Source organism: Dama dama, chromosome 31 (genome assembly GCF_033118175.1).
Source record: "Dama dama isolate Ldn47 chromosome 31, ASM3311817v1, whole genome shotgun sequence".
NCBI classification, from domain to species: domain Eukaryota; kingdom Metazoa; phylum Chordata; class Mammalia; order Artiodactyla; family Cervidae; genus Dama; species Dama dama.
Genome location: NC_083711.1, coordinates 28,033,181 through 28,176,043, shown reverse-complemented (window position 1 = coordinate 28,176,043; position 142,863 = coordinate 28,033,181). Strand labels below are relative to the sequence as shown.

At 37.6% G+C, this 142,863-nt stretch overlaps 2 protein-coding genes across 2 annotated transcripts; one reads left to right on the top strand and one right to left on the bottom strand.

The window, feature by feature from the left end:
• Nucleotides 1-21,443: 21,443 nt before the first annotated feature.
• LOC133049983 (multidrug resistance-associated protein 1-like) lies at nucleotides 21,444-113,245 on the top strand. Its single transcript, XM_061134052.1, has 28 exons — nucleotides 21,444-21,655; nucleotides 28,382-28,443; nucleotides 36,861-37,008; nucleotides 37,777-37,919; nucleotides 42,733-42,910; nucleotides 50,512-50,766; nucleotides 53,311-53,376; nucleotides 58,339-58,476; nucleotides 59,839-59,985; nucleotides 61,631-61,715; nucleotides 61,811-61,877; nucleotides 62,281-62,407; nucleotides 67,503-67,679; nucleotides 71,407-71,574; nucleotides 73,773-73,935; nucleotides 78,371-78,446; nucleotides 85,887-85,947; nucleotides 86,434-86,653; nucleotides 92,353-92,507; nucleotides 94,140-94,295; nucleotides 97,834-98,033; nucleotides 98,931-99,057; nucleotides 102,627-102,728; nucleotides 106,213-106,356; nucleotides 108,639-108,797; nucleotides 110,281-110,447; nucleotides 111,519-111,713; nucleotides 112,055-113,245. Exons 1-28 carry the CDS (start codon nucleotides 21,593-21,595, stop codon nucleotides 112,185-112,187), a joined length of 3,882 nt encoding a protein of 1,293 aa, XP_060990035.1. The 5' UTR covers nucleotides 21,444-21,592; the 3' UTR covers nucleotides 112,188-113,245.
• A 7,966-nt stretch (nucleotides 113,246-121,211) lies between these two features.
• HSPA13 (heat shock protein family A (Hsp70) member 13) lies at nucleotides 121,212-134,536 on the bottom strand. The gene is made up of 5 exons (XM_061134381.1): nucleotides 134,442-134,536; nucleotides 131,546-131,886; nucleotides 128,634-128,847; nucleotides 125,477-125,644; nucleotides 121,212-124,563 (listed from the first exon to the last, which is right to left on the bottom strand). The coding sequence occupies exons 1-5, from the start codon at nucleotides 134,464-134,466 to the stop codon at nucleotides 123,896-123,898; spliced, it is 1,416 nt and encodes a 471-aa protein (XP_060990364.1). The 5' UTR covers nucleotides 134,467-134,536; the 3' UTR covers nucleotides 121,212-123,895.
• Between the last annotated feature and the right edge of the window lie 8,327 nt (nucleotides 134,537-142,863).

The following is a 142,863-nucleotide window of genomic DNA, read 5'->3' as shown; positions in this document are numbered from 1 at the left end:
CCCCCAACCCTGCTATTTGAATCTGAGGGCCCTTTGACTGCTTTGAAAATACGATGTGATGAAAATGATGAGGTGCCAGATTCTGGGGCCAAGTCTTAAGAGACTAATATTTCCATTTCCTGTGTCTTAAGTACTCACCTTTGGAGTCTGGAGTCTCCGTGTAAGAAGTTCACCTAGGGGAAACGTGGGGAAGTCCTGAGACTATGTGGAGAGGGAAAAGAACACATTTGAACCTAACTTCACAGCAGTCTCTGCTGAGGCAAATGAATCCCTTCTGGATTTCTCAGTCAGCCCGTCAGCTGAATGTCCCCAAGTGACCCCAATCAATACCACATGGAACAGAAGAATTTACAGCTGAACCCTGCTTGGATATCTGACCCATAGAATCGTAAAATACAACAAAACATTTATTTTTAGCCACTTAATTTGGGGGCAATTTATTACACTACCATGGATAACAGGAAAGACATTTCATTGTGAGACATCTCATATACAACTGCTGGGACACAGAAAAATAAAATCCATATCATTTTAAAATGGAAACAAAGAAGTGCTGCTTTTTCTCTTCTTAGCTGTGAGTTGGCCTCAGGGTGTATTAATTCTCTGTTTCTCATATCGTAGGTTATATCAGCACAATCCTTAGTAAAATTTTTGAATGTTGGACTTCAATACCTGGAGACTGTTTGAATCTAGTATGCAACTACATATTTCCTCCACAAGCTTTATTAATAAAAATTGCTATGTTTTGACCTCCATCTGCCAGTCCTTTATCTTCACATGTCTTCGGAATTCAGGCAGAGATGTGGGGGGATATCTTCTCATTCCTCTCTAAGGAATTTCTGCCAAACCTAACTTTCAGAATTTTAATGCAATCAGATTGGTTTTATTTGCTTTTAAATACCAGTGAGATGAAAAAGAAAGAACTTCATTTTTTGTGATGTTCCATTAACCAATGCAAATAACTTTCCATATGCTCACTGAACAATTTAAATGCATTTCTGCAAGTCAATCTGCCTTTTAATCTTTTTGCAATATATCTCTTAACTGGAAAGTTTAGGTCTCCTGGAAAGTTTATATCCACTCTCCCTCCTTATGGTTAGAGATGAGTAAAATTATAGAGATTTAATCCTGAGAGTTAATCTATAAAATTTTTTACTGCTCATTTAAATTTAACCATAAAAAATCCCATTTAATCATACAGGATCCATAAACAGATATGTTTAAAACCTGATCTTAAAAAGTCTTGGGAAATAACTTGCGTTAAAACTATCCTAAGAATTTGCATATTCTGCTTATTTTTGGCTTTTAGTTTCCTTTCTGAGCTGGCCAACTGTGTAGCTATCTCTTGGACTTCCTTTGTCACATCTGAACTCCAGCTACCACAAAGCCACATAACCTAGAAAACTTCAAACCCACTTTAACTTCAGGTCAAGTAGATTACAAAAGCACTATTTATCTAACTAAATATCTTTCATTTCTTTACATTTCATTCAAGGAGACAAAATAGTCTCTTCTTATTTTCTTTCCATGATGCTGGGAGGGATTGTGGGCAGGAGGAGAAGGGGACGACAGAGGATGAGATGGCTGGATGGCATCACCGACTCGATGGGCATGAGTTTGAGTAAACTCCGGGAGTTGATGATGGACAGGGAGGCCTGGCGTGCTGCGATTCATGGGGTCGCAAAGAGTCGGACACGACTGAGCGACTGAACCGACTGATTTTCTTTCCAAATCCACCGTTTCATCACAGTGATTCTCATGCAGATCCAACCTTGTCATTCTCAGGCTTCCTAACTCTTAAACATCAAAGTGTTAATTTAGCCTTCCTCTGTGATATTTTCTAAAACATTGTAGTTCATTCACTAAGTTGTATCCAACTCTCTGCGACCTTATGGACTGCAGCACACCAGGCTTCCTTGTCCTTCACTACCTCCCGGAGTTTGCTCAGATTCATATCCATTGAGTTGATGATACCATCCAACCATCTCAACATTAATTGAGAGTGGCTATCTCTGCTCAGAAGAGTTATGGTGAATATTGAGAGATGCAAGGGACTTTTATTTTTTTCTTTACGCCTATATTGTTTGAGTTTTAAAATAAGAACCAACATTTAAGGTCAGTTATGATATTGAAATCTTAGTTTTAAAAATAGTAAATAATATTAACTGTTGTTGTTGTTGTTCAGTCACCAAGTCACATCTGACTCTTTGTGTCCCCAAGGACTGTAGCCCACTAGGCTCCCTTGTCCATGGGGTTTTTCAAGCAAGAATATTGGAGTGGATTGCCATTCCTTTCTTCAGAGGATCTTCTTGGACCAGGAATTGAACCCAGGTCTCCTACATTGGCAGGCAAATTCTTTCCCACTGAGCCACCAGGGAAGCCCAAATAATATTAACTAGTGATTCACAAAAGATGAAAAGCACATTGCCAATGAATACATGAAAAAAAATGTTTCAAAGATAAATGCTGAGACTACTATGAATAATATGTCATATCATCATGAGACTGTCTGGACTGGATGAAGCATAGGCTGGAATCAAGATTGCCAGAAGAAATATCAATAACCTCAGATATGCAGATGACACCACCCTATGGCAGAAAGCAAAGAAAAATGAGTCTCTTGTTGAAAGTCAAAGAGGAGAGTGAAAAAGTTGTTTTAAAGCTCAACATTCAAAAACTAAGATCATGGCATCTGGTTCCATCACTTCATTGCAAATAGATGGGGAAACAGTGGAAAAAGTGAGAGACTTTATTTTGGGGGGTTCCAAAATCACTGCAGATGGTGACTGCAGCCATGAAATTAAAAGGCGCTTGCTTCTTGGAAGAAAAGTTATGACCAACTTGGAAGGCATATTAAAAATCAGAGACATTACTAGCCAGAAAAGGTCCATCTGGTCAAAGCTATGGTTTTTCCAGTAGTCATATATGGATATGAGAGTGGGACTATTAAAAAAAAACTGACCACAGAAGAACTGATGCTTTTGCAGAAGACTCTTGAGAGTCCCTTGGACTGTAAGGAGATCCAACAAGTCCATCCTAAAGGCAATCAGTCCTGAATATTCATTGGAAGGACTGATGCTGAAGCTGAAACTCCAATACTTTGGCCACCTGATGTGAAGAGCTGACTCATCTGAAAGACCCTGATGCTGGGAAAGATTGAAGGTGGGACGAGAAGGAGACACAGGATGAGATGGTTGGATGGCATCACCGACTCAATGGACATGGGTTTGAGTAAACTCTGGGAGTTGGTGATGGACAGGGATGCCTGGCATGCTGCGGTTCATGGGGCTGCAAAGAGTTGGACACGACTGAGAAAATGAACTGAACTGAACTGAACTATGAATATTCTTTTATTCTTTGTAAGCAACTTCGTCATTCTGCCTTGATACTTCTAGGATTTTTCTCTTTACCATTCTGGTTTTTTTTTTTTTTTTTTTAATTTGAATGCATATTCAAGGTGTTAATTTCTTTTCATTCACAGGATATTTAAAGGTGTGAACTTATTATCATAGACTTTACCTGGAATGCTGTACTCTCCTTCCAGTTTGACTTTTTTCCTTTAAGGAATACATAAAGTCTTTATTTTTCTCACCCATTTCCTTTTTATCATGTCTATTCACCTTCATGCCAACCTGCTCTTTCTTTGTGGTCTTCTACAATTCGTAATTAATATGGAAACACCTTGTGTCCTAAGGAGAATGAACATACTCATCATTATATTTTTTTAAATAACTTTTGAAGTCTTCTCTTTCCCTGAAATTTCACAGACTTCTTTACTGTTGCCTTATTATGTATTTTAATCTATCATACATTTTAATTTCCCTCTTTAAAAATGTGTGTGTGTCTGTGCTCAGTCTTATCTGACTCTTTGCGACCCCATGGACTGTAGCCTGCCAAGTTCCTCTGTCCATGAGATTTCCCAAGTAAGAATACTGGAGTGGGTTGCCATTTCCTACTCCAGGGGATCAAACTCAGGTCTCCCACATTGCAGGCAGATTCTTTACCATTTGAACCACCAGGGAAGCTCATTTCTAAATAAGGAGAACTCTCCCCAGACACAGTGATTACTACAAGGACCAAGGAATAAGTTTGTGTTGATTGTGAGCCAACTTGGATGCAAGTCCTAATCTTTCATTTTTGGGATTTAATCCAGAACAATATTTCAGGAGCATTTGCTGAATTCATATGCTCTTTCACTACTTAAAAGGTTTTTATCTATTTGGGTCCTATAAGAATGAGATGAGCCCTTTCTATATTCACCACCTGGGTTTTTAATGTTTGGAACGAATGATGTACGTGGATTTGTAGAACACTGTCTGTGTACCATGACTGGAGGTCTTCCTGACCCCATCTTTCTTTCTAATGATTTATTTGTGCATATTACATCTTGCTTAAGGTAGTAAGCTGCCGCCACCTGTCTCAATTATATGTGGGCCCTGCTGCCATCCCACTAGTATTACCAAAGTGTTTGCTTCTAATTAGATGTAGAAAATTTGAGTCGGGTTATAGATGTTGACATCACAAAGTAGCATCTAAGAAGTAGAAGCATGGTTGTCAATTTTTCTATTTGATAAAACTGTTCAAGTTCTGAAACTAGAAGAAAATAGCAGAGGATGGAGACAGAATAGCTTACTTCTCATCACTGAACATATTGACTTCTCCCCTCTATCATCGTGGTGTTTTGTAGAAAATGTTTCCAGATTCACTTAAGTTTACCACCGTGGCTATTGAGAGTTTTTATTGTCTTCTGTTTCTAGAATTGTTTATGTGAGTCAAGTCAGAAGCTGAGTGAAGCAAATTCATTATAGCCATTTTTCTCAAAAGACAAGAGATCATTAACTAGATGTTTTCTTTTTTTTTAATTCATGAGATATAAAAAGGAAACCAAAGCAATCAGGTTGGAAAAATACTGTATAAAAGATTGATTTTGTTTCCAAATTATTCAGAAATAAAATTTCTGGATAGTTTCTGTTGTTTATCTTCTACTAAGAAAAGCTTTTAAATACATGCTAGGGGCATAATTAACTTAAATAGGAAGAGTAACCATCATTAAAAAATCACATTAGTCCTGATTGCTTCTCTTAAAGGCAGTCATACCATGAAACCAAGTTTATCTGTTCTTCCATCATAATTTCTGAGGGAGATAATTAGTACCTTTGAATCAAGTGGACTGTGCATTGATTCTTCTTAGCACTCATCTGAAGATATCATTGTTTACTAACCTTAATATTTAAGCCAAAGTGCAATGAAAAATAGTTTTATTGCTGGAAAATATGTACTTAAATGACATACTGTTATTTTAGAACATTTTCCTCAATTACCATATTCTAGTTGTCCTAAGTTCTCTAGAGAGAAGATCATTTTTTTCCAGAAATTGGATATTTGAAATGCATATCTAGTCTAAATCAAATATAGAAACATGCACCAACAAAACTTTGTACAATTTCTATTCTCAGTTTATTCATACATGAAGTGGGAAGTAATGATCTTTTCCACTTGTTAAGGATAAAGCAACCAAGAATGTCCTAGATACCTGATAAATGTTTAATATACATTATTTTTCCTCTGGACCACAAAAATTCTAAAATGCCACATTCAATTTAAGAATTCAGCTTGTAATCATGAGAAGGTGCATGGAAATGAACTAATGTTTTTCCAGTCCTTAAAAGCAAAAGCAAACTTCTGTTAAACAACAATGAGAAGACACTCAACAGCAGCACAGTTCAGTAACTTTCTTATTTTTAAGTTTGTTTTTTTTAATGGACCATTTTGAAAGTCTTTATTGAATTTGCTACAATATTGCTTCTATTTTATGTTTTGGGTTTCAGACATGAGTCACATGGGATCTTAGCTCCCCAACCAAAGATCGAATGCACACCCCCTGCATTGGAGGGGGAAGTCTTAACAACAAGGCCACTAGGGAAGTTCCTAGTAGTTTTCAACATTAGTACAAGGATATTCTATAACTGGGACTTTTAGAATTTTGAGTGGGTCGTGACTTCTCCTGGAGGAGGGCATGGCAAACCACTCCAGTATTCTTGTCTGGAGAATCCCATAGCTAGAGGAGCCTGGAGGGCTACAGTCCGTGAGGTTGCAAAGAGTTGGACAGGACTGTAGTGACTGAGCACTCATGCATACTATAACTGGGCTTTCCTGGTGGCTCAGAAGGTGAAGAATCTGCCTGCAACGCAGGAGACCTGGGTTCGATCCCTGGGTCAAGAAGATCCCCTGGAGAAAGGAGTGGCAACCCACCCCAGTATGCTTGCCTGAGAAATCCCATGGACAGTGAAGCCTGGCAGGCTACAGTCTGTGGGGTCACAAAGAGTTGGACATGACTGAGTGACTAACATTTAACTATAACTATGGTCAGTTTTCCATATTTCTTTGTCTATGCTTATCCACTGAGACAGGTAATTGATACAGTTCCCAAATTCAAGTTATCTGTGCGAGGATAACTTTTAATAGTTTTCATCATAAAAGACATGATCAGGAGAAATGTATCTCATTTCCTTGAATTGTTTACCCATTATCTAACTAGCATATTCAGATTATTGCAATGTGACACAGCAAGAATAGTAAAGTAAAATTCTTTTTAGCATAATCTAAAGCAACCATCTGGATATCCCAGAGTGCCATGATGATACAGGAACATGACTAGATCATTCAAGTGTTTAAGAGGCCACCCAACTTTATTCTCTAATTTTCTTTATGAAAGGAAAACATTAATGTTTTGATTCATCAATCTTTTTACTACCATGGATATAACAACATCATCTAAAATCACTCACAAAAATCATTTTTTGGAATGAGATATAGAAGAGAGAAAATCACAATTTACATGTGTCTAAGAGTTGTAATATAATCATACAGTTTCCTAAAAAGATAGATAACAGCCATAAATATAGAATCATTGTACAGAATCACAGATCTTCACAGCAGATGTCAAAGGAAGGTTAAGGAAATCATATCAGTTCTAAGAATAAGCACGAACAAAGAACTGCTTTCAGAGAATAGGATTCCTCATCTTGCGTTCTCACCATTGCCACATCCTTGGGGTTCTGTAAATAATCCTAAAGACAGAGTTTAACTATTAATCCCACTAATCCTGTGTGGAGGACTTTTTTTTTTTAAGTCTGAATTATCACATCCTGTAAAGCACAGTAAAGTAAGTAGTCAACTAAACTTTAGGCAAAATCAAAGTTCACTCCGAGAGCCTCAACCCAAGAAGTTTTAGACATTAAGCTTCTAGCAAGAGACCCAGAGTCCAGGGTACTCATGATACCTTGTGTGTGTGCTCAGTCGTCAGCCGTGTCTGACTCTTTCGACTTTATAGACTGTAGCCTGCCAGGTTCTTCTGTCCATGGGATTCTCCAGGCAAGAATATTGGAGTGGGTCGCCAATGCCCTCTTCCAGGAGATCTTCCCAACCCAGGAATCGAACCTGCATCTCTTACGTTTCCTGCATTGGCAGGCATGTTCTTTACCATTAGCACTACCAAGGAAGACCCAACAGTGACAATGTCAGTCACTCAGCTGTGTCCGACTCCTTGTGACCCCATGGACTGTAGACCATCAGGCTCCTCTGTCCATGGAATTCTCCAGGCAAAAATACTGGTGTGAGCAGCCATTCCCTATCTCAGTATCTTCCTGTCCCAAAGATCCAATCCAGGTCTCCTGCATTGCAGGCAGATTCTTTACTGCCTGAACCATCAGGGAAGTCCCAGTAAACCTTAGGACTGATGAGTAACTCTCCTTAACCATCTGCTCTTCTCTCACTATTCTCTTTGTCAAAAATATCTCATCCGTGCTCTCTGTGACTCAAACCTGAGTGCATACCCCATCTCTGAGCTCACGTCTGAAAACAGATCTCTTGTTCACAAGTGCCTACAATGTGCCTTAACTGCAGATACGTGACGTAAGTCATTGACAGCCAGAGAAAAGCTGAGGTTATAGCTCTGCTCCAAGAAATAGGGAGTCCTCTCCACCTTCTCTCTCAGACAGGGAGCCCTCCTGAGTTGTATTGTAGGGCAGTGAACAATGTGACAAGGGATGGCTTTCTTTGAAAAGATACTTTTAATCACACAAGTGTCTATACAGGTATTTGACTGAGATCTGATCATTGAGAATAAATTATATTATTTTGGCCTACAGAATTTTATGGATGGGGAGTAAAATCCAGTTGCCACTATCATTAAACAAAACAACAAAAACATCAATATAGTTCATTTAAACCTTCTAATTTTCATTATTTCTTCTGTTACACAAAATAACATGAAATACTATGAAATGCGGCCAAGTGAATCACCCTATTAGAATGTCTTCGGTTTGTTATTTTTCATGGACAGATCACTTATTTTCAGAGATGCTGTGTTTTTGCAATACATGTGGAAGCATACTTAATGTTTTCTTAATTATTACTCAATACCCTAAATGAATCACAAAATAAAATTATATAAAGATTGTGCTGAATACCGATTTAGTCTCGTGCAAGTGAAATGTTTTAAAATGAGTTGATCTGAACAGCTGACACGGGAGTTCTTTTTAGGTGGGTCAGTGTTTAGGAAAGTACCTTGAGAAGCCGCTAGAGGGCAGTGGGAAATTGGGAAAATGTGTCAGAACTGTGTTAATGTAAAACAAAATATACAATAAAAAATACAAAATAAAATGTGTCAGGATAGGATGGTGTGAGAATAAGCTGATTAAAATTCTGAGTCTGGACGCTTTTTCATGGAAAACACTATGAAATAGTTTTTAATGTTCAATTTCAAATTATTAATTTACAGCCTACGTTAACCTAGGTCACGTGTCCAGAACATCAGTCAAGTCAGTTATGCCAGAAAAGGCCTTCAGTAAAGTGTGTGCATATGTGTGTGTTGAAAATAAGGAAAACTCTTTCTGTTTTGTAAGTTCCTTTTTTTTTTTTTTTACAGATTTATTTATAGATCCCACTTATAAGGGATGTCATGCGATATTTCTCCTTTTCTGTCTGACTTACTTCACTCACTGACACTCACAAAACAGAAAGAGACTCACAGACTTAGAGAATGAACTTCTGGTTGCTGGGGGAAAGAATAAAGGGAAGGGGGCAGTTAGAGAGTTTGCGATGGACATGTACACTGCTATATTTAAAATGTATAACCAGCAAGGACCTACTGTATAGCAAAGAGAACTCTGCTCAGGGTCATGTGACAGCCTGGATGTGAGGGGAGTCTGGGGGAGAACGGATACAAGTATATGTATGGCTGAGTCCTTTGCCGTTCACCTGAAATTATCACAACATTATTTATTAATCAGCTATACCCCAACGCAAAATAAAAAACTCTTTTAAAAAAAGAAAGTAAGGAAAACTCTGAGTTCACTAAGTTAACAGGGTGTGGGACAGTGGCCATAAATCATTTGCTGTAATTTAGCGGAAGCAGGAGTTTGAGAGTAAAGATGACTGTGGCTAAAGACTAGGCTGGATATTCCCAGAAGTCTTGGGGAGTCCCTTGAATATTTCACTAAGTCATAGATATGGGATTTGAGGGCTTCCCTGGTGGCTCAGAGGTTGAAGCGCCTGCCCGAAATGTGGGAGACCTGGGTTCGATTCCTGGGTCAGGAAGATTCCCTGGAGAAGGAAATGGCAACCCACTCCAGTATTCTTGCCTGGAGAATCCCATGGACGGAGGAACCTGGTGGGCTACCGTCCATGGGGTCGCAAAGAGTCGGACTCGACTGAGCGACTTCACTTCACTATGGGATTTGAATCAATCTTACAATCTTAAGTAGCAGGATGAGTTTAGTTTTCACAGAAGATTTTAAATTAGCATTCATGTACAAAAAGACACGTACACACCACCATTATCAAGAAAAATATTGGCACAGGGTTTTTAAGGGTTATTGGTTCATGGTGGGAGATAAAACAGTCACAGCATCAAAGTAGACTCTCCTAGTTACTAGAAATGTATTTCTATCTCTATCACGTCTATTTCTGTTTCTAACTCTATCTGTATCTATCTGTCAAAAATAAGCAGGGATATATATTTATCTCATGTATATATCGCATTATGTGATAGTCAGGTCCAACCTCACACAACCGCTTATAGCCCACCAGGCTCCTCTGCACTTGGAATTCTCCAGGCAAGAATACTGGAGTGGGTAACCATTCCCTTCTCCAGAGGGTCTTCTCAACTTAGGGACTGAACCCAAGTCACCTGCTTGGCAGGCGAATTTTTTATCACTGAGCCACCTGGGCAGTCATATATACATCGGGGACTGGTAAACTATGAACCACGGGCCACACTCAGCTTTCTGTTTATGTAAGTTTTTATTGTATTAGTGGTAATTCAGCCACACCATTGTCTGTGGCTGCCCACACTACAGAGGCAATGTCAAGTTCAGTTCAGTTCACTTCAGTCGCTCAGTCGTGTCCGACTCTTTGCGATCCCATGAGCCGCAGCATGCCAGGCCTCCCTGTCCATCACCAACTCCCGGAGTCCACCCAAACCCATGTCCATCGAGTCGGTGATGCCACCCAACCATCTCATCCTCTGTCGTCCCCTTCTCCTCCTGCCCTCAATCTTTCCCAGCATCAGGGTCTTTTCAAATGAGTCAGCTCTTTGCATCAGGTGGCCAAAGTACTGGAGTTTCAGCTTCAACATCAGTCCTTCCAATCGAGTAGTTATGTCAGAAACTTTAGGGACCTCAGGATATGTGGTTCTGCTAGTTTAGTGACCTTTGTTCTCAAGGGAGGAATTCTTCCACCATAAGACCCCGTAATATAGTTCCATTAAATTAGAAGTTGAGCCTATCACCCGGCCACTTGGAGTTTCTCATGCCAGTAAATCAACAGGCAAAGATGGAGGTGAGTGTCCTTCCTGGGTAATTAATTCTGAGTAGGTAGAATAAATGGACTGCTACCACACCAGGGCATAAAATACACACACTGTACTGTACATCTGGAATGCAGGTGATTCTCGGGCACGTTGGTGTTCTCAAACTGGTTGTTATTCAAAGTGTCCAGCGGATGGTGCTCAAGCAACACTTTAATGCGTGGTTGACGTCGGGGCTCCCTTTGGCTGATGACTGGCTCCTGGCCAGCCATCCTTCGCCTGAGAAAGGTAAAGGACGGATTTGCAATTGCTAATGCTAGAGCTGGACAGCCCCCTGATTCTATATAGGAGCTGAATGTAATTGCTTATTTAGCTTTTCGTGTATAAAGAATAAAGGTCAAACCAATACCTTACAGCTTTTTTTAAAATTTTTTTATTTATTTATTTTTTTTATTTTTTTTTTACCTTACAGCTTTTATAGACCTTTACTGATACAGTTTTTTAGGGAATCATAAAATCATCTTGAAATTAAATCAGAAAGTGTTTTGGGCATAAGGGCAATACTTTATAATCATATGCTATACTTTTAATTGAAAAGTCATATTTAAAAGGTATGCTCTAATTTTAAATCATGCTTTGCACACTGTTTTGTTCTACGGTTAGCCTTCAATCCTGAACAAGAACACTCAATAAGGCTTGTTTGATTTTTTCTAAGACTCCCTTGTCAGGTGAAATAGTCAAAATATTGTAGAGAATGTCAGCTAAAATGTATAATTCTACAGATAATCAAAAGCAATTGCTAGGCAAATTTGAAAAAAGTTAGGCCATATAAAGGATTTAATTGTTCTGGTCAGAATGCTTGAAAACATGGGCTCTGGAGAGCAGCTTGGATTCAAATGCTCTGCATAATTTGGAAAAAGCTTCTTAGATTTTCTGTGCCTCATGTTCCTCACCAGTAAAATGAGGATCATTCTAATTTCTTTCTCACAAGTTTACTCTGAAATCATATGAGTACAAAGAAAGCTGTTTCAGAACATGTTTGGTATGTGGGAAGTACTAAATAAATTCAAATAATATTGTCATTATAATTTAATAAACAAATTAAAATTTTGTAAATATATGTCTGAATTATTAAAATTTTACTGTATAATTTGGACCATTCATTTAAGGTGTTTGTCCTTTTTTCTTATTTAAATGTTTCATGCAAATCATCTTTCTTTATAAAATACAATGTTATCATCTTCCATTTAAATAGCATGACATTTGGGGTATATGTAATTAACTTGAAATGGATTTCAATTTTAAATCAGGATTTTATTCATTAGTCAGAATTAATTTCCTTAGACTTTTTTATGAATGACACATTCTGTTTCAACATACCAATATTTATATGCTTGATAATTAAAATATAGTTGTGAGTTTTATGCTTAACTGGAATAAATAGTCTAGAAAGCACATCCTATGTATTTTTAAAAGGCTCTCTATTTAATATATTTCAGTTAATTCTATAGATACAACCACCCATGGGTTTTCTTCTAGTGCAAAAGTTTTCTAAAGCTGACTGACTTTAATAGGAACACTGGAGGCTCCCCTCTCCCCAGTGGTCTCATTTATGGAGATTGCTGCGCCTGTTTACATTAAGCAACTATACCTGAAGTCCTTACAGTGTGACTTCGATTATATTGAAAAGCTATCAGTACTCCTGAAGTTAGTGAATGCATTTAATAAAACCCTACCATATACACTTATTTTGCAACTCAAGAAAATAATTCTAAAATTTTCTGATAAAAAGAAATCTGCCAAACTGTTAAATAGTGTTTTGAAACAAATGTAACAACCATGAGCTCTCATAGCAAAGTATAGCCTAATAAAGAATAAAACATACTTGGATGCAATAATCACTAAAGTATTATCATGTTGGCATGAAAATGTATCAGTGAAAAAGAACAGAAAGTTCAGAAACATAAATTGTATATGATAACTTAAATATAAGGAAGTATATATCACTAAGTATTGGCAAAAGGGATAACATTTAATGAACAATGTTATGATAAATAACCATTTAGAAAAATAGATACACATAACATATTAAGAAATAAATTCCAATCAGGTTAAAGGGTTAAATAAAAAAAATCAAGTCTTAAGGAAAGCCAATCCTCTCAAAAACCCTGCAAGATTTTTAATATTATTTGCATAGTGTGACTGGAAAAGCTTATCTCAAAGATGTTAAGTAACCTACCCAAGATCACTGTGCTAATTAGTGAAAGAGTAAGTGGTCAAATGCAAGTCTATTTTTTAAATATAATCTTATTTAGTTATTTCAGTGGTTTCTCTTGTTGCTTCTTGCAGAGCAACAGGCTCTAGGGCTTCAACAGGTGTGACTGCCAGGCTCTAAAGCACAGGTTTAGTAATTGTAGTGTATGGAACTCAGCTGCTCCACAGCCTGTGGGGTCTTCCCAGACCACGGATTGAACATGTGTCCCTTGCATTGATTGGCAGGTGGATTCTTACCACTGAGCCAGGAGGGAAGCCCACGCAAGTTTATTTAAATACAAAATCTATAATATTCCATTACAATTCTATACTAAGTGCTTGGAATGGTGCCTGGCATGTTTTGAACTAAACAAATTTATCATTGTTAGTTGTGTTTACATCATTGCAATCATTATTATCCATAGAATTAGAGGAGAGTTGCAAAATTGATGAAATAAATAAATCAGTTTAGAAATAAATATGACCTGGAAAAAAGGCAAGTTAGTAGTATACCTTTACATGATGTTGTCCAAAGTTTACCAAGAGCCATTCAAATTTTTAAACCTCCTGCTTTAGTGATTCTTGGTAATTTATTTCAAGGAAGTAGCAAAAAGTGGATAAGAATATTTTCTGCACAAAGGAAAAGCTCCTCTGTGACAGTAAAAATTTGAAAATCATCTAAAACTTGAAGAATTGACATTACTTCATTAATTAAATTTGCTGCGTTAGCACAATAGAATGATAGGTTAATTATTTTAAGTGATAATTAAGTGATAATGCAGCAAAAGGAAGGACATAAATGTAATCTTGGTAAAAATGTAATTAATTGCAATAATTATGCTTACAGAGAAAATCACATACAGGGCTACCATCCCAAGGATAAAGAACTTCAGTGATTCTTTTCATTGCTTTCTTTTAAAAAAATATTTTTTATGTTTGTTCAATTCATAAAGCTGGGAGATAATATATTTAGGTAATTTGCTTAATATATTCATAAATATAATTATAATTTCCAAAGACACAGAGTATATTTGACATTTAAATTCAAATTAATGTGCTTTAATTATATTGTTTCAGCTCATTACAAAGGGATAAATTTAACATACTAAGTAATATATTTTCACTTTTTTCCAAATTAGAATAAAAATAATTTTTTGTTTAATCCTTGTATTTAATCTCTTTAATCCTTAAATTAATTCACAACTAATAATGAATCACTGGAGGAGGGTGAGAAACCATGTCTAAATTTTAGTAGGAATTTACTATGATTAAGGATAATCACTTCCATAGTCTTTGAAGAATCTAGAGCTTTTCTGATTTCTCTCGGTTCATTAATGTGCCATTTTTAAAACCTAATTAGTAAAACTCTTCCTTCTATATCTCATCCTTGTCCCATAAATTCATCTTGTTAATGTTAATGGGAAGATAATGACTGCATTCCTGTTTCATAACCACTACCTTTTCTTTAATAGATAAAGTTTAATGGTGATTCTAAGTAGGAGAATATTGGCCCAGGAGGGGAGAGGCAAAGAAGCAGAAATCGTACGCAACCTGTTGTGACTTCTTTTTCAAGCTTTCAAATACACATGATTTTATTGACTCTATTCCAGGTACTTGAACAATATTAGCATTATTTTGAAATGATGTGTTTTTTAATAAACAAACCAACAAACCAAAACCTACCAATGTAACACTTTCTCTTATCTATTAGGTGTGTTGTTTTATACTTCTTTAGAGAGTTCCTTTAGATTTAGACAGAGGTTTTATTGTATCACTGTGGTGCCTACATAAAAAAAGACAACTAGAGTCAAACCAAATCAATTAATATATTTCTTTTAAAATATTTAAATCTTTTTGCTTCTTTCTTTAGTTTTTAATTGGAGGGAAATTACCTTACAATGTGTTGGTTTCTGCCATACAGCAACTCAAATCAGTCGCAATATTACATATATCACCTCCCTCTTGAGCCTCCCTCCTTTCCCCCATGCCATCCCCGAGTTATCACAGAGCGCCAGACTGGTCTCCCTGTATTATATATCAGCTTCTCACTAGCTATCTATTTTACACATGATAGTCTGTGTATGTCAATACTAGTTTCTCCTCTCGTACCACTCTTTTCCTTACCCTAGTGTCCACAAGTCCTTTCTCTGTATCTGCATCTCCATTCCTTCCCTGCAAATAGATTCATCAATAACTTCTTTCTAGACTTGTGTGTTTGTGTGTGCGTGTTAATATACTATATTTGTTTTCTCTTTCTGACTAGCTTCACTCTGTATAAACAGGCTCTAAGTTCATCCGTTTATGTTGATGAACCAATTATATTTCTAAAATGTCTGTAGACTCAGATCCAACTTTAACAAGTCTTTCTTTGAATTAGAGTAGTTTGGTCCTCCTTGTCCACATAGCATCATCCATTGTGCCTCACCAAGAACTGTGGTGAGGTGGACACTCTGAAAAGTGCCCCTGTTATCCCAGCTTTCTTCCAAACTGTTCCTAGTTTTCATGTCAAGATTTCCTTGAATATTACCAAATACTACCACATTCCTTCCTCTTCTTATACCTTAGGTATTTGCTGAATGACCTTTTTTCATTAGTGTCTTTTGCTGATCACCATAAATAAATTGCAACAAAACCATCCAAATCACTTTTCTTCTTCCCCTCATTATTTTTTCCCATAGCATTTATTCCCCCCGACATCAAAACATTTCCTCAATTTATGTATTTATTTTCTGTTCCCCAAACATGCTAAACTGTAAGTTTATGAAGCAAGATTTTACTTCCCTTTCCACCTTCCCCCCCCCCACACCGCTTTTTTTTTTTACCCCAAACCTATCACGGTGCCTATCCCATAATAGATATGCAATGAATAACTGATGAATGACTCAGTGACTATCCACCTAAACTATGGAAAATTCATAAAAGTATTCCTAGTTCCCTGGAATCAGAAGGACAAGGTTTACACAGTGAGAAAGTGTACTTCTGCAGGAACACTCCTGCATGGTAACAACCCTGTCCCTTTTTGCTCACATCATCCTTCCTAGCTGTGTTAATATGAATGTGCACAAAAGCCACCACAGCTCTTGAGTTTAGGGTACACTCTTTCCCTCCTTTCTGAATACCTTGATTGTAAAACTGTTTCTGGCCAACTCTTGGCTTAGAGACTATATGTCTCTTTTCAAGTTATCTGTTTCCACAAAAATTCATGGGTTTGGTTGTGTGGGCTTAATTGGATACTGAATATGAACTGAACTGAACTGAACTGAATGTGAATATTTTACTATGCAACTGATGCATAATAAATGCACTATAAATATGAGCTATTATTAAGTTTTGAGGTACCCTGGGCTCTGTTCTAGCATCTTACATGGGTTTGACAAAAGTATTCAAATCTATCTGAAATGCATTATGTATGGAATGTCCAGAAAGAATCCCATGCAGGTATGTGGAATAAGATTCAGTAGGTGTGCATGTAGACGTGGTAAATGTGGACTTTATCCCACGTCTGCCTCCTTAGAAACCAAATAATGTTTCAGATGAGGGTGAGGAGAGGAAAGCAGAGAAATAAAGAATATAGTACTGCAGGTATAGCAAACTTAATCATGGGAAGCTTTGAAGTAATTTGCATCATAAAAGGGACTTCCCCAGTGGTCCAGTGGTAAAGAATCTGCCTGCAATGTAGGATCCACAGAGACATGGGTTTGACCCCTGGGTCCAGAAGACCCCCTGGAGGATGGCATAGCTACTCACTGCAGTATTCTTGCCTGGAGAATCCCATGACAGAGGAGTCTGGCAAGCTGTAGTCTAAAGGGTTGCAGAGTAAGACAGGACTGAGGCAACTTAGCACACATGCACACACATCATAAAAGTATGAAAAACAGAGATGAATTCAGTTTTCTGCACTTATTATTCTGTCCAGTGTGTTCATCGCATTAAACCTGTGAGGCTTCACTAGCTAATCTGGAAAGAGGTGCCTACCCTGGTTGATTATTCTCTAATATTGCATCCTGTTCACTTACTTCATTGCACTATACATTTTGCAGTTATTTATTTATTCTTGGTGTACTAGTTTCTTCTTGTTGTCTCCCACTAGTATATATTTTGACAAGGACAGGAGTGATTCATTATATTTCTGGCACCTACCAGAATGCCTAGTACAGGGAGGTACTAAATTAATGCTTGTTAAAAAAAATTAAATGAAGAGGAACATTCAGGAAAATATAGTGGAGATCTAAAGAAAAATTTTATAAACTATTTGGAAATTCCTTTTTTGCTAACTTGTATGGATACAACTTTGGGATGGCAACAAAAATGATCACAAGCCCAGGATCTTCTATCCATGGGATTCTCCAGGCAAGAATACTGGAGTGGGTTGCCATGCTCTCCTCCAGGGGATCTTCCTGATCCAGGGATCAAATCCACGTTTCCATCTCCCATGTCGCCAGGATTTGTAGATGGATTCTTTACCACTGAGCCAGGGGGAAGCCTCCCAAATGGGCAGACTTTTCAGCTTTTCTCTCAAGTTTGCAAATCAGTAGCAATGTAAGGCACAGTGGGAGGGTATTAGATTGGTATAGTGGGGACAAAAAAGCACAAAGAATCCTGGATTCAAGGAAATCTGATATTTTCCCCCAGTTTTCCTTATGACTGTAATGTTGGGAAAGTCATCAGACTTTCTCCAGACCTGGTCACCTCCTCTGTGACGTGGGGGGCTTGGGATATATCCTGAGAACACTGTGATCTTTGTTTCAATTTATAGCATTTAAAAACATCTAATGAGTTTATTATTTTTTTAAATTAATTACTTTTTACATTTACAGTTTTTATTTCTAATGTGACAAATATCAGTAGAGCTATCCCACACACAAAAATGTTACTTGGGTACTCAATAATTTTCAAAAATTTAAAGAAGTCCTGAATCCAAAAAAAAAAAGAAATTGAGAACACCTGATCTAAGAAAAATGCAATATCAGTCCTCAAAAAGAGAAAGTCCTCCAAACACTGACTATGAGGCAGAGTTAGAGTTAGCCTACGCATTGTTCACTAGGTGACTAGCTAAGTAATAACAATCACAATAATTTATGCCGTATTCATCACGTGTGCTTGCTGTTCTAATTTACTTGTAACATGATTGAATCACACAGTCCTTACAGCAAACCTATGAGAAAGGCCCTACTTTTCTAGTTTATAAATGAACCAGGAGGTGTTAATGATTTGCTGGTAAATAGTGGTGCCAGGCCTGCGTCTGTAGTCTTCCTTTAGAGTCTGTGTACTCAGTCACATTCTGAGTTCCTGGTAAATGTGGTGTGTGCATGGAGCAGAACATCACGCAGCAGTCAGGAACAATGGGTGGAATATTACATAGCCTCACATAGGTAGATGCTGTACAAATCACATTAAATTAAAAAATACAGGGAGATGGAATAATAAAAAGTTATTATTTTTTAATAACTTTATAGGAAAATACTATTTGTATAGGGACTAATAAAAAGTTATTATTGTCCAATAACTTTAAAAGGAAAACACCATTTGTATACATATATTTGAAATAGATAAAATAGCACCATAGTGCTTTTAAGTATAAAGAAGTGTCTCAATACATGTGTAGAAGTTGAATTGAAAAGACATTATTTGTAACTCCAAATCAGTGACTTATGATGGGGAAAACAGTATAAATCAAAGTAAAATAAAAATGGTACTTCACAAAATGATGATGATATGCCATAAACTGAATAGTGTCATGAATTCGATTTTTAATACCAAGGTTAATGAGAGCAAAAAAAAAAAAAAAAAAAAATATATATATATATATATATATATATATATAAAACACCTCTTCCACCCCCAACATCCACCGTGAAGACATAATCTGCAGTCAGGAAAGATGAGTGACTTCTCACCCAGGATGACAAACATATCCCCAGAGAGTTATAGGAAACAGGCAGATTCCTTTCAGTTTTACTTTTAATCAGCCTCAGAGATGCTTTTGCTTTTTTTAAAGATTTTGTTGTTGTAGACCATTTCTTTTTAAAAGTCTTCACTGAATTTGTTACAATATTGGCTCTGTTTTTCATGTTTTGTTTTACTGGCCCTGAGGCTTGTGGGGTCTTAGTTCCGTGACCAGAATCAAACTGGCATCCCCTGCATTGGAAGGTGAAGGTTTAACCACTGGACCACCAGGGAAATCCCAGCCTCGGAGGTTCTGACCCTGATCTATGATGCTTTCCACAATAAGAAAGGGTGAGGTACAGTGCCTGCAGAATGTAGGAAGTAGAGCAAAATCCCTGGAAGGATAAGAACTCTAGTGATGAATCTTTCTGGCAACCTAAAAAATTGAATATTGTGACATAAAATATGCCCCGCTCATTACTAAATCCCTAAGCCCTTATATTCTACTTCTCTCTGATCTTCTTTTTGCTGGAAAAGGAAATGTTTATTTCCCAATTCAGCTAGCATGAGAATGCAGTGAGTCAGAATGCTAATTTTGTGGGAAGGTTTTGTTTATGCCAGGGTCATTTTATTTAACATTTTCTGTTTCCTTAGACAAATCGGAATGTTTCACTGAGTTTTCCTTAACTAAGCATTGAAGCAATGAAAACTGTAATTTCTTTCATAAAACAAAAACAAACAAACCAAAACCCCCATGCCTTCCCTTTCATTCAGTTCAGTTCAGTTCAGTCACTCAGTCTTATCATGTATCTCCTGCTGCAGAAACATGGCTTCCCTTTCATTAGCAGTCTTATCTTGTATTTCCTCCTGCAGAAACTTGTCAAGTTTAATTTTGTAATTTTGTGGGGCACCCAGAGATGTTTCTCTCAATCCCTTTTGGTAGGGGCTCCAGCACTCCAGTTCCCCAGCACACCTTAAAGCCCTTTATAACTTTATTCCACTACCTCAGGGATTCCTCTTTCTCACCAATCCAGGAGCTGGGTCACTTTAAAGAGCTGAGTATTCATGGAAATCTGTTTCCTGTTGTTAGAACTACGATTTCCTGAGGGAATTAATTCCAACAGGAGGGAAGAAAATGTTGAGCCTGATTTAGTTCTAGGCCTTGCTTTTCTTGTCTTCCCCCTCTGTGGTACAGGTTCAAGTTCCTTCTTTCCTTGTAGCTAAAAACCAGGAGCTATCTCTTTAAGAAGAGAGTGACTTTTCTGATTAGACTTCAAAGAATAAATGGTTTAAAAAAGTGCAGATGGGGAAAGGGTCCCTCAGGCTGAGGCTGATGAGTAAAAGATGTCCACAAGTTGATAGGTGAATTTGTTGAAAAGTCCTGGAAGATGTGAAACAAGATTTCTAAATCCTGAACTTTGACTTCAGTTCTTCAGAGACACATTTACAGTGAAATCTACAACTTCCTCTTTCCATGGCGTCTGACAAATACAGTCTGAAGACAGGAAGAAAGCCACATAAATGGTGTTCTAAACATTCTCCAGCACTGTAACTCCATGAGGTATCATTTGGTCTATGCCTTATGTAGACACTGTTGTAGATCCACTCTGTGGGCAGGCTAAAACTCCCCCTACATAACATCTTTGAACCACTTTTTCCAGGATGCTGTTTTTTCTTTCTCTAAATACTCAATTCTTTCTTCTACTTCTAACATTAATTTCAAGAAGCAGACAGAATATTTCTTGGTTCTGAAACATAATACCCACTCTTGTAAAATCATCACATTTCCTTATCCTTATCTCCATTATACAGAATTCTTAAAGTTAGTCCCTCTTCTGTCATTTCAAGTTCTAAGCTAATCAAAACAAAATATTTCATTAGACCAATGACACATCTCATGGAAAGGGATTTGTTGCATAAACCAATATGTCTTTATACAAGGTTCATGATCCATGAGTATTTATTAAATGTCAAAATGCCATCCTTAATTTTCATATCTCCCTTTATATGTCATGTATTATATTTCACTTAGTTTTTTGCTAACCTTAGTTACTACGAAGTTATTCCATTTATTACATAGCCTTATGATTAATTTGAAAAGTAAAATTTAGATTCTCTATACTGTCATTGTTTCTTAATACTAAGAGAAGCATTTCATTAGTTTTTTTTTTTTTTTTTTTAAGTTTCTAATCTTAAAGCCCTTGCAGTTAAATTCTCTCTAAAATTTTACTGACACCTGTTCTCCTTAACAGTTTTCTGTAAGGGACAGATATTAACATTCTGTTTGCAAACACATAAATGTCACCCCAGGGAGGAAGGAGCTTTGAGTTTCTATTATAAAGGGACACATTTTCTAACAGTGCAACCCTGGAAACTGAGAATTAGAGTCCAGTACACGTTCCCCAGAAGGCAGAGATATTTGGATTCTACGGAAGGTCCCACTTCCCACCGGGCCCCTCCCTTCCTCCCTCTTTCCAGCCGCCGCCCAGGCGCGGGCGGGTAGGGCTGGGCGGCCGCCGACACGCCCGGGCAGGGCGCTCGCGTCCTTCCACCTTCCAGACGCCGGATTGACAGTCCCCGCAGAAAGGGAGCTGACAGCCCGGACCTCTCCCCGCTTCCCGTCGCCGGGAGTCGGCGTGGACCATGTTTTCCATCCTGGGGAGATGGGGCGCGAGCGGCTTCTACCAGCGGGTCACCGAGGCGCAGGTAAAGCTCTTTGGTGGAGGTGGGAGAGACGGGGCGGTTTTCGGGCCAATCTGGGGACGAAGGGATGGCTGAAGAGCTGAGGTCTGGGATGATGTGAAACTTCACCGAACACGATCTCAGTCCAGGTGGCTGCTGGAGGAGAGAAAGAGGCGTCTTTGAAGGGATAAGTGACCCCCACCCCCGCCCCCGTAAACAGAAACGAGCTTCTGAGAAAAGGATGAATGGACCTGACTTCCGCTGCAGGAGTGGATGGAATTCTACAACCAGTGGTAGATCCCAATAAAACCGCAGGAAGAGACCCGGGGTAAATAAACTGTCAACTGACATGATATTGAGAACCCGAGGCTTGGGCCAAACCCAGAAACTGCGGACATTTGACCGTGCCTCGCTGCCCCGGCACCCTATCCCTGCCCCCACGCTGTGATAACAGGTGCTTCTACAATGGAAGTCAGGTACCATGAACTCCGCTGTTGGATGCCGGCGTAGGTACTAAGCCGCATCAGTCGTGTCCTCTGACTGACTCTCTGCGACCCCGTAGACTGTTCCCTGCCAGGCTCCTCTGTCCATGGAATTCTCCAAGCAAGAATCCTGGAGTGGGTTGCCATTTCCTTCTCCATGGGAGCTTCGCGACCCAGGGATGGAACCCACCTCTCTTGCATCTCCTACATTGGCAGGCTGGTTCTTTACCACTAGCCCCACCTGGGAAGTTCAATTTCCTAAAAATATCTTACTTGTTTTACTTCTCATCACTACACAAGACAGGTCTTAGAAATAGGCCTAACACACTTAGATCTGTAGTACTTAAAAAGGAAGAAAAAAAATTTCAGATACAGAGGATCTTGTTCTCATCCTGGCTTTTGTTAGTAACTCCAACTGTCAAATAAATAAGACAGTCTATTAATTACATATGAAACTATAAATTTCTTTAAAAGTAGGGCAAATTATATGTACTCTTTTAAATCTATAAAATACAGGTATTGAATAAGTCACTTAAAAAGTGCAAGAGCTTCACTAGGACAATATACCTTTTGTGTTTTTTTTTGTTTGTTTTTTTAACCTTAGACATGTCAGGTTTAATCAGGCAAACTGGTTTAACACCATCAGTCTAACCTCAGAGGTGTCCAAAGGCAGTGAGTTACAAACAGGTGTAACTTATACAAACAGGTGAAATTATAAACTCAGACAATTTCTTCACCCCAAATTCGAGTGGACTCTTCCTTTAAGTTTCCAACCATGTTTATTTCCTTGACTATTACTCAACATCAATAGCTTTTTGGACCAAGAATCCATTTAGAAAAGATTGAAAATACTCATTTAAATAGCATTTTCTGTTTGTTACTTCTATGACACCAAGTGTTTTGGGTTTTTTAAGTTGATGGCTTTCAGGCATGTTGAAAACCTTGTATGATTATATTTCATTACTTAGAGTACATTTTTAGCCTAGTAGATGTCAGATAAAAATCCCAGCCTAACCTATAAGCCAAGAACATGACTTTCTGATTGAGTTTCTAGGGCTGGCATAAATAGATGTATAAATAAAAAACCTCTTAAAAATTTTATTGGTGGTGATTAGCATTAATTCATTTACATATTTATTCATGTAAAACATTTTATGAGCTGGACCCTGGAAATATTAAATATTAAAGAGCAGACACATTACTTTGCTAACAAAGGTCCATCTAGTCAAAGCTATGGTTTTTCCAGTAGTCATGTATGGATGTGAGAGTTGGACTATAAAGAAAGCTGAGCACCGAAGTATTGATGCTTTTGAACTGTGGTGTTGGAGAAGACTCTTAAGAGTCCCTTGAACTGCAAGGAGATCCAAGCAGTCCATCCTAAAGAAAATCAGTCCTGAATATTCATTGGAAGGACTGATGCTGAAGCTGAAACTCCAGTGCTTTGGCCACCTGATGCGAAGAGCTGACTCATTGGAAAAGACCCTGATTCTGGGAAAGATTGAAGGCGGGAAGAGAAGGGGATGACAGAGGATGAGATGGTTGGATGGCATCACCAACTCAATGGACACGAGTTTGAGTAAACTCTGGGAGTTGATGATGGACAGGGAGGCCTGGCGTGCTGCAGTCCATGGGGTCGAAAAGAGTCCGACACGACTGAGCAACTGAACTGAACTGAACTGAAACATAGTAGTTTCTACCCTCCAGAGAAGAGAAGTTTGGAAGGAAAAAGTACCTGTAGGCAAATTATTGGATAGTCAGGTAAGAGTGAATTCAGGGAGGACAGAGCTGAAGAGCCTTTACATCTCACGTAAGGAATTTGTTGAGTTTGCTCTGGTAACACAGAACACAAAATTGAGACTTGGAGGTAGGGATGGGAGGAGAGGAATCACTAACAGCGATACATCTCTCCAGACAATTCAAGCACAAGTAAGATTTAGCCAGCAGAAGTGAAGTACAAGGAAATGGACAAGAAGAAAGGGGTTTCTAAGTAGCAGCAGACAGTAACAGCACGTAACAGGTAGAGCTGAGGGTGTAGAATTATGACCTGAAAATAGAATGAACTTACTGGGTTCAATTCAATGTCTTATGCTTCTCAGTTGGAGGATCTTGGGCAAGTTTATTTTTTAAACTCTGGGCCTTTGTTTCCTCTTCTGTAAAATGGGGTTGACAAAAATATTCCCACCACAAAGACACATTATATTTAATAATACATATATTTACAACAGAATCTGGCACATAATAAGCAATTGAAAAGCCTAAGTTCTAAAAAGCGTTAAGTCCCTTTTGCTTTCTAGATGGTTTTCCTTCTCTGTAAGACTTCTGTATAGGCATTTTTCCATATCTTCCTTCAGTCTTCCCAGGATCATTCTCTAATACCCACAAAGGAAGTTCCTGAAGTTAGGGGTTATTAGATTTTGTTAACTATAGCAGTCACACAAACCACATCCTCAGGAGGCTGCATCTCAGGGTTGAACCCAAAGAAGATTGCCAGCAACATGTTTCACTAAATCCTGGACCCAGGTTATGCTGTGGGCTAGACTTCTTGCTCCTCCATCATAATACAAAAATAACAGGACCACCATTCAAATGAAAATTGCACATCAGATCTCCTGGAGGAGGGAATGGCAACCCACACCAGTACTCTTGCCTGGAGAATCCCACGGACAGAGGAGCCCGGTGGGCTACAGTCCGTGGGGTCGCACAGAGTCAGACATGACTTAAGCGACTTCACACAGCCAGCAGCACAGAATTAATATTAAGGCGTGTTTACTGGATGCCTAGTATATACCCAGTGCTAGATAAGCACAAAGATAATAAAATGACTTAGAAACAAAAGCCTGTAATAGGCTGGGGGAGATAAAAGAAATGGGAAATCATTTGATATCAGGTCTGCAGAGGAAGTGGTGTCAGCGAGAACAGGTGAGTTGAAAGGACTACAGAATGTCCAGTGGAGAGGATGGGAGTGAATTCACTCACTGAAGGAAACTCACAGAATTATCGTATCCTGGGTTTCAACATAGATGTTGCTTTGCAGCAATATGTTGATAATAAACTCAGTGAGACCCATGCTATGAATTCAGCAATTATTTACTGAGAAGCCATTTTTATATTCTTGGTACTTGATAAGATTTAATTACCTCTACTAGATATTTTGCCTGCCTGGTATTTCTTCTGGGAGGTAAATGTGCTTGGAATTCACTGTAATAACTTCAATATAAGATGCCTGGCCTTCATCTAATGAGGCTGTTTGTTTACCAGAGTACTCAAAGAACCTTGTATAAGATGCTTTAACATGCAAAGTGAACCTAGACCAGATGTCAAATACCCAGTCCTTGGCCTGCGAAAGTAACCTTGCCTACTAGCTCTGCAAGACTTTGGCCTTGGAAAGAAAACTTTTTTATTTAGCTGATGATTCCCTGGCCCAGCTGGATCATGGCCTCAACTGGGTTAGCTTGGCCAATCTTTGCTGAGCTCTTTCAGATATGTACTGTCAGCTGGAGAGTTGGCTGGTGGCTGGATAATGTAGAACCAATATCCTCATATGTTGGGCAGTCTTCAGACTGTTGGTCAGGATGATGGGCTGTCAGATGAGCACCTCGTTTCTAGCCCGTGTGGTCTATTACCCTCTAGGAGGCTAGCTTGGGCTCAGTCACATGGTGCACTCAGGGTTCCAAGCAGAGCAAGCCTTTTGAAGCTTAGAGTTGGAGTTCTCTTCTCATCACTCCTGTTGCATTCTCATAATCAAAACGAGAAACAATGCTAGCCCAAATTTAGAGTGGGAAATAGAATCAGTCTCTTGATGGGAAAAGCTGCAAAGTATTTGCAGCCATTTGCAGTTGGGCACAGAAATATATGTATTTTTGATGTGAATATGATCTTCACATCGGTGGCCAGTTATCAAATTGGCAACTCCCTATAAAATAAAATGTGACCACTGAGTTAATCAGAGAGTTTTCACACATTTTCCTCACTGATATATGTACTAATTTTCCAAATAATGTGTTTGATAGCAAGATTTATGACAACATTATAGTTCACTTGTTGGCATGGTTGTTTTGGGCTTTTTATTCATCACCTAGTAATGTGATAAATGTTTTACGTTTGTTGGAGCATTTATTTCTTGAAACAACAGTGGAAGCATATATAGCAACTTGTTAAAATATAGCTGACCCTTGAATAACACGGAGGTAAAAGGTGTCAAATCTCCTCAAAATAAAAAATCCACATGTAATTTATAGTCAGCCTTTCATGTATGTGGGATTCCCAGGTGTCTCAGTGGTAAAGAATTCATCTGCCAATGCAAGAGACACAGGAGATGCAGGTTTGGTCCCTGGGTCAGAAAGTTCCCCTGGATAAAGAAATGTCAACCGACTTCAATATTCTTGCCAGGGAAGTCCCATGGACAGAGGAACCTAGAGGACGACAGTCCATGGAGTTGCAAAGAACTGAACACACACACATGCTCATTCCGTATATGTGGTTCCTCCATATCTAAAGTTCCTCATCCATGGGTTCAACCAATCCATGATTGTGTGGTACTAAGAAAAAACCCAAATATAAGTGGACTCACGCAGTTCAAACCCATGTGTATATATATGTATTTATATAGTTGTTGTTTAGTCGATATGGTTGTTGTTTAATCGATAAGTTGTATCTGACTCTTTGCGATCCCATGGACTATAGCCTGCCAGGTTCCCCTGTCCATGGGATTTTCCAAGCAAGAATGCTGGAGTGGGTTGCCATTTTCTTCTTCATATATATATGTATACACACACACACACACACACACACACACACACACACATACATATGCAATGATTTATAGTGTATAATCTGCTATAACTCAGAGAACAGATTTGGAGTGAGTATTATGCTTTCTCATCTTTAATCAGAATATTTTGCTGTGAAAAATGAAAATCTCTCAGTTGTCTCCCACTCTTTATAACCCCATGAACTGTAGCCTGCCAGGTTCTTCTGTCCATGGAATTCTCCAGGCAAGAATACTGGAGTGGGTAGCCATCCCCTTCTCCAGGGGATCTTTCCAACCCAGGGATTGGATCCAGGTCTCCAACATTGCAGATGGATTCTTTACTGTCTGAGTCAGCAGGGAAGCCCAAGAATACTGGAGTGAGTAGCCTATCTCTTCTCCAGCGAATCTTCCCAACCCGGGAATCAAACTGGGGTCTCCTGCATTGCAGACGGATTCTTTAGTCGCTAAATCTTCTCTGACTTTTTGTGACTCCATGGACTGTAGCCCACCAGGCTCTTCTGTCCATGGGGTTTCCCAGGCAAGGATATTGGAGTAGGTTGCCATTTCCTACTCCAAGAATATTTTGCTGTTCAGAATGAAATATTGTTTTATTCCTCTAGAATAAGAAGTTTTTTTTAAATGTGATAAACAGTTCATGAATATGAAATCAGAACGGGATTAGAGAGGATTAATGCAAAATTGTTAAATATGGGACAATTTCTAACAGTGAAATTTAATTGTGTGATTAGTTTAACTTTGTAAAAATAGAGATTGATGCTGACCTTAAAAAAATGTAAGATTATTGCCTTTGAGACCTTCTCTTTTAAACCCCTCTTCTTTTGGTCAAACTTATCAGGTCAATGGAAAGAGTATTATGGAAATACTATAACCTTCCCAAATAATATATAATTGTGATAATATGTAATTATGTATGTATATATGCATTTATACAAATTATGTAATTAACCATTTACACAGAAGTGATAAAACCAAATGCCTATTATAGTCTACTATTTTTCTATTTATCAGAAGAAAGATAAAGATGTTTTTCACTTAGTAATTAAATATTTTAAATTTAGCTTATATTGTGCATATATGTAAGCTAAATTATGTATTTATATATATGCATGTATATACATACATATATATACAGTCATTTTAGTTTGAGAAGCTATATATATATATTTATACATATACATATATATACATGTGTGGTGATTCATATGTAGAGAGAGACAGAGAGAAAAAGAAGAAATAATAGGAAATTTAGGAATAGTTTTCCTTTTCTACATGGTTTCTTGCTATGTAAAAGCCATAATATTAGAAGAAATCTTAACTTTCCTCTAATACATTGTCCAAGGATATCTTAATTGTATTACTTGAAAATTATATTATCAACATAGCTGAAATATAAATGATTTCATGTTTGCTTTCCACTTGCTGACAAAGATATTTCAAATGTAAAAAAAGGCATTTTCTCCATACACTAGCTGTTATTTATTTATTTATTTATTTTAGAGATGCAGTCCAGAGAAAAGTGCTTCATTCTTCAGTAAGATGACCTATTCCTGGTTTAGCAGGTAAGAATTTTACTAATTCATCTGTGGTGTAACACATTGAGGAAAATTCTGAGTGAAATGACACTTACATGTTATTCCTTTAATCTAAGCATGTATATTTTTACAAAATAACTTTGCAAAGGTTTTCTTCTCATATGATTTATTCCAAAAACATCACAAATAGTAACATACAGAATAGGTCCACAGATAAGACTGTGAATACTCCTGCAATATGGCTGCCTATTTATAGTATTTCTATCCCTGTGAGCACTAGGAAGGGAAAATGAATATATACATATACACATACACATACATATACATATATATGAGGTTTCCCTGGTGGCTCTGTGGTAAAGAATCTGCCTGCAGTGCAAGAGACCTGGGTTCAATCCCTGAGTTTGGAAGATCTCCTGGAGGAGGGCATGGAAACCCACTCTAGTACTCTTGCCTGGAGAATTCCATGGACAGAGGAGCCTGGTGGGTTACAGTCCATAGGGTCACACCCAGTTGGACACGTCTGAAGCGACTAAGAAGCAGCCGCAGATGTATATATACACATATATGTTTAATCATCCTGTATCTGCTATTTAATTTTACCCATTTTGTATATTTTATTTCATGTAATTTCCCCCTAAGTCCTATGAGATAGGCATTTACAGAAGAGGACATTTGAGGCTCAAGGAGAGGGAAGCCAGTAGGCTTGATATCTAGGTAGGAGGTACCTAGGTAGGAGGAGCAGACTGACCTGATGTTAGAAGTCAGTTTGAGTTCAGGTTTCATGCTTTCTTTGTTCTGTTTTGTTATTCTACTTTTGACTGGAAATGCTCTCATTTATACTTATCTATGTAGTGTAGCAGTAGTCACTCAGTCGTGTCTGACTCTTGCGACCCCATAGACTATATCTCACCAGGCTCCTCTATCCATAGAATTCTCCAGGCAAGATTACTGGTGGTGGTGGTTTAGTTGCTAAGTCATGTCCGACTCTTGTGACCCCATGGACTGAGAACCCACCAGGCTCCTCTGTCCATGGGATTTTCCAGGCAAGAATACTGGAGTGGGTTGCCATTTCCTTCTCCAGGGGATCTTCCCGACCCAGAACTCAAACCTAGGTCTCTTGCATTACCACCAGATTCTTTACTGACTGAGCTACAAGGGAAACTCAAGAATACTGGAGTGGGTTGCTCAAATGGTAAAGAATCTGCCTGCAACGCAGGAGACCTGGATTTGATCCCTGAGTCAGGAAATCCTCTGGAGAAGGAAATGGCAAGAATATTGGAGTGGGTTGCCATTTCCTTCTCCAGAGGATTGGCTGACCCAGGGATCAAATCCAGGTTTCTGGCCTTGCAGGCAGATTCGTTAACATCTGAGCCACCTATTCTGCTTTTTGCTGAAAATTCTCTCATTTATACTTATTTATACTCTTATTGAGGAGAAGACAATGGCACCTCACTCCAGTACTCTTGCCTGGAGAATCCCATGGACGGAGGAGCCTGGTAGGCTACAGTCCATGGGGTCGCGAAGAGTCGGACATGACTGAGCGATTTCACTTTCACTTTTCACTTTCATGCACTGGAGAAGGAAATGGCAGTCCACTCCAGTGTTCTTGCCTGGAGAATCCCAGGGACGGGAGCCTGGTGGGCTGTCATCTACGGGGTCACACAGAGTTGGACACGACTGACTTGACTTAGCGCAGCAGCATACTCCTATTGAAACACACACACAATCATTTTGTAAGGCATATAATGTGGTTTATCTTATAGAATAATGTATAATATGTGATAGGGTCTTTAACACAAGAATTAAATCATATTGAATGAGAAGAGTTCATTTTTTCTAATTTTATACATTCAACAAGTTTCTGTATGTTTTCTTTTCTCCTATAGCAGAATGTTTATGATAATATGAAACTAAGTTTATCATTTTAACTTAATGCCCCTTGCTTTATAGTTGGTAGAAACAAAATTGCCCAATTTGATCTACAAATATCAGGTTAAGCAAAAAGTTCATTTGGATTTTTCTGTAAGATAGTATGGAAAAATCTGAATGAACTTTTTGGCCAACCCAATGTGTTTTTAAGAGTAGGTGAATGCTTTTATAAAAAAAAGTTTTTTGCATGCTAGATGTCCTACATTATGCTAACCTTTCAAAATGCAGCGATAAATGATCTAGATCTTGTCTTCCAGGAATTCATAATAGAATTAAAAAGATTAAAAAGTACACAATCAATTACCCAAAAAGGCAGTCTAAGCATGATAGAGAAACACAATTTTCAGAAATGTCAATTAACCAAGTTTGCACAACTGGGAATGTTTCACAAGTGATTAATGCCTTAACCCAACATTTAAAATGTATCGAGGTGAGCCAAAATGGCATTCCCAGTTGAGCAAACACCATTTACAAATCATGGAGGCAGGGGAGAACTGACCCTTCCATGTTGGTATGTCAAGAGATCAAGTTGAAAGGACAGATCAGTAAGAGTTCTCTAGGATATCCTGAAGATAGTGAGAAGCCACTAAAGGATTTTAAATAGAGAATGACATACGATTTGCACTTCAGAAAATCACCTGTGCAATTCTGTGGATATATGTAGGAGACGAAAATGGAGAGAGACTGTCAGGAGGCCCTTTGGATATCCTGGTAGATTTATGGTTACCACCTGAACCATAGTAATGATAAAGATGATGAGCAGGAAAGAATACATTCAAGAGCTTTTTAAGAGAAAGAGTTGATTGGAAGAGGAGATTGAAGAACTGGGGAAAGTGTTGAATAATGTTGGGTTTCTGGGTCAGATAACTGAAAGTTTCAGATATTGTGAAAATTTGTGAAAGCAGTTTTTAGCAAAGTTTCAATTTCTGGTGCCTGACTCACCCCCATTAAAAAAAACCTTACATGTGTTGGAGATGTAGACCTCAGGCTTACAGACGTGGATTTGAGACTCATTGACTGTAGATCTGTAATCATGAATGTCATTGAGATCAAGCAGGAGAGTCTATTTAACAAAGAATGTATTGGGAATCCTTAGTATTTAAACAGTAAGAGGAGGCAGAGTCTACAAAGGAAGCTAAGTATTCAGAATGTAAGAGACAAACCAAAGAAAGAGTGTGACTGGAAGCTAGGGAAACTGTCAAAAAAGGAGAAAAAGGTAAGTGACCAATAGGGCCATATACTGAAAATTAAAATAAGAAATGAACATTCTCCATTGAATTTGGCAATGTAAAAATTATTGGTGATATTCATGAAAGCTGTTGAAGTAGAAAACTGATATACTTGATAAGCAAATAATTGGGCAGAAGTTGAATTATGATAAAAAATTCTAAGTTATACAAATCTGTGAATCATTTAAAGAGGATTGCAGAAATTTTATGACAATATGCTATATTAAATTATGCACTAGAAAAAATAAAGTTTAAATGGAAATTATGTAAATGTGGACTATTTATAGTTAATGATTTTGGTTTTTCAAATTTGTGTATGTTTAGATATGTTTTTCAAACCTGAGTTCTGTCTCATCCATGAGTTGAGAATAAGAGTGATGTCTACACTGGTTTTAAAATTTTCAGACTGTCATTTTTAAGTCACAAGCTAACAGAATTTAAATGGTGCAAATAATTTTAAGTAAATGTACTTTAAAAACTTTTATTATCAAACTATATGCATTTTTGCAAATGAAAACAATGTGCATTTATGTTAAATATTACAAACATAATTTTAGGAGGCATGAAGTATGAAGCTGAAATTAAATTTAATATCAAATAAAACAGCAGAATTTAAAATATAGCAACTCAATATCTTGAAGTCTATATTTTAGATCAAACAACCAATAAGATATAATTTTTGAATAGCACATTTATTTTCTGTTTTTCTCTCACATGTCAGAACTAGATAGGAAATATTTTCATGGCATGCCATTATCTGAAGCTATCATTGGCGTTAAACTAATGTGGTTGCTTATCTGGTGATGAAACAATTGCAGCTGAATCATAGCTATTGTTAAGAGAATGTCTCTTTCAAGACACTGGTTAATTGTGTTCTCAGATCTGTTCTTTGAGTTACAGAATGAAATCAGAAATTATTTCCTAGGCTGAATTCAAGCTCCCCTAATTATATGAATAATTTGATTAAAATGTGCTCAGATGATGCAAATGATTAGGAAATTATATGCTTATGAGCCATAATTCCTAAGGCAGTAGCTGTCTAGATCATGTTGATGATTAATAATTATGAAAGTTTTATTAGCAAATATAATCTGTCATCAGTGTATAATAATCATGGTCATAGAATGATCCCCTTGACATACATGGAAAAATCTAGTTAACATTTTTATAGTTCACAATTGAATTATTTTAACTGGGGTTACACTATTCAATCTGTCCTACCTTTTCCTCATATATTAGTAAAATTTGTACATTACCTGACTTTGTCTCATCCTAAGATTTTTGTACCAACTGACACCTTGCCTTTTCCCATTACACAATCACCCCTTTCCAGAAATGTTTAAACAGATGATTAGCAATAATGAGGGCTTCCCTGGTGGCTCAGATGGTAAAGAATCTGCCTGCAATGTGGGAGACCCAGGTTCAATCCCTGGGTCAGAATGTTATCCCCTGGAGAAGGGAATGGCTACCCACTCCAGTATTCTTGCCTGCAGACTCTCCTGGACAGAGAAGCCTGGTGGGCTGCAGTCCGTAGGGTCACAAAAAAATCAGAAATGACTGAAGTGATTTAGCACACACAGCACAGCAATAATGAAATTGACAGTGCTGCCATATACTTTCCAAGTATTTCGATTATTACTCATCTACAAAATGTATATTTCATCTCACCCTGTTAGCCAACTGCCACTGGTTTACTACCATTAATATCAGTTGGATAGGATACTTATGCACACTTGTTAATGTTAAATACACTCAAGATTCTCTCTAATGTAACAAAAATGAATACACAGTGGAAATATTACATTTAATGACACTGTCTGCCTTTGGGTAAGTAAGTACTGGTGTATATCACGTTTAAAAACCTGTGACCAGTCCCTAGAGTTCCTGCTTGTTTAACAGTCGATAAAAATGATTGCTGTATTTGCTTTAGGGAGTTGTCCTTTGAAAAAAGTATAATAGTCTATAAAAAACCAAGATGCTTGTATGTACCTTTATTATTGCTTAAGGACTAAAGTCCACAAGTTTGTGGGATCTAGTGCATTTTATTGTTGGGAGAGTCAACTATTGGTCCAAGAAGCTTCCCAAAAGCTGCCTCAGCAGTTGATTTAAAGAAGCACCACTTCCTCTTCTCCTGGATTCTTATGTGTAAAAGTTAGACCCAGAAGAGAGCAAAAGAGGTGGAAGACGCACACACCTGGTAAAAGGGAAGTCACAGCTGAGCCCAAGTTCACCAGAGTCAATTCAGCTTAAGTGTCGCTTTTAGATGCTTCTTTATTTGGAGACTCAGCATGAAAGCCAGGGGTCACTTATCCCCATGAACCAAAACTGCTGAGTTTTGCACAGTTCTACCTCAAAATGCTGAGGCAGTAAATGTTATTAAAAATGCTTTTGTGAAAATCAATGCAATCTTATTTTGAAAACGAATATTTATTTTGTGGAATGGAATAGAAGAACTTAATATGACATTAAAGGAGTTTATTGCTTAATATGTTTTTAAAAGTGCACTGCAGAAAAATGTCCAGCATATTGAGCCAACAGAAACATGATTACAGAAGGTCCTTTCTTAGTGCATTTAAGCTTTTTTGTTAAATATGAATTGTAATATGATATTAGGTAGTGTGTAATAAAAGTGAAATTGAATCCAGTGAAGACTGGTTACCACGGGATTTAAATCCATTCTGGGGTCAATCGATTCAGATTGTTCAGGAACAATGGCAATGAAAGCAATTCCAGTTTGGGGCAGTGTAACACTTTGTTATGGTCTCTTGGACTAAAATACTTTATAATGAGAAGAACTGAAGCTACAGAGTCAGAAGGCCCGGGTTTAAATGGAAGTTTAATTTCTCACTGAACAAGTCATGTCATCAGGCTCAAAACTGAGTGTATCTGAACTATATCACTTAGGAGTGCTTCACATAACAGAATACTCAAATAATAATAGCTTAAACAGATAGATTAAAAAAAATTTTTTTTTTATGTTATCAGGTAGTATACCAGCCTATATCGTGCTTCTTCTATCCAGGATTCTTCTATCTTTCCACTCCATCCTTAGTATTTGGATATTCACCCGAATATCCAAGGCAAAGATGGCTTCTCCATTTCAGACCATCATGTCTTCAGAACAGGAAGGAGGAAAGCTCAGGAAAAGGGAGACAAACATTTTTCTCATTTTGAAGTTTTATGTCTCCTTTTCTTTTTACTTTTAAAATTTTTTGTGAGGCTGGTGGGATCTCAGATCCCCCTTCAGGGGTTGAACCCTGGTCACAGTAGTGAAAGCCTGGAATCCTAACCACTAGGACACCAGGGAACTCCCTGTTTTGTGTCATCTTTTGAAATAGAGAGTTCTCTTCAGTAGATTTTTTAAATAGATTTTTTAGCTTTGACGTGAAAGTATTAGTCGTTCAGTCATGTCCGGCTCTTTACGACCCCATGGATTATAGCCTCTGTCCATGGAATTCTCCAGGCAAGAATACTGGAGTGAGTAGCCAGTCCCTTCTCTAGGGGATCTTCCCAACCCAGGGATTGAACCCAGGTCTCCCACATTGCAGGCAGATTCTTCCATCTGAGCCACAGCCTTAATTAACTTATTAATGCCAAGCAAATAGTAATGAGATTACAGGGACATGTTACTTTGCCAACAAAGGTTTGCCTAGTCAAGGCTATGGTTTTTTCCAGTAGTCATGTATGGATGTGAGAGTTGGACTATAAAGAAAGCTGATCACCAAAGAATTGATACTTTTGAACTGTGGTGTTGGAGACGACTCTTGAGAGTCCCTTGGACTGCAAGGAGATCCAAGCAGTCCATCCTAAAGGAAATCAGTCCTGAATGTTCATTGAAATGACTGATGTTGAAGCTGAAACTCCAACACTTTGGCCACCTGATATGAAGAGCTGACTCATTTGAAAAGACCCTGATGCTGGGAAAGATTGAAGGCGGGAGGAAAAGGGGACGACAGAGGATGAGATGGTTGGATGGCATCACTGACTCAATAACCATGAGTTTGAGTAAACTCCGGGAGTTGGTGATGGACAGGGAGGCCTGGCATGCTGCAGTCCATGGGGTAAAAAAGAGTTGGACACGATTGAGCAACTGAACTGAACTACAGGGACTGATTTAGACCAATCATGGTTCATAACTCTGTGGTTGGAATATGGACTTACTGTGAGCTCAAGAGATTTTCAACTGAATAAATATCAAATTCTAGTCAGTAGGAAGATGATGAGGCAGAAGGAATGGATGTAAGATAAATATAAATCATTGTCTGCAATAATAACATTTGTGGTATAACTAGACCATGCACTTTAGTTTTCCTGGGACAAGCCCAGTTTAGACCTATTGTTCTTGCATAATTACTCACAATGTACTCTGGAGCAAGCTCTTTGAATGGAGAAATGTAGAATTACTAAGAGGCTGGCAGTATCTTAAGGCTTCAGCTCCAAAACGGCTCTGTCATATTGACTCATGTTCTGTTGGTCAAAGTAAGTCATATGTGGCCAAGACCCAAGTGTATGCAGCAGATACAGGTCCTCCACTTGGACACTCTGTAAAGTCAAGTGTCAAAGGGTCTATATAGTCCCAGCAGAGGACAGATTCATTTCTCTTTTCACACAAGCTTAAAAATCAAATGTGGGTTTTGGCGTGAATATCACTGTGAATATTAGCTATTTAAGTTCCAGTAAGGGAGGTAAGGGTGGGTTTTGCTGGTGGCTCAGTGGTAAGGAATCCGCCTGCCAATGCAGGCGATGCGGGTTCAGTCCCTGGGTCTGGAGGATTCCCTGGAGAAGGAAATGGCAACCCACTCCAGTATTCTGGCCTGGGAAATCCCATGGACAGAGGAGCCAGGTGAGCTACAGTCCATGGGGTTGCAAACAAGTTGAACATGACCGAAGTAACTAAACAATAGTAAAGGGAAATAGAGGAGGTGGGTGTCTCCAGGATGAGATGAGTAAATGCGATTAGTGTTTCACTGAATAATTGGATATCTAAACAGCCCTTTTAAAAGCTACATGTAAATCCATGGCTGATTCATGTGTATGGCAAAAACCACTACAATATTGTAAAGTAATTAGCCTCCAACTAATAAATGAAAAAAAGTTACAAAGGATTATTATATATTATTGAACTTCAGTATAGAGTTGTATGATTTTTCAAACACACACTCTAGTGAGTCCAACCTGATCAATAAGATAATTTATAAATCAAGAAGTGAAACGAATATATGCAGGTTACTTTTAACGATTGTTGGTTTTGATGAATTGTTTTCCTTACTCTTTCATTTTTAGAATAATTATTTTAGGCTATAAGAAACCTTTGGAAAGAGAGGATCTTTTTGAGCTTAATGAAAGCGATTCCTCCTATAGTGTGTGTCCCATCTTTGAGAAACAGTGGAGGAAGGAAGTTTTAAGGACTCAAGAGAGGCAAAAAGCAAAGGTAATTATTAAATCCTTAGTACTTAACTGCATAACTTGTTCCAAAATATGAGATATTATTATTAATATAGAAAATCCTTTAAATATGTTAAATAACATGTCATTTCCCTAACAATACTAGCTGTTATTAAAGCTAATTTCTGTCATCATATTATTCAGCAGCTCTTTAAAGCTCAGGAGCAAGTGTATTATATGTATATAATTTGGGGCTTCTCACTAGTATCCTTCCACATCCATTGTTGCAAAGATAGTTTCCATATCCCAGAGTATCATATCTATTGGTCAAAGTAAGTCATGTAGTGGCCAAGGCCAAGACTTATGGGGGGCAAGAGTAGGTTCTTCATATGTAGCATCATGCGCTCGCGTGCGCGTGCACACACACACACACACACACACATGCATATATATATATATATATATACATGTATACATATATATATAATGTATGTATATATAGTCTTTAGACTTCTTAAAAAGAAAATATAATTTGAAGATAAAAACTGTATTAGTGAAACAGTTTCAAAACTCACAAAAGTGATTTAAAAAATGGTTTCTTTTTCCGTTTATGCCATATGGTATGAATAACACCAAGTGGTTTGGCACCATTCTATACCAATAATAGGGACCATGTTTTTAAGTTTAATTGAACTTATTCCTTTCATATTGCTTTTTTAACTTTGGAGTACATTGCTAATTTTATGATTATATATATTTTATGGATTAGTTCTGTTCTCTTTTCTCATTGCTTTTGTTTTCCTTAATTATATAGTCATCTTTTCATAAAGAGCCACACACCAGGAAGCCATCTCTACTCCGGGCATTGTGGAACACTTTTAAGTTTGTCCTGATTCAGGTTGCTTTATTCAAAGTATTGGCTGATGTTTTGTCCTTCACTAGCCCACTCATAATGAAGTAAGTTGAAGTCTTTTTTTTTTTTTTCCTTTCCCATGAGTACCTGATAAGGAAGTTTACTGTTTCACTTTAAAAATGTACTAAAATAGAGTGGGGTGGGTTCATATTACAGATTTTATTTAGGATACAGGCATTCTATTAAGTTTGCTTGTGATATGAATGTGAATTATGATAATATAGTAATTATTGAAATAACCATGCATTAAGCACTATTCTAAAATCTTTATATTAATTATCTAATCTTTACAACAATCCTACAATGTAGGAAGTAATATTGTACTCACTAGCACAATGTAGAAACAAAGAAATCTCTGTAATTTGCCTAAGACCACACAACTAGAAAATACAAGAGTCACAACACAAATCTAGGAAGTCTGGCTTGAGTTTATATGTTTAGGAAATGAAATGACACATACCTTTACTATTTTTCTTTGCTGTGACCTTTTTGGAATTGAACTTTATCAGCCAAGGTAATAATATATAAATATATATCTGCATGTGTTTATGTGTGGGCTTCCTTGGTGGCTCAACCGGTAAAGAATCCACCTGCAATACAGGAGACCTAAGTTTGATCCCTGGTTTGGGAAGATCCCTTGGAGAAACCCACTCCAGTATTCTGGCCTAGAGAATTCCATAGACTTTATAGTCCATGAGGTTGCAAAGAGTCGGACACAACTGAGTGACTTTTTGGAATTGAACTTTATCAGCCAATAATAATGCATAATACTGCATGTATTTATGTGTAAATATAGAGAAAAATATTTAAGTAATTTCTATTTCTAATAGTGTCTATATGCAAGAATTCATGAGCAGACAGTAAAATTGAATCTTTGATTATATGTCTCCTTGATTATATGCCTCCAAGGGTACAAGGAAAGAATTTTTCATTAACCAATTATTAATTTTTTTTGTTTTGAATATGTTTTCAAGTTGGAGTTTTTAAAGAACAATTTAATTCATGAAAATAAAACTAATTCTGAGTTGCCAGATCCCAAATCACATCCGGGCACATATTTAGCCCATATTTATTAAGTGCCTGCTATATGCCAGACTGTTCTAACTAGACCATGAGAATTGAGCAAAAATCAAAAAGTCCTTACTCTGATGACACCTAGAAGGGAGAGATAAATAATAAATGAATCAGTATACATTTTATTAAGAGGTAATTACTGCTAAGGAAAACAGTACAGCAAAGTAGTGGGGCAGAGCATACTGGTCTGAGGGACTGGAAGTTGCTGTTTTCTGTGAGGTGGTTAGGGAAGACATTGGTTATAATGGTGAGACTTGAACACAGTTCTGAGAGAAGTTAGGGAGGAAGCCAAGATATACCTGTTGCAAATAGGAAGAACAAAGAGGGCTAAAGTCATGCGGCAGCAGCATGCTTGGTATTTTTGAAGACTCACAGGAGGCAAGTGAGTGGAGCAGGGAAGCTGAGAGGAAAAGTGATAGGATTGAGGTCAGATACATACACTACCATCTGTAACATAGACAGCGAGTGTGAAGCCACTGTATATAGCACATGGAGCGCGGCTCGGGGCTCTGTGATGAGCTAGAGGGATGGGATTGGGGGGTGGCAGTGAGGCTCAAGAGAGAGGTTAATAAATGTATACTTATAGCTGATTTGTGTTGCTGAAAAGCATAAACGAACTCAACATTGTAAAGCAAGAATATTCCAATTAAAAAAAAAAATAAAGACATTGTGGGAGCAGGGAGACAAAAACATTGAGGTTAGAAAGTTTGGGCAGCTAAAAAGAATTTGAAGGACCTTACAGAATGTGGGGGGAAGCTTTGTGCCTGAGGTGTTCTCTGGGTCCCAGGGTCCACAATGTTCATTATTTTCTGGGATCTGTGGAGTGAGGCTGCGCATCTGGATCTGTCATGGCCAAGGGGGTGGACCTTCACTCCCAGGCGCTGAGCAAGGGTACAGGGCAATCCCAGGCCCCTTGTTATGTATGGGGGGTTGAGGGGAGTATCGGACAGCGGACGTAGGTTTCACTGCCACCCTTCCCCCTCCTTCCCTGCATTCACACTTGTACACAGTGGCCAGAATCCTTTAGATGAGAGAGAAAAGCTACAGCTCTCACTGGTGAAACTTGGGCCCCAGGCTTCCAGAATTCCTCCTCCAAAACTCCTTCTTCCTGTTTGAGAGGCAGGAGTGCCCTAGTAAGGCCCTGAAGACAGGGATTCCACCCTTCATTTCCAACATGGGCACAGTGCAGGCAGATGACAGCGTACCCTCTTCAGAATTCCAGAGGGCAAAAGCCAACTTCAGGCGGCCACCTGGGTGATGAGGACCATTCCTTTCTTCCCCTTTCTCCCCCACCATGAGACCAGCAACATTGGGCCAAAGTTTCACACCTTAAAAAATACATAGGTTCCCTATTGTTACAATGCAGATTCCAAGGCCAGCCTCTGAGTTTCTGCTTCACAAAGTCTGGGGGAGGATCCAGAAATCTGAATTTTGAAAAAGTTCAAACTAGGCAGCTCCAAGAATCTTGAAGAAAATGATCCCCCATTATTCCCCCTCCACACCCAGAGTAGAGGAGGGCCACAACAAAACCACTGAGTGGCTCCCCCAATATTTAGTGGAGGGCTTCCCTGCTGGCTCAGACAGAAAAGAATCTGCCTGCAATGCAGGAGCCAGGGGTTCAGTCCCTGGGTCAGGAAGATTCCCTGGAGGAGGAAATGGCAAACCACTCCAGTATCCTTGCCTGGAGAATTCCATGGACAGAGGAGCCTAGCGGGCTACAGTCCATGGGGTCCGCAAAGAGTCAGACATGACTGAGCGACTAACACACTAACACATACAGAATGGGAGGGGGGCTTCCCCAGTGGTTCCGCAGTAAAGAATCTGTCTGCAATACAGGAGATGCAGGAGACTCGGGTTCGATTCCTGGGTCAAGAAGATTCCCTGGAATAGGAATTGGCAACCCACTCCAGTATTTTTGCCTGGAGAATTCCATGGACAGAGGAGCCTGGCAGGCTGCAGTCCATGGGGTTGCAAAGAGCTGGACACAACTGAGCAATTCAGCATACATGCGCAGAGAATGTGATGATATAGGCTTTCATTTTGTGTTAGAAGGGAAACCTTTGGAAGAATTTGAGCATAGAGTGATATGATTAGACTGCAGTTTCATAGGAATCACTCTAGTAGCTATGTAGAAAATGAAGTAAAGAGGAGCAAGAGTGGAAGAAGAAGCAGCTATTAGCCAACTATGGTAATCCAGGCAGAAGTCAATGGTGGCTTCAGGATTGTCGATGAAGGTGATAAGTGGTCAGATTCTGGCTTTATTTTAAAAGTTGAGTCAACATTATACATTGATAGTTCAATGTAGGTTGAGAGAAGAAAGGAGTCATGGTGCTTTCAGAGTTTTTGTTTGCCACAAGGTGAATGAGTTACCATTTACTGACATACAGAAGGTTCAGAAAAGAGTAAGGAGTGCAATTTGCTAAATTTGAAATATGCATTAGATTTTCTGCAGAATTAAAGTAACAGACCTGACTGCCGTCCTTTGGAAAGACTGTTTATATGGCTCAGGCTGGCAATTAGAACTTGAATTTCAGGAGGGTTCCCACTTACCCTACCTGATGAGAGTGGTTCAATATGGTCTGATATGGTCAGACTGTTTTATACAGTCAATATGATCCATGCTGAATTCCTGCTTTTTTTCTGCGTGTTTGAAATTCTGGCCTGTGTTACAAAGAGGGTACCTGGATGCTGAGTTTTTAAGGGGCTTCCTTGTTGCTGTTCAGTCACTAAGTCATGTCTGAATCTTTGCAACCCCGTGAACTGCAGCATGCAAGTCTTCCTTGTCTTTCACTATCTCCCGGAATTTGCTCAGACTTGGCGATGCCATTCAACCATCTCATCCTCTGTCACCCCCTTCTCAGCCTGCCCTCAACCCTTTCTAGCATCAGGGTCTTTTCCAATGAGGTGGCTTTAGGGGAGTGACACATCATCATGGTTATCTGGGTCATTAAGACTTTTTTTGTAGAGTTCTTCTGTGAATTCTTGCCACCTCTTTTTCATCTTTTCTGCTTCTGTTAGGTCCCTGCCATATCTGTCTTATACTGAGCTCATCTTTGCATGAAATGTTCCCTTGGTATCTCCAGTTTTCTTGAAGAGATCTTTAGCCTTTCTGATTCTATTATTTTCCGCTATTTCTTTGCACTGTTCACTTAAGAAGGCTTTCTTATCTCTCCACGCTATTCTCTGGGACTCTGTGTGGATATATCAGGTGGATATATCTTTCCTTTTCTCCTTTGCCTTTTGCTTCTCTTGTCTTCTCAGCTATTTGTAAGGCCTCTTCACACAACCACTTTGCTTTCTGGAATTTTTTTTTCTTTGGGACGGTTTTGGTCATCGCCTCCTGTGCAATGTTGATGAGATTACCATATGAAAACTAGAAAATACCTTTCTACCCAGAAGCCTGAGAAACTAGTTGTTGACTCTATGTGAGTGTGTGCTCAGTCGCTCAATCGTGTCCGGTTCTTTTGTGACCCCATGGATTGTAGCCTGCCAGGCTCCTCTGTGAAAAGGATTTGCCAAGCAAGAATACTGGAGTGGGTTGCCATTTCCTCTTAGAATGGAACTCAGGCCTCCTGCATCTGGCCTTATTTATATAAAGCTTGAGTGAAAATAAAGGGAGGAAGGATGCCAAATTGGGCAAGTGGATAAAAAGAGCCGGCAAGAATATGTGTGAGTATGTGTGTGTGTTTGTAACATTTTGACAGTACTTAGTTCACATATGTATTTTATTACTTTGGATGTTTAACACTTCTTCCCTTTTCTCGATTTGTATATGACCTTCAGGCAAATGATCCTTTTCTGTGAACAACGCCCAGATTTTGGCTGGAGTGGTTATGGTTATGCTTTGGCGCTTTTTGTCGTAGTCTTTTTGCAAACCCTGATCCTTCAGCAATACCAGCGTTTTAAAATGCTTACTTCAGCAAAAATTAAGACAGCTGTAATTGGACTGATCTACAAAAAGGTAAAAGATTTAAGAAATTCCAAGTTTCTAAATGGATTATGTCCAATATGTGCTTTAAAATAAGGGATCTGGAAAATTAGAAGTAGTATTTTAAAAATTTCTAGTATGCAATTTGAATATACATTTTGCTGAAAAATAACTTTGACTCATCAATGTTGATTACATCAGTTTCTTTACAGGGTCCTCTCTCTATATTTCCTGAAACTTCAAGTCAATCCTAATGCGTGAAACTCAGTGATGTTCTTTGTCCACTCTTAATGTCACTTAACTCCTCCTCAGAAAAAGAATGGAATTGAATATTTCATGATTGTCTCTATTTATGTATCAATAAATTAATTTCCATGGTCATTTTCCTTCTACATGATACCTTTTACTTCTTCCTCTGCTCACTCTACTTTTTACCGAACCAAAGCCATACTTCTCTATAGAGTCATTATCTATTTCTCTTTGAGTCTAAGCCCCCTCCTACCGACCCCAAAAGCTGGTTGGCCCTTATACCTAGCATGACTCTAAAGTTGTCCTTTCTTGAAAATGCAGTTTTAAACATCACCTCTTTACCATTCAGAGCCTATTTACATCATAATTATAAACAATTAAAAACCTTCCTCCCTTCTGTTGTTATTACTGAGTTATTCAGTCAAAAGTATATTTTGCCTTCTTATTCTGTAGTCGTATGTCAATCTGTGTTCTTGAGATTTGGAATAGGAACTTAACTTACCTATTGTACCTTTATCATCTAAGAGAGTGGCTTTTACATATTTTTATAAAAGTTGGAAGACTGAGTAAATGAATAAATGAGCCATTACCTTCAAAACTAAGGAACTATTAAGCATACATAATAAATGTGTGAAACTATCAATAAATGCAGATGTTCTAAGAAATCAGATGAGCAGGAAATCTACAATATTTGATTGGAAAGTTAAGGAACGTTTCACATAGAAAGGGGCCTTGAAATAATCTTTGGGAGAAGTGTAGGATTTGTTGACCTGGATATGAAGTGTCACAGACCATTTGGACATATTAGGCCAAAATGGAGGCAGCAAGTGATTTTAGAGATTCTAGAATGATCCAAGCCCAACTAAGCCAGAATATAACTGAACTTGCAGTAAACCTAGTTCTATGTGAAACTGAAAGTGTTAGTTGCTCAGTTGCGTTCAAGTCTTTGCGACCCCTTGGACTGTAGCCTGCCAGGCTCCTCCATCCATGGAATTTTCCAGGCAAAAATACTACAGTGTGTTGCCATTTCCTTCTCCAGTGGATCTTCCCGACCTAGGCATTGAACCTGGGTCTCCTGCATTGCAGGCAGATTCTTTGCCATCTGAGCCACCAGGGAAGCCCTGTATAACTAGCTCTGTGAAACACACCCCAGATACAGGGTCAGAAAGGCTGTTTGTAATTCTACAGGTTGTAACTTCTGAGAAATACAATATGGAGAAAAGATATGAAATACAAATATTAAAGAGTCTAGGAATCAGTTTAAATGCTAACATTTGTTTCCCATATATGGCCTATATGGAACAGGTCTTCATTCACTGCTTAAAGCATTGGAGCTTGGGTATAGGATTTGGGTGGATTTACAAGCACAAAAGAATAGATAGCAGTAGAAATTGAAGCAAACCATCAGAAATAAAAAAGAAAGTCAAGTCTTGTGGGTGAGTACATTAAGGGCAAAGAGACCCTGGAGATAATGGAAGGGGGAACAGAGTCTACAGGAGTGAGACTATATGGGTCCTTAGAGATTATTTAACAACAAAAAGCTCTCTAAGATCAGAGGGGTTCAGTGGGTCCTGCAGTATGGATTAAGATTGAATTCTTAGTCCATCAGACAAGCAGCAGAAGACATTAGTTAGTGACCTGTAGTGTTCAGATGCCCTGGGTGGCCCATGCAGGTGACATTAATATAAGGCAGTCTTTCTTCTGAATCTCTTATCCTATATCTGCTTTCCAAAGGGACTAATTGGGGTTATTAGATCTCTCATCTCCATTACAGGTTTTAGGATTCTGATATTTATCATGTTTTGATAACCTCAGGATCCTAAATGGCTCTCATAGATGACCAGATAACTCATATTCATCTGACATTGGCACTCCTTCATCAGATATTCATGACTAGACTTGGGTAAAGCTAGTCTCACATCCTTTTCCTGGTCAGGAGGGGAGGTGTTAGAAAGCTCTTTATCTCTACCCATCTGCATGACAGTTACTACTCTAGTAAAGTTCAAGAGACTTCATTTTTAAGGTTTGTGGGGAAAAACACGGACCTCTTTATACTTGACCACTTCATGAGTCTTTGGGTCTCAAAACTCAGTTTTGTTACCCTTTCACTCCCAGTTACAGGCTCCATGACAGTTTTTGAGGACTAAGAACATGAAATGTTTCAAAAGCAGCATCAGTTAGTCCTGTGCGTAATGCGGGCAGCCTGTGGGCATTTTGTCAAATGCCATCCAGTAGAAGTTTTTCTGATTTTTAAATTATTCTATATCCACATTGTGCAGTATGGTAGCTACTACTCACATATGACTGTTGAAACTGAAAACCTGGCTAGTAAGAGCAAGGAAGTAAATTTTTAATTTCAATTAAATTTAATATCCATATCTAGACTGTCTACATTTGTGGCTAAAGGATATTCTTTCCTTAATTGTGGGAAGAATATAGTATAAAGAAAATTGATAAAATTCTTTTTCCATTCTTTAAAATAGAGATACTTAAGAAGGAGAAGAAAGAAAGAGAATCCTGGCATACGTTTTTGCATCCAAAAGAGCTAAAGAAAATGAATTCTCATAGATTTATGAAGATTCACCTTTATATACACCATGACTCATTAGAAGTATGGTAACCACTGCGAATCACTGGGCCAGAAATGTTTAGGGCTCTTCCAGCTCTAAATTATATAATGTCTATGACTCAGAGCTAGGGTGGTCAGGAAAAATAGTTCAAGAAATAAATATATGAACCAAGGCTGTGGCAAAAAAATTCAGCAAAGAACAAATATATGAGGGAGAATGTGAAATTGCAAAGCAAATTTCGTAATCATATGACAAAATGAGCCATTACTGAATTGAGGTCAGTAATAAACAAGATATTTCCAGTCCGTAAAAAGGATTCTTGAGGCTGGGAGCCATATATGCTTTATCTGGGTCTTTTTATGGCTTCCCCGGTGGCTCAGATGGTAAAGAATCTGCCTGCAATGCAGGAGACACAAGAGACTCAGGTTCAGTCCCTGGGTCAGAAAGATCTCCTGGAGAAGGGAATGGTTACTCATTCAAGTATTCTTGCCCAGATAATTCCATGGACAGAGGAGCCTGGCGGGCTATGGTCCATGTATTCACAAAGAGTTGGACACGACTGAGCAACTAACACTTTTTTAAGAGCAAAATGCAATCAATGAAATGAAGTTTCAAAAAATGAGTCACAAGTAGTGTTAGCAGTCTTCCTGAGTGGGTCCTTCTGCCCAGCACCCTTCAAGCCATCTGAGTTCTGGTCAGGAGCAAAGGAAGGTTTTATTCTTTGATCAGATAATGAAGAGGTGTAGGCCTGTTCTCTTGAGCACCCACTCTCCCAATAGGCAGCAGGTAGGGCTGCTTTATAGGGATCCCTCAAAGTGAGGTTCTTGTGGAGTTGGAGCAGGGGCAGCTGGGCGGCTTAGGCTCCAGATGGCAGTTCCTGGAGCAGCGTCTCTGCACGTGGCCTGCAGCTACCATCTTGGATTTTGTGTCACGCACGGCTTCTGCACGTGGACGCCCAGCCAAGGTGTAGGCTCCACCGTTTCTTTTCACAGGAGGAACCCTGGTCTGAAGGGCCAGATACAAGACTCTGCAAATGAGAATTGACTAAGCACTAGGGAAAAGGAAAAAAAAAAAAAATAATAATGACAAGGTAAGACTTTATTTTATTACCCAGTTCTCTGAGAATTGTTAATGGCCTTTGCTAGTGACAGTTGTGCATTGTGTGTTTTCCTAAAGGAGGGCATTTATTTGATTCCTTGGGTAATTTGATTATTTTGAACTACCCAGTCTTTTAGTTTTCACATAAGTCGGTTTATATTTTCCTTCTAGAAAAATAGGATAATGTGTTTGTATTTGTTTGTAATAGTAAGTTGGAGGTGGATGCTATTAGAGATCAATGGATCTCACTTAAAAAATGCTGTAGTCTTAATGAAATGAGAATAACTGTTCTTGGATTCCCATCGTTTTTCTTGGCCACATTAAATGGTCAGTTCAGTTGAGTCACTCAGTTGTGTCTGACTCTTTGCGACCCCATGAAACGCAGCACGCCAGGCCTCCCTGTCCGTCACAAACTCCCAGAGTTTACTCAAACTCATGTCCATTGAGTCGGTGATGCCATCCAACCCTCTCATCCTCTGTCGTCCCCTTCTCCTCCTGCCCCCAATCCCTCCCAGCATCAGGGTCTTTTTCAATGAGTCAACTCTTTGCATCAGGTGGCCAAAGTACTGGAGTTTCAGCTTCAGCATTAGTCCTTCCAATGAACATCCAGGACTGATCTCCTTCAGGATGGACTGGTTGGATCTCCTTGCAGTCCAAGGGACTCGCAGGAGTCTTCTCCAACACCATGGTTCAACAGCATCAATTTTTCAGCGCTCAGCTTTCTTCACAGTCCAACTCTCATATCCATACATGACCACTGGAAAAACCATAGCCTTACCCACTCCAGTATTCTTGCCTGGAGAATCCCATGGATGGAGGAGCCTGCTAGGCTGCAGTCCACGGGGTCGCAAAGAGTTGGACACGACTGAGAAACTTCAATTTCACTTTCTGACTAGCCGGGCTTTTCTTGGCAAAATAATGTCTCTGCTTTTTAATATGCTATCTAGGTTGGTCATCACTTTCCTTCCAAGGAGTAAGCGTCTTTTAATTTCATGGCTGCAACCATCATCTGCAGTGATTTTGGAGCCCCCAAAAATAAAGTCTGACACTGTTTCCACAGTTTCCCCATCTATTTCCCATGAAGTGATGGGACCAGATGTCATGATCTTAGTTTTCTGAATGTTGAGCTTTAAGTCAACTTTTTCACTCTCCTCTTTCACTTTCATCAAGAGGCTCTTTAGTTCCTCTTCACTTTCTGCCATAAGGATGGTATCATCTGCATATCTGAGGTTATTGATATTTCTCCCGGCAATCTTGATTCCAGCTTGTGCTTCTTCCAGACCAGCATTTCTTATGGTGTACTCTACATATAAGTTAAATAAGCAGGGTGACAATATACAGCCTTGACGTTCTCCTTTTCCTATTTGGAACCAGTCTGTTGTTCCATGTCCAGTTCTAACTGTTGCTTCCTGACCTGTATACAGGTTTCTCAAGAGGTGGGTCAGGTGGTCTGGTATTCCCATCTCTGAAGAATTTTCCACAGTTTATTGTGATCCACACAGTCAAAGGCTTTGGCATAGTCAATAAAGCAGAAATGGAAGTTTTTCTGTAACTCTCTTGCTTTTTCGATGATCCAGTGGATGTTGGCAATTTGATCTCTGGTTCCTCTGCCTTTTCTAAAACCAGCTTGAACATCTGGAAGTTCACGGTTCACATTACTGCTGAAGCCTGGCTTGGAGAATTTTGAGCATTACTTTACTAGCGTGAGATGAGTGCAATCGTGCAGTAGTTTGAACATTCTTTGGCATTGCCTTTCTTTGGGACTGGAATGAAAACTGCCCTTTTCCAGTCCTGTGGCCACTGCTGAGTTTTCCAAATTTGTTGGCATATTGAGTGCAGCATTTTCACAGCATCATCTTTCAGGATTTGAAATAGCTCAAATGGAGTTCCATCACCCCCACTAGCTTTGTTTGTAGTGAAGCTTTCTAAGGCCCACTTGACTTTATTAGCAGAGATTAAAAAGCTGCCTTTGGAGGAGACATGGCTAGAAGTTTAACTATCGTAGTGTATTTTTTCCTTTTTTTTTTTCCTCTTATGGGAGCAGTATTTATTCTGTTGTATCATCAGCACCATACCTTGCAAGGCAGTAGCAGAAAGTTAAAGGACTCAGCATTGCAGCAGCCATCCAGCTTAGGAGGATCCTGACCCCGTATGAACCTCCAAGGGTTGTGCCTTTCCTCTGCTGGCCCCATAGACTGCCATATGCACTGAGCCTGTGGGTTTTAAGCTAGGGAGTGTTACAGGTGTTCCACTGAAGGCCTTGTCTACTCATTTTCCAGAGGGGTTTTTTCTCTGGGCTTTGTATTAGGCATTTTTTGAGTGAAGAGAACTTGAGTATCCCCTGTATCCTATTTACCATTGTTAGATCTAGCTCTTAATCCTGTCTCTCTTTAAATCAGTGTGGTAGGAGTTCCTTAAAACTTTTGGTATATGGTGGGACATTCACCTAATTTCTGGTATAAATATCAATTTCCTACTTATTTTACAGTTATTTATGCATTTTTCCTGGGCTTTCTGGGCTTTCCTTGTGGTTCAGCTGGTAAAGAATCTGCCTGCAGTATGGGAGACCTGGGTTCGATCCCCAGATTGGAAAGATCCCCTGGAGAAGGACATGGCAACCCACTCCAGTACTCTTGCCTGGGGGATTCCATGGCCAGAGGAGCAGGACAGGCTGCAGCCCATGGAATCACAAAGAGTTGGAGATGACTTTGCGACTTTTTCACTTTCATGCATTTTTCTGGGAATTTTAAATGACTGGGAAATTAAACATTCTAATATTAGCCTTAGTAAGAAATTAGCAATAATTAACCTTAAGTATATTGAGTTCAATATACAAATATTAAATGACATATACAGAGGGAAAGGGAGAATGGGCCTTGGAAGAACAGAGAAGATGTATTTACATCTTCTAATGAAGCCTTTTCAATACTCTTACCTCTGTCAATACCCATGGCCCTTCTTAGCTACTGTTACACTTGTGTGTGTGTGTGTGTGTTAGTCCCTCAGTTGTGTCCAACTCTTTGTGACCCCATGGGCTGTTGCTGGCCAGGAGCCTCTGTCCATGGAATTCTCAAGGCAAGAATACTGTAGTGGGTAGCGATTTCCTTTTCCAGGGGATCTTCCCAACCCAGAGACTGAACCCTGGTCTCCTGCATTGCAGGCAGATTCTTTACTATCTGAGTCCTCAGAAGCTCTTATAATCAGCCTGTGTGTAGGATGTGTGTGTAGGAGGGGAGTGGACTCCACTACTAGACTGTAATCTCTTTAAGATTGAAACTATATCATTAAAAAAATAACTTTCGTTAGATTTTCATTGATTCACCTCTGTACTCTGTATTGATAAACTTTAGATGATTTAGTAGGGGTGCCAACAAGTAGAAAGGAAGCTCGGTGCTAGAAATCTAAAATTGATTTCTTTTGCAGTTTTTCAGTTCCACAAATCATAAAGGGTTCTTGGTGGATTTATTTGGTTGGGAATTCAACTGTGACTCTCTCCCAGTATGCAGGAAATGTTAAAGCTGTGCAATTCGATCAATAATTGTTTTTTCTTCATCTGCAAACATATCTGTTGATATTATGTGATTTAAATACATACATAATGATGCATATTTGCCTAAATATATCACAAATCTTTATTTTTAGTTAAAAGTTATCGTTTGACTGTAAAGATCCTGCATGATCTACAGAATTCTAAGTATTCTGCTTTTCTTTTCCCAGTCCCTGCTTCTATCTAATGTTTCTAGAAAACAGTTTTCTACTGGGGAAATTATTAACTTGATGGCAATAGATGCCCAGCAGCTCATGGACTTGATGACCAACATCAATCTTCTTTGGTCAGCTCCTTTTCAAATCCTGATGGCCATATCACTCCTTTGGCAAGAGCTGGGTCCAGCAGTATTGGCAGGGGTGGCAGTCCTTGTGTTTGTTATACCGATGAATGCTTTAGTTGCAAATAGAATGAAAAAGCTGAAGGTAAGAAAATAATCGCCTCATGTTACATGTGTCAAACAGAAGCTGAGTTTCCAGACTTGATAATAAACACCCAGCTAATTCTCTGAATATGGAAAATAGAGGCTTAAAATGGATATAATACAAATTAATCATTCATTTATTGAACCAGTATTGATTGAACATCTATCCTGTCAGTCACTGTGCAAGGCACATAAAGTATAGCAGTGAAGAGAATTGAAAGTTCAGGCTCTCCTTGGGTTATTGGGGGAGAAAGGCAATGAACAAGTAAATAAATAGGTAGATAGCGTAATGCCTGGTGTTAATTTGTGTATGAAGAGAGATAATTAGGATAAGGTGATAGAGTAACAAATAATTTCATTTCACAAACAAGGTCTGGAACATCCTCAGGAAAGATATGATGTATCAGCTGAGTAAGGCAGCAATCCATGTGGATGTCTGAGAAAAAGATATCAAGCAAACAGAATGGTGTGTGGACAGCCTAGAGGTGGGGGTATGCTTGGCCTGCCTTAAGAATACATGTAAATCCATGGCTGATTCATATCAATGTATGACAAAACCCACTGGAAAAAAAAAAATAATAATAATAATAAAAATTAAAAAATAAAAAAAGGAAAAAAAAAAAAAAAAGAAGTGGCAAGAAGGCTAGTGAGCTAAAGTGAGCTAGGAGTGGCTGCGTGCAGCCAGTGGACAGTAAATGCTTAACTGAATTAATTTTAATATTCTTCCTCTACATTCAGTCAGTCATCTTACTATCAATATATTTTTGACATTTGCTATTTCCAAGACAGTGTGTACTATGCTGTACTGTAGGAATGGGGGAACAAGACCAAGACACAGTTCATTTCTCTGAAGGAGATCACACTGTAATGGGAGAGACAGATGGTTTCCCATGCTAAAGTAACAAAGATAGATGCAGATGTGTTGCTTATGACAATTATTGTATTATTTTAAATGAATAAAAGGTTAACAGCGTCTTATGTATGGACATGGAAATGAATCAATCATTATTAGAGGAAAAAGTAAATTAGAGAAACACATATGTATATGTTATATGTATATATTTATGTGTATATTTGGGCACTTCCCGGGTGTCTCAGTGGTAAAGAACCTGCCTGCCAATGCACGAGAAGCAGGAGATGCAGGTTCGATCCCTGGGTCGGGAAGATCCCCTGGAGAAGGAAATGGCAACCCACTCTAGTATTCTTGCCTGGGAAACCTCATGGACAGAGGAGTCTGGTGGGCTACAGTCAATTGGGGTTGAAAAACTGTTGGACATGACTTAGCAACTAAACAACAAAAATGTGTAATATGTATGTCATGCATTTATATGGTGTATGTGTGTATATATATATATGTGTGTGTATATATGATCCAGTTTTTAAAATGTGAATATACCTATGCACGTGGATATGATAGTAATAAAGATATATAAATATAGATTTAAATGTATTTGTATAAGCATAGAAATAACCTAGAGAAAAAACACTAGTCTTTCAATAGTAGTTGCCTGTAAAGTGAAATTAGAGGGAAGGAGGGAAGATTTTTTTTACTTATTCCTTTAATATGTTTAGAAGCTAAGAATTTATACCTTCTTTTACATTTTTCTGAATTTTTCAAATACTTACCAAAAGCCTCATTTTTAAAGATAAGAACTAAGAAATAACATATAACTATAAAATAATTATGAATTACTAAACACATTGGTATTTAGAATAACAGATTTTTAAATGAATAATTTCAAAATATGTTTCTTAATATTCTGGATTTTAAATAATTGTAAGTTAAATTTTTAGGAATGGAATTACATTATTAGGACTTTATCTAGAGCCCTAAAACATCCAAAGAGACTCCAATATTATGTACAATTATTCTAAATTAAAAAAATGCTTTAATCACACAAATGATATAAAGGATGTTTAGCTTGTAAATGTGTACTTTGTTAGATATACAAATACTTATTATTGCATATAACATAATTGTGGCAATATTATTGGAGAAAGTCCTTGACGAAATGGCCAAATAATAATAAGTATTATAAATAAAGTTTTATATATAAATAGTATATTATATAATAGTTATATAATATTTGCAAAAAATATATGTATATATATTTTTGTATATATATGTATGTATGTATATATATATATATTTGTGATAATAGAAGTACCACAGGAATAAAAATAAGATTTACATATATATAATTGATAGAGTTTGGGGAATTTTTCCCATTTTGATTGAATATAGATATTTTTATTCCATTTATAACAAATTTTTTCTGAATAAATATTATATTTTCTACACTTTTGGAAAGTGTACACCTTGTTTTTATTTTACTGCTGGCTACTTTTAAGTTGTAAAGTATCTATCTACTTATAACTTATCTAACATTAACAGAATAATGTTGTATGAATGTTATAATATAGTTTTCATAAACTGAATATTATATAAAATAGAGGAAGTAGATTGAATTTTTTAAATAGTTATGTAAATTTAAGTATTAGCAACCTTTGTCAAATATACTGTCATTTCCTTTCCATTATATAGAAAAATCAAAGGACGAACAAAGACAAACAGATAAAACTGCTCAATGAAATCTTACATGGAATTAAGGTAATAAAAAAAGGACATGCATTTAATTTATCTATTTAGAATATCACAATAAGTTAACCAATAAATGAACCTTTCACCATTCTCAATATCAAAATAATGAAATATGCATAATTTTGAGAGAGCAATTTAGATTTCAGATATATAAGATTTCTTACGTTGAAATAGTATTTAAATAAAGCCAAATAAAATGTAAGGGTTTTTTTGTTCTCAACCAACAACTAAACACAAATATCTCAAAAGACACAAAATATTACTCGTTCTAAGGACAGAAAATTTGGAATGAAGCAGGGAAGAGCAGCAGTAATGCCATCATCAGTGTGAGGGTAGATGCATGGGGAAAGTGATGAGAGGCTGTTCAGTTTCTTTATACAGAAGAGAAACCATCGTACAAATGCTATTCTATGAAAAAGAGTGAAAGTGTTCATCGCTCCATCATGTCCAACTCTTTGTGACCGCATGGACTAGAGCCCTCAAGATGTCTCTGTCCGTGGAGTTTTCCGGGCAAGAATACTGGAGTGGGTTACCATTCCCTTCACCAAGGGATCTTCCCGACCAAGGAATCGAACCCAGGTCTCCTGCAATGCAGGCAGATTCTTTACTGTCTGAGCCACTTACCTGGCTATTCTATGAAAAGTATGTTACCGATTATTTGTTTCCTAGAAAAACTACCTCCACTCCACACCACTAACATTTTCTCTGTGATAAAATGAGTGAAGCCTTATAAATTTTGATTAGAGATATCCCTCAATTTTGGAGAAGGAAATGGCAGTCCACCCAGTATTCATGCCTGGGAAGTCCCATGGACAGAGGAGCCTGACGGGCCACAGTCCATGAGGTTGCAAGAGGAGGACGCACCTTATGCCAAAACCACCACCACATTCCTCAATTTACAATGGCTTTATATCCAGATACACCCATCATAAGCTGAAAATATCATCGTCAAGAATGCATTTAATACACCTCTCATACTTATTACCATAGTTTAACATATGCTTACATCACTTACATTAGACTACAGTTGGGCATAATCATCTGACACAGCCTATTTTATAATAAAAGTGAAAGTGAAGTTGCTCAGTCGTGTCCTACTGTTTGCAACCCCATGGACTGTAGACTACCAGGGTCCTCTGTCCATGGGATTTTCCAGGCAAGAATACTGGAGTGGGTTGTCATTTCCTTCTCTAAGGGATCTTTCCAACCCAGGGATGGAACCTGGGTCTCCTGCATTGCGGGCAGATGCTTTACCATCTAAGCCACCAGGCAAAGTGTTGAAAAGTTCACTAATTTATTGAATACTGTAATGAAAGTGAAAAAAACACTGGTAGTATGGTTGTAGAATGGTTGGTAGTATATTGGTTATTTATCCTCTGGATTGTGTGGCTGCCCAGCACCATGGCAGACTATTATATCACATAGAACTAACCTGGGAAAAATATCAAAATTCAAAATTGGAGGTGAATATTCAATTCTATTGAATGAGTATTGCTTTCACACTGTCCTAAAGTTGAAAAATCCTAAATTGAATTGCTGTATATCAGAGATCTTCTGTGTATAATTTCAAGTCATATTGCACTTGGATTATGGCTCATCAGATTTTTCTGAAGCACCAAATTTGCAAAGTTCATATGGAATTTCCTTCTGACATTTAAAACTCCATTGGACATTTCCATCCACCTGCAGTGCGGGAGACCTGGGTTTGATCCCTGGGTTGGGAAGATCCTCTGGTGGAGGAGGGCATGGCAACTGACTCCAGTAGTCTTGCCTGGAGAATCCCCATGGACAGAGGAGCCTAGCAGGCTGTGGTCCATGGAGTCACAGAGAGATGGACACAACTGAGCGACTAAGCACAGTGCAGTTCAGTCGTGTCCGACTCTCTGTGACCCCATGGACTGCAGCACTCCAGGCTTCCCTGTCCATCACCAACTCCCGGAGCTTGCTCATATTCATGTTCATCGAGTTGGTGATGCCATCCAACCATCTTATCCTCCATCGTCCCCTTCTCTGCCCTCTGTCTTTCCCAGCATCAGGGTCTTTTCAAATGAGTCAGTTCTTTGCATCAGGTGGCCAAAGTACTGGAGTTTCAGCTTCAGCATCAGTCCTTCCAATGGATATTCAGGACTGATCTCTTTTAGGATGGACTGGTTGGATCTCCTTGCAGTCCAAGGCACTCTCAAGAGTCTTCTCCAACACCTTAGTTCAAAAGCATCAATTCTTCAGCACTCAGCTTTCTTTATACACAAATAAATTATTTATCCACAGAATAAACCCATTATATGTACATACTGATTCACCTTAGAATCAGTAAATGATATGCTGCATTGTGCTGTATAACATTTTTACAAAAATATAAATTACTGAAGTGAAAGACATTGTTAGATTGAAGATACTTTGAAAGGAGACTGATAATCCATGAATAGCAATATGTAACTGAGGTTTAACTCAGATTCTTCTATAAAGTCACACATCCTCAAAGTATGTGATCCAGGTGCATCTTGCACCTCTTTGTGGGTTAACTGAGACGCCCAGGATCCATTAGAAAATAGTGACGTATGTTTATATGCTGTAAGTATTGATATTCATAAAGTGAAATTTGTATTATCAGTAGAACTAAGACAATGTAGATAAAAGAAATTTTCTCAAGATCTAAGCAAAGTTCAAGATTTAAAATAGCAGTAAATACACTAGAATATTGGAAGAGATCCAAATGGAAATCAGTTAGGGTAGTTTAAAAGTGGGAGCAGTTTGCATCCTTGGTGTTTGAAAACAAGTGTCATAAAGCCTCTCTCTAACAATGACAGTGGCTTAGCATTTATTGAACATTTTCTGTATGTCACACACTGTACTTATCACTTTATATCTGTTTCCTCATATAATTCTTATAAACCTAAAGAAAAAATTTTCTCATCTTCATTTTACAAATAAGGAAACAAAGTATCTGAGCAGTTGAGGGTCATGTCTTAGTTCACAGAGATGGTGAGAGATTATTAGGGATTTCCAGAGAAGCAGGGCTAACAGGATTCATAGACATATAGATAGATGAATAAATAAACAAAGATTTATTTTAAGGAACTGGCTTATGAGTATAGGCAGTGGCTTGTCTGAAATCTGTTGAGCAGGCTGGAAATTCCTGCAGGACTTGATGCTACAGCCTTGAGTCTGGAGGCAAAACTCCTTCCATCTCAGAGAACCGTAGTTTTTTCTCTTGAGGCCTTCAGCTGATTAGATTTGGCTCACTCATCTAAGGAGCTTCCCATGGGGCTCTCGTGGTAAAGAACTTGTCTGTCAATGCCGATGCAAGACATGTAAGAGAAGCAGGTTTGATTCCGAGGTCAGGAAGATCCCCTGGAAAAGCAAATGGCAACCCACTGCAGTATTCTTGCCTGGAAAATCCCTTGGACAGAGGAGCCTGGCAGGCCACAGTCCATAGAGTCACAGAGTTGGCCACAACTGAAGCAACATAGCATGTTACACCCATTTAATGGAGGGCAATCTTCTTTATTTAAAGTTTAATGGTTTAAATGTTAATTAGATCTAAAAATTACCTTCACAGTAACATCTACTGGTATTTGATAAAATAACTGGGCAACACAACCTAGCCAAACCTACACATAAAACCAACCATCACAAAAAACTAAGATCATGGCATCCAATCCAATCAGTTTATGGTAAATAGATGGGAAAACAATGGAAACAGTGACAGATTTTATTTTCTTGGGCTCCAGAATCACTGTGGTCAGTGACTGCAGCCAGGAAATTAAAAGATGCTCCTTGGAAAGAAAACTATGATAAATCTAGACAGCATATTAAAAGGCAGAGACATCATTTTACTGGCAAAGGTCCATATAGTCAAAGGTATGGTTTTTACAGTAGTCATGTACGGATGTGAGAGTTGGACCATAAAGAAGGCTGAGTACAGAAGAATTAATGCTTTTGAACTGTGGTGTTGGAGAAGACTCTTGAGATTTCTTTGGAAAGCAAAGAGATCAAACCAGTCAATCCTAAAGGAAATCAACCCTGACTATTCACTGGAAGGACTGATGCTGAAGCTGAAGCTCCAATACTTTGGCCACCTGATGTGAAGAAATGAGTCATTTGAAAAGACCCTGATGCTGGGGAAGATTGAAGGCTGTTGGAGAAGGGGATGACAGAGGATGAGATGGTTGGATTGCTTCATCAAGTCATGGATAAAAGTTTGAGCAAACTCCAAGAGACAGTGAAGGACAATGAAGCCTGGTGTGCTACTGTCCATGGGGTCACAAAGAGTTGAACATCACTGAGTGAATGAACAACAAAAGAGACCTGGAATTTGAATGTAGGTCTGTCTAACTCTAAAAAGGATGTGGTAAGCCATTGCATGATTCTACTTCTCCATGTTTTCCATCTCAGAAAATAATTTACAATCACAAAACACTTGTAACCTTTCAGAAAATGGCTTGACATCCCAAGACATAAATTTTCAAGAAATTGGGAGGCCCGGGGAGAAGCTTAACTAGTAAGAGATGTGAAAAGAATAGAATGGAGAGTTGGACCAGTGGAAAATTTGTCAGGATTTAGCTAGACAGAGGGCTTCCCTGGTGGCTCAGACGTGTCCATAATGCATCCATGGACCAAGAGTCAAACATACCTGAGCGACTATCACTTTCACTGTTGAGCTAGACAGAAACTGCTGTGGAGCTCATGGCAGGAGCTGGGATGTTGTCAAAGTCTGGCTCAGAAATAAGCTAGTAGTGGGTAAGAGAGACATAAGAGTGGGGAAATGGTGATTTTCTCCTCCCACTCACCCTAGAAAAACACCACAGGAAATATTTTGACTCAGTTGAAAACAGGAGTAATTTACTTCATGGGTACTGTTTTTGCCTTCACAGTTATGAGTGTGTGTGTGTTACAGTGTGTGTATTTGCACACGTGCATGTTTTTTATTCCTTCTTTGATACTGATTGTCATCATCTGACTTCTTTACAGATTCTCAAACTTTATGCATGGGAACCCTCTTATAAAAAGAAGATTATTGAAATTCGAGAACAGGAATTGGAAGTTCAAAAATCAGCTGGGTATCTTGCTGTATTTTCCATGCTAACTTTAACTTGCATTCCATTCTTGGTGAGTGTGTATATTATTTCTTGTTTTGATTTCAAATTTGATTTGTATATTCACCTTCAAATTCCCTGGAATTAAGATTTCCAAAGTGAAGTCTTCTATATCTAAATTTAAATTTTCAACAAATACAGTCATTAATCTGTAGAGATGAGAGATATGAAAGTTTTAAAGATGGGGAAAAATTTTTGATGCATTTTAATTGGTCTGTATTTTTTATATTTAATAAAATTTTACATCTTTGTAAATTTTTCATAGATTGAACATATGCTATCCTCAATCTTAAAAAATATAACCTATATTTCAGAGTCCTATTTCAGCTCTATTATTTTTCATGACTAATCCCTTTTAAGCAAGATTGAAAGGCACTCTACATAGAGTTGGAAAGGGACATTACATTTATTGAGCATTTCTACTGTGTATCAGACAAGTTATATGCATCTTATTTCATTCTTGCAATAATAAGATATTTTCTCATTTCACAAGAGGAAATGGAAATAGTTTGGAAGTATCCTTAAAGTTATAGAACTAGTATTTGTAGGTGAATTGATATGAATTGAAGTCTCTTTCTGTCACTTCATGCAAATATTGGGAATCTCATGCTATTTAAAGAGTATAAATTGCCTTGAGATATTGAAGCAGTAGATGAAAGCCAAAGGATAAGAAAACTATGTATAACTGAAGGATCAATTTTAACCACTCTCAGTAGTGATGGGGTCAGGAAACATTCTATATGTCTCCCCTGTTGTTAATTTAAAATATTATTTTTTATTTAAACAAACATGTGGATATTATGAAAGTAAAAGCAATATTTACATTTGGAATACTTTAGTAAAAATATCCAGGAAGCATTTGCTTAAGACAGTCTTATGTACATGATAAATAGTCAATACAGTCTCATGCATAAATGAACTTTTCTGCCTTTTCTAAATGAAACTTATGCAAGTAAATATAAATCTTACTAGTCATGATTTATTTATACATTCTTCAGTTAATATTAAGACACAGAGAAAGTAAAATTTCTGCATATGAGACAATAGGTATGCATGCATCACTGGAAAATTTACATAAAACTCCATTTTGAAGGAAAAAATGAACTGCTGTACGTTTTAAATGGGGATAATTACTCTAGTGAAAATGTGCCATATCAAAGAAGGGAGCTGGACCACATGTTCATAGGATATCATTATCTAAGATACTCAATTGTATGATCTGTACTAAATATTTACTTCATATTCTTCAGCAATAGTACTAAATAGTACCAAATTTTGGTAAACAACAACAAAGATTATTGAAGATTTCTTTCCTAATTTTGAGTCTGTAATTAATAATTGCACAATTGAAGAAAATTACATGTCTATTTTTAAGGTGTCCCTGGCAACTTTTGGTGTCTATTTCTTACTGGATGAAGAAAACATTTTAACAGCCACTAAAGTGTTCACATCTATGTCTTTGTTTAATATCTTGAGGCTTCCTCTGTTTGATTTACCGATGGTGATCTCAGCTGTGGTCCAGGTACATCCAAATTATCCTTACACTGAGAATCATTCCTCTACTGAAATCTTTAGTTTTGCATATTTCCTTTCTTAATCTTTTTTAAAATTTCGCTTTTTGTAGTTGTTTTACAATGCTTTCAAAATTGCCCTAAATTAATGAGCAACAGAGAATATTATAGGATGAAAAGAATCACGTCTTCTTCACCTGTGCTTTTCGTCTATAAAAATGACTTTTAAGCATTTCAACATGTGACATTGTTTTCTTTGCTAAGTGTTAGTTCTCTCGTTTAGCTTTTAATATTTGGTGTTTGACACTATGCCATCAAAGGGTTTATTTTCTGTTTTCAATTGAAAATTTTTAAGTAAGTGATTTGCACAGTACTAGTCTGAATTTTCCCAGGGTTCAGCAAAACTTCATCTGTGCTGAAAGAATAAACTAGAGAGAAAAGTGCGCTGATAATATCAGTCTGCCAACCAACCTTGTATGAGGTATCTGGTTTAGCCTGCTTTTATTGTAACCTCCAATCACTGAAGCCTCTTTAGATGCTATGATGATAGAAGGTAGCTAAAACCATAGGGAACCCAAAGAACTGAGTTCTTTGATCCCCTTACCCCTAGATTTTCTCAATTAAATTTTTTCAATATCAGGTTTGGGCATTCACCCATCAAAACTTTTTCAAGTCTGGGTTCATAAACAAAGTGAATTTTTGCTTACTGGAACTAGCTCTTTGATCTAAGAACTTTTCCTTTTAATTTATATAAATTGAGATCTATAAATTATATCTGAATGAAGAGTAACATAATTCTATAGTAAATAGCACGTAAGCTATTTTTGTTCCAGAATACTGTTTTTATATTCTTTTACTAATAATCACCAGCAGAGGGCGCAGAAGTACTATCTTTTAACATGTTTCACAGCACACTTCTCTTAAAAAAATATTCTTAGAATAAAGGTTCTGTTTTGCTTTTGAAATTATGTTCTAGCTAAAGGTCTGGTATCCCAGAGTGTTTTCCAGCTCCTAGTGGTATGCTACTACTGTCACTAAACAAATAAGGAGAACAATTGTCCAAAAAAAAGAGAAAAAGAACCAACCTTGCATACTGATAGGACACACTTGGTAAACAAAATTGCAGCTTTTAATTACATCTTATCCATTAACAGTAGACATATCCTAACATAAAGTGAATAAAAATGTACTAGAGGTTTCATGCAAGTCAGTATCAGGGGAAAAATGACTCTATTTATCCTATCTGTAGCAAAACATTTATAGCTATTCTATTAATTAAATGTTACCATTGCCAAAACTATTACTTTGTTTATGCCCACAAGCAGAATTCATTCAACCAAACTGAAGTCGCTCTTAAAAACTAATTATTCTATGATTATTAATTAATCAGTTATCATGTTTTTGCTCGAATGTTAAGGAGAATTTTTGGTTTCTAACTTCTCATGTTTTCCTGCATATATATATTTGTTTTGATTTTTGATCCTTGAAACTTCTTTTTCTTTATCGATGGGCTTATTTATAAACATTAAAACAATGCAAATCATGCTTGCTGAATGTTTATATCAATATCACCAGTTTACATCAAAAACTTTTAAATGCTTTTTAGTTTAACTTCTTCTTGAAACCCAAAAATTCCATTTGCGTTTATTTTGATAGACAAGAATATCACTGGTTCATTTGGAAGATTTTCTCAACACTGAGGAACTTCTTCCACATAGTATTGAAGCAAACTACATAGGAGGTTAGCAGTTCTTTTTTGTGTTTAATATTTATTTAACTTCTGGGCTGAAGACAATTGATTCTAAGATACATTTCTGTATTTATTTTTCTTCCTAGATCATGCCATTGGTTTTACAAATGCTTCCTTTTCCTGGGATAAAACAGGGATTCCAGTATTAAAAGAGTAAGTCATGATTTGGGGGAAATTAAAAACAAAACAAAAAAATTAGCATAGATTCTATCATGCTTCATGTGTTTATTTTTTAGAGTTTTTAAGCAGAAGGTGAATCTATTGGAATTTGTGGAAATTTTTTAAAAACCTCTCACTGCATCTTTCATTTTTATGATTGTTTTACAATCTTTTTTACCCCCTGTTCATTTCCTCTTTTTACTTTGCAGCATTTACTGCTTGCATTTTGAAAGGTTGGGTGTTTGTAGACTAATGTAGGACAATGTGAATAGCAGCAATTTCAAGGATGATGCCCTATATAAAGTGACTTGTGATACAGTGACTTTTCTGGGAATATACATTAAAGACAGTTATAACAGAACTTCCTATATCATCTCTTTCTTTATTTGTTGTGCAGCTTGAACATAAAGATTCCAGAAGGAGCTTTAGTGGCTGTTGTAGGGCAAGTTGGGTCTGGAAAATCATCTGTGCTTTCTGCAATTCTGGGGGAAATGGAGAAACTAAAAGGAGCAGTCCAAAGAAAGGTAACGTCAACAATGCATTCTTTGCACATCTCCTGGTGTAATGGACTACAGCCAGCACATCATTAGTGTCAATAAGAATTTATCAAGTTGAATTGAAGAAAGAAGTATTTAATGAGCATTTCTAGTTTGTAACAAACATTTAAATTTCCACAGAAATTGATTAGCTATGGATGGATTAGTCAGAGCATTCTGTCCTCCATATACTTCAGCAAATCATTTAGGAATGCTTATGGTAATTGTTTGATGATATTAACTAAATTGCAACCAATTATGGAGAAACAAATGTGGTTTATAATATAATTTGATTAGGTTTCTAATTATCATTCATTGCAATGTTTCCTAAGTAATTACGGCCATTCCATTTCTAAGAAATGGTGTAGTTGCTCACAGGAAGGATCTCTGACCTAGGAAAACCTCAGGAAAATAATAATTATTAATAGCTTACATTTAAATTTCAGCATTTGGACTCTGGAGAGGTCTACTTCCAGCCATTTGTTCTATTCTTAAAGGTCAATAGGAATAAGAATTCAACAAGTTCTTCATCAGCTACTTCTTTTTTGAAGTACTAGGCTATCCAGTGAGTTTTTCCTTAGACCTAACTACCTAAGAAGGTAAAATATTACCTAATCACTCCTTCTCACTTCTGACAAGATGGAGAGGGTCTGTGGATATGAAACCAGTGTCTTCACTGCTTTTTTTTTTCTTTAGGAAAAATCAACTCCAGATCCTTTTACTTTTGTTCATGATATATCATTCCTTGTGTCTATATTTATTCTCCTCTGGAGAAGGAAATGGCAGCCCCCTCCAGTATTCTTGCCTTGAAAATCCCATGGACAGAGAAGCCTGATGGGCTACAGCCCCATGGGGTTACAAAGAGTCAGACACGATTGAGCAACTAAGCCTGTCTTTATATCTTTCCTGATTCTAGGTCTTTAGTGATTAATTGGTAAAGAAGCCACTTGTAATGTGGGAGACCTGGGTTCAATCCCTGAGTTGGGAAGATCCCCTGGAGAAGGGAATGGCAATCTGCTCCAGTATTCTGGCCTGGAGAATTCCATGGGCTGTATAGTCCATGGGGTCGTAAAGAGTCAGACACAACTGAGTAACTTTCAAGTTCAATTTCATGTCTTTATATCTTTCCTGATTCCAGGTCTTTAGTGATTAATTTTGTATTTTTTTATTTTTCTCATTATTACTGTTTCTTAGTTTGGAATCAAGCATAATTTCAATTTTTCTGATAAGATTACACTTAATAAATACCACTACTTTTAACTTTAACTATACTATCTTTTCTCCTTATGTTCTCTTTAATGAGTACAATCAGCCATTTGTCTGTTGATCAAGATGACTATAAATTTTCCTAGGCCAGTAAGTATCCTTTAAAAATATAATACTTGTCATATTGGGATATATGATTTTACTGAAATATTGATTTTGTTTTCATTCAGTTTCTTCAATTTTCACAAAGTGACTATTGAGCATATACTGTGTGCCTGGCACAGTACCAAGGAAATAAACATGAATATATGCTACTTTTCTTAAAGAGTTCATAGTCAAGTGAGGGAGATACTAAGGTCAATTACAACAAATATTTAGATTTTTGAAATGAAACAGTATAAAAAAGCAACAAATTCTGCTTTGAACAGTTAAAAAAATAATCAAAGTAGGCAGCCTTTTATTTAATCTTGAAAAATGATTAGGAGTTGATCAAGATAAATTGATCAACAAGTTCATCAATTTTAAGTTTCACCCAATACATAAATTATAATAATAAATTTTAAGGAGCAGATTGAATAAGATAATGTGCAAAGACCTAGACTAGTTCTTGACACAGAGTCAGCTGGCTCCCTAAGAATTTTTGTGGTTATTGTTATCTTCATTATGATTGTTGAGGGGCTCGTGGTAAGACTTAAAGATTATTTCTGATACTTTTGGGGATTCATAGTTAGGAAAGTGTTCATAGTGATAATAGAAACCATAACATTGCTATTACTAATCATAAAGTAGAGAGGACACACTTTGTTTATATTAAGCTAGGGATAGACAGTATTATCTGTCTATATAACTGGCCACTTTGTTCTTTAGGAAGCCTATTGTTCTGGATCAGTGGCAAGATTTTAATTATATCACATTCTGAATTATTTCACATTCTGTACTCTCAGTTATTTCCTAAAACATGTCTAATCCTAAATTTGTAAGTATTACAGGTATTGGGGGTTAGAAGTTTGACATGAATATGGGGATAATTAGATAATAGAGATAATAATAAATTATCTCTAATTTAATAGTAATGGGCTTCCCTGGTGGCTCTGATGGTAAAAAAAAAAAGTCTGTCAGCAATGTGGGAGACCCAGGTTCAATCCGTGGGTTGGGAAGATCTCCTGGAGAAGGGAATGGCAACCCACTCCAGAATTCTTCCCTGGAGAATTCCAAGGACAGAGGAGCCTGGAGGGCTACAGTCCACGCATTGGGTCACGAAAAGACGGACACCACTGAGTGACTGATGCTTTCACTTTCAATCATAATAATGGCATGGCCAACCTAACATTTAGTATTTATAAGGTGCTTTTGTTTACATCTTTCTGTTTCTCAAGGTTTCACATTCTCAACTGTTTGATGCATATCATTACAGTGTTCAAATTCTAAGATCCCCTATTCTCAGTATCAGAGGTTTTGATCAGACATCATTCATGCAGCATATTCAATATTCAGTGTTCTTTGGTGGAACATCAGAGATTTAGAGTCCATTTTTTAATTAACCAAACTGCTATTGGAGTTTTATTATTAAGAATGAAATGAAACAAATACACATTTTCATTTGTATGTGAGATGTGATAATTATAATGATAATACAAGGAAAGTTTTACATCTCTGTGAAAATTTATCAACTCTTTTTCAGCTCCTGTTATACCAATACATCAAGTCCATATTTCTCAATGTAGCATTTAGTTCCTATTTTATATTATATGCCATTTTCCCCAGTTCTGCATCTTCTTTCCTATGTTCTTTACCCTCTGTTCTCCTTATCTTGCCTGATGTATATCAAGTATTCAGAATCTCCATCACCTGAGGACTGATTTATTATGCTATCCTAATCAAAGGTTATTCACTAAGTAAGGTAGTTCAAGAGCAATTACTTTTGTGTTCAAGATCAAGTCAGATCGAATTATATTGTTTTGGCTCAAAATCCATTCTGTGTCTTACTTGCTCAACAAAGAAGAATTAAAAGTTAATCTTTTAAACAAACAGTTGGTAGAAATCAAAAGACTGGTAGTTACATACAGATCTATGTCAGAAAGTAGTTTAAATGTGCAGTATTGTTAGAGTGAGCAATAACCAGAACACTCAAGTCAGTGTTTGGATAGAGTCCATGGGGTAGATTCAAAGGTGAGTCTCTAGTTCAAATACTGGGAGTCCTTTAGAAGACAAAGGTTAGTTAAAAGAATATTTCATGCATCAGAGTCATATTCAGGAATAATGTCAAGACATCAGATTATCAGAAAATGAATTTAAGAGCAGTGAGTGCCTGGAAGACACAGGAATGTGGTGTCCAGAGCCCCCTTCTAGGGGGCTTGCCACCAGCTTTGGGAGTACATCAGACACATTAGCACCTTCATGATGGCCTGCTGGGTTCCAACCTTAAAGGCCAGGCCAGTTCAGCCTAACAACAGAATCCCTCTGCTGGGTGATACCACTTGCATGGCTCTCTGGAAGGTTGACCAAATCTTTCTTGGATATGGGTCACCATGTGACTTACCCCTCTATTCCTTCCTGCTTCTCCATTTCCTTTCCATAAGAATTCCACAGGAATTCATCCCTCCAAAACAATTTGCACCCCAACTTCAGTGTTATGGGCCGAATTGTCTTCTCCCCATATTCATATGTCAAAGTTCTAACCCCCAATACCTGAGAATATGACTGTATTTGGAGATAGGGCCTTCCCGGGGGCCACAAGTTAAAATAAGGTTAATAGGGTGGGCCCTTTGGCTGATATCTTAGAAGAAATTAAGACACATACTCAAAGGGAAGGCCGTGTGAAGACTGGGGAGAAGACTGCCATCTTCAAGCTAAGGAGATCGGTCTGAGGAGAAACCAGCCATGCCGTCCTGTTCATGATGCCGGTTGTCTTGATGTTCACGCTGTGTGCGGTGTTAGCTGAACCCAGGGTAGGCCAGGTGCAAGCTAAGAGGCTGGAAGAAGATGCGAAGAGCGGCAGGAACTACAGACACGTTCATTCTCTCCTGGCTGGCACAGCAGCCATTACGCTATGTTCCCTCCTCTCATGGCTGACCCAACAGAGACAGCCGTGACGCAGCAGTAACGCCGCCATTTTCTAGGTGGAGCTCACACTGGTCACAGCTTGTGACCAATCAAGGACCTCCTGATGCGCATGTGCAGTGCTATAAATGCTCTCAGCTGTTACATATCGTTGTTTATAAAATGTGGGGTGAGAGAGTCTGAACACACCATCTTGGCTAATTTACTCTCTCCTCACATGTGCCAACGCCTTGATCTCAGAATTATGAGGGGAAAAAAATTCTATTGTTTAAGCCACTGAGTTCATGGTAGCTTGTGAGGGTAGGAAGAGCTGTCTGGTAAACTCAGTGTCTGCCAGAAATCTCACCAGGGACCTTTGATAGAAAGGAAATGGGTTGCCTTTTCTTTCTCCAGGGGATCTTCCCGACCCAGGGATCAAACCCGGGTCTCCTACGTCATAGGCAGATGCATTTAGTGTCTGAGCCACAAGGGAAGTCTTGGTAGAAGCTACTTGAAAGTAAGTAAAAAACACATTTCTTCCTTCTCTAATTGCTTTAGGTGTAGAGTTAGGTTATTTATTTGGCTTTTTTCTTGTTTCTTGATGTAAGCCAAAGTAATTCATTTGAAGGCGCCTCTAATAAAAATTCATAAGGTTAAAATAGGATATAAGATTAAAATATATATGGAATATATTTACATTTAAGAAATAATCTAATTTTTTAAAAAAATTCAATTTAAAGGAAGCAAAACCATGGACAAATATGTTCCCTTTATCTGGCACATGCAAGTTCTCCTTTTTCCCTGTTAAGAGTATTTCTTTTATTTATTTCTTTTTTAGGGCTCCGTGGCTTATGTTTCCCAGCAGGCCTGGATTCAGAATTGCATTTTGCAAGAAAACATTCTCTTTGGCTCTGTCATGCAGAAGCAGCTTTATGAGAGAGTTTTGGAAGCCTGTGCCCTCCTTCCTGATTTGGAGCAGTTACCAAATGGAGATCAAACTGAGATTGGAGAAAAAGTAAGGAAAATATATTTTATCCTATGCAGGAATAGCTTTCCAGTCAGCTGCACTAATAAAACATCTATAGCCCTTTTACTGAGGTCTTGAAGAGCTACATAGCTGTAATTTTTAAAAGTTATTGTAGAAGTCCTATGAAAGAAATGGCAGTATTAAGGAAGAATAATTATTCTTTATTGACTACTTGGAAAGCAGATTAAAAATCAGCAGGAAATTCTGTTGTTAGTGCCTATACAGGGGAATGAAAGCCCATCAAGTGGATCATGAACACTTGGCCTTACTTTCTGGCATAATGCTGTTCGCTGTCTAGTGAGGGAGCAGCAGTTTTGTTTCTTTGTGGCTCTCTTGTGCACAAGCTGAGCCTAGCAGAGTAGCAGCAGAGCCCCAGTCCACAATGGTGGCTCCAGTCCACCAGGAGACTCCAACAAAGCTCTGTTCCAGGTTCACACATTCTTCCTTAGGAGGAGCTTGTTTCCCAGACACCATATTCTTTGTTCTATTTATTTTCATCCAGTTAATGAATAGTTATCATGCTGCCCAGTGTTTTGTGGTTAAAAACAAAACAAAATAAGATATCACAGGTCAAATAATGAACCCCAAGAGATAATCCCCAACCCTTGACTAAAATCTCCATTAATTAAACATGAATGCAAAAGCAGCCTCTGCCTACGATTCAGATGTACTATGAAGATAAGTAAATAATCCTTAGTGTTTTGAGTTTCTGAGAAGAGAGTTAGCATAACGTTGTTAAGCGTTTTTACCTTGGCCTCTTATTATTTAATTGTCTTGTTATATCAGTTGAAAACTATAAACAAAATTGTAGAAAGTGCCAGGATTTCAAATCTAGGGTGTACACTTTGCTGTACATCTGAAACACTAACACAACACGGTAAATCTTCTATATTTCAATAAAATATAAAATCTGGGACAAGGTAGATCTTACCTTTTAACTAGACTTACATTGTTTTTATTCATAACCTGTTACTTTGCAGATGTATGTTTTCGAAGTGTTAAGTAGATTTAATTTTTTGCAACCTCTGTGTTTTTTCTGGCATCTTCATTATCCCTCTAGGCAATAGCAGCATAGCTAAAATGATAAAGAAAGGCAACTTCTTCAAACTTGTTAATACATGTTGAACCTTTTGCTGATAAAGTCAACCTCTAATAATATGAAATAGCTAACACATGCATGCATGCTCAGTTGCTTCAGCCGTGTCCGACTCTTTGCAACCCTATTGTAGCCCACCAGGCTCCTCTGTCCGTGGGATTCTCCAGGCAACAATACTAGAGTATGTTGCCATGACCTTTTCCAGGGGATCTTCCCAATCCAGGGATGAAACCAGCGTCACTTATGTCTCCTACATTGGCCGGCAGGTTCTTTACCACTAGTGCCACCCGGGAAGACGAAAATAGCTAATCGTATGTAACTAAAAAATTAAAGTGGAAAATTCAAAATGTGAAGTATAGATTTAATATAGTCCTTAAGTGTTATTACCACTTATAAATTCTGTTTTTTATATTTTATAATCAAATTTCTCCCAATCTGGTGATGGACCTTAAAAATGTAATTGAATATTTCAGAAGAAAATCTGTTTACAGCTGTTTATGGTCCATGGGGTCGCAAAGAGTCAGACACAACTTAGCAACTAAAACAATGAGATGAAAAAGATAATGAATGTAGGATTTTCTTCACTTTTATTATCTTTTTCTTTGACATAATTCAATTGAACACAAATATTTATTAATCTGTTATTTGCCCTATTTCTACAATGGAGTACCTAAGGGTGAGCAAGAGAGCTATCACTTTGTCTTCCAAGGATTGGAATCAACTGGATCTCTGCCAATGATGTTATCAATTGCCTTTACCAGTATTTATTTGGACACTATGTGCTGGGAGTGCAAGGATAAACTAGGTAGGAGTGGATAAGAGAATGAGATGCTGACATGAGTATTGCTATTTCTAGCAATGGATGAGTAAACTGAAAACTATAAGACAAGAAGGGAGGGAAGGAATCGCTTTACCTGAAACTCTGGGTAGAAGATTGATTTCAAAGAATACTTGCAGTGTGTAGCTTTTGAGTTGCAAGGTGGAGGGTGTGGGTGCCCAAGCGGAGTGAACACTCTCTGTGCGGGCAGGAAAAGGCAGGCTAGTCTGATTGTAGGTCAGTCAGTTGAGGGCAGCATTGGGTGAGAGTTTGAAAGATGAGTTAATGTCAAAATCTAAGTGTCTTGGATTTCTACTAAGGAATTTGCTGTTGCTCATGAGTGATGAGAAGAGAAAGATGTGGCTATCCAAGATTTTAAGCAAAATGACATTATTGCAGGATACATGATGACAAGTCAGAGGACGGATTAGCGAGAGAAGTGATTGAGTGACAATAGCTAATGTGTATTGTGTCTCTACTCAGTATAGGATTCATCCTAGATATTTTAAGCTCATTAAATGCTCATGACAAACCCATGAGTTGGAGACTGTTACATTCACACATACTGACAGATATATGTATCGTATCACTTTGTTGTATTTATGTATCATATTACTTTGTAGGTATTTTTTTGCTCTTTGCTCCTTTGCTAGAATATGACCTCCCCATGACAGAGCCTCCATTTCATTTATCGTTAAATCCCAAGTGCTAGCATAGCTCTCCACCTGGAGAGGGAATAGCAACCTACTTCAGTATTCTTGCTGGGGAATTCCATGGAGGGAAGCAGGCTACAGTCCGTGGGGTCGCAAGGAGTCAGACATGACTGAGAGACTAACACTTTCTTATTCTTTAACAGCTCTCAGAACATAGGAGATATTTGTTGATTAGAGGGAAGATGAGAAAGGCAAAGAAGCAATGGCATTTTACGATTATAGGGCACTGACTCGGTTCTGTGCTGCATGAAGAGCTTTTAAACCAGATCTGTAAACACTAAATATAAAATAAATCAAGTAAATTGGGCCTGGCCACATAATTCTCCATACATGGCTGTGCATGTCGATTCTAATTCTCATATCGAGTGATGTATATTCCTTATTCTTGCTTCTTAGAGTTGTACTTTTGCCAACAAGACTTGTACTAATCTTTCTACAGAAGAAAATAGGACATGTTGATTAGTGCTTTGATAATTTAGCTATTATTCTCCATTTCCTATATGTCAATTTAAAAATGATCACCAGTGTCAGTATATGAATGACAGCCAAAAGTCTCCTTTAATATTCCACAGGCATGACCTTTCAGAGGTAAGGGATTGGACATTCTTTTCTCCATAACTGTTAGTGTCTACTTTTTAAAAGGAAGTAATGAAGAGAAAGCAGATATATCTGCTAATTTGCACAAATTAATGGCACTAGGAAATAGAGGTTTTGGAATTTCAGGATAAAGAAAGGTTGAAATGTTAATCCTGAGTTATTACCTATCCCTGCTACAGAGGAGAATTTGGACATAACTATGTGTTCTTTGGGGGCTTCCCACGTGGCTCCATGGTAAAGAACCTACTTGCCAATGGAGGAGACCTCGGTGAGATCCCCGGGTCAGAAAGATCCCCTGTAGAAGGGAATGGCTACCCACTCCAGTATTCTTGCCTGGAGAATCCCATGGACGGAGGAGCCTGGAGGGCCACAGTCCTTAGTGTCGCAGAGTCAGACACGACTGGAGCGACTGAGCACACACTCATGCATGCATGTGTTCTTTGAGATTCACACATTTTTCCCTATTTTTTTTTTTTCCTGCTTCATTTTCAGGGTGTGAATATAAGTGGTGGACAGAAGCATCGAGTGTGTCTGGCCAGAGCTGTCTACAGTGGGGCTGACATCTACCTCCTAGATGATCCCTTGTCTGCAGTAGATGTTCATGTTGCAAATCAACTTTTTGAAAAAGTGATTGGGTCCTCTGGCATGTTAAGGAACAAGGTAGCCATAGCATCACATATGCTTTTGTGAGGGAAGGGGAGAATAATCTACGTAGCATTGGGCCCCGAATTCTAATACTTTATTTGTTGATGCAGAGTAGTCAAATTTCACATAAAGAATGGGATGGTATGTTGCTCTTTCACAGACTTTAATGAATATTTTTAAATTTTTACAAGTTTACTCAACTTATGTGATTATTACATAAGATCGCAACTTACATGATTATTACCTCATTGACTCATACTGTATTCAAAGGTGATTTACACCTCAAAATGAGTGTTTTAAGTTTAGCTGACCATTTTTTGGAAAAATGGAATTTGGTTGTATAGCACTTTTCTGGAAAATAGTGTTTATTATTTTTTACTTAAAATTAGGTGTTTTAAACATATCCTTAATAATAATCCAATTGTCTTGTGAAGGAACAAAGAAAAAAGGAATTAATATTTACCAAGTGCATATCATATTTGACACTAGGTAAATATGACTAATTTGACACTAAACTAGTTCATTTAGTTCTTATAGCAAGTCTCTGAGACAAGCATCATCAATACTCCTGTTTTACATATGAAGAAACATGGAGCTCATCATGACTTGATGTAGCTTGCTCAATTTAAGAACCACAGAAATGTTTTCTTTTTTTGGCTGAGCTGGGTCTTCATTGCTGTGCTGACTTTCTCTAGCTGTGGAGAGCAGGGTCTACTCTCTAATTGCGGTGGACGGGCCTCTCGGTACGGTGGTTTCTCTTGTTGCAGAGCACAGGCTCTGTGGGCAGAGGTTTCAGTAGTTGCAGCATGTGAGCTAATACCTGTGGTTCTCAACTCGAGAACACAGGCTCAATAGCTGTGGTACGCACAAGCTTAGTTGCTCCACAGCATGTGGGGTCTTCCCGAATCAGGGATGAAACCCATGTCTCCTGCATTGGCTGGTGGATTCTTTACCACTGAGCCACCAGGGAAAACCCAAGAACCACAGAATTTTTTTTTTAATTTAATTTATTTTTTTTTTCATTTATTTTTATTAGTTGGAGGCTAATTACTTTACAATATTGTAGTGGGTTTTGTCATACATTGACATGAATCAGCCATGGATTTACAGAAATTTTTAAAAGCCTCTCTGACTGCAGAGCCATAGGTATGTATTCACAGTGTGTGCTTATAGATTTATTTATAGAGAATTCTGGAAAAAGTAAATAAATGTATAAGATGGCAAAATAAATATTTAATTAAATCACAAATGTCTTTACTTATTGAAATGAACCCAAGATAAATCTTCTCATTCAATTTAGTGTACATTATACAATAATATGGAAAGATTTAAAAATAAAGACTATGTGTTATAACTGAAACATGTTTTTGTAACACTGCGTGCATGCTAAGTTGCTTCAGTTGTGTCCAACTCTTTGCCACGCCATGGACTGTAGCCTGCCAGGCTCCTCTGTCCATGGGATTCTCCAGGCAGGAAAACTAGAGTGGGTTGCCATGCCCTTCTCCAAGGGATCTTCCCAGGGCTAGAGCCCAGGTCTCTTGCATCTCCTGCCTTGGTAGGCCAGTTCTTTACCAATAGCGCCACCTGGGAAGCCCCTTGTAACTGTACAGGACCTTCTAAAAAGGAAGCAAGAATGACAGTTATAAGATTACTTTTAATTTGTTGTAAATTTGATTCATTCTTAATGAATGAAGAATACCTGAACTAATGGGGTAAAGCATTTGCTGACTTTTTAAATTTTTGTCAAATAATGTATCATCATTCATTGTGAAATATTTATGTGCTATCTTAAACTGGTGCCTCCCAAGAATTCTACTCTAAAATAGTAAAGACAAAAAATAATGATCGCAGCTCTCTTTTTCAAAATTTTATTTATTCATTTTTGGTTGTGCTAGGTCTTCATTGCTGCACAGTCTTTCCTCTAGGGGCAGTGCGTGGGGGCTTCTTCTTGTGGTGGCTTCTCTTGTGCAGCACAGACTCTAGGGTGACCGGGCTTCAGTAGTTGCGGCATGTGAGCGCAATAGCTGTGGTCCGAGCTCTAGGTCACAGGCTCATGGGCTTAGTTGCTCTTCCCCGACCAGGGATCGAACCCGTATCCTGCATTGTCAGGTGGATTCTTTACCACTGAGCCACCAGAGACGCCCCGAAGCTCTTTTTAAAATAGTCATTTTGACCATCTTTCGTAACCCAAGGAATAAAATACTCTGTTTCAGACTCGAATTTTAGTGACGCACAACCTCACACTTCTGCCGCAGATGGATCTCATTGTTGTAATGGAGAGTGGCAGAGTAGCACAAATGGGAACATACCAGGAACTTCTGTCTGAAACCAAAAATCTCACGAATTTGCTTCAGGCCTTCAGTGAACAAGAAAAAGGTGAGGACACAATTAAAAATACGCCTAAGATACAGTGTGCTAACCCATTCGGAAAGCCCACTAATTGTCTGGTTTCTTACTATGCATTTTTCTTCATTCATGACTGCTAAGTCAGGAGCTGAACATCTTCCTTTCTCTCGAAAAGAAACAAATACTTTGGGACACATCAGCTAAAAATCAACCTCACATACGAGTTTTAAGCAAAATGTTATGCTCCAGGATCAGTTTGTTCATCTATGAAATGAGAGATTAAATAATTTATAAACTCTACTGCAAGTTTAGAATATAATGAATCTAAACATTCTACTTTCTTTTAAATTAAATTCATATCAAATAAACAATAAATCTTTAAAATGTATTATTGCATGTTATGGGAGAGAGACAAATGAAAAGAAAATCTGAAGAATGACAAGGGGGAATAATTGTTGTCTAACTTTTACAAAACAACTGAGGTTATTTACTACTAATTTTTATTTCTATAGTCCTAGTATTTTAAATTAAGATCCAAAGATGTTTGTATAAATGAAGCTGTTTGATCATTATGTAATTAGGACACAAGGGTGTTTGAAATCTAGCATTAGTTTAATGTTCTAGAGATCCATCATTTTCTCACTCTGAAAACTGAATGTACCATCATCTCTTTTCCCAGCTATAGATGGTTTCTCATATAGACCACCATCGTGATCCTCGTGCTTTACCTTTCCGGAACACCACTGAGAAATGACTATAAAATCAGTGAACTATTAAAAAATTCCAGGCTAAAAAAAAATATAGAGTTATGTCTTAGCATGTTATGCATGAACTGGTATCTATTAATTCACTTTACCTTTTACCTGGATGTAAAGGTCAGAAAGATATGAAACCAGTTCATAATAGGATCAGTGCCCTTTAGTATCTGAATGCCATGAAATCAAAAAACAAAGCCATTTTGCTGATGTTTTTTCTAAGCTAATACACATTAGGTATGCACTACTATTTTTTTATTCCTTGTTTATACTCCTTTCTCAAATTGAAATGTTCTACATGTAGATGCATTCAGAAATATCTGATGCATCGTCAGATGGCTGTGGTCATTCTTAGTAAGAGAAGCACCTTATCTTTTCTTTAGGGCCAGCAATTTTGGAAATGAGGCCTTGCCTACCTGGTCAGGCTAAGTAATAACTTATGTTTAGTCTGTAGGAAAGGCAGGTCTATGAGTATCTCTGAGGGCTAGAAGAGGGTGCAGTCTGTCATTGTCTCTGTCCCTAGCACCTAGGTAGCTTCATGCTAGGCACTCCATAACTGTTAAACAGATAAATCTGCCTCCATTGTTTCTACCAAAAAGTATGTCTCTTCAGAGTTAATAGAATGATTTGTAATGCTATGAGTCAGTATTGCTATTTATTTTAAAGAGCACATGAAATATAAGTTATATTACCTTGGGAAATATAGCTTTAAAAGCAGGCAATATGTAAGTTTTAAGTTCAATATTTAATTTACCATAAAATATGGAACACACTTTTGAAAGCTGTTTAAGTCTCCAGTTTTGGAAAAAACATCATTCCTTCTCAGCACTGATAAAACTTCTTAAGTACACCAGTTCTCTGCGGTAACAAGTGGAAAATATTCTTGAAGCTGGGCTGACATTAATAGATATTACAGTCTTACCATCAGAAATATGCCATCATTAGAAAAATGTAAATGGAACTTTTTTCTAATTACTTCAATATTGTGTCTTCTCTGTTACAATTCAGAAAGGTGGTGAGTAGAGATCATTTGTGTACTGGAAATAGAATATGTTTTCTAAAGTGAATATTTCTGGGATTTTTATTTTTTGCATCCTGAGTAAAAAATATATGAAAGCTTTTAAAAAGCAGGCAAAATATTACTCATGATAATGCTAGAGAGATAGATAGATGTAAAAGGTCAGCCACATATATTGTCATTTTATTACTGATCACACAGAACAGGGCAAAAATAGATTAACAGATATAAAATGGATAATAAAATATCCCACCAAACAACTTCAAATCTAGTTATAGTTAGTGTCGCATTCCTGTGGTTATTTCCCTTGGACTTAGGCCAGCAGTATCCAGTCCTGTACTGGGTCCCTTTTCTGCCTTTCCTCACTGCTGATGACCCAGACACTTGTTCTTTTCCTTTCGTTCACCCTCTCACTACCAGAGCTGATGACAGATAAGTAGACTTTATGGGCTTCCCTCATAGCTCAGCTGGTAAAAGAATCTGCTTGCAGTGCAGGTTCAATTCTGAGTCAGGTTCAATTCTGAGTCAGGAAGATCCACTGGAGAAGGGATAGGCTATCCACTCCAATATTCTTGGACTTCCCTTGTGGCTTAGCTGGTAAAGAATCTGCCTGCAATGTGGGAGACTTGAGTTCGATCCCTGGGTTGGGAAGATCCCCTGGAGAAGGGAAAGGCTACCCACTCCAGTACTCTGGCCTGGAGAATTCCACAGACTGTATAGTCCATGGGATCGCAAAGAGTCGGACATGACTGAGCAACTTGCACTTTCTTTCAAATAGAGTTTATACTATAATTTGGTTTGGATATATCAGATCTCTAAAAATCCATCCAGCTCTGAAAAATCTACAAGTCTCATCTCATGGGAATATTATAAAATAGAACCAATCAGGAGTGAGAGAAGACTTTGTGAAAAAAGATATGAAAAATAAAAGCAAAAAATATGAAATACAAAGGTAAATTTACCTATTTATATTTAGAAGTTTAGGCTCTTATCCATACTAATAATACTTATGATAGCTAGGCTGTCTTGGGTATTAATTTTGTCAGTATATTCACACATGTTTTGCTTAAATCTCTCCCAAAACCTCCTGAGGCTGCATGGTCCTGATTTTACAAAGAGAATTTGTATCTTGCACAACTTAAGACAGATGATAAACTGCAGAATTTAAATCCATTGCTGCCTCTGTTCCATGCCAGAGGCCAATCAAGCTCTTAAACATTATATCAAATTTGTAGGAACAAGCCCATTGACTTAGAGTGAAAGACAGGAAGGAGTGTGGGGCTCAGTTCACTCTCGATCTCTCCATCTCTCAATCTTTCTCTCTCTCTCTCTCTCCTCCTGTTTGTCTCTTTGACAACTTTGGGCTTTAGGCAAGTCACTTGTCCTGAATTTTACTTTTCCCTGAAAAATATGGGTAAGCTTACCTCTTCTATTCTCTTTATCTTACCAGGTCATTCTGATGCTCAAATTGTACAATATATGTGAACATATTCTGTAAATTGTAAATATGTAAATTTAAATGTTTATCATTATCAGCTATAAAGATGAAAATGTGCCTTAGGCAGGAGAGGCTACAACATCCCCAGATTTTCATTCTGTGAGACATGGAATCCCATGTTTCACAGAGACACTTGATGCAAATCAGATGCTTCCTTTAAAGGCCAGATGTTTACTTCTAGAAATAAAAAGCACAGAACACATGTAGAGACCTCAGAAATCTCCAATTCCTTCCTTTTAAAAATAAGAAGTCTGAAATTCAAGTATTATACTGTGAAAAAAAGACAAAAATCTGCCTAACTCTGAGATGTTTCCCGTGGAATTCACTAACAGCAATTTGAACCTCGGGGCTTCTCCAGTGGCTCAGCTGATAAAAAAAACCTGCCTGGAGTTTAGGAGATGCAAGAGACAAGGGATAGAAACCTGGGTTAGGACGCGCCTCTAGAGAAGGAAGGGGCAACCCCCTCCAGTGTTCTTGCCTGGGAAATCCCATGGACAGAGGAGCCTGGCAGGCTACAGTCCTTGGAGTGTCAAAAAGTTGGCCACGATTGAGTGCACATGCATATACACACAACTTGAACCTTATTCTTGTAGTTCTAGAGGTGTGACTGATTTGTGTAACCTGCTTTACTTCTCTGTACTTTTTATCAGTAAAATAAGGATAATTGTAGGATCTTCCTCACAGGGTTACTTTTGAAACATAAGAGTTAAAATATGTAAAACATTTAGAATATTGCTGACACATAGGAAGCTATTGTTAATATTACTGACATTAGTAAGAACAAGACAGAGATTTGGGGAATTTACATTGTATTTTCTTAACAATTTTCACCATAATCGCATTTTACAATAATAAAACTTGATGATATTATTCCATTTTTCTGTTAAAGAAAATCATTCCAGTTTGGCAAATATTAAACCCACCTGTGGAAGATCCAAAACAAGTTAGCGCTCTCTCTAATGTCTAAGAAAGAATTTTCTGTAGGCTTTTTCATTATAGAATCTCAGTTTTATCAAGACATTATGAGACATTTTAGATGAGGGGGAAATACTGGGGAAAATGGAAGGGCTTCCAGTATACCTGTGAATCTAAAACACAAAGAATACTCTAAGTTGTATAATCTTTCATGATATTTCTATTTTGTGCATTGATTGCCTTTATGGATATAAAAGCACTCACCATCTTCTTCTCCAGCTCATGCTTTAAAGCAAGTCAGTGTAATCAACTCCAGAACTGTTCTGAAAGACCAAATCCTGGTGCAAAATGATAGGTGAGTATTAGGACAATACTGGAGATTATAGACTAATTAATTACATTTTTAGCATTTAAAATGTATCCTACAAAAAGGATATGTTATGATGGACATAATATGTACTTAGTGGTTTCCAAATTTTAAACTATAAGTTACATGGTTGTGTCTAAGTTTTTAACTGAGATGTATGTGACTTAGTTTGGGAAACACAGTAAGTCTTAGTAATTTCTAGTCAAATTCTACTAGAAGAAATCTACTCTGATTTGTGCGTGTAAGTGCTAAAAATATCCCCCAAATGAATCTATTTAGAAAAACAAGAGGAAGGAAGGAGAGAGGAAAGAATAAGAGAAAGTGAAAGAGAAATAAAAATAATAAAACTCTGACTCCGATTGAATTGTTATATTATACTTATTTTTCCTTTTTGTAAGTTACTAAAATGAACAGTGATTGAAGCAAATTAACCTAATCAGCTATTTGCCCTAATTCTACCCCCAACAGTTGCAAAGAGGAGACTGAAAGAAAGAAAGAATAGCAATCAGTCACTTAAAAATAAGCAGCTAGAATTACTGAAAGCTGCCTGGCATCAAAGTTGCTAATGTTGAGAGCTGGAATGAACTACAGAGAAATGAATACTTTAGGATCTAATAGCTCAGAACTTTGTAGTTTCAACCTTGAATTGTTCTAAAGGATTGATAATCCTATGAATGTGTGTATGATGCAGATGCTGCAGATTGGAGCTTTGTGTGTATACCAGGTTTAGATGAGTAGGTAAACTAAATTATTCCTCTTTGATCCTGAAGACCTTGGACTGCTTCTTTTTTTTTGGCTAGGTATTGTCATCCAGTCTCATGACTTTAGTTACCTTTACTCCAAGTTTCTATCTCCAGCCCAACCTGTCCTCTGAACCCCAGAGGTGGACCCTCCTCTTGGACATCTAATCTCAGCTCATGGCAACACTGTTCTTCCAGTTACTTAGATAAAAATATCTTGCAATCACCCTTGACCTCTTTCTTTTTCCACATCCAATCCATCATCAAATCCCCATTGACTCTATCTTCAAAGTAGATCCAATAACCCAGAATTCAAACACTACTCATCAATTTCACAGTTACCCTTTTTCCAAATCACTGTCATTTCTCACTTGAATTATTGTAATTGTCTTCTTATGAGTCTTCCTGCCAACAGCCTGTCCATGCACTGTCTGTTCACAACCTACATCAAGTGGCTTGTTTTACAGATATGAGTCAGATCATACCAGTCTTCTGCCCCAAATCTCCAAAGGTTCACATCTCAGAGTGAAATCCCAAGTCTTTACAAGGGCCTGTTAAGGGCTTCCTAGGTGGTGCTAGTGGTAAATAACCCACCTGCCAATGCAGGTAGATGTAAGAGATGTGGGTTCCATCTTGGGTCAGGAAGATCCCCTGGAGGAGGGCATGGCAACCCATTCCAGTACTCTTGCCTGGAGAATCCCACAGACAGAGGAGCTTGGCAAGCTACAGTCCACGGGGTCACAAAGAGTCAGACACAACTGAAGCAATTTAGCATGCACATATGCTTAAAGCCTTGGAGGACCTGAACCTGTTTATCTTTCTGATCTCAGAACCTCCTAAAGCTCATTTCACTATTCTGTTCCAGCAGCCCTGACTCTGTTATTCCTGGGCAATCAGACATGCTCCTTCCCTGGGATCCCACTGGTTAGGGCATATTTCTCCCAGATATCCATATGGCTTATGCTCTCCCACCTTCTGCAAGTCTTTCCTCAAGTGTCACCTCATCAATGAAGACTTGTTCAACCACCCTATTTTATATCACAGTATTTCCTATCTTTTCTCTGCTTTTCTCCCCATAATTTTTATTAATTACCTGCATAGTAGAAAATGTATTTGCTTGTATTTTGTCCTTCTCTTACCTCTAGGTTGTAAGCTTTATAAGAGCAGGGATTTTTGTCTTTTTGTTCTCTGTTACTGCCATCTAAATAACACATTTCAACTAAACACTCAATAGCTTGTAACCTGGTGTTCAATAAGCATTTTGAATGGATGAATAAATAACTAGAGACTGAAAGAACACTCAGGGAACTTTAAACTATCATTTTATTTTTTCTTACCATTATAACAGTGTTTCATTTATATGAGTGCAATTTCTAAGGGTCTCCAAGAAAAGCAAATCCACTGAAGTGGAAACACTGAAGCAGACTTTGAAATTTCTGTGCTGTGGCATTTGTACGCATCTCTGGATCATAGTTTTCATTTGTGTATAGTCTCACCATACACTCAATAAGTAGCTTGCTTTAAAGCTTAAAAGTGAAAAAGTAATAATTATTGTTGTAAACATAATTGTACCCTTTCCTCTATAGTAAATCATTTTCCTTATTTATAAGTCATCTTTAGTTATATTTAAATTGAACCTCTCAAAGTTTTGGTGGACCACTTTTGCATAATTTTTGCAAAATTTTTCCTTGAAAAAAGCACCCCAGTCCTTATAGAGGTTTGTTTACAGATCTGGTTTCTAAACATTTATCGAGTTATGGAGGCTCAAACAGAAACCAGCTTACTGAAAGTTACTTCTTCAGTAAAGATCACATCAAAAAAGATTACCTCATTGTACTATGGCACATTCATGTCAACACAGCCTGGCCTCAAACTTACTTTTTAATGACTGTAATAAAAGTGTTATTGGAGGTCCCTGAATCCTCCATACCATTTTTATGTTGTCTGTGAGAGATCAGAGATTTATTTTCATTTCTCCAAAATATGTGCATTTCTTTACATACTTCCATGTATTTCTTACTTTACGACTTTCTATACAATCCTTAGTCTAGCTTTCGTTTTTTAATCTGCTTTACTTTTCGGTAAGATAACATTATATGGAGAAAATTTTCCTGACTTTTAATCTAACTTGTATTTCTTAAACTTACTCAATTACTTCCAATTTGTGCAGAATTAAGATAGACTAGAGATTGGAAGATAGAAGGAAGTAATAGCGACAACAAAGACTCTCTAGAGTGGAACGTACTGAAATAGAACAATGAATCTTCCTTGTGGAAGGATTCTCAGGAAAACTGACTACCCATCAAGAGAAAAGGTGGAAAGGAATGTGGACCAAATAATGTTTGAGAGTCTCTCCCTTTGAAATTTAAGAATTAGAATTACTTTATGACGTTAGTTTTGTTTTCAAATAGGGACTAAAATAATAGGAACTGTTTCAACATTTTATTCTTCATTTTGTGGTTTAATTTTGTATGGTATATATTAATTATTTTATTTCCTTAAAATCCTTATTATTATCTTCCCTGAATAAAATGAACTGGAAATGCTATTTTAGTATCTAGACTGCCCCCTTCTGGCTTTCATGTCAGACTCTATTAATCACTTTAATCCTCCCATACATACTCTGTACTTTACAACTGTAGGCTCAGTTCAGGGATAATGGTTTCAGTATGTTAATTTTATATATTTTATACAAAAATATGCAGACCGGTATTGTGCCAACTTTCCCAAGGGTTTCTGAAGGACAGAACAAGACTCATTTGTAAAACTTCTCTACCAGCACAAAATAATTTGCTCTTTTAAAATTCAAATAAAACCTGTTATTCACAACAAAATGCCCTGGATCAAATGCAATATTTTCATGGAAAAAGGATAATTAACATTGCAGTTTGTAAAAATTGAAACTTTTGTGTAATATTCATTAAATTATTGGTCTTTGTTAGTTATGTCTAATTAGGATGCTTTAATTCCCTTTTAACAGTTGGGTTTCATAGCATTTTATATCCCACTACATTAAGAATTAATTTTTTGGCTTGACACCAATGCTAAATTTGCTTATCCAAACAGAAGCCATGCCAAGGGCTTGAAGGATGATGACAGTAATTAACCCAAATCATATACCAGGAGCTATTCCAATGAAAGTGTCTGTTAAATAGTGTATCTTTTTTTTTTGATGGTGAAACTGATCCGGCAAAGGGCATGTACCACGACCTCCCACAGAATGTTTCTTGACAGAAATGCCAAAGATGGGCAGGGAAAAACTATTGAACTGATCAAATAGCCATTTCTTATTATGATAAACAGAATGGAAAGCATGGAGAAATGGAGGCATGCATGTACCTCAGCTCAGAATTTCTAGAGGTCAGTTTGATATTTCATGTATCAAATGACTTAGAATTTAGCGGGTCTCATGCTCTTACGTCCCTACAAGGGACCATGAGAGATGTATAAACAGAATGAGCATTATAGCAATAGTAAAGTAGGAAAAATCTGCAACAGGCATAAGTTATGATTTTGTTCAACAAGTCTTAACTTAGTAAAAACATAAAATCTTACATTGCCATATGACAGAATAAAATGTTATTATAGAATGATATTTGAGGTTGGTTATATTTGTTGTTGTTCAGTCATTCAGTCGTGTCCAACTTTTTGTGACCCCATGGGCTACAGCATGCCAGGCTTCCCTGTCCTTCACCATCTCCTGGGGCTTGATTAAACTCATGTCCACTGAGTTGGTGATGCCATCCAATCATCTCATTCTCTGTCATCCCCTTCTACTCCTGCCTTCAATCTTTCCCAACATCAGGGTCTTTTCTAATGAGTTGGCTCTTCACATCAGTGGCCAAAGTATGGGAGCTTCAGCTTCAGCATCAGTCCTTCTGATGAATATTCAGGGTTGATTTCCTTTAGGATTGACTGGTTTGATCTTCTTGCTGTCCAAGGGACTCTCAAGAGTCTTCTCCAACACCACAGTTCAAAAACATCAATATTTTGGCTCTCAGCCTCCTTTATGGTCCAACTTTCACATTCATACATGACTACTGGAAAAACCATAGCTTTGACTGTACAGACCTTTGTTGGCAAAGTAATGTCTCTTCTTTTTATATTAAGTTGAAAAGACCACATATACATTTTAAAAAAAGTAAGACTGGTTAAGGAGCAACATTTGAATTATGACACCACACATTTTGGAGAAGGAAATAGCAACCCATTCTAGTGTTCTTTCCTGGAGAACCTCCTGGACAGAGGAGCCTAGCAGGCTACAGTCCGTGGAGTCACAAAGAGTCAGACAAGAAGACACACACACACACACACACACACACACCCACCCACATATAAAGACTCCAGCAGTACTCACAAGCACCTTAGCACCAGATATCTCTGGAATATAGCATTATGAGTATTTTTCTTCTGTTTCTATTCCTCTGTGTTTTTCTTCTTTCTCCTCCTTTGTCCTTGTTCTTCCTTGTGCTATTCAGTATTTTCCAAATATTTCTTCAGTAATACAATTCCAGAAGAATTGACAGCTCCTTGGTGACGGTTGGAAATGTGTCAAGATTGAGACAGAGGAAGTGTTTTGGCCAGAGTAAGCTTTAGAAGAGGTAAGAAATAACTGGTTCAGTGCAGGGTGGTTGAGATAAACAAGAAGAGATGAAGCAGATGGCAAGTAAGCTTTTTACTGTATGTATCTGGAGCTCAGAAAAGAGGTTTGGACTTGAGAAATCCATTTGAGAGTCACCCACAGAAAAGTTTGTTGAAACTGGGGTTGGAGGAGATTACTCAGAAGAGGGGCATACAAAAGGAATAATGACTAGAGCTGAGTGTCATGGAATATAAATGTTAAAAGAAGACAGAGAAACTAATGGAAACCTAGACAGGTGGAAGAAAACACAAAGGTATGATGGTAAGTCAAAGGAAACATATCTTAAACAAGGGGATAATCAATGATGTTAATTTCTATGAAGAGTTTAGGTGAGATAATTTTCGAAGTATCCCAAGAATACAGCAGTAAGTATTGTACTTATTTTATCAAGGCCCCACTGATGGAAACCCTTTCAACCAGGTGTTGGAAAGTTCAAGGAGAAAAGTTTGGCAGAAAAATATTTGGCTACAGAAGGAAGGCAGGAAGTAAGAGGGTAACAACACAGGAATGAGGGTGGAATCATTTTTGTGGTGATGGTATTAATTAAAAGATGAGAAAAATGTGTAGTTCTTTGTGGGCTGATGGGAAAGAGATGCTTGAAAGGAAGTAGATGAAGATTAAAAAAGAGAGAACAATTGAGGGTCTTAAAATTTGCCATGTGATAAAATGATCCCTTGCATCATTCCTTTAAAGATGGGTTTCCAGAGGGGGAATCTTACAATCTGCATTTTTATCAAGCACTATCAAGTGACTCATCAGCAGGAAAGTATGGAAACAATTATGGTTAATGGATGTCTTTTGAGGAAATGGGCAGAATGTGATTCATATCATAAGGTTATCCTTGGATCTGAGGAGAGAACTATCTTTGCTTTTTATAGGAGAAAGTCAGAAGAGGCAGAGTGGAGATGCAGGTAAATGTAGAAGTGTGGCGACTGACATCCCTGTCTGCTTTGACTTTCTCCATCAGATAGGATGTGAAGGCCCCTTCTGAGAGATGCAAGAATTTCTAGGCACTATGAAAACCCACATGGAAGGAAGATACTAATTTATGGTGGAGCCAGTTTGCAAGGCTTTATGATCTTTTGAAGTAGCAGCCCACAGATAGGGAGCAAGTGTGATCAGGACTGGCTTGTGAGTTTTAATGTTGAAACTTAATAGAAAGAAAAGGAAAATGATTAAAGTTTAGAATACCACCACCATTTGGGTGAAATGTAATCATGGAGTACAGGCTGAATAATGAAAAGATTCAAGACAGGACATAGATGTGCTTAGTCCTGAGAGTTTTCCTAAACGTGGGACAGTCGATGCTAAAACCAGGGAGACCCCAGGTAGAACAGGATCATCAATCATCCTAGGGAGCATGGATGATAGAAACTTGCATTTTTAAACTGAGAGTCTCGATAGAATAAGAACCAAATATAGTGAGACTAACTGAATGTACAATTTAGAAACAGAAGAGGCTACATTATGGCCAGAGGCTGAAATAATTAGAGTTGGGTTTTCAAAGGTGGATTAGTTCCAGGTAATAAGATTCATGGTTTATGGTCATGAAAGTTGATGGCCAATGTAGCATACAGCTGACAGACTCTAAAAGTATGAAGGTCATGAAGTTGAGAAGAGATTGAGTTTAATACAGTTGTCCTTGTCAGCTATGCCATCCCCTAGAATGGTGGCAGAATGAGGTGGCATGAATTAGCTTGATGCTAGTCTTCTGGTAGGACAGGAGGCAAGGACCTGAGGAGTCACAGATTATGGTACAGCCGGATGGAATTAGTTTAAACCATCTAGGAGTTTGGCTCAAGTTTGAAGGATAATTTTCTAGAAGAAACAATGAAAAAATCAGGCAATATACCCTGGCTCTAAAATATGTGGGGTATGGAAGAATAAACAATTTCCTTTCCAGAAGATTAAAGAAACAAAGTTAGGTTGCTGTTAATGAAGCAGATGAATATGCAAAAAAAGGGATTAAGAATGTATAACTTTTAAAAACTGTTGGGTTGATCTAAAAATCTAAAGGAAAAAAAGAACATTGTCTTGCTTTATCAGGCCCTTATTGGATCAAAGAAAACAGTTCTCAGTGAGAAAAGAAAAGATTCCTGTTGGTGGGGTAAGTACCAGAATAACTAGTGTTATTTGTTACCAACCACTCCCATGTAAGTTTTATTAACAAATGCCATCTATTTTTTTATTGAATTTGAAGGGAGTTGCTATATAATATTTTGGAGAAATTAAAGTAAATGAGCTATCGGACATTAGAGTGATGTTTAATTATTTAGCTATGTATATTCTTATTTACTAAAGATATTTAGCTATGTATATTTCACTATGTATATTCTTGTTAGTGATAGTAGCTAGCATTATTTGAGCACTTATTTTTAAGTCTTCAGGACTGTGCAGGTACTTTGCTTATTCTTAAAAGGTGGCTACTATTATTGTTCCAATTTATAAATGAGTAATCTGAAGATTAGAGGAGTTAATAATTTGACTCAAAGTCATAAAGCTTAGAATATATCACAGTAGGTTTAAATCTAGCTTTTAGTATGACTTTTAATTACAGTAATTTATCATTTTTTAAAAACAATTTTGCTTTTAGGTGAAGTTTTCAGTCATTCTGAAGTATCTTCAAGCCTTCGGCTGGCTCTGGGTGTGGCTGAATGTGGCCACTTGCCTGGGGCAGAATTTGCTGGGAACTGGACAGAATCTCTGGCTTAGTACCTGGGCAAAAGAAGCAAAGCACATGAATGATTTCACAGAATGGAAGCAAATAAGAAGCAATAAATTAAGCATCTATGGATTACTGGGATTAATGCAAGGTTAAAAAAAAATTCTAGCTTTTTTTTTTTTCAGTTGCTTTTCTTTTCTTTTTCTAACCTAACTGATCTGGACGCAAGCATAAGGCATGTTGTTTGTTTTTTTTTTTTTTAATCTACACCATAATATTCAGATACCTTGGGATAATTCAAATACATATATTTTTAATTCATCATATTTGAGAGAGTAAACAGAAACTTGTATGTGTCAAGTTTCTACATGACCCATACTAAAAAATTTGTCTCATTTAATCTTGCTAATAAGTATTTAGAAAGGTGTCATTATCCCCATTTTACAGCTGAGAAAATGGAGGTTTATCTGTTAAGTCATTCAGGACTCAAAGTCTTGACTACAGGGCCATTCACCGTAGGTGGGAAGCTTGTGACTGATGTGAAGATCAGTCAGTGAGTCTGTTAAAAACTGCATTGTAAGTGAAGTTTACTACTACATGGCAAGCAGTATTTGTATAAAATAGCATAAGACGACACTGGGAGGATTTAGAGCAGGGGAAAGCTATATTTGGTTGAGAAATTAAGATAATTCCCAAGGCAGAGTTGGCATTTGAGGCAACACTGAAAAGATGGATTGAGTTTTGTCAGAGATCACAGAGAAGGGGAGGTGAGAGATGCAGAGAAAGATGTTCAGAAAGACGGATAGGAAAGGTGAGGGGGATAGAGGCACAGCTGAGGATGCCAGTCTGAGTCATCTTCAGGTAAGTGATGGGGCAGTAGAGGAACAGAAAGGTAGTTTGAAAATGTGTTAAAGATGATGGTTGAAAAGGCAAGTGTAAAACTTTGGGGAAAACATGACAGAATTCGGAATTATTTTTCAGAGTATGAATAAATTTGGTGTGATGAAAAAACAGATGGATTTTTATTGGAGGGACTAAAGTCAGAGACCAGGGAGAAGTTGGGATCAGTAGAGATAAAATTAATCAAGTATTTTCAGGCGTCTAGATGAGAGATAAACTAGTACAAAAAGGTCTCTTATCTGATCCATCTCCTTGTCACTAAAAGCATCTAGTCCAGTGCTAACCAATGGGTAGGGAATGGAATAAGACTAAATAAAGCATGAATGGAGGAAGGGTCAGAGAACTGCAGTGGGGTTGGAGAAAAGGGGTGGATAGCAAAGACATTGCGGTGAAAAGATATATAAAATTTGTTGTGTGTAAGAAGAGAGCATCACTTGGGATTTTGAAGTTCGAGTCATTGGGAAAACAATGAAGACAAAATTAAAGAAACCAGTGGGGAAGAGTCTTAAGTGATAGAACAGAGAAATTATGAATTCAATTTGGAACACCTTTAGTGGGAAGTGTGGATATATTTTTCTGCTGTTTTTCCCCCCAGTAAGCAAAGTAGATTCACACTGTCCTTCAAAGAAGTTAAGTGATTTGAAAGAGGAAGAAGAAAGATTCTCAAAAGTGTAGTACTCAAAAGTACAGAACCATTAAAGGAAAGGTTTTTTAAATTAGAGACAATCTTTGTGTATTTATAAGGAGAAAAGAGGATAACGTGAAGGAGAGCAATAAATAAGAAATAACAAATCAGCTACATAGAAGTCTTGCTATCTAAGGATATGCATCAGGGAAAACAGAAAGAATACATGCTTTTGGTAACAGAAAATGAGGATAACATTTAAAAGTATGTGACTCAAGGCCTTGCTTTGTTTTCTACTCTCCTATCTTATTTTTTTTATTATGTCCCCATAGTACTAGCTATAAGTATCTCCATGGAAAGTAAACAAATATTTTGAGGCAAATTTATGCTTGTTTTGTCATTCTGTTACACCCATTGGGAAAAGAGTTTTTATGTTAATAACTAAAATGAGATTCAGAGACTTGGAATGTGCTTGGTTCTAAACCAGTGAGTCAAGTTTATTGGCTTGTGGTTTGCAACTCAATGAGGTGAAGGTAGATTTAGAGATATAGCAATAGAATGCTGAGCAGCAAAAGAAATATCCCATATACATCTCTATACCTGTGTCTATCATCATATATAGGAGAGTTAAACTCATACCAACCTACTGAGCTCATGTTACAGTTTTAAGGGAGATTCAGTATCCTTTGGAGAATATTTTAAGTGACCAAATACTGTTATTTTCCTATACTAAGCAAGGTATGCAAGTTTAGTATTCAAAATTTTACTCATTTACTTTAACTGTCAGGAGGTGTAAAAAGTATTTTGTAATGAAAGTAACAGATTATATACAATTTAATCAAAAAGGTTTTTTCATGACTGGATTTTTATTTTTTACATTTAAAAATTTAAAGGTTTGACTTACTATTAAATGTAACTGTTATAAATTTTAAATTATTTCATAAGAAGTGAAACTCTATAATTTCTGATTTTATTAGTGGTCCACAGCTGCATCCTCTGGAACCTGACCCAATCAAAAGCAGGCTGTATTCACTGATATCATAAAAGCTTACATTACTTTTTGAGCTTTAAAGCATAAATAGCACTTTCACATGTTAATACCAGAGGCCTGGTATGAATAATATAGAAGGCTAACGTTCAAACAAAACTGGAGTACTGAAGCAGAAAATACTGCATCTATATTTTATAACAATGATAACGATCCTACCTTATCTTCTGAAAAAGAAATAGCCCTAAACATTTTATTTCTGGTTCTCAGCTATGGGCTGAATCTCTAGAACACTCTGGACATCCCTAATCGATTGTGTTTTATGCCCCCTTGTTAGGAACTTCTTTTCCAGCCCAATGTGTAAAATATAGACACCTTATTTTCAAAGTGGAGTGTTTAAGGAGTACACCGCTACTTCCTGTTTGAGATGAATGAGTGGATCATTTACTTTACTTACCTCGCAGAATTCCACTGAAATGGCAGTGAAGAAATCCAAACGTAAAGGGTTCAGGGGATTTCACAATGATGAATTTCGACATAAGCGATTATACTGATAATCAAGGTAGAAGAACCTGTAACCAGGAACAAATACTAGATGAAGCTGTAAAACATACTAAGTGGTTCAGTCTATCCACTGGGGAAACACAAGTACAAGGAGTAAGATTAAGTAGCATAGAAATAATCCAAGTGGTTCACTAGAGCTTTGTTCTGGCCTGCCAGCCTCTCCTACAACCCCCGCCTGATCCCCAGCACTATTCATGTATTATTATATACCGGCTGGCCCAGTAGGAGTACAATGAAAACTAGGAGTTGATGCTTAAATAGAAAATGAAGGTTACTAGTGTGTGTGACATATATTAAAGATGGCCTCTTTATGTGGCTTTTGAAGAAGTTCCAACCTGCATGTCTAAATCACCATATCAGACTTGCAGTGTCACACCCACTTACGTGGAACTTCCATTCAGAGGAGAGAAATGTTGGGGGAAATTAATCTATACGCTGGCACACCAAGTACCTCTTGATTAAGCATGTCTTAATTATTATTTTATATATTATTTTTATTAAATATTAATAATTAATGTATATGCTTGGTACACCAAGTACCTCTTGATTAAGCATGTCTTTATCTCGCATGTTTAAACTGGTCATGATGGATGGTCATGCATTTTAATCAAGTGAACAGTATAAATAAGAGCTAACAAATAGAACAGTGGAACCAAGAAAGTAAAATACTCATACTCGCTCAGTATATAAGAGAAGCTTAAAATATCTAACTAATATAGATATTCAAATGGCAGAAGCAGAGCAAGTTCAGAATGTGCTGAAATAAGGTCAATCTAAGAGCAAGAAGGTTCTTAAAAATTTTAAAGAATTTAAAGAGGTTGTACAAGTGTGAGGAGATAAATTGGAGGAGATAGTCCCAGATGTACAGCATCAGAAACAGATGGCAAATGATAAATAAGGAGAAATTAGAGTAACAATCCAGGATGTTCAACATCCCTATAGTAAGACTTTCAGTAAATGCAGATAGAAATTATCAAATATATAATATGTAACAGCATTTTCTGGAATTGAGGAAAATTGAAGCCTGTCCCCACAAATGTTCCAGTTTAGAGCAGAAATACAGGGGGTTCCAAGATAGTACTTTGTGTTGCAAGAGGAGGGGGCAAAAGAGGATAAAAGAAATAATAGAATGTCTGATGAGTTCGAATATATTCAAAAGAATTTTGCTGACTATTGAACTGTTTGGGAATAGATGAGTTCTTGTTGCATAGAAAAATAGTGGTACAAGCATTGTAAATGTAGTGAACTTCATGAATATTATGTTTAGTGGTAATGTAAACACTGAATATTTGAGGGGGAAAAGGGCAACAACCTATTTTTAGAAGGGCTAGAAAGTGTGGGGTATTGAGGTAGGAAAATAATAGGAAATATTTAAGAGTAAGAAATTATTTAACAGTCATGTGTGATGTTATTTAAACTAGAACTAGCTAAAATAATTTGAGGTGGTCAGGGTCAACTATTTTTGTTTTGCTTTGTTTTACACATTATACCTGTAAGAATCATGTTGCCAACACACTTTTATTAACAATTTTATATAGTAGAGATCAACAAAGTAATTGTGTATCCCAGAAGACTCAAAAGCAAATGTCTCAGATAACATGAAAGTTTATTGATGCCTCAAAGGGAGAAGTCCAGGCACAAGTCTTTAACCTCACTTGATCCAGGGGGCTCAAACTAAGTATCCACTACTCTTTATCAGTTCTACTCATTTTCCTTATTGGCTTAATCCTTAAGCTTCACATGGTGATGGAGATGTTATCTTTCAAAGAATTGCCCTCCATAGAAACCCAGGAAATTACTCTCCTTGAAACAACTGAGTTACATATCCATCTTTGAATCAATCATTATAACCAAACATCTCTTCTTCCAACCTTACAAGTTCGCAAGTTGGCGATTCTTTGTCCTTTCATTTCTTCTTGCACACCTGGATAGCCCTTTTCTGAGCTTGCCTCTTTCTTGTTATATTCAGTATTTTGTCTAACACAGCTCGCAATCGTCAATAGATGCTGTTAACTGTTTTTTAACCTCTTCCACTAAAGCTACATGTTGATTATATTTTCTGACTTTTTAGTTTGTCAAGAACAACCCTTCCACCAACCACATCTCTGTAGCTTGACAGACCAAAAAGTTTTATTCCTCACTCACACCACTCGTGCATTGTTGATTAGGAATGGGATTTTTTCTGATTCTAGAGCCCAAGTTGGAAAAGCAACCCGACTTTTTTTTTTTTTTTAAACTTTGGCAGGCACTGTGCAAAGGGAATAGGAGCTTTAGCAGATCTGACTCCAACAATTAAATGCTCTAATCTGGAAGTATCATGTGTTGTTTCTCCCTCAATGTATTGTTCAGAACTATTTCTTTGGTGTCTCCAATCACAAGGGGGCCAAAAAGTATAATTCTACCATGGACCTAAAAGCTAGGAGACCTGAAACTATTTGCCTAGTAGCACCAGTGACTACCATTGTCCCTCAAGACATTATAAAGTTAATAGGTTGCTAAAATTCTATCCACCTGCTTGATCTCATCTTCAGAGCATTTCTCTAGAAGCTATGCTCAAAAATAAGAGAGCCCTGCTCTGATACCCCATCAGAGCATCTGTATTTATTTTCAGCGTGCCATGTACATTTATGCTTAGTTTGGTCCAGAGTTACACATTCTGAAGTTTGATACTTGAGTTTTCCATTAAAAATAAATTCTATGATATGCAATTTCTTGAGTGTTAAAAATTGAAGTTGAAGCTGTTAACATGTCCCTGATAGCAATTTGTGTTTAGGTCTCTGTGTGTGCTCTGGAGCTTATGTAGTCACCAGGGGATCCTTGGCTGCCTCTCGAGTTTTGCATGCTCAGCTATTGGACAATGTGCTGCATCTCCCACTCCAGTTTTTTGAAACCAATCCCATAGGCCAGGTCATCAGTAGGTTCACCAAGGTAAGGAAACCCAATCTTATTAGATAGCATATGTAAATAAATGATGACCCACATTTAGTACTTTGTAATCTCATTTGTGAAAAGTATCATTCTCAAAAAATGAGATTATGTTCAGTGTAGATTTCATTGTTTAATTTCTAATTCTTGGGACATTCCTAATTGATGTATAACAGAGTCACATCTCACACACAGAATTAAAACTCTTAAAAATTGTTGAAAGAATCCAAGAAGTGCATGTGCTGTGGTGTCTATAGCTCCAATTCTTACACACATTTAGTTTGAGAATCAGTGGTTCAGACTGAGAAGGGGAAGAATATGTAAGTCTATATTGAGATATCTGGATTTTAAGCATTGTACCTTTTAAAAAATATCTTTCTTTCTTTCTTTATGTGGCTGCATTGGGTCTAAGTTGCACTGTGCAAGATTTTGCATCGCAGCCCACAGACTCTCTAGTTGAGGCAAGTGAACTCCCTAGTTACGGCACACAGGCTTATTTGCTGCATGGCATGTGGGACCTTAGTTTCCTAACCCTAACCCTGACCACATCCCCTGCATTGCAAAGTGAATTCTTAAGCACTGGACCATCAGGAAAGTCCCTAAGCATGCTTGCTGCTGCTGCTGCTAAGTCGCTTCAGTCGTGTCCGACTCTGTGCGACCCCATAGATGGCAGCCCACCAGGCTCCCCCATCCCTGAGATTCTCCAGGCAAGAACACTGGAGTGGGTTGCCATTTCCTTCTCCAGTGCATGAAAGTGAAAAGTGAAAGTGAAGTTGCTCAGTTGTATCCAACTCTTCGTGACCCCCTGGACTGCAGCCCACCAGGCTCCTCCGTCCATGGGATTCTCCAGGCAAGAATACTGGAGTGGGTTGCCATTGAAAATACTTTAAAAAAAACCTTTTAAAAAAACTATCAACTCACTAATAACAAATGAGGAATGGATGGAGGTTCCCAGAATGTCTCTGCTTACCTATAGGGTTTTACCCATTGTGTTTACAACTAAGTACTTTTAATTGCACGGTCCAGTAAAATATTATGCAAACCACATACGTAATTTAAAATTTTCTAGTAGCAACAATAGAAAATGAAAAAGAAACAGTTGAAATAATTATTTATAATAGTATATCTTAATATGTAGAGTACCTGACACCGAATATCTGAATATCTGAAACATTAATGTGTAATAAATGTAAAAATATTAATTGCATATTTTGATTTTTTATTCTTACAAAATCTTCAGAATCTGATTTGTGTTACAGACTTCAGTTATATCTCAATTTGCAGTAGCCACATTTCAAGTACTCAGTAGCCATATATTTGCTAGTGGCTCCTGTATTAGACTGTGCATAACCATAACCTTAAAATATGGCAGTCGTATAAATCAAGTGTCACATAGTTGTGATTGGGAAATGCAGACTGCTTGATCATAAACATCTTGGGACTATAAAACCCTCTTAATTGTTATAACTGAAAAATCTGTGGGGGTGAGTTGAAAAGGGCAAAAGTCATTTAAGATTCAGATTGTCACTTTTGGGTAAATGGTTTTATTTTTACACTGAATGATATATGTCTTCCTCCCCTCATTTTAAACCATGAAAAGTTAAAAATAAAGTGATCTGATGTCAAATTTTTCAGGATATGTTTATAATTGATATGCGTTTCCATTACTACATTCGGACCTGGGTGAATTGTACCCTGGATGTTATTGGAACAGTTTTGGTCATTGTGGGAGCTTTGCCACTCTTCATTCTGGGGGTTATTCCCTTGGTTTTCCTTTATTTCACTATACAGGTAAGTTCATGGATTTGTATGTTTTAATAACTTCCAAGTTCACAGTCAAATGCTAGTTGGGCTTCCCTAATGGCTCAGATGGTTAGGAATCTGAGGAAGAAGAGAAAGGAAGAGGATTGGGTAGGAAGTCTTGGACTGCAGAACAGTTTCATAAGAGGTTTGGTTGAATGAATGGGAAGTCCACAACCAACATTGCCCATTGATGCTCCCATGTGACCTCTGAATGAATCTGTTTTAACACTCCTTCCATGCTGAGTCATTTTCTGGGAGCCACCTGAGGGAAAAGTGGTCTCCACTCTAAAATAGGAGTGGATTTGGAGAGGCAGCAGCCATGCTCTCAGCCAGCAATGTAGCCTGCAACAGGGGAACTGAGTTGTGCATTTTTATGGCCACCACAAAACCTAGGTGTTATTTACATTTTAGCAGAAAGTCAATTTGCCTGAAGATTCAAGAGAGAAACAAGTATTCCCTTTTGCCCTGTTACCCTGCTATCAAGAAACTATTGCTGGAAGTACTAAACAGATCTCTCATGATAGCTGTACACCTTTATATTCTAATTAAAATGTAGTCAGCCAATTTGAATTCCAAGATAATGTCACTGGGAGGCTATAGTGTAAAAACAAAATTTCTTAGCATTTGTTTAAATTAAATATAATAGTGTTTTGAGGCTCTTTATATGAAAGGATGCAGTTCTTGTAGTTTAATGTTTTCTCAAAACCCAGATTTTAAAATTCTTATTGGAGTTCAGTTTGTCCAAATCAAGCTGTTAATCATTTGCTCATTTCTACATGTCTACTATCATTATTGTTCCTATTTCTTATGATGCCCCTCTTCTCTCTGCCACCTGGATCTTACTTACCCTTTATGCATAGGTTATATTCTACTTTCTGTGTGAAGCATTCTCTACCAAAACCGTGCAAAGATATGACTTATAAAGGTATTACGGACTTATTATACTATATTATTATAGTATATTATTGTATTATGCTATATTATTTTGTAGGCTGTTTTGTTTTTGTTTTATTTTTTAGTGGACCTAAAATTGTCTCCTCAATAAGACTGTAAGTTCTCTGGGACATAAACTATGTTTTATAGTTTAGAAAATAACCAAGAAGTTGATGAATGATGTTGAGAATCAATTGTATCTGCTTAAAAAACCAAAAACAACAAAACGTATCACAAGTGAAAATTTTGTGGTTGATGCAGTATAATAGGGTGACTAGGAATGAAAAAGAGTCTAGAAACCAAGTTTTGTGAAGGGGAACTTAGTAGGTTGAGCCCCAAACATAGACTCAGGAGCCTCAAATTGTAGTCACTTTCTTGACTCCTGTGCTTCGTATATCACTTCCCTTTCCAATCTTCATTTCTTTCACCTGTAAGATAAGAAGTTTGCTTTAGATCAGTGCTAAGTGCGATCCCTGGACCCATGGACCTATTGAATCAGAATCTCCAATTGTACCTCTTCTTTTAAAAATATCATATTTTGCAAGCAAGTATGTATAATTTTTATTTATCATACTCTAACAGAGCTGGGGTGGGGGGGATGAGGAATCTCTCAGGTTGGGGCCCAGAAATCTGTGTTTTATAATCCTTTGGTAATTTCTGCTGAAGTATGAGGAGCATTAATCTAGATCAAAGGTTCTTAAGCTCAGAGCTCTGTATAATTTTATGGAGAGACTCCAGGGCTTCAACAATTCATTGAACTTCTATGAAATTCTCTTTGGGACAATCTCTTAAGTCCCCTGGCAGGCTCAGAATGCCATCATCCTTTGTATTCTACAGAACACGTAGCATAGAGCAGAGCTTGTAAACTCCAAGATGACAGACCACATGTGGCTTCAGATATGTTTTCACTTAGCTAGCTCAATGTTTTTACCAAAATGAAGACATTTTTAAAATCAGGAATTTTACATAAAAGATTTTCCTGAAAGAAATTGTAAGATACGGCAACTCTTTATTTTCACTTCCCAGTTTGTAGCAACTGTTTGGGGCTGATGAATGATGGTCCAATTAACTCAGGCTTACTCCTTCTAGCTCTCCACAATCCACTTATTCCAATTGTCCAGAGGGGAAGCACTGATTATAATTGTGGCCATATTGAAATTTTTTAGTGGAAAAAATTTTCCATAATTATAGTTAGGTATAGGTGGCTCAGATGGTAAAGAGTTTGCCTATAATGCAAGAGACCTGGGTTTGATCCCTGGGTCAGGAAGACCTCATGCAGAAGGGAATGGCAATATTGCCCAGTGTTGTCACCTGGAAAACTCTTAAGGACAGAGGAGCCTGGTGGGCTACAGTCCATGGGATTGCAAAGAGTTGGACATGACTGAGCGACTGAACACATTCACTATCACAAAAATATTATTGTTTGTACACTTGGTAGGCTTCCTTCATTTAATGGGTTAACCACCTAGCCATGCTTTCAGCTATTTAACATAGACCTTTTTCCACAGTAGGTACTCAATAGGGGTTGTTTGAGAGCATTCAGTTCAGTTCAGTTCAGTTCAGTTCAGTCGCTCAGTCGTGTCCGGCTCTTTGCGACCCCATGAATTGCAGCACACCAGGCCTCCCTGTCCATCACCAACTCCCGGAGTTGACTCAAACTCATGCCCATCGAGTCAGTGATGCCATCCAACCATCTCATCCTCTGTCGTCCCCTCCTCCTCCTGCCCCCAATCCCTCCCAGCATCAGGGTCTTTTCCAATGAGTCAACTGTTCGCATGAGGTGGCCAAAGTACTGGAGTTTCAGCTTCAGCATCAGTCCTTCCAATGAACACCCAGGACTGATCTCCTTTAGGATGGACTGGTTGGATCTCCTTGCAGTCCAAGGGACTCTCAAGAGTCTTCTCCAACACCACAGTTCAAAAGCATTAATTCTTCGGTACTCAGCCTTCTTTATGGTCCAACTCTCACATCCATACATGACCACTGGAAAAACCATAGCCTTGACTAGATGGACCTTTGATTTTGCCCAATTATGTTCGACTTGTGCCGTCCAGAATTTGGGCTTTTTACTGTTACTAACACTTTCGCTTTCACTGTTACAAAGGTACATTCCTTTCTTGGGGCTCCTATAAGAAACTTGGTGGTTTAAAACAACAGAAATTTTATTCTTTCACAGCTCTAGAGGCCACAAGTCCAAAATCCAGGAGTAGGCCTCTGTTGCATGCTTCTGGTGACTTCTGGTTACTGTCTGTCAGTGACCCCTGGCATTTTCCTTGACTCCCAGGTACATCACTCCAATCTTGTCCTCCATGGTTTTCTCCCTATGTCTGTGTCTTCTCCTTTTCTATTTTTTATAACAACACTCAGACTGGATTTCAGGCCAACCCTAAGGATCTCATCTCAAGATATTAATGACATCTGCTAATATCCTCTTTCCAAATAAGGTCATATTCACAGGCAGTGGAGGTTAGAACTTGAGCTTAACTTTTGGGGGCTGCTCATTAGCCCACTACACATGTATCTTGCCATTTTCATACTGCTGAAGAAATTTTGGCTACATCTTCAAGACCACCTCTTTCTGTTTTCCTGTTAGAGATACTACATGGCGAGCTCTCGGCAGATTCGACGATTGGCAGGAGCATCTCGCTCTCCAATCCTTTCCCATTTTTGCGAGACTCTGCTGGGAGTGTCCACTATCAGGGCATTTGGACATGAACAGAGGTTCATCCAGCAAAACAAAGAGGTGGTGAATGAGAATTTGGTCTGTTTCTACAACAATGTGATTTCAAACAGGTAAGTCATATCCACATACCTAATTCAGGACTAGTCCCTTCTTGGATATTTTGTTTATTGACCTCTAAATAGAGTATTTTTAGTAACATTTCATCAAAAATATTAAAACCTTAAATATTTCTAGTATTTAATTCACATTTATGTTAAAGTATATCTATTTATATCCATATGAACAGTCCATGCTACTTATGTGAATATAAGGTCCTATGTTTTTTGAAATTTACACAGGATGCTATAAAAATTACTAAAGATATGATTCTTTGTTGTATTTATGTTTGTAAGTGGATATTATTTGCATACAATAATTTATAATATTTTTAATTTGAAGCTATTCTTCTGGTGGGGGGCAATGTTAAATAGTAGTTGGGCACATTTTAACTTTTAGAGATTAATTTTATTGTATAAAATGTGTATGTAATGAGAAAGGTAAGTGATTTTTCAATGAGATTTTAAATAAAATAAAATTAAATTAAATTAAAAAATCAAAAATAAATAAATAAATAAATAAAAGTTTAGGTGACCAGAGTGAGGGGACCCAGGGTTTTCTTTCTATATACTTTACATTGTTGGAATTTTTTGTCATAAAAATATTAAAAAATAGACTTCAAAATGAAAAAAAAAAAATAAATGCATCATTTAAGCTGGTGTTCTTTCCTTTTTCTTTTTAATTCTGATTAAGTTTAAAAGCAAAGTTCTGCAAAAGTAAAACATTTTTATGCAGAGAAATTCTTTATCATCATTGCAACCATCCTATGTTTGATTGAGTCCTAAGTAAGTGAGAAAAAATTAGAAAGCAGCTATTGATGTTTATGTCTTCATTTCCCAGAGGAGGAGAGTTCATATTGAGTGCACCAAAACTTTTGCATCTCATTTCAGGAATGTTTTCCATTATTTCAGGTGGCTGTCTGTTAGACTTGAATTTCTTGGCAACTTAATGGTGTTCTTCACTGCAGTGCTCACTGTGCTGGCTGGCAATTCTATAGATTCAGCAATAGTTGGTTTGTCTATATCCTATGCCCTAAATGTAAGTAATAATGATTGTGTGGTATATGACATGTTTATAATCCAATTAATTAAGCTCTCTTCTTTTCCCTGTCTGAATGAAAGATGGTAGTAACTAAGTAATGAGAGACAAATCTGGATTACCCTGGAGGCACACTTCTTTTTCTCTTCTGCTACTAGCGAAATAGCTGGCTCGGCAGTTCTAAGGTTGTTCACAGAAAGAAAAGGCTGATCCCCAAGACTCAGTGCTAGAGGACCAGAATCCTAGTGTTGCATCATTACCCAGACATTTCATCCTCTCCTATCCTTATAGACTGTAAAGTGTAACAAGGATAGGGGGCTTACCAGGCGGTGCTAGTGTAAAGAAACTGCCTGCCAACGCAGGGTAGAGGTTAGAGATGCAGGTTCAATCCGAGGGTCAAGAAGATCCCCTGGTGGCGTGACAACCCACTCAAGTATTCTTGCCTGGAGAATCTCATGGAGGGAGGGGCCTGGAGAGCTACGGTTCATAGGATCACAAAGACAAGACTGGAGCAACTTAGCATGCACGCACACAAGGGTAGGGCCTTTCTCTACCATGCCCTGTCCATCTATTATGTTGGGGCAAACATAATGGTGGCTTCAGAACATGAATTTTAAATCTTTATAACTAGGCTCTGCTGCTGCTGCTACTGCTAAGTCGCTTCAGTCATGTCCAACTCTGTGTGACCCCATAGACGGCAGCCCACCAGGCTCCTCTGTCCCTGGGATTCTCCAGGCAAGAGTACTGGAGTGAGTTGCCATTTCCTTCTCCAATGCTTGCATGCATGCTAAGTCGCTTCAGTCGTGTCTGACTCTGTGCGACCCCATGGACAGCAGCCCACCAGGCTCCTCTGTCCGTGGAATTCTCTAGGCAAGAGTACTGGAGTGGGTTGCCATTTCCTTCTCCAACTAGGCTCTAACACATCTTTATTAATCAAAACAGGAACCTTTACAATCAATGTATTTTTGCCAATGAGAAATAAGTTTGTTTATTCCTGTAGCATAAAACTCCATGCTTCAGGATTTGACGAACTCTTGGAATGCATTTGCTGCCTCCTGCTGGTTGTGGAAGCATTTTCCCAGCAAAAAGTTGTGGAGATGCTTGAAGAAGTGGTAGTCGATTGGCAAAAGATCAGGTCAATAAAGTAGATGAGACAAAACTTCATAGCCCAGTTAGTTCAACTTTTGAAGCATTGGTTGTGTGACATGTGGTAGGACATTGTCATGGGGAATCGACCCTTTCTATTGATCAATCCCGGCTGCAGCAGTTTTTGGTGCATCTCATCAATTTGCTGAGCATGTTTCTCAGATATAGTGGTTTTGCCAGGATTCAGAAAGCTGTAGTGAATCAGACTGGCAGCAGACCACTAAATAGTGACCATGACCGTCTTTTGATGCAAGTTTGGCTTTGGGAAGTGCTTTGAAATTTCTTCTTCGTCCAACCACTGAGCTGGTCATCACCGATTGTCTATAAAATCCACTTTTCATCACACATCACAATCTGATGAAGAAGTGGTTTGTTGTTGCATAGAATAAGAGAAGATGACACTTCCAAATGGCAATTTTTTTGATTTCTTGTCAGCTCATGAAAGTGAAAGTCACTCAGTCATGTCCAACTTCTTGAGAGCCCATGGGCTATAGCCTGCCAGGCTCCTCTGTCCATGGGGTTCTCCAGGCAAGAATACTGAAAGAGTTGCCATTCCCTTCTCCAGGGGTTCTTCCCAACCCAGGGATCGAACCCAGGTCTCCTGCTTTGCAGGCAGATTCTTTACCATCTGAGCTACCAGGGAAGCTCGTGAGGCACCCACTTACTGAACTTTTTTACCTTTCCAATTTGCTTCAAACGCCGAAGGACTGTAGAATGGTTGATGCTGAGTTCTTCGGCAGCTGCTCATGTTGTTGTAAGAAGATCAGCTTTGATGATCTTCTCAATTGGTCCTTGTCAACTTCCCATGGGCAGTCACTATGCCCTCATCTCCAAGGCTCTTGTTTCCTTTGCAAAACTTCTTGAATCACCACTGCAGTGTATGTTTATTAGCAGTTCCTGGGTCAAATGCGTTGTTGATGTTTCAAGTTGTCTCCGCTGCTTTAAAACCCAATTTGAACTCGAATAATAACATTGCTCAAATTTGCTCTTTTTCTAACATCATTTCTATAGTCTCAAATAAATGTAAAATAAGCAGCAAATAATAAGTCATTAGCAAAGACACAAAGCAAGAAATGTGCATTAAAATGATGTATAATGTAACCACACTTATTTAAGAATAAATTCCAATATCAAATGGCTAATTTCAACAGTGCAAAAACTGCAATTACTTTTGCACCAGCTTGATAGTTTATCCAACCTAAGCAGAGATAATGCAAGTTCTGGGAAGAATATATGCTCTGCTTCTTTTCTTCTTGTACTTTTTTTCCCTAATAAGCCCTATGTATATTATACTGCAAAGTGCTAGTGGTATGGCTGTGTTCAGGTCCCCTTCATAAAATAGAAAATGTCTTATACTGCTTTATATATATACATATTATTTATAAGGTGAGTTTAGATGATTTGGGTACGTGCTCTTAATCTCTTATCTAAAATCTTCAAGGTGAAAGGAAATATACTATAAATACTATATATATATAGTATATATACTATATATATATATATATACTTCCCAGGTGTGGCATTAGTGGTGAAGCACCTGCTTGCTAATGCAGGAGACATAAGAGGCATGGGTTCAATCCATGGATCAGGAAGATCCCCTGCAGGAGGGCATGACAATCCACTCCAGTATTCTTGCCTGGAGAATCCCATGGATAAAGGAATCTGACGGGCTACACTCCATACAGTTGCAAAGAGTTAGGACTGAAGAAGCTTGGCATGCACACACGCATATATATAGTATATGGAGGGCTGGGCAGAACTCTGTAATCAAACTATTTGTTCTGCAGTGAAACATGTGAATGTGTAGCATAAGTGAATTAAATCAACACTTTAAAGAGGCCCACATTAGTTCAAATCAGGTTGCCCATCAAATTGTTTAACAACAAACTCAAGAAAAATTTGAATTGTGAGGGCTTTTTGACTTTCAGAACTATATTTGAGGTTATACCTTGGAGAACTTGTATTTTGAGGAATGATGAGTGTGAAGAATGTAGAGTTTGGGGGGGAAAAAAGGAGTCAGTTGTAGTCAGAAAATTAGAAGAATCCTTCTTCTAGTGGAAAATAGTAAAGTGTGGCAAAGGTAACATCATGCACAAATTTTTTCCCCACTTAGGATGTACATTTCTTAGGGCCTATCCCATCAGTCTTGGTATTCATCTTTCCTTACACCAAGTATGGGCACCTTTAATGTATAGTGAACAGTCTATCTTCTGCCAAATAACCATTATTTATGGAATGAATGAATTTAACAAACCTAAAGCATGTGTGTCTATAGATAAAAATGCTTACTTTGAATTAAGTTGTTAAATAATTCAAAGGGATAAAATATACTAAAACTCTGGGGAAAAAGCTTTGTAAAGTATTATAAACATTGTGTAAAAGACTGATACTTATTCATTAAGCTCTTGGTTTTTCACTCCCAGATTACTCAAACCCTTAATTTTTGGGTAAGGAAAGCATGTGAAATTGAAGCCAATGCAGTTTCCATTGAAAGAGTTTGTGAATATGAAAATATGGATAAAGAGGTAAGCACTCATGAATAACCAATGAACAGATACAGAATTTAAGATATTGCAGTGTACCTTGAATGGACATTCTGAAAATCAATTCTCAACAAGACCTGTATTTGTTATAAAAATGAAACATGATCACCTGTTTTTAAGAGGCACAGTGATTTGTCCCCTACCAATGTAGAGTAAAATATGCAACCTCTGATTACAACTTTGTAAAGATTTTACATTGAGAAGTGTCTTAATATAGTCATCTCTTAATTATTTAGAGTCTGATTGTATAATTTAAAAATTAAGTACGCCTTTATTGTTTATACCTTCTGTTCCATGTACTCATCATTAGCATCTCTGTGGATGGGAAGGAGGAGGAGAATAAATCAGTCTGCTCTTTTTCCCTTTAATTAAGTATAATTTGAGGGACAGATGAATGAGACTATTGACAGAGTATAATGGTTGCATTATCTGCATATTTTGTTAATCTCAGTTACTTCTGTCTCCCAGTTCCATGAATTAACAGGGCAGATGATAAAGGGTATATGTTGAATTTCTGTATCTTCTTCAATCCACCTATAAGATATCTAAATCTTCATGAAAAATTCCTCCTTTGCTCATAACTCAGGATGGTGTGTTCCTCCTCCGAATAAAAACCTACAGATTTCCAGTTGTATTTTTGGTAGCATCTCTTCATGTCTTTTCTCAGACCTTGTTCCATTAACCATCTTCTCCAAGTCCTAACTTCAGCACCCTAACCCCTTGCTCCTTTCAACCTACAAATATGCTAAAATATTTTCTGCATACTCCAACTCCTACCTAAATGTTGATTCTTCCTCCAGATTCTTCCTTGAGTCTTACCTTCATTTTTCATACAAATTTCTTGAAAGATTAGTCTACATTCACAATAATAATCATAATTATCAATATTTAGTTTGTTCAGACTACTGCTATGTAATGACTCTATAAAAATTTTATCATTCTCAGGACTTCCCTGGTAGTCCAGTGGTTAAGATTCCACACTTCCAATTCAGGGAATGCAGTTTTGATCCTTGGTCTGGAAACCAAGATCCCACATGCCACGTGGCATGGACAAAAGAAAGGAAAAAAAAGTTAGTGTTTTCTGTATTTTCTAAACCTCTTCCTATTAATATATATTTTTTATTTTGGAAAAAAAAGACAATAAAATGTGTGTGCACACACAAACACACATTTTAAAAAATTACCTTTATATAATTTGATGCCTTGTAAGGTAACAGAAACCTATATGCAGGTCAGGAAGCAACAGTTAGAACTGGACATGGAACAACAGACTGGTTCCAGATAGGAAAAGGAGTACGTCAAGGCTGTATATTGTCACCCTGATTATTTAACTTATATGCAGAGTACATCATGAGAAACACTGGGCTGGAAGAAGCACAAGCTGGAATGAAGATTGCCAGGAGAAATATCAATAACCTCAGATATGCAGATGACACCGCCCTTATGGCAGAAAGTGAAGAGGAACTAAAAAGCCTCTTGATAAAAGTGAAAGAGGAAAGTGAAAAAGTTGGCTTAAAGCTCAACATTCAGAAAACTAAGATCATGGCATCTGGTCCCATCACCTCATGGGAAATAGATGGGGAAACAGTGGAAGCAGTGTCAGACTTTTTTTTTTTGGGGCTTCAAAATCTCTGCAGATGGTGATTGTAGCCATGAAATTAAAAGACGCTTACTCCTTGGAAGGAAAGTGATGACCAACTTAGACAGCATATTAAAAAGAAGAGACATTACTTTGCCAACAAAGGTCCGTCTAGTCAAGGCTATGGTTTTTCCGGTAGTCATGTATGGGTGTGAGAGTTGGACTGTGAAGAAAGCTGATCACTGAAGAACTGATGCTTTTGAACTGTGGTGTTGGAGAAGACTCTTGAGAGTTCCTTGGACTGCAAGGAGATGCAACCAGTCCATCCTAAAGGAGATCAGTCCTGGGTGTTCATTGGAAGGACTGATGCTGAAACTGAAACTCCGATACTTTGGCCACCTAATGCAAAGAGCTGACTCATTGGAAAAGACCCTGATACTGGGAGGGATTGGGGGCAGGAGGAGAAGGGGATGACAGAGGATGAGATGGCTGGATGGCATCACTGACTCGATGGACGTGAGTTTGAGTCAACTCCGGGAGTTGGTGATGGACAGGGAGGCCTGGCGTGCTGCAGTTCATGGGGTCGCAAAGTCGGACACGACTGAGCGACTGAACTGAACTGAACTGAAGGTAACAGATGGCATTATAGAAACTCTTGATGTGGAAAAAAGTAAATACATCCAAATAACCATATTTACTTTTTAATAGCCCCATTTCTCTGCTCCTCCTTTACAGCAGAATTCTTGGAAATAGTTCCTGTACTTGCTCTGTCTGACTCCTTTTCTCATTCTCTTTTGGAACCTCTTCTTCACACAGGCTTTAACTCCCACCACTTCTCTGTGCCTGCCCTGGTCAACGTCACCAGTGGCAGCCTCTCGGTCTTTACTTTACCTGGCCTGTCATTTGATGCTTTTGATCACTTTCTTTCATGAAAACACTTCACCTCACTGGCCGGGCACGCACTCTTCTGTGTATTCCACCTCCTGTTCTTCCTCCAGTGTCTCAGGTCCTCAGCATATGTACCTAGCTTCTTTTACCTGGAAAGCCCTTCCTCTGATATCCAAATGGCTTGTTTCCCAATCATGTCCAGTCAAGACTTTCTTAACCACCCTACTTAAAATCACACCAACACTGCCTATTTCCTGACCTTCAAAACCTTATCATCAACTAACATTCTGCATGGACCTCCCTGGGGCCAGTGGTAGAGAATCCAGCTGCCACTGCAGGAAACACGGGTTTGATCCCTGGATCGGAAAGCTCCCCTGAAGGAGGAAACAGAAACCCACTCCAGTATTCTTGCTGGGATAATCCCATGGACAAAGAGGAGCCTGGAAACCTACAGTCCATGAGGTCACAAGAGACTCAAATACCACTTAGCAAGTGAGCAACAACAGCAGCAATATTCTGCATAGGCTGTATGATTCTTTCTGTCTCTCCTCACCAGCAAGTACCCTCCCGAAGGGAGAGTTTGTGTTCATTATTTATTACGTTTTTCTCACTGCTGAATCTCCAACAACTAAAGCATTGACTGGTGCGGTAAACACTCAGTATTTGGGAAATAAATAACAAGCTGTCCCCTGTCAGTTAAAAGCCCAGGTTACCTTTATCTCCTTTATAAAGTATAGAAGACTTTTCTTGATAACTTAATAGAAGATGGGAAGCCTTTTTATGTGTGAAAATTGATTTATAAAATCTTCTTATAACTAGATGAGAAGTTTTACATTGGTATTATTTAAAAATATTTTCAGGAAAATCATAATATTTACAAATGTTGTCTTTCCTCATTTTTGTTTCATCACTTCTGTTTTCATGCCTGAGAGTTATTTTTTTTGGAGGGAAGGTATTTTTATTGTAATTGCAGTTTAAAAAATATTTCTTTGTTTTAAGGCACCCTGGATAACGTCTAAGAGGCCTCCACCACAATGGCCCAATAAAGGGATAGTGGAGTTTGTTGATTATCGAGCTCGATACCGAGATGATCTTGGTTTAGCATTACAAGATATCACTTTTCAGACTCGTGGGGAAGAGAAGGTACCATAAATATTTCATAAGTTTCACTTTACCTTTTATCTGAATATATTTATTCTCAACACCAAAATATACTGTGGTATTTAGTATAAGATGGTCATTTGTTCAAATTTCATTTAAAAGTAGTAAAGACATGGTTGGCATGTAAAGAATAAGTTTTTCCTCTACAAATAAAAATATATATTTTAAATTGTACATAATCTATTATGAAACATGATTTTACTGTTTTTACCTACATTGAGGTATAATTAACAAATGAAAATTGTATATATTTAGAGTGTACAGTATACATAGAGTGTACAGTGTGATATGCATAAATTGTGAAATGATTATCATAATTTTAAGCACTTAAGATCTCTTAGCAAATTTCTGTGTTATTAACTATAGTTACCATGCTATGTCTTAGATATCTAGAATTTATGTGACTTATAACTGAAAGTTTATACCCTTTCACCAATATCTTCCCATTTTTTCCACTCAACCCCTAGTAACCACCATCTACTGTCTGGTACTGTGAGTTTGACATTTTGAGATTCCACATATAAGTGAGATCATAAAATATTTTCCTCTGTCTGGCTTCTTTTGCTTAGCATAATGTGTCCTACAGGTTCACCCATGTTACCACAAATGGCAGGATTTTCTACATTTTTTATGGCAGAATTATATATGTATATATATACTTTCTTTATCCATTCACCCACAGCACATATTTCTCTTCATCATACAAATTTCATTTCCTTTCCTGGCTACACATCCAGTATTATTAGTATATTTTGTATTTACTTCCTCTAGTAAGTGAAGTGCAACAATAAGACAGTAAGATAATAGTTACTATCCAGTAATACACAGGTGAGACTATTTGTATAGTCAGTGACATCATGTTTTCCAAGATTATCAGTGAAGTGGGAAAACGCTTGAGATGTAATTTAGTTAGTAAGAACAATATACATATCTGTTGACAGTGTATCATTTTTATGTTTTAAAAAAGCAAACTAATAGACATATTACTAATAGCAAAATGAAGGGTTACAAAATATAAACAGTTATTCTCTCCAGGTGTTGGGATTTTAGATGATTTTTGCTTCTATATTTTTCCCACATTTTTCCAAAATGTTTTATGAAAACATATTATTTCCCTGATCAAATTGATATTTTACAAATAAATAAAGGTTAAAAAATAAATTTTAATGAACAGCAGTGTTCCACTTTCCCCTTTCCTGAGACTTGTTTCACATAACCCCAAATTCTCCTTTTCTGACCCTCTAAACCAGGTCCACTGAGGTGGCCTCAAAGACAAATTAATTTTTTGGAAATAATTGTGGAATTTTAATTGTTCTATTTCATTCAGTATATTCCTGGTTTTTCTGGTGTAGTATGTCAGATTTAAGATTTAAGATCTTTAATTAGGGCAAACCAACCACCGAATGTTCTCTCCATCCAGTGTTTGCATTAACACCAAGACACTAACCAACACCCAGAAGAGGTTGCTTTAGATCTCATGGTCAAAGGAACACTGCAATCACTGGAGGCTTATGACAAGCTGATTGTTTTTGTGCAAGAGTCCAAAATCCTCAGACATGATCTATGACCACCTTTAGTAGTTTTGATGCAATAGTTGTTTTGCAGGCATTCCTTTAGATTTTCTAGCCTGTCTCAGCAAAGGGTTCCCATCTCCTTTGTTTGTTTGTTTTGGAGGAAGAATGGTAGAGAAGCCTCATTCGAGTCTCAGGGAAACAACCCCATTATTAGTCTTTCTTTAATTCCCACATTTAAAGGCTAGTTCAGGGATGGTTCTGGGATGATCTGCTCTGCCTGGGGCAGTTCTTGTTGGGTGATAGCTAAACTATTCAAAACTGGAGGAAACACACAGATTAGCCCAAGCCTTTCTAATGAGTAAAGTCAAAGTATTAGTTGCTTAGTTGAGTCGACTCTTGGCAACTCAATGGACTGTAATCCACCAGGCTCCTCTGTCCATGGAATTCTTCAGGCACTAATTCTGAAAAGAACTGCCATTTTCCTTCTCCAGGGGATCTTCCCTATCCAGGGATCAAACCCAGGTCTCCCGCACTGCAGGCAGATTCTGTACCTCTGAGCCACCAGAGTAAGTGGTATCTAAATAAAGATGGATCCTTGAAAGTCACCTTAAGTCTTCCATGATAGTCAAGTTTACTCTAGTTGTCAGTTAGATTCCACATACCAGACACATAATGTATTTTTGGTCAGTACAAAGGTCTCTTTCCCTTACACAAAGTGCGATTAAATTGTTTATAATAAATTCATTACAGATTGGAATTGTGGGACGAACTGGAGCAGGCAAATCAACACTATCAAACTGCCTATTTCGAATTGTAGAAAGGTCAGGAGGTAAAATTATAATTGATGGAATTGACATATCTACTATTGGGCTTCATGACCTTCGTGGCAAACTTAATATTATTCCACAGGTAAAGACTGTTTTGCTGCTAGCCTTTCTTAACTCCCTCTGGTAAACTTCTTTTTTTTGTTTTTTTAAGAATATATTCCTTTCAAGCCTATACATTTGAATTTGAGAGCCAAATTATTTTAAATATATTGTGAAAAATAACTATGTAATTAAATCCTATTAAATACTCTACCCTGATGCATTCTTCCTAAGTACATTTATCTATTTGAAAAACCCTATGTTGCTTTGCAAGTTTCCTTCATAATAGTAAATACAAATAAAATTCAAATGAAGAAATCAGACTGAAACACACTGGTATTTTTAGAAGAAAAAAGCAATTAGTGAGGCTTTTGCTTAGTTAGTACTTTGAATGTAGAATTTTGACTTTTTGACTTGAGGTTTAGAAATATTTTTAAAAAATGAAAGGAACCATAATTCAGTTAGATCTTTTTTCCCAACTCCTTTGATTTTTCCATCTGTGGCATCAAAGGAACTTGATCATTAACAAGTATGCAAATCGGCTCAATAATATGCTTCTACAGTCAAATATGACTCATTCAGTTGTGTTTGAAAGATTTGAGCTGAGAATTTATGAAGTATGTTTATATTTGCTTCTAAAAATGCTATCAGCTCTTTGTCATATTGTTTAAACATATACTGGCATTCATGAATTTACTTTGGAACAAATTTAAGTAAAATCTGTAATTCTGGCAGGGAAAAAAAAATTGGTGGAGAAAAGAAGCAATCATTCCTTTCTTATAAATCAAAACAGGTGTAGTAAAATGCAGTTTCACTAGATGTGTAAATGTATTGGGAAAAGCATGGACTTGCTGTCTTTGAATTCTGCTTAAGCACTTACTTTCTGTGTGTCCTTGGACAAGAGCTTTTTGAAACCTCTAGTTCACTGTCTAACAAGGGTGTTTGCTTCCTTATTTCTGGGTTGGTGGGCTAATTGATAATATTATATACATACTATAGATACATTTATTCTATTCTTCTCTATATTATATATTACATTGTTGTTTAGTTGCTAGCTCATGTCTGACTCTTTTACAACCCATTGGATTGTAGCCCACAGCTACATGGACAGCTTCTCTGTCCATAGGATTCTCCAGGTAAGAATACTGGAGTGGACTGCCATTTCTTTCTCCAGTTGATCTTCCCAACCCAGGAATCAAACCCCCGTCTCCTTGCATTGGCAGCTGGATTTTATTTTTACCACTGAGCCACCTGGGAAGCCCATATTATATTATATCCCTGACTCTTATCACCATTATTATTGTGGTTGGAAAGCTGTTGTCAACATTATTAACTAGAGAAAGAAGAAGAATCAGGAAGTTTATAATGATTTAATCAAACACAGCTTATGCTGATCTTCTGCCTTTGGTTTCAATATAAAATGAATTTGTTAACTATTTAGTTTTTCATCATTTTGCTTTTTCCTTATTTAATGTGTGCATGCCTCATGTGACAGTAAGATTACCAGTGATTGTTCTATTCTCTAGGATCCTGTTTTATTTTCTGGAACCCTTCAAATGAACCTGGATCCCCTAGACAAGTATCCTGATCATGAGCTATGGGAGGTGCTGGAACTATGTCACTTAAAAGAGTTTGTGCAGTCCCTTCCCCAGAAGCTGCTGCATGAGATTTCAGAGGGTGGTGAAAACCTCAGGTAAGCTGCAAAGAACAGAGTTTGCCTGAGTTACTCCAGGCTTTTTAGAAACAAGTTGGCCCCAGAGGGAAGGCACTCCTCAGCCACCATGGATTTTGTTGTTCAAAGTACATCATTGCTGATTCCTTCTAGAGAAGAGAGACAAGGAATAAATAAAATGGTCACCACCTGCCGGAAAACTGCTGGTGAAGGAAAATGAAGGGGATAGAAAGCAACAATGCAGTGTGGAAAGTCATTAGTTAACTGACTCTTCTTTAGTAAAGACTCCTACCCTAATAGCTTTCTTCCTAAAAATGTTTGCGCAAACTCTGGGAGATAGGAAGGACAGGGAAGCCTGGCATGTTCCAGTCCATGGGGTTGCAAAGAGTCAGACATGGCTGAAAGACTGAACAACAACTAAGCGCTGCATTTTCTTCATCACTATTTGATGTCTTAGGACAGTCCCTTTATGTGATCAGAAACCTAAGGAAAATCAATTAGACCCTCTCTGCGCCTAAGAGACACAGCCTGCATGACTCAGCTGCTTCTTTGCTTACTCCCCGATCTCCCTCTCTGTTTCTGCCACCTTGGCCTCCTTGGCTCCTTATAGTACCATGAATGTGCCAGGCCAGTTCCTGCCTGCCTCAGGGATTTTACATCTGCCAATCACTTTGCCAGGAGCAAGTTCCCATTGGAAATCTGCAGGATTCACTTTCCATTTTATTCAGGTCTTGAATTTAAAGGCATCGTCTCAGTGAGGATTTCTTTGGCATGCTCATCAAAAATGTCCACCCCATGCCCACATTTTACATCTTGCCTTTCTGTATATTCGAATTCTTCTTATGCCTTTTGCTCCTTTATCTTGTTTAGTTTTTGTCTCCCCATGTAAACCCACAGACTTTTGTCTGTTTAATTCATTGTTCTATTTGCAGAAATTGAACCAGAGTCTGGTGTAATCACTCAGGGAATACTTCTTAAAGAATGAATGAATGTGGATTAGGAAGAGAATAACAATGTCATCAGAATTTTAGAATAGGAAGTGTGTGACCATAAAATCCATTGTTGAGATCATTTTACTATTTTTTACAACAGTGTTGGACAACGACAGCTCGTCTGTCTTGCTCGTGCTTTGCTGAGAAAAACAAAAATTCTCATCTTGGATGAGGCAACAGCTTCCATCGATTTTGAGACTGATAACTTGGTGCAGACCACAATCAGGAAGGAGTTTTCTGATTGCACCATCCTGACAATTGCTCACAGACTGCACTCTATCATTGATTCAGACAGGTATGCTTTATTTGTTTTCAGAAATAAAACAATTTCTATAGAGATAGCTATTGCACATCTGAAACACAGTAATTACTTGCCACTAATAATGGATTTTATCTGTGCTGAGAGATACAAAGTGTCCCCTCATAGTATGGAAGATACTTTCCAAAATAATTAGAGGAATGCGTTAATGCTAAGAGAATATTAGAAAGCTTGATGTATTTCCTGAGTCAAATTGTACTTTTATTTCATACTGACAGAACTTACCTAGTAATTTAAACTTTACAGTTGCAAGAACAAGAAAGGTGAACTGAAACACTGATTATAGGTTACCTGACTGGATTCTTTTCACATTGCAGGGTACTTGTTCTAGACTCTGGAAGAATTACAGAATTTGAAACACCACAGAATTTGATACACAAGAGAGGCCTTTTCTTTGACATGCTAACAGAAGCCGGAATAACACAAGACTCAGGGGCAAAAAATAAATAGTTTATATATGGATTATACCAAATAAAAAAAATAGTATTTGAAAAAATAAAGACAGGAGAGAAATGTCAAAAAGTAGGCCTGTGTTGGCACAAATAGAGATAAGCACCATAGTTCTAACCATCCTGAGCTGTGCCCAACCTTCTTTCTTCCGTTCATGCCCTCCTGAATATCTGCCTTTTCCTGATTGCCCAAAGTCCAAAATGCCACTTATCCTTTAAGTCTCTGACTTTGTTCAGGAGTTATCTTCTGCACAAAGTATCTCTTGGTTTCTCTCCTTGGTCCCCTGTCTTATCTAGATGCCCTTTTGATATGCTCTGACTAGCCCTATGTGCATAACTTTATCATGGCAGGGACCAAAATCTGTTTAAATTCTTTTAGTGTGCCTCCCCTTAAAGCTACTTGAAGGCAAATGCCCAGTTTTATCATCTTTGTATGTTAGGTTGCTAGCATAGTTCTTTCAGATTGTTGATACTCAACAAACATTTGTAGAATAAATCATTAGGCATTTTAGAGTAATACTGTATAGGCACCTATATACATATGAACAAAATTTTGAATTACTGTACAGTATATAAAATTTTGGAGGAATCACAGAAAAACTTTGAGTTATTCATCTGCTTTTTTGAAAGAGAAAGTATATGTTAATTGATTTTATGATGTGCTTTATTTAAAAATAATATTTATAATATTTTTACTATTTGAGTAAAAAGCCAGTATTTTCTATAGAATGTCATTTTTGACTTGATGAAGCTCAGTGAGTTATGTATCAGATCGTATACATTCACAAGTAATTATTAATTTGTGGTATTGATTATATTTTGAATGCCTTTTTCATTTGGTAGTTTTATGTAATAGAAGCAACATTATTTCTCTGAATTGCCCTTCAAATTTGAAATTTCCAAACTTCAATTATATTTTCCTTTCAAGATTATTTTAATAAAATGTTTTAACCTGCTCAGACCCATCAGTCATTTCTTTTATCCTCTTTTTCTCCTTAACGACTTTGCATAACCTTGCTTCATCCCCTAAAGGTATTTATGAAAAGTTAACTTAAATTGTAAAACCCTACATTATCTAAATTTTCCTTCCTTAAAATATTAGCTACTGAAAGTGTTGTCCTGTCTTTATAATTCCTGTAGTACTTACCACTATATTTCATGTTCAGTAGGCATTGAATAAATCTGTTGAAATCTGTTAAGAAAGGAATTGTATATTTCATTAACATCAGTTAAAGTTTATGTCTTAGCTTCTTTAAGTCTGTAATAAGTCAATCAGAGACACTCCATAATTTAAAAATCTAATGGGATGTCAACAGTCACCTGGATATATTGTGGTATCTTCATACCATGGAATTCTACACAGCTGTGAGAGTGAATGAACAACCACTAAAGGCAATAACACCAATGAATCTCACATGCATAATGTGGAGTAAAAGAAGTAAAACACAAAGAATATTCTTACATGATCCCATGATTCCATTGATACAAAAGTTTGTTTTTTAAAAAAGGAAAAGCCAATTATACTCCTAGAAGTTGGGATACTGCTTACTCTTGGTTATTGATGTTAAGTTGCTTGCTCGAGTCTGTCTCTTTGTGACCTCATGAAATGCAGCACACCAGGCTTCCCTGTCCTTCACTGTCTCCCAGAGTTTGCTCAAATTCATGTCCATCGAGTCAAGGATGCCATCCAACCATCTCATCCTCTGTTGCCCCCTTCTCCTCCAGCCCTCAATCGTTTCCAGCATCAGAGTCTTTTCCAATGATGGGTAATGATTAAAAGGGTAAACACGGTGGGCTTCTGGAAAACAGTTATGTACTGTTTCTTGATCTGGGTCTGAGTATTGGTTCAGTTTGTGAAAATCATCAGGCCATATACTTAGGGTCTGTACAAATTTATATAGATTTATATATTTACCTCATGTATAGTATGGGCTTCCCAGGTGGTGCTAGTGGTAAAGAATCTACCTGCCAATCCAGGAGACATCAGAGATGTGGCTTCAATCCCTGGGTTGGGAAGATCCTCTGGAGGGCATGGCAACTCACTCCAGAATTCTTGCCTGGAGAATCTCGTGGACAGAAGAGCCTTTTGGGCTGCAGTCTATAGGACTGCACAGTCGGAGGTGACTGAAGTGACATTAACATGTATGCATGCATGTATAATATAGTTTATATATCTACATATAATATAAATGTATTTATATAATTATATATTATATATTTGTCATATTTATATTTATATAATACAGTTAAAGAATAAAAAGAAAGTAAATTTTTAAATGACTAAGCCATTATTACTCAATATATTGTTTTTTAAAAATTTAATATTTCATTCTAATTTCTGTTATGTCCATCAAGTTTGTTCAATCATATAAGTGGTCTTTGAAGAAAATGAGAAAAATTTAAAAGACTGGATTATAGAGAAGTAGTAAATTTAAATTTTGCTCAGTCCTGTGTGACTCTATGTGACCCCATGGACTGTAGTACACCAGATTCCTCTGTCCACAGAATTCTCGAGGCATGAATACTGGAGTGGGTAGCCATTCCCTATTCCAGGGGATCTTCTTGACCCAGGGATCAAGTCTGGATCCCCTGCATTTATTAAATGATTTATTTATTTCAAATTGTAACTTAAAAAATAGATTAAGAAAAGAATTATCATTTTTGACATGCAGAAATACTCACCTTAGCTAACAGAAGGAAGATTCTAAGCAGCATTAAGTTAAATTATTTTAGGATAAGAATATTTATTACTGAAAGCCCACTATATGCCAAGTGATATACAAGGCACTGGAATAATTTATTACTTTCAATTCTCACTAAAGAACATAAGGAAGGTATTACTACCTACCCTATTTTATCAAACATGATAAGATACCAAGAGGCTCTTAGCCAACAAATTATAAAATCCAGACCTGGGTGACTATAAAACTGTTGATGCTCTTTTCTGTTCTCTAATAATATGTCTGATTTCTGGAAGAGCCACTTAAACAGTCTATAATTAAAGACTGGGAGAGAAGAATTTTAAACCAATAGCTTTGAAATAGATAAATGGTATTTGTCTTGGGGGCAGGGTTCTTCTACAAATATAGTGTTAGTTAAACCCAAATGAATTAGTCATTATTGTAGGTAAAAAATGGTTGAATAAAGGCAATTTCATATACTTTTCAATTTAACTTTGATATCCAACTTAGTGTTAAAAAGATGTAATGAAGGATTTTAATACACATGAAAATAACAAATAGTTCTAACTGATCTAGAGGGCTTTTATTCTGGCAAAAATAATCAAGAAAGTTAAAATAAGAAAATTTTATCATAGTTGAAAGAGTTCAGAATCTAGAGACAGAGTATCTATGTTAAATCTCAACTCCACAACTTTCTAGATGTGCAAACTTGGGCAAATTAACTTATTTCTCTGAACTTATTTGGGTGTAAGAATTTTATCTACCCCTTAAAGTTTTTTTTTTGGAAATGAAATGAGATAACACAACATTTAGGACAGATAGAACACTTTCTGGAATATAGAAAATATTTAATAACCACTTAAATATTAACATTCACAGTTTCTTGTAGTTATATATAGTCTCATGTTTACAGACAAGATCACACAGGACACAGTTTTAAGTAAACAAAAAGGGTGAAACAGCCAATATTTATGATAGTCTATTGTATACACAGCAACTTGGGGATAATTGGATATTAAAATAAGACATGGTCCTCAATTGTATACAGTATGATCTTGGTGAGATTCAGCAACATTGAGACAGCAGTAGCAGGGCAAATCTCTTTCTAGTCCTTCCACTTATCCTAGCTCTTGCTTTTCTAGCTGTCATTTTCCAAGCAAGTAGACCATGTGTGGAATACAGAAATCAGGACTTTTGGCAATATTCTGAGCTACATTTCTCTAAATTGTTTTCATGAAAATGAAGACTACCTCGGTAGTTTGTATGGCAACTGCTATGCTATTGGGTTAATGGTGCCAAGGTAATGGGTAATGAACCTGGTAAAGGCTGATTGGTTTTGTAACCAAAAGTGGGGTCTGGCTGCAACCTCTCAAAAAGCCAATAAAATGTCAAGGTTGGTGTAAAGGAAAGTTTGCTTTATTTTGTATGTGGACAATTGGGGGCAGGGGGAGGACAGACTCCTGTCCAAAGACCAATTCCCCCCAGCTCCAACAATCAGGGAGCAAGAGCTTTTACAGATGGAGGGAGATAAATACAGAAACAGCATAGTTAGCTCTGACAGTCACCTTGAAATTGGTCGTTGGTCTGACCAGCATCATCTTGATTGTTTTAAGTACAGTTAATCTTCAATTCCAGGGCCACTTTGTTTCCATTTCTTGAGGCCTGTTCTCAGAATTGTTGGCTTATGTCATTGCTAAAGTCTGATCATCATGTAGTTAATTTCTCCACCTGGTGGGGTGGTTTCAGTATCCATAAAACAGCTCACAGGATGTGGCTCAGAATATTATCTATAGCCTTTGAGAAGAAACTGAAAGTCCTTGACTATGCTTAATGAGTACATATTATTATTTGGTCTCCTTTGACTGCTTTCCATTGTTTCTGTATGTTCTCACACCTCTGATTAGGTTTATTCTTTGGCAAAAGTTTTTCCACAGACAAAAGTCAGGCAGAGGACATGGGGAACAAGGATCCATAGGGTCCTGCTCCATTTTAGCTTCTCTTGTTAATGATTGCTGACTAGGTAACCAAGCTTGCTCACTTGCAAGTTAGACTGACCAGATTGAACCCAGGCTTAGTTATCATAGCTGATCAATGATAGTAACATTTTATCTCATGAGGGCAGCACAAGAGAAAAATAAAAATGAATAGGCATATGAGCATGTAAAAACATCCTAAACTAAAAAATTATTTATATTAGTCAAAAATTTGAAAAATATGTTTCCAAAACATTTAAAAGGAAAATGACATATATACATTTTTGTGTGTCAAGAGGAGGGATACAGGGTTGATTTTGAGTTCATATTTATAGCACTCAGCTTGTCATTAATATACTTGGGGATGATTATGGGTTTATTGCTATTTTTCAACTCTTGATAGACATAATAGAAAATGTGATGTGGTCATCAGAGAATAAGACTAAAGGAATGATTGAGAATGTGTTACAGTGGAGTACCACAGAAACTAGGCATAAATATTAATCCAGCTTTAGTCAACACTGATTCTGTCTGAACCTTTGCTTCTGGCTTTCTGTTCTGAGCATTTGTGCAACAATCTCCAGGTGTTACACAACAGACTGTGCTTTCCCTGTATTGCTGGAGCTATGATTTTACAGAGATAACAGACAGGAATTGATGTTGACCATGATGCATAAGGTCTTGAAAAAACTGTTTCCTGTATTTTCTTCTACTTTTTACTTAAACCTCTTCCTTTTTATTCCACCTTGGCCAGAAGCAGAAGTCCAACAAATGACAATTTGACAAAGTGTTTAACCATAAATTAAGGGTTAAAGGTTCAAAAAACACAAAGAAGGAAAACAAAGAAGTGTAAACAACTAAGGGGCTTGTTTTTCTTAGGTAGAAAGAAGTCCCAAGGTAGAAAAGACAAAGATGGCCAGAGCAGTTACATGACACCACTGGCTGCTTCTACCTTTGGCTCAACCACCCATTACATGTCTGTTGATTGTTACTTGCAAACCCATTGCTTTATCTCCAGCCTCATGCCTGTACTTCAAGAAGGTAGGTCAGAGTTATGTCACATACTCATCCCTAGCTGCAGAGGAAGCTGGAAAATAATTTTTAAAGTAGGGGATGTTGCCTCTCCAAAAAAACTCACTTCTGAAGTAAGAATGAATAGAAAAGATATTGCAGTAGCATTTAGCAGGATCTGCCACAACCACTTTTTTTGTTGTTGTTAGTTGCTAAATTGTATCCGACTCTTTGTGACCCCACCGACTGCAGCATGCCAGGCTTCCCTGTCCTTCACTATCTCCTGGAGTTTGCTCAAACTCATGTTCATTGAGTTGATGATGACCCCTTCTCCTACCTTCAATCTTTCTCAACATCAGAGTCTTTTCCAATGAGTTGGCTCTTCACATCAGGTGGCCAAAGAACTGGAACATCAGCTTCAGTATCTTTCCTTCCAGTGAATATTCAGGGTTGATTTTCTTTAAGATTGACTCGTTTGATCTCCTTGCAGTCCAAGGGACTCTCAAGAGTCTTCTCCAGCACCACAATTAGAAAGCATCAATTCTTTGGCATGTTATAAAGTATTAATATTTTTCAACCTTGACAAAATATTCTTAGTTACTTGGGAGACAAAGGAGGGGTAGTATTTACAATTAATAATTAAGATCCAATCTCTAGTTTCCAATACTACATAGGACACATTAAACAATTTAAGGTGAATGGATTAAACTCTTAACAGAAGTGTGTATTTACATTGTTTTATGTATATATGTATAATATATACATATATATAAAGTTGTGACTAATAATTTGCCTTCCAATGCAGGAGTGTGGGTTTGATCCCTGGTCAAGGAGCTAAGATCCCTTGGCTTAAGGATTTTAAGAAGCAATATTGTAACAAATTCAATAACAACTTAAAAAAAAAGAAGTCCACATCAAAATTGTGTTACATATTTTAGGTAAGCCATTGAAAACATTTTAAATGTCTTTTAGGTAAGCCAAAGCATAGTTAATTCAATGAGGTATAAAATAAACTGCATTTGTTATTTTTTTAACATCCAAATAACTTAAGGTGAGGCAAGCTATTAATTCTTTCCAAAATTAAATAAATGCTTTACCACAGCAAATTTATCTTCTCTCCTCTTCAGAATTCTCAAAAATTTTCAGAAGTTTTAGACTCATAGAATTAGGGTTTTGAGGATATTAGGGAAAATAACCTACTTTATTGTGGTGTTTTCTTACAATTCTCATAAAGTTAGCAAGTCACTGAAACTTATGTTTCAATGTTTCTCATGTTCAGTTATCTATCATCTCCATTTATAATACTTGGCACTTTCTCTGCCAGGCACTTACAAAACCCCAATGAATTAGATACTATTATCTTCATTTCATATCTGAAAAATCTGTAAATTTCTCAGTAGAGAATTAAACGTGTGTGTGCTCAGTCACTCAGTTGTGTCCAACTCTTTGTGACCCCATAGACCATAGCTCACCAGGCTCCTCTGTCCATGGGCTGGATTTGAATAACTCTGCTACTTACTAGCTGTGTAATGATGTATTAATTACATAACACATCTGTTCCTTAATTTACCTACCTGAAAATGGGTTAACAGTGTGTGCATGCTAAGTCGCTTCAGGCACGTCTGACTCTTAGCAACCCTATAGGCTGCAACCTGGCAGAATACTCTGTCCACAGGATTTTCCAGGAAAGAATACTGGATTCAGTTGCCATTTACTATTCCAGTGGATTTTCTCCACCCAGGGATCAAACCCATGTCTCTTACGTCTCCTGCGCTGGCAGGCGGGTTCTTTACCACTACCGCCTGGGAAGCCCAAGGTAACAGTAAATATTCATAAGTCTGCTAGAACAAAACTATTTTGTACTATTAAAACACTTAGCAAACTCCAGGTACATAGTAAGCACTGCATTATCTATTGCTAAAACATGTCCATATGGTCAAAGCTGTGGCTTTTCCAGTAGTCGTGTAATGTGAGTTGAACCATAAAGACCCTGATGCTGGTAAAGTTTGAGGGCAGGAGAAGGGGGTGACAGAGGATGAGATGGCTGGATAGCATCATTGACAATGCACAAGTTTGAGCAAACTCCAGGAGATAGTGAAGGATGGGGAAGCCTGGTATGCTGCAGTCCATGGGATAGCAAAGAGTCAGACACAACTGTGCAACTGAACAACAATGCTTAAAACAAATGAAGCAAGTGTACTAGTTTCTGTGAACTGGGAATCTGGAAACTGCTTAGCTCAGTGATTCTGGTTTAGAGTCTCTCAAAAGATTACATTCCAATTTGAACTGTGGCTACATCATTTGAAGACTTGAATACCAGGCCAGAGTATTGGAAGCTACATTAGAAGATGCCTACCTCAGCGGGTCACTGTATATGTTTGTTTAGTGAAACAAATATAGACATATCACTCTATTTCCTCATATATTTGAATCTCCCAGCAACGGTCGTTAAAGTAACCATGAAAGAATCATAGGAACTAGTGAAAGCCAAATCTGTTTTTAAGGGTCATTTGAAAAGACTATATGAATCGAATGAACTTCTTTAAAAAAAAATATTAATTTTTTTGGTCCAAACAATACTACAAACTTTATTAGAGAACTATAAAGTATTAATTGCCAACCAAAGGATTACAGTTGTTTATTAAGCAGGGTTATTATCTAGTTTTGGCTCCATTAGTCAGAAGCCATGAATTGGTATTCAGAATTCTGGGTATATGTCATTTCTTTACCTTAGAAGAGACAATTCCTGTATCATGAACAGGATACCCAGAATTCCGAATACCAATTCATGGCTTCTGACTATAATGGAGCCAAAACTAATCTAGAAAAACAAACACTATATTGCTTATATGTGGAATCTAGAAAAATGATACAGATGAACTTCTTTTCAAAGCAAATACAGAGACACAGGCCTAGAGAACAAATGTATGATAAGCGGGGAGGAGGGAAGAATTGGAGATCGGGATTGACACATATACACTATTGACAGTATATATAAAATGGATAACTAATGAGAAGCTACTACATAGCACAGGGAAGCCTATTCAGTGCTCTGTGGTGACAAATGGGAAGGGAATCCAAAACAGAGGGGATTTATGTCCACGTATCACTGATTCACTTAGCTGTGCAGCAGAAACAAAACAACTGTGAAGAAACTTTGCTCCAATAAACATTAATTAAAAAATAAACAAGTAGAAAAGTCAGCAATTTCAGGGACATTCAGGATGCAGGGAATTAGGCCATACCTGCTGAGGTCATGCGCCGTAAGCATCAGATCAGCTCTGTTCCCATTTCCTTTCTTACTTACATACCTCAAAAATGTACTCTGGCAGAGTCTCAAATAGAAAATAAAGGACACAGTTTAAAAAACAAACTGCAAAGTGGCATTTATTTACATTAAAATGTAAACCACCTGTATGCACACAAGGTTAAGAGGCACAATGTTATACACAGTATCTATGATCTTCGGAACACGTTATACACAATAGTATCTGCTGATACATCAGTGGTTCCAGTGAAAACACAGGAGGTACCGAACCATTTCTGACACCAAATAAATTATTCATTCACATATTCTAATCATGTAAGACAGTTAATATTTTAAAAGTTATGTACTTCAAAAAACACTAGCAAGATGTACAACCAAAATATAGTTTTATGCAAAATGTCTTCAGATTATTATATATAAATGATCCCTTTCAGAATGCATTTTTACCTTTTAAATAAACTACATTGACTTCAAGACTATTTATACATAGCCTCCTAAATATGATTGAAGACAGACACTATTTTTTTAAAGTGTACTATACTAGAGAATATGCTGAACTATTGTCTCCAAATTCCAACACTGCCATTCTATTTTTCAGACACAAATTTTTTAAATTCCAATTTTAGAGTATGAGATTAGCTGCTCTGTTTTGCAAATCATTTCTTCTAAGAACTGTTAACAGACTGTCCTGAACTATCTCACATATTGGAGAAATTCGAACTTAAAAAAAAAAAATCTTAAAATGCTTTAGTTAAAGCTGGTACTATGTATAGAGATTTTGATAAATTGAACACTTTTCTCTTAAAAGACCTTTGCACAAAGATCTTTTTCAATTTTTAAGTCTAGTAAAAATTTTTATAAAGTTCAAAAGAACACTTGAATATATTTATAATGCAGTGAAGGCTTCCTCTTTGGCATTTCTCCATTCAGTTCTAAAATAAAACATGTGAACAGACATTTTCTATTTTTCTATTTATCTACTACAGACAATTTCTATACACAAAAGTATCTGATTGAAATTGTTTTAACAGCAATTTCACTGCTAAGAAATATTTTCTTTATGATCTACAAAAACACTCAGATTTTACTATGAGAAGCAAAAATGTTTTGATGTTGCTGAAATGAGGTTGCTTTTTTTTTTTTTCCAGTGATTGGAAATTCAACATCCTTCCAAATTCAGCAATGGGTAAAGAGACATATTTTACATTAGCAAAAATGTTGACCAGAGTATAACTTTTGAATATTGAGAAGAAGTAGCCCCTACTAAGGAAAAAGAAAATCTTCAAATAATAGGGGCGTAACAAATAAAACCACTATGTTTTCTTTCTTGGTTCCTGCAGCTTTTCTAAAAGGAAACAAACTAAAACTACCACACTATACCAATGTTACTATAAATACTGATTTGTGGACATTTTTAAACATTGCCTTCTGTGAGATTTCCACATTACTTCCAGTATTCATGAGTTTTTTGTTCTTATCACAAATTAACCTTAAGGTTAAAACAGTCCAAGTCTGATTATTTTTAAATGACGGTAGGAAACAACGAGGATTTTGCAAATGAGTACACTTTTCCTCATTCACAACTAGATATGGGGAAAAATGTCAGTAAAACTGAATCAAATGCAAGCTAAATTCTCAAGGGCTTACTGACAATAAACACTGAAAGAAAACAAAAACATAAAATAAATAAATACTGTACCTAATTACTGCTGTTTATCAATGTCTTGTTGTTTAGTTAAGTTGTGTGTCTGACTCTTTGCAATCCCATTGACTGTAGCCCCAGGCTCCTCTCCATGGGAGTTCCCAGGCAAGAATGCTGGAGAGGGTTGCCATTTCCTTCTCCAGGGGATCTTTCCAAGCCAGGGATTGAACCTGTGTCTCTTGCATTGACAGGCAGATTCTTTACCACTGAGCCACCAGGAAAGCCCCTTATCAACATCTACAAAGGTCTTAAATAACCAAAAAATTATAGTAATAAATACTGTGATATTAACACATTTTTAAAATGCAATTAATAATTCTCTTTTGTTTTCTAACCATGCAGAACCATGGAAATTGAAGCAGAGAATGATAGCAGATTAAAGAAATAAAATATAAATTGGTAATGAAATATTTGAATAAATTTGTAGCTTTTTAGAAAGAAAACAAACTGATTCAATAAATATATTTTAAAAATCTGGAGAATGCAGGTTACATGAATAGGACACATAACAGGACACTGAATTTGTGAAGGTTAACTTTGTCATATAATATGGCTGTTACTGAATATTGTATATGCAGCTTATATAAATAACACTGCTATCTCCCAGTCAATGTAAGTACATGACATTAACACTGTCCTTCAAGTATAGTTCAAATTAAGAATTACATCTGATAACCAAGTAAATTGCCAGCCCCTGCTAATACAATTTAGTAAGAACTGGGAATCATATAATTGGCACTAGGCAATGTTTACAGAATATAGTTTTAAGTGCACATGGATATCTACTTCCAGAATCCAGAAAATACAGTCACCTATGCTCCTACAAAAGAGTTTTACCTCAATTCTATCATTTTAGAAGTACTTGTTGGAATGGGATCTCTCCAAAATCAAGAAGGATCAATCTGGTCACATTCAATCTTAAAACAAAATGTTATGCAAAATTTCATATATATAAACGTTATCTTTCAGGTAAATGTATGAGATATTTTCGAGACTTTATTTGGCTGATGGAGGTGGTCTGATAAAGAGGAAGAGATCATTAGATAAGATCTCAAATAGCCATCCCTCCGTACTTCAGTTGAAGTTGGTCTTCTGTAAATGCTTATTGGGAATTTCTAAAGCACTGACTTGGAGAGGCCAGGAGCCTCCATCAATCCCTGCTTGGATAGCCACCCCCGTCACCACGGCCAGGTCAGGGTCTACAGACGTGTTGGGGTCCTTTCCAAAGAACTCTTGGATGACTTGGCGGATTCGAGGAATACGAGTTGAGCCCCCAACCAAGACCACCTCATCAATCTCAGTTTTCTCCAGGTGGCCTTCTTTCAACACTTGCTGAATGGGTACGAGTATCTTCTGGAAAAGATCTTCATTAAGGGTGTCAAAGAGCTTTCGTGATATTTCTGTTTCAAATAAAACCTGACCTTCTCCATTTTTCTTTTCAGAAAGGTTAGCTCTAAACATGCTGTCCACATGGGGGTCATTTGCTGGGGAAAATTTGTCCTTTGGCAGTTCAGTGTCACTAGTCGGAGGTTCCTTTCTGTCATTTTCCTCCACTGTTAGTAACACTGACATCTGGGCAGTCTCATGAAGTGTCAGGTTTAACTTGACCATTTCTACAGCTTGTCTTAATCGGTGGATTTCCTCTTTCCTAGAGGGTAGGAAGCCATATGTTTGATAGATCTGTTTGTATAAGTACTGAAGCAATCTTTGATTGAAGTCTTGTCCTCCAAGTTTATTGTTTCCTAAGTTAAAAATAAAAAAGTTTATGACTACATATATGTGTTTACATATGCATGTATCTGTGTAGTATGTATGTATAAATGATATTCTGGGAGTGATAAATCCTTATTTAATGTATTATTAAGATTTTATTCATATACAGACTGAAAATAATTGGGCTAAAAGGAGTTTAATTCAAAAGTATACTATTAAAATACAGTGCACATGTGGGTTCAAATGATATAAAAGGAAGTCTCTCAGTGATATCAAATACTTTTTCAGAAAATAAGAAATTGAGAACACAGACTGGGCTTTAAGTAGCAATATAAAGACAAAAAGTGGCATTAGTCTCAAAAGAAAGAAGTGTTTCTTACAATTAAAAAGTACCGTTAAAAAAAAACTCCTTTTTAAATGATTAAGAGCTAAAAAGTAGAAAAAAATAATTTAATAAGGAAGAGTAACATGATATAAATTCCCATCACTGAACTTGCTTCTAAATGGAGTCCAGTTAGACTACCTATAACTTAAGTTCCATAGGCTTAATTCCTTAAACTAAAACAAAAACCTTAAAAAAATTTAGAATGCAAAATACTATTACTAGATTTCCTAAAGATAGCTATTTTGTGAAACAGATTATTAAATGAAATAAACTGACCATCCTTCATTTTAAATGATTTCTTTCCTTTTGTTCCCTTCACGATGGAGGTGAAAACTACTGGCTCAGTGAGCTACAATATTTGACTTACAGCATATCCAGTCATTTTTTGAGACTTAATTTTTTGCTATAAATAAAATAGGTGGTGGCATTAAAATCACAAGTACAGAAGATTACCAAAATGAATGCAAAGAATACTGAAGAGTTGAAAAATGAACACTTTACACATTAGATATGTTAACATGGCTGAATCTCATTAACACTCCCTACATTTTTCTTACCAGACATGGCTCGAGTTAAAAACATTCCTCCTTGTTTATTTAGCAATGACACATCCAGGGTTCCTCCGCCCAAATCTATCACCAACACGTGAAAGACTTCAGCTTTGTGGAGGCCATAGGCCATAGCTGCTGCTGTGGGTTCATTTATTACTCTTAAGATCTTCAGCCCTGTAAAATTGGTTGGAGGGAAGAACAATCATTAAAGGACACGATTAAGGAATTTTTTTTTCACTTAATCCTACAACATATTAGTATCTTCTCCAACATGAACTCCACTGAGTAGTAATAAGAAAGAATACTCACAAGCCAAATAAAAACAATGAAATGGGAAGGACAAATATTGGTTCTTCTAAATGGATATCATTAAAATTATTCTAAAAGACAACTACAGTATGAAGAAATAAAGGCCCAGATTCAGTGAAATACATCATTCTATTCTTTTTAATACTTAATTTTACAAGATCCCTCGGCCTCTTCTAACTTTCATACTTTACTTGGGAAGGGAAACATTAATCATATACTGTAACAAATAGCTATAGAAATAAGCTTATGGTGCTCATCTTTTAAAAATGACTTCTTTTGTAAAAGAACAGGTGACTAGATAGGAAAATGATAAAAAGAAAAATCTTAGAAAATATGCTCTAATAGCTACAATGATATTTTTAAAAAGAACTTAAAATGCAAGACCCTTGAAAGCAACTCTGAAACATACAGCAAAATCTGATTTCAAGGTAATGCTAAACAGTAGATGTGCAGACAAAAGATCAAAATTTCCTTGAACAGAATTCCTGCTTTAAACTAACTGCCACATGTAATGAGTGGCCTTGGAAGTAGTATGACTTTCTATATCAAGAGCCATGAAAACTAGTCAAACTCTGAAGAATTTATTCAGAGACCATAATACCATTCCCCTTAGCTTTCTGACTTCATCACTCACTCGCCTTTGGTCACATTGGTCAACCTGCTATCTTCTAAATTCGCATCTTATGGCTGCTACACTGGCCACTCTCTCTCCTGCAACAAATTTCCTCCATGCACCTGCTTGGCTCACTACCTGGCTTCCTTCAAATCTGCTTAAATATCACTTTCCCACTGAGATCTACCTGACCAGTCTCTTCAAAACCTGCAAGTCCCCCTACTCTCTGATCACCTAGCAAGCCTATTCCCTTATCCTGTCTTTTTTTCCATAACATGTTCAGTTCATCTGCTCAGTTGTGTCCGACTCTTTGCAAACCCATGGACTGCAACACATCAGGCTTCCCTGTCCATTACCAACTCCCAGAGCTTGCTCAAACTCATGTTCATCGAGTTGGTGATGACATCCAACCATCTTGTCCTGTCATCCACTTCTCCTCCCACCTTCAATCTTTCCCAGCATCAGGGTCTTTTCCAATCAGTCAGTTCTTCACATCAGGTGACCAAAGTATTGGAGCTTCAGCTTCAGCATCAGTCCTTCCAATGAATATTCAGGACTGATTTCCTTTATGATTGACTGGTTTGATCTCCTTGTAGTCCAAGGGAGTCTCAAGAGTCTTCTCCAACACCACAGTTCAAAAGCATCAATTCTTCGGTGCTCAGCTTTCTTTATGGTCCAACTCTCACAGCCATACATGACTACTGGAAAAACCATAGCTTTGACTAGATGAACCTTTGCTAGCCAAGTAATGTCTCTGCTTTTTAATATGCTGTCTAGGTTGGTCACAGCCATAGCATGTTACTTTTTTTATTTTAATTGTCATAGAATTACTTTACAATGATGTCTTAATTTCTGCTGAACAACAAAGTAAATCAGCTATATGTATGCATATATCCCCTTCCTTTTAAACCTCTATCCCACCTTCCTCTCCCATAGCATTTTACTTTCTGATACACACTGTATCAAGGCTCTCAACCAGAGATCATTTTCTTCCTCTAAGGACATCTAGCAATGTCCAGAGACATAAAATTATCACTACTTGGTAGAGAGGGTGCTACTGGTTAGCTTCTAGTGAGTACAGGTTAAGGGATGCTGCAAAATGTCCTATGATACATAGGATAGTTCCCCAACAAAGAATTATTCAGGTTAACATGTCAATAATGCTAAGGGTTGTTGTTCAGTTGCCCAGTCGTGTCTGATTCTTTGCGACCCCATGGACTGCAGCACACCAGGCCTCCCTGTCTCTCATCATCTGCTAAACTTTGCCCAAGTTCATATTCATTGCATCCGTGATGTCATCCAGCCATCTCATCCTCTGACACCAAACCTGGAATATTAGGTCCATGAATCAAGGTAAATTGGATGTGGTCAAGCAGGAGATGGTAAGAATAAACATCAACATCTTAGTGAACTAAAATGGACGGGAATGGGCGAACTTAATTCAGATGATCATTGTATCTACTACTGCGGGCAAGAATCCCATAGAAGAAATGGAGTAGCCCTCATAATCAACAAGAGTCCAAAATGCAGACTTGGGTATAACCTCAAAAATGTCAGGATGCTAAAGGTAAGAACACTATAATATATTTATCTTCAATACTGATTTTCGGTTTCCTCCAATAGAATATAAGCTCCTTGAGAAAAAGATGCGAAGAGTTGACTCATTGGAAAAGACCCTGAGGCTGGTAAAGATTGAGGGCAGGAGGAGAAGGGGATGACAGAGGATGAGATGGCTGGATGGCATCATCGACTTGATGGACATGGGTTTGGGTGGACTCCGGGAGTTGGTGAAGGAGAGGGAGGCCTGGCGTGCTGCCGTTCATGGGGTCGCAAAGAGTTGGACACAACTGAGCTACTGAACCGAACTGAGAAAAAGGGTTTACCTGTTTTGTTTACCTAGGCAATCAGTATTTGCTGAATGGTATCAAATAAATTTTCTCCCACCTCAGATTTTTAAAAACACATTGTATTATATTCATCTTCACATTAAAACAAGTTTAGGAGAACAAATTCCTCACTGCTAACGTGTCCATGTTCTTTCTCAGCCTTGGTCATATACCTGATAGGTTGTTGTAAGAATATACATATTTGACATTGCACCATGGAACCTTCTTAATTGTTTACCTACCATATAGTTTGTCTAGGCGCCCAATCAAGTGGTTTGCAAAATAATACACCTCATTACAGATTTTCAGCCTAAGAAAATTATGAGAACAATGCAACTCAGGCAAGTGATATTACCTGCAAGGTTAGCAGCCTGAACTGTTGAATTTCTCTGTTTTAGATCAAATTCTGCTGGTACGGAAATCACAGCATTGGCAACTGGCATTCCCAGATACTCCTCTGCCATCTCTTTCAATTTTAACAGCAGTCTAGAGCCAACGTACTCTGGGGAAACGGTGATGGTTTCATTACTTGTCACAGAAAATTCAACCATTCCATTTTTGTTTAAAACCTGTGAATAAGATTTGCAAAGATAAAAAGACTATATGTAAGTGTGTGTGTACACATCTACATACATATTATACATACACATATACTAACACATATAAATATATATATATATATACACTGAACATGCAATTAAAACTTACCCTGAAAAGGTCATAAAAATTCATTTGTTATCTAGCAAGTGCATGTACAAAGATTAGAGGCTATTAAAAGATATACTTAAAATGATAAAATGAATCCACCCTAGTTTTTAATTAACAGCAGAAAAATAAAATTTACCACTAAGTATGCATTGGAGAAGGAAATGGCAGCCCACTCCAGTATTCTTGCCTGGAGAATCCCAGGGACAGAGGAGCCTGGTGGGCTGCCATCTATGGGGTCGCAGAGTCGGACACGACTGAAGCGACTTAGCAGCAGCAGCAGCAGCATATAACTGGAACATAGAAGATTCTCAATATATATGTCAAATGAAAGAAGAAAATGAATAATGAGATAGAGGGAATTTAGTCACTTAGTCGTGTCTGACTCTCTGCAACCCCATGGACCGTAGACTGCTAAGCTCTGTCCACGGAATTTTCCAGGCAAGGATACTGGAGTGGGTTGCCATTTCCTTCTCCAGGGGATCTTCCTGACCCAGGGATCAAACCTGGATCTCCTGCATTGCAGGTGGATGCTTTACTGTTTGAGCTACTAGGAAACCCCAATAGAGGGAATAACAGTTGATAAATCATGTATGTGACTCAAGACCTTCTCTTTCAAAAAACTAATTTATTTCCAAACATAATAGATAATTCAAAGAATGTACTGGTACATATTAACAAGAATAATTTTCATACTTCACTATTTTTGCTAAGAATCAAATATCACTCACATTCTTATTTCCATGTATTATCCCTGCTAGTGTAGTTGCATATTTGTACATTTTAAAAAATTAGATTAATTCCAGTATGTTCAGAGTAATCATGAAAGAGAAACAACAAAAAAAACCGGATCACTGAGAAACTTAAAAAAAAAAAGAAAAACCCAAATACAAAAAACCTTAAAATAACTTCAGGATCATAAGTAATGTATCCAAAGCTGCAAGTTAGAGGAAAATGTATAGCTTTATACAATTTTATCATTACAAAAAAAAAATTACAAATTAACACAGGGTCTTAACAAAAGACCCTGATGCTGGGAAAGATTGAGGGAAGGAGGAGAAGGGGACGACAGAGGATGAGATGGTTGGATGGCATCACCGACTCAATGAACATGAGTTTGGGTAAACTCCGGGAGTTGGTAATGGACAGGGAGGCCTGGCGTGCTGCCGTTCATGGGGTCCCAAAGAGTTGGACACGACTGAATGACTGAAATGAACTGAACTTAATAAAAAATTAAAAGAAAAGCAAAGATACAAACCAAATACATACCTGGAGAAATTTTTTCCTCCTCTGAGAAATGAATAAAAATTTCAGAGCTTTTATGTATGGGTTATTCAATAAGCAGCACTGATACAATTATCTAATTTCAAAACTATTAGAATCCTATTTCATAATGTACCAAAAAAAAAAAAAAATTTACATAAATATCTAAATATTTAAGAGAAAAAGCCCAGCAAAACTCAAGCCTACAAATACTTATATAAAAGCATTAGAAAAAAAAATACAAGTGGATAGGATAGGAAAGGCTGTTTTAAATAGCATAAGACTTTAAAAACATTTTCAAGGAATTAATGAGATGATTTTACCACAAAAAAAATCTAACACTCTTGACAGTTAAAAAACAAAATTATACATCAGTTAGTTAAAAAAAAGGGGGGATACTTAAATGCCACAAATGTATTTTTATAGTCATTCAAAAAAGATAAACATTCCAAAAGAAAATAGGACAAAGGGTGAGAAAAGGATCACCGAAGAAAAATGCAAAATAAACTGATTTTAAAGTCTGACTTCACTAGAAATCACAGGAATGCAAATTACTACCAGATACCATTTTTTACTTATCTATTGGCAAAGACTGAAAAATAATAACTACTGAAGATATAGGCAGTCTGAAAAATAGATAAGAGCATGTAAACTTTTCAGTGCCCAAAGTTGGCAATACAAATCAGAAGCCTTAAAAACATACAACCATTTGGCCTATCAAATTTAGGAAATTATCAAACAAGTGTAAAAATACACATGTACAAACAACAATGATATTCACTGAAGCTCCAATGATAGTGGAAAACTAGGGAAAAAATAAAACATACAGAGACTGGACAATTAAATGGTGGAACAGTTGTTCCACACAACCATGAAAAATAATGATGTAAAACTATATTTATAATATATTGATGAGTTTCAAAGAAGTCAAAACACAGCATGCCTAGTATGATCTCTTTTTCTATATACAAATATGTATACACACACACACACAAAGAGAGTATCTATTTATCCATCCATCTATAGGTACATGTGACTTCATTAGCCACCTGCTACAATAAAAGACCAGTGCACTGTGAGGACGGCAGAGTGAGAAGACGGTAGTGTCCTAAGTCCTCAATAGTGTTGTGGGACCAATGAATTAACCAACCCAGAAGCTGCTGTGGGATTGCTTGTTGTATGAGATAATATAACTTCCACACAAACTGAGTCCATTGAAATATAAAGTTTTGTAACTTGAAGCCAAAGAACCAATTGAAACAGTGTGCTGAACTAAAAATGCATTTCAGCTTAACTCACCTTAAATGGGTATCTCCCAATTTCAGCCTCCAGTTCTTCGGGTGTAAAAACTTTGCCTATGAATCTTTTAGCATCATATATTGTGTTCTGAGGATTCGAATCTGCAAGCTCTAAGCTTTCATACCCCACATAAACATCGTCATCAGTGAAGGATACCATGCTGGGTATGCTGATATGACCATTTTCATCTGGAATGACCTTTACTTTTCCTGTGCCAGGAAAAAACACCCCGACTGAACAATAGGTAGTGCCAAGGTCAATTCCAATCACTTTAGGAGTAGGCAATGGTAAATACTGTTGTGCCAAATAGCCAGCCAACAGGAGAGTCAAAACAGCTGATCCTGAAATACAGGCAAATTAAATGTTATGTCTTATCAAACTAGTACAATTTGATAAATTACAACATTAAAATCACTCTTCAATACTAGACTAAAAAGTCTCAACATTTTTTTCTTTTATACTCATGACAATATTTCACAAACATCATGTTTTTCACAATTTAAACTGACTATAATACCATTAAAATGGAGTAACAAAAACAAACAAAAAAACCCTGTTAGTGTACTTAACTTATGGATGAGTAAAGGACTGAAAAAGAAACATTTCAGTAATACTTGTACTAATATTGACAGGAAAAGTCATTTATCCAAAGCAAAAAGTCAGATTGTAACCCAGTTCAGTTCAGTCTCTCAGTCGTGTCCGACTTTGCGACCCCATGAACCGCAGCTTGCCAGGCCTCCCTGTCCATCACCAACTGCTGGAGTCTACACAAACCCATGTCCATTGAGTTGGTGATGCCATCTAACCATCTCATCCTCTGTCGTCCCCTTCTCCTCCTGCCCTCAAATCTTTCCCAGCATCAGGATCTTTTCAAATGAGTCAGCTCTTCGCATCAGGTGGCAAACGCACTGGAGTTTCAGCTTTAACATCAGTCCTTCCAATGAACACCCAGGACCTATCTCCTTTAGGATGGACTGGTTGGATCTCCTTGCAGTCCAAGGGACTCTCCTCCAACACCACAGTTCAAAAGCATCAATTCTTCAGCGCTCAGCTTTCTTTATAGTCCAGTTCTCACATCCATACATGACTACTGGAAAAACCACAGCCTTGACTAGACGGACCTTTGTTGACAAAGTAATGTCTCTGCTTTTTACTATGCTGTCTAGGTTGGGCATAACTTTCCTTCAGTAACTTTTAATTTCATGGCTGCAATCACCATCTACAGTGATTTTGGAGCCCAAAAAATAAAGTCAGCCACTGTTTCCACAGTTTCCCCATCTATTTGCCATGAAGTGATGGGACCAGATGCCGTGATCTTAGATTTCTGAATGTTGAGCTTTAAGCCAACTTCTTCACTCTCCTCCTTCACTTTCATCAAGAGGCTCTTTAGTTCTTCTTCACTGTCATCTCCATATCTGAAGTTACTGATATTTCTCTCAGCAATCTTGATTCCAGCTTGTGCTTCCTCCAGCCCAGCGTTTCTCATGATGTACTCTGCATATAAGTTAAATAAGCAGGTTGACAATATACAGCCTTGATGTATACTTGTTTTCCTATTTGGAACCAGTCTGTTGTTCCATGTCCAGTTCTAACTGTTGCTTCCTGACCTGAGTACAGGTTTCTTGAGAGGCAGGTCAGGTGGTCTGGTATTCCCATCTCCTTCAGAATTTTCCACAGTTTGATATTTAGATTTTATAGTTTTATAATTAGCTTTAGATATCAATACTGAAACAAAATTCTATTATTAAAATTTCCACACCAGAAGCCCTGATATTGTAAGGCTAAAACTCTTTATCTCCCCTCTCCTTTTTCCTTTCAAAAGTATTAAATGGATAAGCTGGATCAAAGTAGTTTTGGAAGTTGCTTAGGTATTAAACTGTCACTTCATAACAGAACACACTTAACCTTTTCGGTATTAAATATGAATGAAGGATATTTTGCAGCGGTGATATTAGAGGAGAAGTGTATAACTTGATGGTAACATAAATGGAAACTCTTTTTTGAAATTAGGTTTTAGCCACCTTGAATCCCCCGTACAAATGGTTCCCAGCCAACAGAAGCTGGCCAATAAATGTTAACTGATGAAAGAAAACAAATATGTACAAATGTTACACTGCCTGTAAACGTAAGTGAAGGAGAAAGAAGCCATTTCGAATTTATAGTTAATCTGTTACTTGGTTTCAGAAGGCTGTGTTATACACCTGTGTCCACCCAGGTTACATACAACTCAAAATGCCAATCTAAAGGAGTCTCTTTTACTAACTGTTAGCTTAGTAACAATTAATTACTCAATAAAAAACAATAACAAAATCCTCATCAAAACGTAATGAAATAAAATCAACTGCCAATCCCACCTTCCACTCGCTCTTACAGACTCATTTCCAGAAACATTTTATCACCTTCTCGTCTGGAGAGGGTAATACCTACCCGTATTGGTGGAAACATTGGACTACACATTAAAGAGCCCTGGATCTCTCAAAATCCAGCATCCCACGAGCCTACAGGTCGGGATGCTGCTAGTGCTCCTCCCCCTTCCTTCACAAAGGGGTCTCGGGGATGCATATTCTAGAGGCCTCTCAAAGACCCCGATTCAACCAACGATTCAAAAATCGACATTCCTTGGATAAGAACACTTCCTGAGGTCCAACATCCTTGAAATGTACGCAGACGGTCGCCGTAGGCCCTACTGGGGCTTACAGCGGCCGCGGCATTCCTAAAAGCGACCCCCAACCCGGCGTCGGTTAACAGCCCCAAACCGCCTCAAAGTCACCTTTCTGACGCCTTTCCCGCCACGCTAGCAGGATCGAGCAGGTGCAATAACGACCCCGACCCACCCCTACTTCCCTCAATCGTTCCACTGCCCGCGAGAGCGTAAGGAACCCTCCTAGTTACTAACCTAAGATCGTCATCTCTCCGGCCATCACAGTCCCGCCGAAGAGGCTTGCGATGACTGTACCATACGTGAGGCACCGCCCCCAAGCCGCCTGGCAGACCCGCGCTCCTCTGGGAAATGTAGTCCTATTGCTCTGACTCGGCCAGAGAAACTACTAGAAAGGACTTCATTTCCCGTGAGGAGACGGGGATTAGGGCCCCCATTCAACCGCTGCCAGTAACGCCTGAGCCGCCCTCCCACGCACGGGCTACGGAGCCAATTAGGCTGGGATGGCGGAGTACTAAGAAGAGGGACTGGAGTTTCTAAGCAAACATGAGGTAAAAACAGGCCATCTCTTTAGCACCGCCCCGCCGCTCTGCATTCTGGGAGGTGTAGTTCCTCCCTCTCCCCGTTCGCCTACGGGAGAGTGAGGACTATTAGGTTATGGCGTTTTGGGGTGATGTCCTTAACCAGGTCCAGGTTTCAGCGTTTGTTATTTCGTTCTTACTACCTTTTGAAGCGTGCTTTTTTGCCTGGGATCTAGATTCCAGATGCGGGTTCTTAAATGTCCCCCATTCCCTGCCCACAGTATTCTTTAGAAGAGACTTTGTCACAGCTCAGGCCTAGAGGGTGACTGGGAGGGCTACCTTGGAACTCGGAAAAGAACCTGACTCCTCTGCTTTTCTTTTGGGAAAAAAATGTATTCGAGCAGTCTTCAGTCAGTGCGATTTATCCAAAGGAGCAGGGACGTGTTTTCTCTATTGCTAAAACTGAGGGCCGTTAAAAGTAAAAATGTAAACAAGATACCTTAACGTTCTCTTGAGTTAAGTCATAAGTGGCAGGAATTGTTCCCTTATACAAATCCCATAACGTGCCACGGCCATTTAGGCCCCTTGTGAAGTGTTTTTCTGATTCTAGTCTTCAGCAAACCCCATTTTTCTCCCTTCTTTGTCACTGCTTGTACATAATGGCTCCTTCGGAGAGTGTTTTGTCTGTTACTAATGTTAACATTCATCAGAACTGTGATCCTGGAGAACTGAACTCTATTTCCTCTCCTTAGATGTAAGTCAGACAATCCGTGTTGACAGCAGGTCAACCTACTAGGAGAATAATTGACCAATGACTTTCTAACTAGCTTTCTAACCGATTTAAAAGTGTATGTGAAAATGTTGATGGGTATTGAATATGTTATGGTTAATGGGGATTTATTATAATGTTCTCTTCACTTAGGTGGTATTTTAAAAATCTTTCATAATGTAAAGAATAAAAAGTATGTGTACTTTTAGTGAGTAGTATTCACTACCATTTCCTTACGAAGAATGCATAATTCAAGCAATCCATGAATATTATTAAGTACAATGATCGTCTTCACACTTATTGAGCACGATGTTAGCCATTGGTAACAACCAGGAGAGACAGAAGGTAGATGCGTAAATGTAGTTTTCTATGGTATATAACATAATTATGATATGGCCATAGGGCATAAACAGTATTGAATAAAGGCTGTATAATTTTATCTAGAAGAGAAGACTTAGTGGAAGATAATGTCTAACAGTACTTTGAAGAGTGAAAGCGGCTGGGAGATAGGTTGATGGGATAATAAGAAGCAGTTGGTTGGAGGTGTTTCAGGATGAGGGAACTGAATCACCAAGAGTGTAGAAGCAGAAGGCAGTCTCACAGATCAGAGCTGTGCCGCGTGCTTCGTCGCTCAGTCGTGTCCGACAGTTTGCGACCCCATGGACTGTAGCCCGCCAGGCTCCTCTGTCCATGGGACTCTCCAGGCAAGAATACTGGAGTGGGTTGCCATTTCCTTCTCCAGGGGATCTTCCCAACCCAGAGATGGAACCCGGGTCTCCCAAATTGCAGGTGGATTCTTTACTGTCCGAGCCCCCAGGGAAGCCCTAGATCAGAGCCGCTGGATCATAAAGCATGAGGTGGAAGTTTGAGAGACAGGACAAGAGATTAGACCAAATCAGGAGGATTAATTAATTGCGGCAGGCATTGGTCATTGCCGTTCTCCCTGCGACACACCCTTGCTAATAGGAACTATCCAGTGAAACTAACCTGGTTGATTCTCAGGGTTATAGTAATGTTATTAATAATAGAAAATACCAGAGTTGGAGAGTAAAGATGAGGGCAGGAATATGGAAAGAAGTGTGGATATACTGATTTCTTCATTTTTCCTGCTGCTGCTGCTGCTGCTGCTTGCTAAGTCGCTTCAGTCGTGTCCGACTCTGTGCGGACCCCATAGACGGCAGCCCACCAGACTCCCCCGTCCCTGGGATTCTCCAGGCAAGAACACTGGGTGGGTTACCATTTCCTTCTCCAATGCATGACAATGAAAAGTGAAAGTGAAGTCGCTCAGTCGTGTTCGACTCTTGACTCTTAGGGACCACATGGACTGCAGCCTACCAGGCTCCTCTGTCCATGGGATTTTCCAGGCAAGAGTACTGGAGTGGGGTGCCATTGCCTTCTCTGTCATTTTTCCTAGCAGGGAGTTAATAGGTATTGTTTAGAATGGAGAATTTAAGAAATAGAAGTGTAAATAGATCGTATAAGTTTAGGAAGTCAACTTCCTGAGAGACCAAAAAATGGTAAAATTTATAAAAAATAGGCTATTAAGAATAAGTGAGATAAAAATATACATTCTTTCAGTTTTTCATAAAGGAGTGTCAATATATATCAAAGTTAAACTTTTAAAATCCATATAGTAAAAATATATCAACAAAAGAAGCAGCAAAACCAAAAAATATGGCAAATTTAAGATCAGTTTCTATTATATTTATAAATGTAAATGAGATAGACTAAAAACGTCCAGATTGTCAGATTGTAAGTTTTTTAGCAAATGCAGTTGTCACTATTATTAGAGATTTTAAGTGAATAACCAAATGAAGTTCATACCTTGAAAATATCCTAGAGGGCAATGTGGACCTACCCCTTTATTTATAGAGAAAAATAAAAGGCCAAGCTAAGGCAAGAAAATTATGCTCTCAATTCGTGTTTGTTCTCTTAATAAATTAAACCCACTTTTAATATAATGATTAGAGGTGGGTACTATTTAAAAATACTAGGTAGAGTGAAAATTGTTTATATATCCCAATAATTCACATTATTACTTCATGAATGTGCAATTAGGAAAATCATTGCCAAATAATAAACTCGTACAACACATCAATGTAATTCAAAAGACAAATATCCCTTGTTGTTGTTTAATCCATACTTATTTCTCTCTCCTCATCTATTAAAAAAAAATTCGTTGAGTGGAAAATCGATCCAGTTCTCTGCACATTTATTAAAAGAATAAGTGTATTGAAATTACAACTTAGTGTACATAACATTGTTAGATTGTATGAAACACTATAATATTTGAGTATAAAAGATTAGTCCTATGTTAAAAGTAGGCTGTTAACAGGACAAGTCTCATTTAATGAACCAGAGTATGCATATCTTTTTTTCCTTGTGCTATAGTGTTATGGTTCCATTTATTTCTATCTTCTGGGGACTAAAAATTTATTACATGAAGGCTTTTCATGTAGAGATATTGGTAAAGAATAAATTTGGTTTGTAACTATTAATAAAAAGCTGCTGCAATGTTTTTGTTTCTAAGAATCTAATTATTATACTTCATGAGTTTTGAAGGATAAATATATTTCCTACTGAGTCTTAAAATATCACATATATGGGATATTGGCTCTAAGTTTTAAATGAATTTAAGTGGAAATATATGTTACATATGTCTGTAATGAGTAATATATTGCCTTTTAAAAATATATTTCTGAGCAAAGCAAAGCATAACAAAAACTTAAAGGCATAAGAACACATTAATACTTCTCACATGATCAGAAATATATTCCAAACAATAAATCAGTTCAAGACTTAGAATTATTACCAGTAAAACTGAGAATGGAACAAGCGTACCCATTACCTGTTGTAGAGCATTGCTCTGGCGTTAACAGCTAGTGCAAGAAAATAAAGTAGAGATATAAGTTGGGAGAAGAAAATAAGCAACTTTCTGATTATTTTCTAATTATGTAGCTATTGTATTAATTTAGACATTCTAACAAAATATCATAGACTGACTAACTCAAAATAATTTATTTCTCACAGTTCTGGAGACTGGGAAGTCCAAGATCAAGGCACTGGCAGATTTGATGTCTGGAAAGAGCCTGATTTCTGGTTCATAGACAGTTGTCCTGTCTTAACACAGAGAGGAAGGGATACGGGAACTCTCTACAGTCTCTTTTAAAGGGTATTAAGGCTTCCCTGATAGCTTAGTTGGTAAAGAATCCACCTGCAATGCAGGAGACCCCAGTTCAATTCCTGGGTGGAGAATATCCCCTGGATAAGGGCTAGGCTACCCACTGAAGTATACATGGGCTTCCCTTGTGGCTCAGCTGGCAAAGAATCTGCCTGCAATGTGGGAGACCTGGGTTCAATCCCTGGGTTGGGAAGATACCCTGGAGAAGGGAAAGGATATCCACTCCAGTATTCTGGCCTAGCGAATTCCATGGTCACAAAAAGTAGGACACAACTGAGCAACTTTCACTTTCACTTTTCACTTTCAACCCCACTCCAAAGGATTCTAGCCTCAAGATTTAATCACCTCCTAAAGTCCCACCTCATAATACCATCACACTGGGGTTTAGTTTCTATAGTTGAATGGGGGGGGGGGGGGGCGGTGCACAAACACAAACATTCAGTTTATAGCAATTATATACATGGAAAAATGTAGGTGGGTCCCTTTAATAATATTGCACACAAATACTTTTCCTATTTGCAAACAATAGCCAGTTAGAAAAATATGACAGGAAAGATCCCAGTTAGAGTAGAAACAAAAAAAAGATAAAATCCTTAGAATTAAATTTAAAAATAAACTTTCAAATTTCCCTAAGATTAAAACAGTGTATTTAAGTGAATGAAAAGACAGTACCTTCTTGGAGAGGAAAACTCAATAAGTTTATGATAGAAAATTTTAAACAAACATAAATTGATTATCATGTACCTCATCCCAGGTCATACTAGTGGTGAAGAATCCACTTGCCAATGTAGGAGACACAAGACATGTGAATTCGATCCCTGAGTTGGGCAGATCCACTGGAGAAGGAAGTGGCAACTCACTCCAGTATTCTTGCCTGGAAAATCTCATGGACAGAGGAGCCTGGTGGGCTATGGTGATGGGATCACAAAGAGTCAGACACAACTGAGACACACACATACCTCATCCAGTTTCAATAATTATCAAGTAGTGACTAAGCATGTTTCATATCTATTTCCACTCATTTCCCATCTCATATTAGTTAGGATATAGGAGCATATAGGAGATAGATACATCATTTTATCTTTAAAAATTTCAGTGCTCCTCTGTCCGTGGAATTCTGCAGGCAAGAATACTGGAGTGGTTAGCTATTCCCTTCCCCAGGGAATCTTCCCATCCTAGGAACTGAACACTGGACTCCTGCATTGCAGGCAGATTCTTTACTGTCTGAGCTACCAGGGAAGCCCTAGTATTTCAATGTGTCTTTAAAAATTGATAATTCTCAAATATACACAAAATAATGTCATTTTTGTTGTTTAGTCGCTATGTTGTGTCCAACTCTTCGTGACCCCAAGGACTACCGCCCACCAGGCTACTCTGTCCATGGGATTTCCCAAACAAGAATACTAACACTGGAGTGGGTTGCCATTTCCTTCTCCAAGGGGTCTTCCCAACCCAGGAATCAAACCCATGTCTCCTGCATTGGCAGGAGAATTCTTTACCACTGAGCCATGAGGGTACCTGAATATTAAAATAATTCTCCACTATTAAGAATATAATTAGTACTCAGGGCAGCCTCTTCAAAATTCATACTTGAGTGTTTCTAGCACAACCCTAGTAGGCTTTCCTTGTTTCCTTGCTATTTGCTCTGAAAAGGTGCCTCAGGATCACCTTATTCATTTTTTTCCCCATACTAATTATTAGTCATACCTCCATACCTTTTGCTTGAATTTGATAGAGACATAACTTGTGTGCTAGGGGACTATTACTTAAAGATGCCAGTTCTTATATTTTTAATTTCAATGAAATATCAAATACAATGCTAGATGGATATTTTATGACTTGACAAAGTGAAGTTGAAATCATTTGGAATATAAGAATCATTAATATGAAATCATTTGAAATTTGAAATCATTTGGAATATAAGAATAAGAATTTAATGAGAAAATAACCTTTCAACATGTTAAAACAAATGACAAATCTACAAAAATCAAAACAAATTTGTACTACAGAGGAAATAGAAAATAGAACAAAGATGAAAGAGGCATTTCCTTTAAAATGAGGGGAAAGGGAGAGATGGATTATACATTAAGTTTTATTGGAACAATTGGTTATTTATGTCATTAACCATAGAGAGAGATTTAACATCAAGATAAACTGGAATTGGATGAAAGATTTAATTCAAAAAGTAGAGGTAATTTTTTTTCAATAAGTTGTGGTTGGAAGAGATATTTCAAATTAAAAGTTAAAACTCGGTAATTGTAAAGCAAAACTAAAATGACAAAAAAAAGCAAAATTTGATTTAGAGAATATAAAATTATTCATGTATAAATATCAATTCAGTTCAGTTGCCCAGTCATGTTTAACTTTTTGCGACCCTGTGCAAAGAGCCAGGCTTCCCTGTCCATCACCAACTCCCGGAGCTTGCTCAAACTCATTTCCATGGAGTCAGCGATGCCATCCAACCATCTTATCCTCTGTCATCCCCTTCTCTTCCTGCCTTCAATCTTTCCCAGCATCAGGGTCTTTACCAATGAGTCAGTCCTTCGCATCAGGTGGCCAAAGTATTGGAGTTTCAGCTTCAGCATCAGTCCTTCCAATGAACACCCAGGACTGATTTCCTTTAGGACTGGCTGGTTTGATTTCCTTGCAGTCCAAGGGACTCTCAAGAGTCTTCTCCAACACCACAGTTCAAGAGCATCAAGTCTTTGGTGTTCGGCTTTCTTTATAGTCCACCTCTCACATCCATACATGACTACTGGAAAGACCATAGCTTTGACTAGGTGGACCTTTGTCAGCAAAGTAATGTCTCTGCCTTTTAATAAGCTGTCTAGTTTTGTCAGAGCTTTTCCTCCAAGGAGAAAGCATCTTTTAATTTCATGACTGCAATTACCATCTGCAGTGATTTTGGAGCCAAAAAAAAAACAAAAACAAAAAACTGTCACTGTTTCTACTGTTTCCCCATCTGTTTGCCATGAAGTGATGGGACCAGATGCCATGATCATTGTTTTCTGAATGTTGAGCTTTAAGCCAACTTTTTCACTCTTCTCTTTTACTTTCATCAAGAGGCTTTTTAGTTCTTTACTTTCTACCATAAGGGTGGTGTCATCTGCATATCTGAGGTTATTGATATTTCTCCCGGCAATCTTGATTCCAGTTTTTGTTTCATCCAGTCTGGCATTTCACACAATGTACTCTGCATATAAGTTAAATAAGCAGGATGACAGTATACAACCTTGACATACTCCTTTCCCAATTTGGAATCAGTCTGATGTTCCATGTACAGTTCTAACTGTTGCTTCCTGGCCTGCATACAGGTTTCTCAAGCGGGAGTTCAGGTGGTCTGGTATTCCCATCTCTTTCAGAATTTTCCACAGTTTATTGTGAACCACACAGTCAAAGGCTTTGGCATAGTCAATAAAGCAGAAATAGATGGTTTTCTAGAACTCTCTTGCTTTTTTGATGATCCAGCAGATGTTGGCAATTTGATCTCTGGTTCCTCTGCCTTTACTAAATCCAGCTTGAATATCTGGAAGTTCACGGTCCATGTATTGCTGAAGCCTGGGTTGGAGAATTTTGAGCATTACTTTACTAGCATGTGAGATGAGTGCAATTGTGAGGTAGTTTGAACATTTGTTGGCATTGCCTTGCTTTGGGATTGGAATGAAAACTGACCTTCTCCTGTCCTGTGGCCACTACTGTGTTTTCCAAATTTGCAGGCATATTGAGTGCAGCACTTTCACAGCATCATCTTTCAGGATTTGAAATAGCTCAACTGGAATTCCATCACCTCCACTAGCTTTGTTCCTTGTGATGATTTCTAAGGCCCACTTGACTTCACATTCCAGGATGTCTTTCTCTAGGTGAGTGTTCACACCTTCGTGATTGTCTGAGTCATGAAGATCTTTTTTGTACAGTTCTACTGTGTATTCTTGCCACCTCTTCTTAATATCTCCTGCTTTTGTTAGGTCCATACCATTTCTGTCCCTTAACGTGCCCATCTTTGCATGAAATGTTCCCTCGGTATCTAATTTTCTTGAAGAGATCTCTAGTCTTTCCCATCTGTTGTTTTCCTCTATTTCTTTGCGTTGATCACTAAACAAGGCTTTCTTACCTCTCCTTGCTATTCTTTGGAACTCTGCCTTCAAATGGGTATACCTTTCCTTTTCTCCTTTGCCTTTCCCTTCTCTT

Bases quoted from the DNA above. Each gene is read 5' to 3' on its own strand.
- LOC133049983 (XM_061134052.1), top strand. From the start codon at position 21,593: ATGTTTTCCATCCTGGGGAGATGGGGCGCGAGCGGCTTCTACCAGCGG. The intron at 67,680-71,406 runs GTAAGGAAAATA...CTTCATTTTCAG, and splicing joins AAACTGAGATTGGAGAAAAA to GGTGTGAATATAAGTGGTGG. The intron at 111,714-112,054 runs GTATGCTTTATT...TTCACATTGCAG, and splicing joins TCTATCATTGATTCAGACAG to GGTACTTGTTCTAGACTCTG.
- HSPA13 (XM_061134381.1), bottom strand. From the start codon at position 134,466: ATGGCCGGAGAGATGACGATCTTAG. The intron at 128,848-131,545 runs GTGAGTTAAGCT...TCTTATTCACAG, and splicing joins TTGGGAGATACCCATTTAAG to GTTTTAAACAAAAATGGAAT. The intron at 125,645-128,633 runs GTAATATCACTT...CCAATTTTACAG, and splicing joins TCAGGCTGCTAACCTTGCAG to GGCTGAAGATCTTAAGAGTA.